The sequence below is a fragment of the Molothrus ater genome, chromosome 5, assembly GCF_012460135.2.
Source record: "Molothrus ater isolate BHLD 08-10-18 breed brown headed cowbird chromosome 5, BPBGC_Mater_1.1, whole genome shotgun sequence".
NCBI lineage: Eukaryota > Metazoa > Chordata > Aves > Passeriformes > Icteridae > Molothrus > Molothrus ater.
Window position 1 is genome coordinate 19,422,121 of NC_050482.2, and position 144,179 is coordinate 19,566,299.

Consider the following 144,179-nt stretch of genomic DNA (forward strand, 5'->3'; position numbering starts at 1 on the left):
GGCACTCTGATGCTATCAACCTGTATACAATAAATACTTATTTGAAGGATATTGGATTTGCAACAGTTCCAGTAGAGCAAGATGTCTTCAAAACAGACCCTGACCTGAGTGCTCCTTGGATGAATAGTCCTTATGTATTGAGACATGCACCTACCCTTTCTGAAGGAACTGGAGGCAGATAACATTTTAGTATGTAGGCAAAACTGACACATAGATATGCAAACAAAGTCAATTTACAGCAGCAAGTAAAAGTCACACCATGCCTGATTCAAAGCAGCACAATCAATGCTTATCTGGAGGAGGCTCCACTCTCTGAATCATCCTGGACAGTGCCTATTCACAGGCACTGTAGGAGCAAATACACTTGACAGGAGGAGGATGCCATTTTTACTGTGCCAAACTCTGCTCACGCGTGATAAAAGCACAGGGAAAGCCTGTATGAGATGGGAAAGATTCAGGCAAATGTGACATTTATTCCTCACTTGCTGAAAGCTGAGGCTGTGTCCTTCAAAGGCTGTTGTCATTAAATATCTGCGGCTTTTTCACAAGTGTTGTCTCTAGTATCAGTTCCCTGCTTTATCATGGTTTTTGTCACCTCAGTGTGAGATACTGGTGCATTGCTATGTCCTTTTACTCAAAAGCCTATCAAGTTAAAATGACAAAAAATTACCCCAAGTTGTGCCAGAAGAAAATTAGGCTGGATATAAGGAAAAAATTCTTCACTGTAAGGGTTGTCAAGCACTGGAGCGGGCTGCCCAGGGAAGTGGTTGTGCCCTGGAGGTATTTAAAAGATATGTAGACATGGGACTTTGCAACACAGTTTACTGATGGACTTTGTACCATTAGGTTTATGATCAGACTTGATGATTTTAGAGGTCTTTTCCAACCTAAATGATTATTTGATTATTTAATGATCCTTGTTTATCCATCTGCATGTACAGCTTCCCAGAAAAGTGGCTTAGATGTTTGAGGTGGCTTGATGAATACCAGGCTCCCCACTTGGGGGTAAGCAGGTGGAACAGGCAAGGCAGTGATCCTGAAAACTGTGCTGGAAAATAAAGAACCATATAGAAAAGGGAAGAAAGAAATTCCATGGTGCTACCCACATAAGCTTTCTCTGCATGGCTACAGCTCATGTTTCAGAGGAAGGCATACTTGACCTGATACAGCTCCCACTGCATCCTCCCTGTTAGGGCAAATCCAGCTTGATTCCAGCCCTCATTCCCACACTTTTCCCTACTAGTATTATTTTTTTCCAAGCATTTTCTAAGTAGTGATCTCAGTTTGGGTTTTTTTTTCCTTTGAATCACGACTACTTTGATTTTTTTTTCCTTTTTTTTTTCTTTGATGTATATATGTAAAAAGAAAAGCTTCAGTGTCACACCGATATAAACAGTAGAAGAATTTAGATAAACTGGCACTTACATATTTTTACGGGCTATAAACCCAGCAGTGGGATGAAAGTTATTGCCACAGAAACTGAAAATGTAAAAGACAGGATTAGAAGATGAAGCTTAATAGCACTGGAACCTGTTGAACATTCCTTTACATCTTGAATATGTATGTCATACACCCACAAAAGCATATATCAACAGGAGTGGGTAAGGCTAAGAATGAATCTAAGATTCAAGTATGTCCAATCTACAGGTAGAAAGGGAGTATTTAATTTTTCTACATTCTTTTTATTTCCTTACCTATAACTGTATTAATTTAATATTCAGCCTTAATATGCCTCTTTTCAAATATGCAAATTGCAGATTTCTGCCTTCTGCCAAAAGCATAAAACACAGGCAGCCTATGTGTAAAAAATTTAGAGGAAAGGAATAAAAAAACCCTTCTCTATATATAAATCTTCCCTTTTAATTATGCAAATACAAATGCATGGCAGAAATGCATCAAATGTAGTACTTTATTAATGTCATTTAAAAGCTCATTACCTTTAAAAATAACTCACTGTGACTAAGCTTTTGCTGTCCTTTTAACCAAGCAGAAAAATGTTCAAGTCAGAGAAGTTTGGGTAAAGTCAGCCACAAACGTGCTTAAGTTGGAAAAACTAATCACTGTGTGCATATTTTGTTGCCAAGCGACACTTCAGAAGAGCAAGGCTGCAGTCAATCAAGGTTCACAGGCTGTTCTTGCCAGTGGTGCTCAGAAAAGCCTGTCAGCCCAGGATGGCCCTGCAGCATCACAGGCAGCTCGTGCTGGACCTTCTCCTCAGTCATAACGTGGGCATCAGTGCTGGGATGCTGTGATAGCAAAGGCAAGATGAGGGTTTGGGATAACACCTCTAAAACACAAGCAATCAACTGTGGGCAATGTACCAAACCTGTACCAAAGATAACTCTAATGCAGCTTCTCCCACCAGCTGAGGACAGTGGCATTTAGATGGTCTTTCTGTAATTTCCAGTATAATCTTTTCAGCAGAATAAAATTCATCCCCATTCAAAATAATCCTTGATTTCTACTGCTGAGACTAGTCACTGGCAGACCGCAATAAGGGGTTCACCACAAGCTTTAAATCTCAACAGTTTTGAAAGAAACCTCTCCGAGATGAGATTAATATTACCAGATACTATACCTGTTTTATCTGACAACAGGAAGATAAGTGAGTCCTTTTTTTCTGACAGGTCAGGCAAATGTGGAGACAGCACGAAGATATGAATTATTAGTGAAGAAAATGGGAAGAATTAGGGTTCTAATCCCTTTAGGTTTAATATCCTTTTAGGGGCAGAATAAAGAAGAGTTTTCAAGGTAGAAAGAAGATAATGGAGCACTCTAGGTCAGTGTCTACACTAGTCCTCTTGCTGGTCAGTGTCCAGAAGCTTTAAATTAACTGGCCAAGGACCAAGCACTGAAGACTATTTAGCTTGCTCTGTTTGAACTCCTTTTGGCCACTCTCTTTTACTTTCTTTGGCTGTAACAATAATTTTTGCAAACCTCAGGGGTCACCTCTACCTACTGAATTTTATGTGCACTGCTTTCTCCATATTTTAACATAGCTTTTTTAAGAAGAGCAGTAGCAAGTAGTTATTCTGTGCATGCCTCCAACATGTGATGGATACACTGCAGAGGAACATCAATTTGGCCTGCAAGCAGGGCTATAGGACACAGTGTATAGGAGAACAAACCATGGCATGATCAAACAGGAACCTCATGATGATGCTGGAGACTCCAGGCTATAAACTACTCAGCAGTTTTTAGGTAAGGAAATTGAGACTAGCAAATCTGGCCAAGCCAGTTTTAGGTTTCATTGGACTGCCCCCAGCTGGATGCCAGGTGCCCATCAAAACCACCCAATTGCTCCTCTCCTTGTCCTCCCCTAGACAGGGGAGAGACGACAGAATGAAACACTCATGGGACAAGATCAGGACAGTGAGAGATTGCTCATCCATTACCATTGCAGACAAAACAGACTCAATTTGAGGAAACTAATTTAACTATTTACCAATCAAAATCAGAGGAGGGCAATGAGAAAAAGAACCAAATCTTAAAACTTCTTACCCCTACCTCTTCCTTGTTCCTTGCCTCAGTTCTACTGCCAGTTCTCTACCTCCTCCCCCCAGACCAGGGGAAGGGGAATAGGTGTTGTAGTCAGTTTACTACATCACATGACATGATGTTTCTGCTACTCATTTCTCCTCACAAGCTGCTCAGAGAAGTGGTGGAATCACCATCCTTTGAAGTGTTCAAAAATATGTGGACATGGCACTTGGAGATGTGGTTTACTAGTGAGTAAACTAGTACCATCTTTTCTTATGCTAATGATCTTTTGATCCTGTGAACACCAGACAGGAAGGAATATGTGCTGACAAGATTGTATGCAATAAATTTAACTGGTATTTTGTCTGATTTTTCACCTTCCACCTTTCCTCTTCCTTCTTCCTCCTTCCTTCTTCTTCCTTCCTTCTTCCTTTACTCTCTTTCCTTTTTCTTTCTTTTTTCTTAATTCTTTCTTTTTCTGCAACAAATAGATCTGAACATGTTTTTGTTAGTGAAATTCATCCACAGTGAGAGTGATCTCATTGCATAGATGTGCATTTACTTTTTGCCCATAAAAAGAAATTTGACCATAAAAATAAGGATGACCAAACATGTACTTGATGATTTCTTGCTATGAAGTGAACTCAGCTGATTAACCACTCCAACTTGCTAACAGCATCTCTTCACACCTTTTTTGGGGAGGGAGATGATTATCCTAGCTTGATTCACAGTAACTCAAAACAAATAAGCCCTTCAATGTAATCTCAAACTTTCCATTAAAATAGTATCTCTCTGCCCCCCCTTTTCGTTTCTTGAAATTTTCCCACATTGGTTTTGTGTGTTGCAAAGATTTTACTATGTGTCATGCAGTTTATGTTTGCTTTTAAATAGGATTACTGTTGTGCGAACAAGGTGATCTCTAGGCTTCCAGGAGCTTCTGAGGATCAAGCAAGGTTCTCCAAAGTTTTTTAAAGGTCCTGAGAATTGTCACTTGTGTAAGCTTGTGTAGCTTTAAGTCATGTGACCATATGCCACTGTGAACTCTAGATTAAAAATATAAATCAGCCTTAGGAGCTTTGCATCTATGTGCTTTACATACTTACAGATACAGAGAAAAAATATCCATAGACTTTCATTTTCCAGGGATTGGCTATTTTCTACATTTTCCTACCTGGAATGATGGATAGACTACATTACAAAAACCAGTTCTTGTCAGTGCTTCTTAGAGCAGAACCATATGTCCTTCAAAGTCGATAACATTTTTGGTAAATGTATTTGGGTTTGTCTAGACATCTGTGTCAGAGGAGTTAAAATCAAAAGGGCTAGGATCAAAGAAACACACAAGGGGGTATTAATTGTACTGGATGTAAAGGTTCACTGCTAAGCACTGCTACACACACAGAGTAAGTGTTTAACACTTTCCTTCCTGGATTAGCATGCAGGTCACTGTCAAGGCCACAAAAGAGTAAATTCTAGTCATGTCTTGGTGCACTTTTTCTCTTCAGAGGACTGCAACACAGACATTTAAAATGATAGGAGATTTTGTAATCTGCCGGCACTGCATGGCTGACTGTTATTTTCAGGTTTTATTATACTCATTCCAATGTTACTTTCAAAGACTCCATTGATGCTAATGTTCCCTGCCTCTTGAAACAGATACACTACTCAACCTATCAACTCTCTGGAACTTATTTTGTCAAACTACACCCTAAGAAAGCAATGAGGTTCAATCTAATAGCTTTTGCATGATGTATACTGACCCAAATTCCTCCTTGAAGGAGGCATATATATCAATAAATCAATCAGTCATACATTACAATGGACTATTTACACAACTTCAGAGGGCTGCTAAGTAATGAATTTTAAATTACCTCAGTTAAAACTCAGTCATATGAAATGCAACTAAATGTACCTTAAATAATTTTACTGATAGATTTCAAATGAGTTCAAATTCATTCCAGAGGAAGAAAGAAGAGTAAAACAGGACCAGGACTGAGTTGCTGATCTTATTTTGAAGGAGATCATCATACAGAAGATCTTGTCACATAGAGAGAAAAGACAATCCTTTTAAATTTAAATTGTGGATGGTGAAAAGGCTATGAAGCCAGTACAAAGTATATGAAATAGCTAAAAAATAATCTAAAGGGTTATTAAAAAAAACACCAAGTCAGTCCTGTTTCAAGAAACCTGAGAAAAGTACAGTGAGCGTTCCAGTGCTCAGATGATTAAAATGTTCCACTTATAAACATAATTAAATTGTTTTCGAACATTAACTTTATTAAAGGAATGAAACTCCAAAGGAAACTCCAACGAATGCAATATAAACAGTTTGTGAAATATAAAACCTGGGAGTTTTCCCTTCTACTACTGTGAGACATGATTTTCCTCCCCTGGAGTAGCTTTCACTGAGTTATTAACATTTTTAAGTCTCATTGGGGATCAAGGTTTGATTAAGATTGATCCAACCTGTTGCTCATGTTGTTCCCTGCTGGCTGTCTCACTGCTGCAGCTGCTGCCTGCAGCTCACTTGGCTCTCTGTGCAGTGAGTTGCCTCTGCTGATGCTTCTGTGCCATCTTGGCTCTGCCTCACTTGCATCTCCTCCCACCACCTCTGCCTGGTGCTGCTCCTTACTCCCTACCTCTCCATCTGATTCCCACAACTTTGCTAACACTTCTGTTTCAGCTCCTAGAAAAAACTGTGTGCAACCTTGCTAAGCAAAAGAGTCAGCTCACAGGAAATGCTTCAGCATCTTATGGCATCTCTAACACCATGGAATGCATTTACATAAAGTCCCTTGCTCTCCTATTTTTTTTTCCTTTTCCTAGGTGCTAGCCTTTTCACCCTGATATTGGAATTGACTGTGTTAAGGGCAAACAGGAACCCTAGGACTATTTATACTGTTAATCAGCCAAGATTTCTATATGTTGTTACAAGCCTTATAATTTTTAAAACCTCTTTAACTAAAAAATCCTCTTCTCTTTATCTTCTCCAGGTCTTCAAGTGTCTACAGAACACTGCCCCTTTCAGCTGCTCCTTGCTCTAGAACAGGAGAGAAGTATGTGCTCCTTAGAGGCATCAGGGATGATGAGCCAAAAATCCCCAAGAAATTGTTTTAATGAGGTTTGAGTGTGCCATTTTGAGACAGTTAAGGCTCAATACTAAAAGCATTGCATGAAGCAAATAAAGCATTGTGGTTCTTTATAGGTCAGAAACACACTGACCCTATCAAGCATAGAGGGTTCTTCAGTAGCATATGGTGCATGGTTTGATATTTTTAATTTTTTTTTTTTTTTTTTTAATTGCAGGTCTCTCTGGACACTACCCAAACTTGTGTTAAAATTGCTGCTGTCAAAAAGGCTGCCTGTATGTCCATTTGAAAGCAAAAAACTGTGTCTGTTTGAAGGAAAATTAAGCATGTAGAAATATCAGAAGGGTAGGGAGGCACAGTGGCAGAGGCTGTGGCAAAAGCTCATCCTCATGGATGTCTAAGAGGATCTGAGATTTTACCTGGAACAGGAGGCAAACGAGAAAGCAAGCCCCAAAAGTGACAGAGAGATGTTTTCCCAAAGGTTCAGAAAATACTGAATGGAGTTTGTGCAACCAAAGAAGCTGCTGAATGGATGTGGGAAAGTAAGACAGGAGGAAGGTACCCGTGTGCCTGCTAGAGGGTGGAGATTTCTTTTGAAAAACAGCAGACAACTGATTCTCCTTGCAGCATGGAACATCGGCTTCACTTGTCAAGAACAGCACCTCTACCTGTATGATAAAAATGCTGCCATCCCTCCAACTGAAAGTGCCCTAGGACAAGTTTGTCCAGGTTATCTCATACCTTGCATTGTCTCATACTTTGTGGTGTTGTGAATTCAATAACCCTACTGTAACTGCATCTGATTCTCTTCATGTTCTTTCTTGCAAATGCTCCAGCAGCATTTTTCCCCCCAATGTATTGTACCTCCCACTTGGCCTATATCACTGTCAAGAGTACTTACTCCTAACTAACTAATTAATTATCCATTAATCCATTAATTAATTCACTATTCTTTTGTAAGAGGCCATGTTCATTTAAATTGTTGGGAAATGTGTTCAAAACCCTTATTATAAACTTTCTGGCCATGATAAGTTTTGACTTGTAGAATGAATATAAATTTATATTGGTTTTCATAACACTTCCATCTTATATTTGATTTCCTACATTGAAGTCTGCCGATGCTCAAGAGAAAAAAAAGTAATTTTGAGCTCAGTTTCCAACCTTCTGTTTGACAAATGAATGTGTATTATGTTATCCTGTGTACAATTATTTATTTTCTCAACTAGCTACGTTGCCGAGCAGTAATTTAGTGAACTTCTTTTCATGCATTTAAATAGATCTTGATGCTGATGCAATTTATGCTTATTTTCAATGTTTAATCATCCAGAACTATCATACATATCACAGTGAAGAATTCAAGAATGATATGACAATGTAAACCAATGTGATCTATCACTGGGAAGTTTCACTTCCTTGCAGCTGTGATTTCATTTCTTACTGATAAATGACATCTTCATAATCTAATATTGGAACTGTAGTTATAGCTGTGACATTATCTGTTCTGCAGCATTCAGGGTAAGATGAACCATGGCACAAGGCAGGAAAACAAGTTTTGTCATGTATTTTACCATATGTAATATTTACATTATCAGCGTTTTTATTGAAAATTCCTCCACAATGAGTTTCTACATATTTTAATGGAAATTCAAGTAAGTTATGTAAATTGCAAAGAAGCAAATCCTCACCTTCCTTACTTATAAAATTTCACTTAACCAAATTCCAGCCTTTTGAGAAATAGCATTGTTGTTTGTCTACCAAGGGCCCTGGCATCTTTTCAGCCTCTAGTAGAACTCCTTCTTAGAGCTGTTCATGCATTTGAGAATTTTACTTTGCTGTTGGAAGCTAACAATCTACTTTATATGGTTTCCTCCTGTGAATAAGATAATACAAAGAAATGGCATTTCAGTTAAGGATCTTTTATTATTAGCGAAGGCTTGTAATTTATTATCATGCTCACAGAAGAACATCACATGTCCAATACAGACATGAAGCCAATTAACTGAGTGTGTATATACTAAATCTTTTATGGAGTCATTGAGACCTCTTTATGAATGAAGACACCACACAAGATAGATGACAATACTACTATCAATAGTATTTAAATTATAGAAAAATAATAAATTTTCATAGTAGGATATTGGCCAATCCTCATTGCAGCTAAACTTATGCCCATATATATCACCACAAATTCAGTCATAGTCCTATTATTTTAGAAAGAGATTTCTATTCTATTTGATATCCTTATTATAACTGAGCATCCAGTGAAAGGTGGCATGAACTGATGCCATCCCTTTCCTATACCTCAAGAGCAATTTATTTGGTGTGATCACCTGAATAGATTTGATCCAGCTGACTGAGAAATAAAGGGATAAAAAATAATTTGCTGACATAGAACCGTTTTGCAGAAACAATGATAGATTATGTTTGGATAAACAGAAGAATACAGGATGACGTTCTCATCTGGCTTTAGTCATAGAATCAGAATGGTTTGGGTTGAAAGAGATCTTAAAGGTGATCTACCTCCACTATGACTGCCATGGTCAGGGATGCTACTCACTAGACCAGATTACTCAGTGCTCCAGCCAACCTGATCTTGAACACTTCCAGAAATGTGACATCCATAACCTTTGCAGACAACCTGTTCAGTGTTTCACCACCCTCTAAGTGAAGGGTGGTAAAAAGAGTGTTGAGGAATACACCACGTGCAGGTATCTCAGTTTGCAAGCTGCAGTGCAAGATGCAGATTGAGGAGATTGAGCTCTGAGTGGGAGCCCAAGACAGCCTGACAAAGGGCACAAAGACTGGTGGCTGAGCCAGGGGAATGGACACCAGGAGACACAGCAGAAGTCAAGGGCTTGGAGGAAGAGTGGGACTTGTGTCTGCTTGGACTGTGAGGGTGTAAAAGCCATGGGGTTCCTTTGTTGGGGGTCCCTCCTCAGCAGCAGCAGCTGGAGCTGTTTCTGTGTCACTGCCCTGTGAATAAATGGCTTTACAGAATGAGACATCTGAGACTCTGCAATGGGAACTCGGGGGTCAAAGGGGTGAGGGAACCTGGTCTGCCTGGCTGGGAGTGGGGAGTGCAGGGAGTCAAGGGGGCTCCCCTCAGGCCCTGGAGCTGCTGCTGCCAAGGGACTCCTGTCCCAGCAGTGAAAGTCTCTGGCCTTGGGAGTGTGACTGCCAGAGAGGCTCGAGAATGGTCACACTGGAAAGTTTCCTTAAGACTGAAGAAAGTATTTATTCCTAACATCTAATCTAAACTTGCCCTCTTTCAGTTTAAAAAATTCCCCCTTGTCCTGTCACTGTCTGTTTGTATGAAAAGTCACTCTTCCTCTTTTTAATAAGCACTCTTAAGGTAGTGGAAAACCACACTGAAGTCTCCCAGAGCCTTCTCTTCTTGAGGCTGAATTACCCCAGCTCTCATCCTATATTCATAGGAAAGGTTCTCCAGTCCTCTGAATATTTTTGTGGCCCCAGTCCTTTGGAGCTACACCAGCTATCAAAATTACAGGGTACCCCTATCATGGGAATGATTGGCATCTGACTCAGAGGCTTCGGAATGCTGAACACTCACTTTATTAAAACTATACTATATAACATATTAAAGAGAGATGCTAATCTATATGATACTATATCATACTTACTACTAGCTACTAACTCGTGACTGTCTGCAGACTGACAGTCCACGCAGCTTGGACCTGTTGGGCTAATTAACATAAACAATCTACACCAGAATCCAATTACCAAATTCCTTCAGGTAACAATCTTCCAACACATTCCACATGTGCAAAACAACAGGAGCAGCAAGCAGAGATAAGAATTGTTTTCCTTCTTCTCTGAGGTTTTCTCACTGCCTTTCCCAGAAGAAATTCTTGGGAAAATGTGCCTTGCTTTTATCTGTAAAGAGAATTGTGGCTACAACTATCTTACACTGTGGTAGGATAGAATGCTGCTTTCAGTCTCTTCCACTGATGAGCTGGACCTCAGTGAATGTTCAGGCCTTTGTGCACTGTAGAAGGATGTCAACAGAGAATTAATTGTAGAATACATTTCTTCTTCACAATAGCCCAGAGAAAATGGGACAACCTTGTAGAGGTGGGAAAACCATGGCTTCACATCCCTGGGGAAGGAATTGAACCAGCAAGCTCTCAGTGCACACAGAAGCACTCTTACCTGTTATAAAAATGAGAACACTCCCATCACAGCAGTCCCTTTCTTCCAAAACGAAAACACTTAGCAAGTCAGAGTTGATTTAAACATAGTGTGGAACAATCTAAATAATGTTTCTCAGAATATTTCCATTTTGTTAAATGTTATATCACATGCGATATCTGTAGTAAAATCTACCTGAATGATCATTTTAACATATTTTTTTCTTATAGACCAAATAGTATAACAACCAAAGACACTACTATAGGAAGAATTATCCTGTTGTACTGTGGAGTACAGAGTTTTTCTTCTGCAAGTTACTGCTCATGTAAAGTTCAATTTATTAAAATTACTACAGTTTTCAAAGGAAACAGTAGAGTAGAGACTCTTTCCTTTCAACTACAGTTTTTCATATTCAGTGGCCAAGATTCTTGCATAAAGGAACCCCAGTGATTTAACACTGGAGTGTTTAATAGTCATGGGAACTTCTACACTCAGGTGAAATGTTGACTTTAAGCACAGCTTTCTACCTTTTTTAACTATCAGTACACTTCAAATTAACTAGCAGGAATTAAGAATAGCTTTAGTCTTGGTTTGTCCAACTCAGACTTTCCCACAAAGGTTTGTAAATAGATTCAATTAATGAATGGCATGATTCATTCAGAACTCTTTCTGTTCTCCCAAAATAAGTAACTGTCTAGTGCTTTGCACCAATAGAGAATCAAGACCATAAAAATAATCTGAAATTTTATCAGTTCCACGAATATGACACTTAAGAGGAAGATAACGCCACCTCCATCTAGCCTCATCTTTTCAGTAAGCAATAAAATTATTAAATTATTCTATATCATATATAATATTTTAAATACTTTTTTAAAATTCAGACTGTAATGTAATTAATGGGTCCCCAAGCAATGAATGAAAATGTACTGCTTCTGCTGCACTCACTGAAGCTGAAGGAATTAACTCCATTTTTCTGCTCATCTCTAATTAAGTAATGTGCTAAAATACTACATTCCCATTAAAGAAAATGTATTATACTGTATTTATGGCAGAAGCACTTTCAACATGGTTCTATTTAATGAATGCACATTCATTGTCTTGATGAAGATCCCTGGATTTGGACTCAAAAGATTGGCTTGGCATTCATTATGTTCTGCACTCATTAGAGGGGGAAAGCAATCGTGAGGCTAACAAGATTGTTTGTGGGTAGAAAATTTTCATTGTGAACAGCCCCAAGCAGAAAATGGTTGTATTTATCACACAGAACAATGGTGCAGAAATTGTGAAGGCCAAGGATAAAACTACATGGAATTCAGCCTGAAATTCTGGGTGATTTTTTAAGAGATTGTAGCTAAATAAGTAGCTGCAACAAGTTGGGTTAAATTTTCAAAGGTTTTTTTGTTTGTTTTTTTTAATGTTGTTTGTTTGTTTGTTTTTCGTTTTTGGTTGGGGGTTTTTTTTGTTTCTTTATTTGTTTATATATATATATCCATTTCATTTCCTTAGCCATTCACTTAAATCTCACACACATTTTGCGTTCCTTTTTCTTATCAAAGCCAAAAGCAATGTAGTAGAAATTTCAGGGAATATTTCAAGTGTGTGTTTGATTCACTCTTGTTTGACTTCTCATAGAGATGTGAAAAGTTTAGTATCAACTAACTTTTTACAGGAAAGAGGGGTTTAGGGGAGTAGAACAGATGGTGAAGGGGAAAGTGAAGTAAGAAAAAAAAGTAGCAAAAATGCATGTATAATATCTTTTTCAGAGAGAAGAAGAGAGTGTATGGTCTGTGAAAAGATTTAATTTGACCTTACAAGATAATAAGGAAAACATGCTTTACACAGGTGAACGGGTTGATAACATGACTTTTCTCTGAGTTTAATGAGTGTCATGAAAGTCATGCTTTATAAGAAGGAAATGGTGTAAACCATGCATTACTAATGAAGATGTTACTTTAGACAGGCTACCATGAATTTTACAGTACATGGATTCATATGGGTTTTGATTCTATAAAAGTTTTATATACACATCTATCTACAGTTATCTACATATGTGCTCTTGTGGCTTATTGAAATAATGGCTTTATTCAGTGTAAAAAGAAATAATTGGTTCATTGAAATAATGGCTTTATTCACTGTAGAAAAAAATTAGAACACATGTAAATATTTTCTACACAAGAGCTTTTAAATACACCAAAAAGTAGATATAAATTTCACCCTGCTTGACTAAAATGTAATAATAAAAACCAAAACATTATAAAAAAGGCACAAAAAAAGCAAAGAAAAACCTCCAGTTTCACTAACAAAGCTACTGATATTCCCTCATTACTGCATGTTTAAACAATTTTGGCCAAGTTTTGCATAGCATCACTGAACTACTCTAGAGATAATGTAATTCAGAATATCAATGTTTGCAATTAGCACGTACTGAATGGCTAAAAATTAAGTCAAACTGCATGTTTTTCTCATTCAGAAGGAATGTACAGTAAAGGTTTAGATAACATCACACAAGGGTACTGTTTAAGTCCTTCCAATAAAAAACTCATTCTTGCAGTGTGCATAATTGGCATCTCTAATTCTTTACTATGTTTCTATAGGATGACATAGAACAATAAATATAACTCTGCTATCTAAATCAGCTGTGGTTCTTTCATTAGTTTATGAGCACTATATTAAAAGAGAATAAAATCAAGGAGAAGCAAAAAGAATCCCATCCATTCCATGGTTCCAAGGACAATGAAGCATTTTTAAACTAAAAGTTTAAAACTAAAAGTTTAAAAAAGGAAGGAAAAACTTTCTAAAATTTCCAACCTTTTATCAAGCACGATAAAAATTAATAAAGTTTCTCCATAATTTTATTTTTCATTTGCACCAATTTCCTGAACAAACATATGTTCACTGGAGTTTATTGAAGTTTGTTGTGTGATATTATTTTAATGCTACAGAGCATTTCTCAACAATCAGTGATGTTTCCAAATATAATTCCAGGTATGTCTCAAGAAGCTTAAATGTGTATATCCCTGTTTTCATCATGTTTAATACACTCCTAACACCTTTAGAGATCTTTCTGAAGCAAATAAAGAACATATTTTCCACTTATTCTAATGGACACTGTTCCTGAGTCCTTCAAGCGACTTTGAAAATCGGAACCTTTCTATCTTCTGGAAAGTGTTTATTGCTGAAGAAGTCTGGTGAATAACTGATGTGTTAGTACATTAAAAAATGTTTGAGAAATATCAATACACAGCAATTTTCCTTTTCAAAGATTAAATCCAAAATATCTTTAAAAACTTCAAGAGTCATTTTGATTGCTTGTGGTTCACCGCCTTTGAAGTGACAGCTGATTCAGTTCTTGACAGACTAGAATGAGAATTATAACCACTGTGTACCATGTTTTTAGATATAAAGGATAAAATTTTTATCTCAAATATAAATTTTAATATGTCAAGTGCTGTGTAAATAATATTCTGTTTGGATCTTTGGGGCTGATCACAGGCTGTGACTATCTGTGGGTTTTGCCACCAGCAAAGGTGGATTCCCATCTTAAATGACAATTTTTTTCCTTTAATAAACTACTTACAGAACTGCATTCTCCAAACACTTATTCCCAAAATATCTGGATTATGAAGCAACTCCAGCGATGCAGATAGGAAAATCTTGGCTATGGTACATCCACTTCAGACATGGTGCAAAGTGCATTATTGCAGTACCAGCCTGGGATGCTGTAGTTAGGTTATTAGCAATAAATATCTACCTGTGTTGGTAAGGTAGTTAAAAATTGTCTTTAGCTGATGGAGAAAGAGAGTGATCAACCATAGTATTATTAGTTCAGGCAAATCTTTGAGACTCAAAATTACAGATCACAGCAAAAAAAACCTATTTTTTTTTTTTGCTTTTCTGGATTTTTGAAATAATCTCATTAAAAATACAGAAGAGGCATTTTTACACATATTTAACTGAAAGGAAACTTTATTCTAAATCACCTTTAAAATAATTTGAAAATATATGTAGTCTATCTTTTCTCTTTTATGGAACAGTTAATTTTGGAAATAAATTAAATATACCAATATCTTACACTATATTGTTTAAGGAGTAATTCTTGCTACTTATTGTAAAAATATTGATTCTCAGTCAAATAATTTTTGCCCTTTCCCATTCAATATAGCGTTGTATAACCATTCCAAACTTTGTAAATCTTTTAAAGAATTCTGTAGTAAGAATTTTTTGTGGTATCTTTCAAAAACAAAGTTCTGGTAAGCAAATCCTAAACTTATGTTACAAAGTAAATGCAATTTTTACAATTCTTTTCATTAATTTCGGGCAACCCAAGGAAGGAAGCAGAGACACTTCAGTCACCCCAGAGGGAAATTTACTTTTCCCAGACCTATCCTTTATCCTGACCAGGCCCATCAGCTCACACAAGTTGACACAATCTCCTTACAAAAGGGTCAGGCATTGTCAAGGAGGGGGAATTTCTCCTCAGGGTAACTAAAACTCCAGAAATAACTTTAATCTATTTTACTGAGGAGGAAGCTTGGACTCTGTGGCAAGTATAAATGCCCTTATTTCCTTGAACAGGGCTATTCCTGTACGGCAGGGTGATATCTACATGTCATGCATTGTGCTTACAGAGGGGGAAAATTAATTCTTTGAAGAGAAGAGATGAAGATTTTGTGCACAAAATGCTGTAAACAAATGTCCGTGTCCTCAAATTTAGCAGCCTTCACATGATTTGGAGCTGACTGAAGTCAATTGAGATGTTTAGTCTGCAGCTGTTGGGACTATAAGCAGGATCATGCATCATGCAGGATAAGCAGGATTGCAAAAGTGTTTCAACTGACATCCATTAAAGATGGAATATGTAACCACAACCCACAGGCCCACAGCAGGATTTCAGGTGTTTAAAAACTTCTTGCTTCATCAGAGCAGCACGTACTATGAAGACTTACTAGCTAAAAGGCATCAGCTGTAGGATTAAAAATGCATGTTAAAGACTCTGTTTCCACATGCAGTCTTACCTGTGTCAGTGAATTTTTAATGAATAATTAAATGGAGGAATAAATTATTGGTTTTCCATCCAAAACAATTCTGTAATTGAATTTGAAGTGTAACAAAATGATTAGCATATTTAATTAGAATTTAGAAAGAGTATGCAGGAATAATTGTTATAATAATTCCTTTTCTCCAAAAGGTCAGCTTTTTCATTAGAACTTTGTGGCCTTGAAGTTAAAAGAATGAGAAAAGGGGTTTGCTTGGGTTTGGTGCTCAGTTTATTCATTCTTTTTACTAATTCAGGACAAATTCACTTTGACAGCTGGTCACACACAAAACAACACTTGTAGTACTAAGCAAATGATGTGAAGAGCTATGAAATATGCATTGACTTAGGCACTGTCTGAGTGAAGACCTTTCCAAAACAATGCACAAAAGTCTTGAAAAAAATTTATTTAAACTTTAAAAAAAAATACATAATAAATGTCAACTTTTAATTGCTGTGGATATGCAGGAGCACTAATTCATATGCAGAGAGGAATCTGGAGGATTTGAAAAAAATTGTGCTTTATTAAGATTAGTGCTATTATAATTAAAATCTTTTCCAAAAGGATTTTTACAGTTTACTCAAAGATATGTAAACATATCATAGGCTTTTTCCATTAAGGAGTGGAACATAAGGAATGCCTCTGTTTCCTGCTTGCTAAGCCATAGAGAATCTAAAAATGTTGCATGTTAAAAGAGGCACTTACCAGACTCAAAGAGGTTCTATTTCCCTGAGCATGCCAATCACCAAGTCTATTTGTCAAAAGCTTCACTGAGAGACTATAATTTCACCTTTAAGGCCTCAGAGAACTTCTTTAAATGGTTTCTCTATCCATTTTCTGGACAGACTGAATACTTAAATAGATCATACTGCATTGATTTAATTAATATTTAATTTTTTTTTCACAAAACCCCAAAACATTACTTAAATCTTGCAGAACAATTGCATTACTGGAGTGGGAAGGAGAGTAGCATTATGCCAAAGTTCCTGCTTCTCAAAATTATTTCAAGATTTAATTCAATTTTACTACAACATTTTTTGTTTATACAGACACTTTCTGCCTGAAATTTGTTTAGTAATACATGGAATATTGTTTTGTGGTGGGTTGTCCCTGACTGGATGCCAGGTACCCACCAAAGCTGTTATCTCACTCTCCTCATTAGCTGGATAGGGGAGAGAAAATATAAAAGGTTCACGAGCTGAGATAAATTCTGGGGGATGTTGCTCACCAGCTACCAGCACATCTTTGAAAAACAGACTCAACTTGGTGAACTAATTGAATTTATTTCCAAGCAAAATTACAGCAGGATAATGCAACGTAAAGTAAATCTTAAGACCACCTTCTCCCTACTCTTCCCTCCTCGGGCTCTGTCTCCTGCCCCTGAGCACAGGAAGATGGGAATGGAGGTAATGGTCAGTTCATCCCTTGTTTCTGACACTGCTTCCTCCTCAGGGAGAGGAGTCCTTCCCCTGATGCAGCACGGGGTCCCTGCCACAGAAGACAGTTTTCCACAAACTTCTTCAGCATGAGTCCTTCCCAAGGGCTCCATGAACTGCTCCAATGGGTGTCCAATCATGGAGTGCAGGCCTTCAGGAGCAGACTGCTCCACTGTGAGTCCTCTGCAGGGTCACAAGTCCTGCCAGCAAACCTGCTGCTCCTCTCCCCATGGGTCCAGAAGTCCTGCCTCTCTCCACAGGTCCAGAGGTTTCTCTCTCCATATATCCAGTGTGGACTTCCCACAAGGTCACAGCCTCCTTTGGGCATCCAGCTGCTCTGCTCTGGGCTCCTCCAGGGGCTGCAGGTGGATCTCTGCTCCCCCTGCTCCTCCCTGGGCTGCAGGGGCACAGCTGCCTCCCCATGGCCTGCACCAGGGGCTGCAGGGGAATCCCAGCTCTGGTGCCTGGATCCAGCACCTCCTCCCTCCCCATCTTCCTCCACTGACCTTGGTGTCTGCAGGGCTGTTTCACTCACTTATTCTCACTCCTCTCTTCTTTGGCCATAATCACTTCTGCACAGAAATTTATTTTAATTTCTTAAATACCTTATGAGAGAAGCACACCTCTGACTAGCTCAGCCTTGGCCAGCAGTGGGTCCATCTGGCTGGCTGGCATTGGCTCTGGGACATGCAGGAAGCTTCCAGCAGCTTCTCAGAGAAGCCATCCCAATAGTTTCCCTGCTAGCAGAACCTTGCCACTCAGAGCCAGCACATACCTGCATTTTAGCTGTGTCCCAGGGCAGCCAAGGCTCCTGTGTGAGGCTTACAGATACTAAATTGAAAGAGAGTTTTGCAGAAAATCATAGATATGTTTTTCACTATCAGGGATAAGAATTAAGATATTTTTAATAAAATGTATCTTAAGATAATATATCAAGATAAACTGAAATTAAAATAAAGTTCAAAATAAACCTTTATGGAAGCAGAATTTACAAAGTAGCTTTCCAAAGCAGAATTTCCAAAGTAGCTTTGGGTGAATTTTTAGCTGCATAGGCCTAATTACAAGGACTACTGATTCTTTGACCTGTGCATGCATTTTACAATCAGAATCGGAGGTGGAACAAAGCAAGACAGGAATCCTCTAGTTGCTTTACTTTTCTTGGCTACCAGGTAGCTGGATAAATGCCATTTAGCTCCTGCATGAAAACAATGAAACCAGCCTTCTACTGCAAAACATCTGGATCATATCAAGGCATAAGTTTTAATTCATTTCTTTGAGAAAAAAATAGTATAATCAGTATTTTAAAGAAATACTAAGAGGGCAAAATGAACATGGAAAAGGCCAGAAAAATAACCCATTTTGTCTCCTACAACAGCTATTGGTTTTTACCATAATCTTTCCTCCAGAGGATATGTTCCTTGTCCTGCATGAGCAAACATACACAGTCATGAAAGAGGAACCTTGTGGGGAAAACAAACCATAACCACATGGACACCCACAATGCATATGGAGCACAGGTATGCTCCAAGCAACCTGCAACTCACATGGGTATGAGATTTCCAGGTGGATGCTTGGTTAATGCTTGGACCACTCTGCCATACTGAAAAACCCAAACTGAGCTCCTTGTTCACCTTGACTAGGAAGCCTGAATTTGATCAAATTCTACCTTGTACTGAAGTGCAGAAATGCCTGCACTAAACATTCAAGAAACAAGTTAGTAAAAATATAATTTTGGCACTCCCTGAATTATTAATGTTAAAGCTGCACAGTAGTTGCACTTCACAGAAATTCAGCTACTTGCCTTTCAAAAGCAGGACATGTTTGGGCTTATCAAAACGAACTTTATATCATGATTGAATATGGCATGAAGGCAATAATGGAAGAATGTTCTTCAGCAAAGAACATTGGTTTTGACTTTTGGACCACAAAACTTTGGTTTTGACTTTTGGGCCAAGTTTTCCATGACAACCTTCTCTGTGCATCCACAGATTGTTTGTTACTGGCTTTAGAGGAAGCTGGTTCAAACAGTTTTGTCAGTCAAAACTTTCAAGGTATATTCTGAATTTTGTAAATGAAAAAAAAGTTTTTAGAGCCTCTCATTATAAAATAAATATATGAGGTAAGAAATTTTATCAGATGGTCCTTGAGCTGCATACTCAGATTTTAATAGGTATTTTATGACATCTGAAAACTCCTAAACACAATACCAATGTGAGAAGAATGCAATTTTGCAGACTGTTAAGAAAATGTTCAAGGGTACACCTCATTTCATTACAGTTATAATCTTTATCAAAGGTGAGGACTAAGTTTTAATAGTGATCTCTATTACTGCACTTGCATATCTTGGTTGGCCTCATCTTTAAAGGGATTGGCAGCTTTCTTTTATACAGTTCTATGTGGAATGCATTTGTAGGAATTCCTCCCTGCAGTACAATCTTTTACCTATATGCTACAGATACTCAAAACACATTCTCAGAAAATACAAATGTGAGAGATGAGTTTGCTGGTTTTGAAATCAATAGCAAAGATAACTGGTGACAAACAAAAGTAATTGCCAAACCACACCCCTCCTGCCTTGAATGGTGCTAATCTCAGAAATATGGAAACATTTAGTAGTTTCATAATGAAAGAAATAAACATTTTATGCTTCTGCCTTTGGTTAGCAGAACCACCCATTTCATGTCTGTAATGTGACCTGGTAATTACCTTAAAAGTTTCTAGTTTTGATCTAAAACATTTGTGGATAATACATTTTAAAAATTAAGTCTACAGCAAATGCCACACACTGGAAAGACAAAATCAGCTTGGAAAGACAAAACCAGCTAAATTTGAATCACATTTGTTCAGATGTTTCTGCTGATGTGTGGTGTGTAATGACCACCACAAATCTGTCTGAAGAGGTTGTTACACTAAGAAAGATTTTTCTTATATGCAGAAATTAACAGGAGTCTATATTCTTACCTCTAATATCGGGCTGTTATCATAGTAAACAGCATTAATAAAAAATATTTTTTTTCCTTCCACTTCTCCTTATTCAGACAATGTATTGACTCATCTCAGTGGGAATTTTTCCTATGTTCCAAATTCAGGACACAGATCTGAGGAGAAAGGTCTGGGTTTAGCTCCAGATCCACCACAGATTTCCTGTATGACCTTAAGCAAGCTATTTAGTCTTTCTTCAATCATTCTGTTCTTATGCCTATTTCATGAATATATTAATTTCCTCATCTTTAAATAAGCATAACACAGATCTTCCTTGGCCCTTGTTGCTGCAACACTTACACTGAAAATTGCAAGGTCTATGGTAATGGAGTCAACACATATAAAAACATTTCTTTAAGGTTCATTGGTTTTATACTGCACAAGGGAAGGATTAAAACTGAGGAAGATAACTAATTTTAGGACTGAGGTCTTATGTTATCTATAATAACAGAAGCTATATATTAGCACACCTATATTTACATGGCTTTACATACATGGGTTACTGCCCATATTCTCTTGAAACCTAAAAGCTCTAGCTGATTCAGATACCTGTGAAATAATCAGAAGGAGTTTCAGAATGGCATTGCTTCAGTTAGGGTACTGAAACCATCTAAACCCTGTGCAAACCATTCCTGACTCCTTATCAGTGAAGAGAAAGTGTTTAAAGAGAGAGTGGTCTGGTCCTAATGTAGATGCTTAGGATAGACAGATGAATTGTGCAATAGTAGGTTAATTTATGATTTATTTCAACTTAGATGCCTGATTTTTGGATGTATAAACCCAGGTAAGATTAACTGACTCCTGCAGATCTCCAGTGGTATTATTACTGATTTGTGTGCAAAGGCCCCAGTCAGAACACACACCTATGAGCATGTACAAAACTCTGAGAAGTTTTAAAAATATTCACATGCTTTTTTTCTGATTTATTTAGCCACAGTTGCAAACTAGGTTGGCAAATGTACAAGGAGGCAGATGAGTTGCACAAGGATTGAAGTCCTTTTCTTTCAGCTGTTACACTGCATGATCTTTGCAGAGATATCCTGGTTCTTTAGAAATAACAGACCAGAAACAATTTCATAGAACAATAGGTGTGTCAGTTTGTTGGCTTTGCCCCTGCTTTGTACGTAGTTTGGCACATCTCTAATCTAGAAATCTTTCTAAAGCATCTATTCAACTTTTCTCCTCTGCCATTGTGTATAATGGAAAAAATAACTGGAAGGCAAGAAAAAAACATTAATTCAGCTATTTAGTGCAAGGATCTCAATGAATTAAAGAAATTCTTTAATGACATTACAAAGTTTATTAATTGACATGTGTCTGGAAAGCCAATGACCCCTGAATACCTTTGAAGTAATAACTCCACCCTGACAGGATGTGATGGTGTCTGACAGGGAGCCACGGTAGAAATCTGAGCTGTTGATCAAATCTCTTTCTGAGTAGATCACCTGGGCTAGCACTCATCAGGTTCCAATCGTGGCAAAATTAGGCTGTAACTCATCTATCAGATATTTTTTTCCTATGGGAAAGAGTTTATGTCAAGTTATCTATTGTCATCAAAACATCAGATAACAAAGGCATGGCATTTAATTAAATCTCAGATTCTTTTTTTTTTTTTTTTCTTTTTTAAGATTATTCAACATGGTTTAAGAAATCAGTTTCTGCAGATTTATAGAAGGTCATTTGCAATGTTGGCCTGAAACTATTGTGTAGCTGTCTGAGGTAGGGTGTTTATGATGACATTTGCAATTTGTTTTACTGACATGAGACATATATGGGGTTTTTTATGTTATCATGGGCCAGAGCTGTGAGCAAGAAGGTAAAAAGGAGAAAGACAAGGGAAACAAATAAATGCATTATTTTTTCAAGTAAAAAGAGTTTGTTAAAATTTAGAGCAATATTTTTTAGGAGGTAATGATGAAAGATTCTTGAAGTAGATTTATACTTGATTTCTTATCATGCTACAACTTAGCTGTCTTGCATCTTCATTCGAAAAAAAAAGATTTACTTACATCCATTCACAATTATGTTTATTATTACTACCAGAGGGGATTGAGGTCATTCATACTTAAAATTTGCATAAGGATTCAAGGGTATCTTGCCACCAGAAAAATATTGAATTAACCAGAGAAAATGCCAACACACATATTTATCCACTTTTGTGTATACTGATTAACAAGAGTCAATTTGTAACTATCTTCACACACTATTTTTAGAAACATTCTTCTATTGATTTACCATCTGCATGGGATTGTAGAAGATTTTTCTCTCTTTGGTAAATATTTCTGAGAAAAAGAGTGGTAAGAGCTTAAGAAACTCTGCTTGGAATGCATAATCATCCTGAACTCCTTCTAAGGCAGTCTAGATATCTAACTCAAGGCAAACATAATTAATGTGCATGTGGATTTTAGCAATATGAAGGAAAAAAGAGAGCTGCTGAATTAATTGAAACAAATAAATCTTTGCAAGACCAGTCTCAGGAAAACTCTTAGTCAGCATATAATGTTTTGTGTTGGGCATAAACAGGACATTATGCAAGACGGGAGAAAGTGGGTTTTTTTAAATGTATATATCATTTATACATATAAATGAAGGAGGCTTGGGTTCATGTTGTTTTCTAACACAAGACTTTCCTACATATTTAGTCTTTGTTCTGTAAGGTGTTCTACCAGAATACATGGAGGAAATAACTCTCCAGGCAGATATTTATTGTTTCCTTGCATAAGCAGATGCTAAATGCAGGGATTTAACTTTGAGGCTCAGGTTTCTTTGCTACAGTTCTTTCATACCCAGGTATGAAAGAGGTAGTGCATCCCTTAGGTAGTGCATCCCTAAGGACAAATATTATTTTGTCCTCTGCGTCCATTCAGAAACTGGCATGGGACAACCTTCATTTTTATGCATAATTTTGGAAGAAAGTTCCATAAGTGAAGTATATTCTAACATAGTTCCCAAATTTAAAAACATTTGGTTCCATCCCTTATGTAAACCAACGTATATCAAAATTTGTCAGAGATGAAGATTTTATATGACAAATTTGAACTTCCCCACAGGTTTTGTTTGTTTGCTTAGTTGATTGTTTGTTTGAGATATTTGATTTTTTTTCCATTTTCTTCTTCCCCCTGAATTATATTTCATGGATCTATTTTCAAGACTCATCGATAAACTTTCAGGAATGCAGAACAGAAAGCAGGACTTAGATTATTCACTGTTTAATTAAAGTATGGTTCTACTATGTTTCTTTTTAAAATAGGTTACTATCTACTGAAAAATCCTCTCACAGAATATAGCAATAATTTGAAGAGACAGTAGCAGTAGCATCGTACTTAAAAATACAGCCAAAATGTAGATATTTAGCAAGAGTTTGCTTCTGATCTGCAAACAGCAAGGATACGAATAGAAATATTGTAATTCCTTATGAAAAAATAATCATAGTGGCCATTGATACTCAAGTGTATTAAACTCTTCACTTGATTTGAGTGGGGCCTCTTAAATGTGCAAATATGAACACTTTGATGAAGGGATAGATATGTTGGTTGAATCCCAAGAATGACAAATAATATTGTATAACCGCTTCATGAATGTTGGCAAGCAATTACGGAAATTGCTGAAATACTTCTGTTTTATTTCTTTAGAGGTTTTTCAGAATATGTTAAACAGCCATGTAAAGGTGCTCAAGTACAGTTGATTCTGCCTTTGAGCAGGGTCAGAGTGATATGTTTCCTTTGGCGGTTTTTTGTTTGCAAGATTTATACTAAACTTTACATGTCTGTGAAGCTTCAGTGGACTAACTCACATGAATTGAGTTGAACACATAAAGAGTTGTTTGCAAATGAACTAGAAAAAGTATGTATGGCATTATTTAAAAACAGAGAATGAGAGACAGAGGTGAATGGAGACATAATTATTCCTTTGCTCCTCTATGCTTCTTAAAAGGAAGGGAAATCTAAAAAATAGGTCTTTGGGCTTAAACAAAATGTGAATATCTTCTATAGAAAGAGCAACATCCCTGAGTATTATGAGGAACTGAAAGAAGGCCCATTGAGATGGTCTCATTATTCATACTTAGTGCCTTCTATATTTATGATGTTTCTCTTGCTTGCCTATTTCTTGAAATAAAACCCTCTCTTATGAGCCATTTGAACAATACAGAAAACCACAGCCAAGCCATTCTGGGAAGTGCTGTAAACATAAGCTCTATTTTTTTTTTTACAAACATTGTAAATATTTTTTCTATATGTAGAGAAAAACTTAAATGCTACATTAAAGATCAGACTTGCTAAGAAGAGCTACTCCACCAGAATATAGAAAGGAAATTTAAATACAGACATCCAGAGACATTATATAAACACTGCATTATACACAACTTGTAATAAAATACTTCTCAATTTCTTGTGATGACTCAGTTACTTTACACTTGGATGTTTTTTGTGAGTGTGCACACATATGTGGAAAAGAAAGATCTTTTCCACATATGTGTACACACTCACAAAAACACTTGGAAGTTGAAAAATTTGCAACTATGACCTGTAATCTGTAAAATATAAAAATGTTTGTTGTAACATCAGGACCTTTAAAGCTTTTGTAAAGGGAATGCAACTATTGCATCACATGGAATGCACTGCAGACCTGAGGTAAAAAGTGTCTCTGCATCTTTCTTATACATTGAAAGGCTGCTGTAAGGTTTCCCCAGAGCCACCTTCTCTTCTCCAGACTGAGCTACTCCAACTCTCTTGATCTTTCCTCATAGAACAGATGTACCAATTAAATCAAATGACCTCAACTGGATTTAACCTAGGAGTACGCTGAAGAACTGCATCGTCCTTACACTTCTACTCTTGGCAGAAATGGCTTTTACCTTTTATTTAGCTGAAATGTAGAGAAAAATCTGGTATTATTAGTGGGAGTACAACTATAAAGGACTCCAGGAATTTTCATTTTATTCATGTGATCAGGTCTTGACCTCAGACTTGTTGGGGAATCTACTATTAAACTAAAAATTATAGAATTAATAAATGTATTTAATTTGTTTATGCATGGGCTTCATGGAAAATGTGACATGCTTGGTATGAATGAGAAATTTGTTCCTCTAGTACTAATATCTGCACTTTTTAAAGAAAACTGAATCAACTGACATGAATTTGCAATTAAGTGGGTTTTTTTTAATTTCAAATATTCCCTCAATTTCTTCCTTTGTTTTTGTTGATGCAGCACTAATTAAAATTAAATTTAAAAAAACCAATGAGGAAAATATTTCTTTAATTCCAGCTGTTAAGAGTCTATGAAACGAAGTGGATGATGGCATGCAGACCATACCTAATTGTATCCCACATTTTACTAATTCCTCACAGGTTCAGGCAGGCAGATGCAAGAGGTTTAGACAATACCATTAAGCATCCCACAAAAATGGGATAATAACTTGCTAAGACTAGTATTTTCAGATTTCAGAGCCTAAAGCTATTGGAACATGTTAATGAAACAAAAAAAGCCTCTGCAATGTTTAGTATCCAGGACATTTGAAGAATGCTGAACTCTAAGCACTGAATATTGAAGTATATAATGGAAATATGAGGGTTTGATATTCCTTCTTTTAAATACTTTGAAAGATTTTTCTTCTAAAATATTTTTCTAAATACCAAGGGAGAAAAAAATTCTCAAGAAACTAATAATGTATGAGCTACAACTTAATAAAGTTTTTTAATTCAAATTTTGAAATTCTTTTGTGAATACACATGATTTTTTTAGTAGCACATGATATTTTAGTGTATCTCATTAGGTATCCAAGTTTGAAATGTTTGACATCAAGTTCAGGAGGTAAGTTATCACCAAAGAAGCTCCTCTTTTATATAACCTAAATGCTTGTACCCTTGTTTTGATTCCCTGGTATTTTAGTTTTGTTTGTTTATTCCCCTTGCTGCAAAGGAGTTTGGTGTTTGCTGTTTGGTGAGCACAGGAAATGCAACAGCTTTGAACAGAATACATATTTCATATATTTCCGCAGTAATGATTTCCTTTTTTCTGTTTGCATGTCCCTTTGAACATTTCAAAAGCAATCTCTGGCAAGAAAAATCCTACCAAAAATTCACCAGGGAACTTTCAAAGTGAAAGCACAAGATATCTTTATATGTGCACTCAGAGGCAAGGTGGCCTTGCAAGGGCCCAGGAGACAAGCTGTCAGATCACTGGCGCTATCATTACAGTAAGATGTACTTTTGGCCAAGGCAGCATGTGGTACATATTTTACTCAGGGTTTTCTGACTCTGTGACAGCAGTATGCCTTTGTTATTTATTCTACACCAAAAAAATCATCTTGAGTTTAGCTGAAGCAAAAAGGGAGGAAAAGAGTCAGGTAACTTGTAAGTACTGTCAAAGGGTTAGAGTTAGGGGCAAAGGGGCAGCTGTAAAGCTGTGCAAAATCAAAGGTAATACTATTTCAAACATAATTCTGTTTTCAACATTATTCTCTGACAGAGAAATCCTGAAGCTTGTCCTGTGTTTGCATGCACACTTGCACCGACAAATTGCATAATTGATATGAGTGCATACACGTTTGATTAATCATAATTAAGACTCAGGGATAAAGGTACAAAGGCAAAAGTTTTAGGTAAAGTTAACAGAAGTGGTGAAAAGAGATAAGGCTTCGGAAAGTACCACTTTCCATCCAAATTCAAAATAGACAGAAAAATAATATACTGAAGGATGACAATGCAAATTGTCAATATATTGAAGAATGACAATGACAACACCCAGCTTTCATCAAAATGGGAAGGATTTCATTACAACATTTCAAAAATAGGACTGGAAGGTATGCAGGGGTGCATTAAGTATTAGTGTATTAGTTACACAACATACTTGCTCTTACAGCATGAAGTTTTGTCTCCTGCTCATAGCAGGGTGGTATAACAGCATACAAATCCATCACCCTAGCTCAGGTGATGACATATGGGTTCATGTACTAGTTTCCAAGAGGCCAAAATTATCCAAAGGTTTTGCATGCTTTTCATCCCTTTTTAATTGTTTCTACTGTACATATAAATTATTGTTTAATTTCATGGCTTCTCTGGATCATGGTTTCAATTTGCAGACCAAACTTAAGAAAAAAGAGATTTAGGAAATCCCGTATATGAGAGGCTTATTTTCTGCCAATCTTTGTGGATTTCAGAAATATTCGTTAATCTAAGATAGGCAACATGGGGTTTCCTTTTCATCTTTTAAAATATAGCTACTTTGACAATTGAAAACAATTAACAGTTTTCTTATTATTTCTTTCATTTTTCCTTTGTTATATTTTTCACAGGTATTAATGCCATTGAATTAAAAAAATCTCAGGCTTAGTTGACTCCTTTCAATACAGCTTATTTACAAAACATACAGTAACACTGCAGTACTTGAGCCTGAGGTTTATAAGTAGTTGAGTTTGGGTGCATTATGCCAGAAGAACAAATTGTTAAGCATAAGAGATGCAATGGCTTTGAGCATGGGCAGAAGTGGGAAAAAAGAAAAAACACACAGAAAGGACAGTATGAAAAAAGCATATGAATGGAAAGTTTGAGCTGGAAATCATGAGCTAAAGAAAGACAGTCAAGAGGGAAAAAAGAAAACAATACCTTAGTGAAAAGCTAGGCTGAACTTGAAAGGTGAATTGGAGAAATGGAGTTACTAGTCTTCTTCTTTCTATAATGTGGCAGAATGAAAAAAAAACAACAAAACACCTACCAACTCAAACCTCAGAAAGTGGAAGTACTTTAAACAGCTCTCTTAGACTGGATAAAAGTAGTTGATGACAAAGATTTAGGCCCTGTGAGATTTAGGCCCTGTTCAACAAGGTAATTCCACACAAATGTGTGGGCTTTATATACTCAAAAGTTGTCCAAAGAAACATGTCACAGAATTAGGGACTTAACAGTTAGTCTTGTGTGTTGAAACAGCCCCAGTTTTTTTTCCAACCACACGTGTACTTAAAGGCCTAGGAAAAAACTTCCATAAAACCTTCCATATCCAGTTTTGTCTTTATCACTAAATAATCAGAACAATTTCTCTTCCCATTGTTTGCCTTGTACAATGAATGAACAGGATTTGTAAATGAGAGGAGGCTGCTCTTTAGATGGACTTTTCATGCTGTATCCTGCAATATTGTTTATCCCAGTTAGGGTGCTAACATTGGGATAGGTGAAAAAACAAGTTGGTAAAAAAGAACAGTTGGCTAATCAGGATCAAAAATATGTTAATGGATGGTTTAATCCAGCTGAAGACCAGTTTAAACCAGCTGGAATACTCCAGGGTGGAGTATCCCAGGGGTCTGTCTCCAGACCTGTCCTGTTTAACACATTTACCCATGACCTGGAAGAGACACTGGTGTGCACTCTTGCAAGTTTGCAGATAAAGAAAACCTGGCAGGAGCAGTTAATATGCTCAAGGACAGGACTGTCATCCAGATGGACATGGACCTGGTGGAGAAATGGGCCAAGAGGTACCTTATGAAATTCAGAAAAGCCAAAGAAAATCTCTGCAAATGGAGGAACGTGTCTTGCAATGATACAAGGTGGAGATTGACCTGCTGGGAAAAAGCTCAGCCAAAAAGAACCTGGGAGCTTAGTGGACAATGAGATGAGCCAGCAGCGCCCTGGCAGCAAAGATGGCAAACAGCCTCCTGGGTTGCATTAGCAGAAAAAGAGCCAGCATACTGAGGAAAGGGATTATCCCCCTCTGCTCAGCACTCCTTAGACTACAGCTAAAGCACTGTTCCCCGTTTTGGTTCCCCCAACCTAAAACAAACATTGATAAACTTGAAGAAGTTCAGTGCAGAACCACTGTGTTGACTGGAGGCTGGAGTACACACCCTGTGAGGAGACATTGAGGGAAAAAGGATGGTCCAGCCTGAAGCAGAGATGGCCTCAGGCAGGAAAAGCAGCTGCCCCTTGCATCTGGAAGGAGACACTAAGGCAGAGTCAAGCTCTTCACAAATATGTATGGTGGGAGAACAAGAAGGAACAGACACTGACTGAACCAGGAGAGGTTCTGACTGCTTATAAGAAAAAGCCTGTATAAATAAAAGTAACAGTTTTAACAAATGTAGGAAATGGACAGTAAATTAATATGTGTGAACAGCTTTCTGTGACTAACTATTCTTTACATTCTCTTGTAAAAAAAATACAGCCCAGGGCTCATGTAGAGGTACCTCAATTAATAAACCAGTAAGCAGAGTAAGGGAGTCAAATAGATAACAGTCACTTAGGAAGCTATTAGAAGACATGGTGGAGAACAGACTGTTAGTTATTGTATATCTCCTAAGAACACAGCTTTAATATTATCAGCATCACATATATATCAATACAACGCAAGTATAGTCAATCAGGAGCTGAGTCACATGCTGCAACTATACAGGTGGCTGATGACCTTATAGATTTTTTTATGATTGGAATCATCTGTTTGTCTTTCAGAGGGCTACCACAGCAATCTGTTTAAAGCCTCAGCATGAATATTGCTCATTATCACACAATAAATTGCTTCAGTGGATCACAAACAAAGAGCAGTGAGAGAGATATTTAATGAAGTAGAAGGAAGGAGATTGATAATGGGGGGAGAAATATTCATTCCCAGCATCTAAGTGGATACTTAATAACCCTTTTTCAGAAGCATTTTACATCGTCATACCAAAACTATACAAATGAGACATGCAGAGTGCAATTCCTTGCTAAAACATTGCCCATTTGTAATTTTTTTATTGCTTTTGTAGCATGCATACAGTTCAGAAGCATGCAGATGCATCATTAATTATTTCTGATAACACAGAAGTGCTCAACTTTTCCAGATATTTTCCAAATACCTGACATGGCAGATTCCCAGAAGCTAAGAGCTTCAAATGGACAAAAGAGATTATCTAGGGAAATAGAATGGAAGATAGTCACTGAGGGACCAGGAAAGGCAGGCAGGCAGGCATCCTGTGAGTTTCAATTATTTCTTCTGCCCCGCAGTTTGTTTTGTGACTCGAAATTGGCTCCATTTTAAAAACAAAAATAATAAAACAGTCTCCTTTCCCTAATTAGTTCCCAGCAAATTTGTATTATAAGACCCCAAACAAACAAAAAACCCCAAAGCACAGCTTCCTAGTTCAAAGATTTTTCTGAGTGGTTTTTTTGGGGGGTTGTTGTGGAGCATGTTTCTATATATAGATATATAACATATATATATATATATATGGTATATATAACTTTCTACAGAGAAGATATCCACAGTGTAGGTTTCCAAATTTCTAGAGATGAAAGAAGCTTAAAGAAAGGAGAGAAAATATGATTGTTCAGGCTAGATTTTGATAAAAGTTTAAGATTGTTACTAGGGAATGCCGTATAACTAGATACCCATAAATGTTTTCTGTAGCACATTGAAAGCTGCAACACACTCCGTATAATTAGTGAGAGCCATTGTTATGCTGAAAATGTTCTGAGACCAAAACAACCTTGCCAGGAAGTTACCAGCCAAGAGACAAAAAAAGCTGACTTGGAACAAGGGCTGCTTTACTTGCAAATGATGCCAAGAGACAAAACTGAGGTATTCTCAGTTGAGGCTTTAACAGCTAGAAGAAAATAAGAAGTATGGATCAACTGTTGATTGGAAGAAATTAATTTTGCATAGCAGAGGTGGAACATAGTAGTCTGTATTGAGTAAGACCAGAGAGTAGGGAGGAACCAACAGAAAAAAACCTTGTGGTCCTGGTCAAAGCACACTCTTGCAAGGCACTGGGTTCTGTGAAACAATCAGGTTCCAGGCTACTCCACTCCAGGAATCTTAGTCTGGTAAAATCTCACATAGCACTAGTTTTGTCCATTTGTATTAAGTACACGTTGAGGTAATTTAATTCATCCTTTAACTGAGAAAATAGTATGTTTTTATATTTGTGTTTTGAAGCATCAGTTTAAACCTAGTCAGTTATTTATTCACAATGGGCTTCCCTTATTTAACAACCAGCTGGCAAACACACTGACCAACTGGGTTGTGGCAGGTTTCACCAATGAGCAGCAGTTTTCCCAACCAGTCAGCCTCACCTCTGTGCTTGATAAGTTCATGAAGAAGAATTTCCTGGAAGATGTGTAAAAATACATGTAAGACGGGGAGCTGAACACATGGCTTCATCACCTGTTCAACTTTGTGGCCTTTTATGGTGAAGCAACTACATCAGTGGAAGAGGGAAGATTTATGGATGTCATCTATCAAAACTTCTTTAGGGCCTTTAATGCAGCCCTCCCCGTCATTCTTACCTCTAAATTTCAAAACTATAGGTTTTCCATTAGATGGAATTGTTAGATGGGTTAGGAATTGGCTGGATGGCACGTCCACAGAGTTAGAGTCAATGGCTCAGACAGATTCAAGTGGAACCCAATAATGGGTGGTATCCCTCGAGGGTTCATCATACTGGTTCAAGTGGGACCAATACTAATCAATGTCTTCATGATAGACATAGTAGGATCCATTCTATGACTAAAGCAGTATTATCTGTGTAGAAACTAAAAGGCTATAATGTGATTTTGTAGGTCTTCTTTAGCCTTGGTATTTCAGAGATTTGACCAGTGGGAGCAGTAGCCACCTGGGTATGCAGGTGATCCTCAGAAAGGATGGTGAGCTGGCATTGCCTTGTCCAGCTGCTCCTTCACAGTCAAGGCCAGTAGCTGCCCATCAGTCTCCCATACTAGCACAGCACCAAAACCAAATGTGCCAGTCCCTGAGAATGTCACTCCTAGGGACAATCACAGAATCACAGGAACACTAGATTGGAAGAAACCTTCAATACCATCAAGTCCAATCCATGCCCTAACACCTCAACTAAACCATGGCACCAAGTGCCACATCCAGTCTTTTTTTAAACACATCCAGGGATGGTGACTGAACCACCTCCCTGGGCAGACCATTCCAGTACTTTATCTTTCAAAGCATGATATTTAGTTGGCCAGAATAGATTCTCCCATCCAGAATGCTTTCCTGAAGTAATTTAGCAAAAGATAATTCATGAAAAATAAATTTTTGCTACACTAGTTCTATGTTAATCTTCTTTGAATGAAAAAGTAAAAATAGATATTGGGAAGTTTAAAAAGTAAAAGATAATATTAGCCAACATCATCCCCAGAACATATTTTTAAAAATTGCCTGAAATCAAGAAATTGTTTCCAGATTTTCTACTTGGTTAGAAAATCAATATTAACTTTCAACTGTGATGTAAGATCATGTAGTACAGCTAAGCAAATTAACAGACCTCTGCTGTATTCTAAGCACTGGGGGAAATTGTTGGATTTTTGTTTTGTTTGATTGCTTCTGTTTTTCTTTTTCTTTGGTTTAAACTCAAATCCATCTTCCAACTAGAACATGTCTTTGCTAGTCCGTTCTTCCTGACTCAGTTGTCCTAAAAATAGAATTCCTAGGACGCTCTTTTTTGCTTTGGCATTGACTTGTGCTGATTCACCTCAGCAAAGACAGCCTGGCAGGACTGGTAGAAGGACCTGGAAATTACTTGGCAGCTTAAGGTCCTCTTTAAGTCACACTTGGCTATCAATTGTATGTCTGACTGGTGATACAGGTCTAGACAAGGTTATTATGTGCTGACTTTCCAAATCTGAGGTCTGTGCTCCTTATACTGGATATATTATTGCTTCTTGTTCAATAAAACTAGTCTAGAACTGATTCTTAAACAAATCTTGGTGTTTATGCCATGAAATCTTGCTTTAGGACTCATTTAGGAGAATGACCAAATAATGGAAAATACACCCTCACAATATTATTTGTATTTTTATAAAGTGAGACAGACTAATCACTGCTTTTAAAAAGCTGTGGTTCGTGGTACAGAATTCTGAGACAAACTCAGCATGCCATGCTGAAAGTGTTGAATTTGTATTCACTGTGTAGAGGAATGAGCTGAATCTCTCCTGCTTGGGAGAAAATCTGTCTGGGAAAGTTGGATATAATATCCTTTATGTGACATATTGAAAGAAAATAAATCTAGGCTAACTTCTTGATGATCCTAACATCACTGATGATTTACCTAAAATCTAGACCATGCATGACCAACATATCTGTGTTGCAGTAGTGGTCAGAAAAAAACTTACTTTTTTAAAATTTTCCACAGGCTCTGAACTATCTTTCACTCTAACAGCAGAGTCCAAGACATTATAGCATCTGGTTTTATATTACAATGGAATTTCAGGATAGTTTAACTTCCTAACCCAAAGCACAGTGACCTTTGATTCTTTTCCATTTCAGTACAAAGTAAACTAACTTAAACTGGTAACATCACACCTGTTGGAAGTTGCCAAATTTCTTTTCCAGCTCACAGTCATACAACATACACCTTAGAGGCTGATTTACATCTTCACAGGAGTCGATATTAGAGGGACAATTAGTTGAAAATTTCTAGTTAAAATTCATTTTCTTTGATTTCAAACAGATTAGCTACAGTTAGACCAATGTACTTTTATGGTTGCCTGACTTTGCATATTGCATTTCTATTAATAACATGTATATAATTTGATTTGTAATTGGTCAAATGTGCTTAACAGATATCTCTTTCTCCACATAGCCTTTGCAAATGTCAAGTTATTCAAAACTCAAAACATCTTCTATCCATATAATTCTCCCTTCCAAGGCTTTGAAACAATCAAGCTACCACTGTATTCTAACGAAACCAGTTACGTTAGATGTGAGATTTAAATATTTTGCTGACTTAAGTAGGGCTAATGTAGATAGATTCATATGTTGTGTTTTAAATATGTATCCTTTCTAGCTTAAGGAAACCTATACACTGAATTCACAATGGTGGCATTAAAACCTCCTAGAATTTCCCAAAGAACTTATGAATCCCTTCATATGATTTTTTTTTTTTTTAATATTTGAGCAGAGAAGCCTGAGATCACTGTAAGAAAATCAAATTCCTTTTTCACAAGGAAAAGTGGGGAGGAGTTTATTTGCTGTAATTTGAAATGCAACAAATATTTGCCTAAACAAAGAAATGTATCAACAGGCATCATACTGACTTGAGGTAGCAAAGGGGTTTATGACATCTCATTTATCCATTTGCCAGTGACTCTCCAGTCCTTTGGTTTATTATCTGTCAAGCTCTGCTTTTGATGAGGTTTGGAGACCATAAAATGTACTAGAATAATTTCTGCATGAAGTATTCTGGCAAAGGCAGATGATAGGCAAGTTCCAGTAGGCTGCAGCTTAGGTACTGAAACAAATCTGTGAAGAGCACGTCTGTAAATTCATATCTGTGATGCAAAAGAAAAAGAAAAAAATTAAAGAGTTTTACAAAGCTGGAAATTACTACTGAAAGCTGCAAAAAAAAGAAAAGTGAGGAGACTTTGTAAACATCTGGAAATTATCTTTATCCAGCTACAAAGTGCTCCAGAACAGAGAGTCTACCTGAAGAAGACAAACACATGCACCTCAGTTTAGCATTTCATCAGGCTATGTTTATTTGTTTCATATGCAGTGGTGTGCTCAGATGGAAACATCTTGCATTAAACTCAAGCCCCTGCAGATCTGAGTGTGAGGTTTTGGGAAAAGGTACATTTAAGGTGGCAGGAAAATGGAGCAGACAGACTTAATTATGAAGTCTAGAGCAGCTGGACTGTGACGTCTTGTTTCTGGGAAGAAATCATAAACGGACAACCCGAGGCCAGGAAATTTATTGGACGGGCACAGAAGAGGGAGGGAGGGATGGCTCAGAGTACCTGGCTCAGCAGACTTGGAAGCCGCACAGCAATCTAGTGGATGGTGTGCAGAGGGAGTGTAAACGGGCTCACAAAGCTTCTCTTTCATTTTCCTTCTGGCTTGGCCAAGTTTTATCCCGAGCTCTCTGTTACCAAAAAAAGATTGGCCTAGTTATTCATCATTAAAACTCAGCTGAGTATTGGTTAGATGACTTTGGAAGCTTCAGAGCTCATTATTTCTGAATACTTGGTGGCCTTTCAACATTAATACATTCCATGTTATTAAGAAAAAGAAGAGCTAAATTAGGCTTTTGAGAAAGCATATAAGTCCTTAATATTTCTATGAACATAATGCAATGCAAGTTTTTTCCTATTTCACATGTGGTACTGAACAATAAAGAATAAATTTATTTTAGCAACCAAAATTATCCCCTTCCCTCATCTTCACTTTTTCACTCATTCAAAAATAAAGAAAAATTACTCTAATTTAGTGTTAAAAATTTTCAGACTGATATGGTAGGCAAATATTTTCTTTGTTGGCTGGATGCTTAACAACATATAAAATACATATTAATTATATGTATTAAAAGATGTGTAATATATAATGGATGAATATAAATGTAATATGTTCAAAATAGAAACTTGAAAATTAGCAAAAGGCGAGTAATTTTCAGTCAACAAGATGAATATTCATGATAAGATAAGATTCATAATAAAGTTGAAAAATATTAATCTTAAATATTATGGTGCACAAGCTGAATAATTTTGTGGTTTCTAATGCTCTGCTAGCCTCTATTAGAGTGCTATTTTGCCACTTCTCTGGAGTTAGTGTTTTGTTAATGTTCCTGTGTAGAACTACCTTTTCATTGTTTTTTAGCTCTGCTATAGGATGAAACTTGGCATACTAGGTCTGTTTACAATAGGAAAAAATATATTTTCACTACATTTCATTTAAATATTATATTTTGAAGATATAGAAAAGATATAACAAGATGTGTTTGGGGCTTAAAATTTTTACTTCATCAGAAACAAAATGTTTGGTTTTTAAGAAAAAGATTTCTTAACAATAAAAAAATTATTTCCCCTGGAATACTAAGAGTTGCTGCTGATAGTTTACTTGTTTTTTTAAAATCTCTCCAAAATATTTAATTGTTAATAGTTCTGGCTTTTAAATAGTACTCTTTTTCACACAAATGTCTTCCTACTTGCCTGCTTCTCAAAGTGCAAGCATTAAGAACCATGAATTCAACAGTGTAAGCAGACAAAGCACATGATAGAAACATATTTATTTTCCTGAGTTTTGTTTCATTTTGTGCTTTCCTGTCGGTGAAATAGTTCTTTCCATTGAAGACAGCCCAAAGTCTCTCTCAATTGCTATTTCCTGACTGGTACTCCCCCTTCATTATCTTTGCTTGTTCACAAACAATAAAAAAACAAACTATAAACAAAGAACACTGCTTCACTTGGTGTGAAGCACTGAACAAACATACATAATTTATGCTTTACTTTGCCAGCAGTCACAGAAGAATCAGAATCTCTTGCATTGCTATAGCTAGAAGAGCACAGAGAAAATTCAGTTTTAAACTGGACATTAAAACATGTCAGTGACTTGTTTGTAATTGGTTATGATGACACCACATCATCTTCTTAGAGTGTCTATTATATTTCTGTAAATATACTGCTTGATTGAAGAACTGAGGTAACAAATAGATTTTTTTTTTGGTACAAAATCTCCATCATTCTAAGGGACATTTGACCACAGGATATTTGTTTTAGGTAGTGAGGTCAGATTCACAAGCTGGTTCATGCAATATGGACATATACACACCTACTCCAGTGAAAGAATGATCTTTGTCTCTAGAAAAAATATATTATTTATGTGTCAATTACATTTTTGCTGTTCAAACAAAATTTTACTCTTTACTGCAGGCAATGCAAGCATGTTCTTAATAGTCTTTCACCCAGACACAGTGATTTTGTCTTTCCTCTGTTTCATGACAGTATTGCAAGCTCTGACTTCAAGATTGTCACAAGACATAAATTACTGGTGGGAAATAGAATTCGTACCATTAAAGCTCTTAAGTACTTTGTAAAGGAGCTCCTCCATCAGAGGCTTATTGGGCTGTTTCTGTGACAGTGTGGCTGTTAGCAGCTGCTGTGGATTACTGCTGGCAAGCCCAGAGTCAGGCATGCCTGCCTGGGGTACCCACAGGTGGCAGAAGAGAAACAGCTGTAGGCACATCTGCAGGTCAGCAGAGAGGAGCAATGGTCCATCAGGAGAGGGCCAGGAGGTTGGAGAGCTTTGGAGCTGCCAGGAGTGATTCATTCATGGAGCCTGAAGATTTTAGCTTTGTTCCTGCCATGTAAGCAAGTCAAATGCACTCATAAGGAGAACAGTAGCATCCAGGCCCTGCTTTTGTAAACCTATAAGCACCACTAATATTTTTTATGGGGGCCTTTTGATGCTATTGTTTTAGCAGGCCTGTTGCTCTGATGAAGAAATCTACTGTAGTTGCAATAATTTTGATTTTTATTGATTCATCCAGTACATTTATAGATTTTTCTTCTAGTCCTGCTATCCTAAATTGACTCTGTAATAGGATTTAGTTCACAAAATCATTCAGCTATCACAAATTGTTTGCTTTTGCTCGCTTAAAAATGCCATTGTGCCTTTTTTTTTTTCACAGAAAGACACTTATATTCTGAAGGCACAAGAAGCTCTCACATGGCACATCATGGTTTTGCAAGCAAAATGGGTTATTCTGTCTGGTCACTCTGAGATGGAGTTAGGTCTCCGGCACCAATTCTCACCTTTGAATTTGATTTTGCTGACCAGCTCTGGTTTTTTTTCAAGGCCTTATATTTGAGCTGTGTAAAAAGTTGCCTAATAGACTGGTTTTAATTTAAAAAACCAAACCTTTGTATACTGGCAGTCCTAAACAAAAATTAGAATTATAAATTTTATTGAATTGGTGGGTTACTGAGATTTTTAAATACAATGAAGCATTGTATTTAAGCATTGTATTTGCATTTCAAGCAGGTTTTTTATTTTTTAAACTCATACTCCTATATCTCTGAATAATACATATTGATTCAAGTCAAGAATATGCCACAAATATTCCTAATATATTCCTCATTCTAATAAAATCCTATTGTATTACACAAAGTTGTCAGGCATTCACATTACAGCTAATGTTGTTATTTCTATACAAAGTTACAGCTGTTCATCACAAAAATTTCCTTCCTCTAGATCATTAGTTCTCCTCTATTATAAATGCTAATTATATGAAATATAATAAAGAGTCTTTCAATCTCCATTTTTTCTTGGAATAATACCCAGTTTGTTTTCTAATTCACAACAATTAGGTAAAATCACACCCTCCTCATTCAGGGCAAAATAACTGCAACATCAAGATTTTAACAACCAATTTAGAACACATTAAAATTAATATGGTGGAACTCACTTTGATGAGTAACCACTGCAATGTAATATCTAATGAACCAGAATGTCAATGCAGACTTGAAATTTGAATAGTTGTTTTACTTGCCTTTTCCCAAAAGGAAAACAAAAACATTTCTAAAGCAAATATTCTTCGAGTACCATCACTGAAAACTCAGACTAATGTGTTACTGCAGAAATGGTTGTATTAAAAGGCATAGGCAGTGAGAAAAAAACCCTTTCAATTTAAGAAAAAAACATTAATGCAAACATTTTATGGTGAATTACGTTGATGTTTTGCCATTACTTCAAATCTGTAATACACTGAAAAAATCCCTAGTTTACAGAGAAATTTGTGCTTCTTTCCTTCTTTGTGTTTGTGCATCTGTAGAACTTTAAAATATAGTAGAAATGGGAACTAACAAGCTTCTTAAAATGCAATTCTATCATGCTTCAGCTTCCCTTACCTACAAATTCAGAAGATTCAGCTAAAAAGCTGACAGAACATCTGTGGTTTTTTCCTCCACAAGGATGTCACCAGCACAGGAGAATCTGAAAGTAACATCTGGATCCATCTTGCTAGTTAATGGATTTTTTCCTTGAGGAATAATCTGAGCATGATAGAAGAGCAAAGGTTCACTCTATCCTGCAGAATGTCCATTATCAGGGAACTAGCATTAGGGGAGAAGAGTAATTGGCAAACTAAGCACATTCAATATGGGATTTATTCAGAATACAGATCTTACCTGCTATTTCAGTGTTACTGCTTAAGGTAAATAGCATAGCATTTGTAAATGCTGAATCTTTTCACATTTGATGTATGATATAAACCAGGATTTTGGTAATACTGCATTCTTTCATTTTGAGCCTACTATGTTTAACAAGGTTTTCTAATGAGACTGCAATTCTCCAGAATGTCTGTCACTGAGGCTTCTGGGCAACATATCTGCCCTCATACATTATGCAAAGCTCAGCAGAAGATTTGCCTATGGTTTTGATAGGCAAAATTTAAGAAAATTAAAATAACAAAACCAAACTTATTCTTTTTTTAAACAGCTTTAGAAGTGGGCTATATTTTAAATGGGAAGTTATTCCATAATGTATGTGGGAGCCTTGTAGAAGGTCTTTCATTTATCCTTTTTTTCTAAATCCAAGTGTATCTGTGAACTCTCTCCTGGACACAGGTTTCTGTTTGTCACAGCAGAGAACTAAATGGCAGTAGAGGTTGGCTTACATGCTTAGATGATCATTTCCAGACTGCATGTGAGTGACAGCAATAAGGGATCTCTTTTCAATTAAATGTGCACACTATTTAAGGGTTTGCCATTGTTCGGTTTGTTAATCAGCCATTTGTCTTTGAATTTCCTTCTTTCTCAGTTTTAGAGCTGTGCTATGTTTTGCAAGAGTAAGGAGACATTCATAATTACTTGAACTGATCTTCATTTTCCTCTTAGTACATTAGAGACTGAAGAAAAGGTTACTAGTATATACGCTCCATTCCTTGGCAGAAGTTCTGCGCCTGAGCACCATTAGTGTCACAGAGATCCATTTGATTCCTCACAAAGGAACTATACAGGTCTAAGAATTCATAGGATTTGAGTAATGATGCATGGCAATCTAAAGCCAAGCTTTTCATTTGGGAGGATTTCCTCTTTGGTTGCTTTAGTTCACATTGGTGATTCTAATGACTGATTAGAACCCCGATTCTAAGGATTGTGGTAAATTCAAGTGAAAATGTCCATAAATCTTTGGCTCAGCCAAAGTCACTATTTAATGTCACTATTTAATATAAAAGTTTGTAAGTCATATTGCTTTTAAAGAACAGAAAAGTCTTTCTTTAAATATTCTATTCATTTGTTGAAAAATTGGACATATACTCTCCCTAGAAATTAAATAAATAAAAACACTCTTACTGCTCTATTCTGCAACATCATTAAAAAACCCAAACATCTTTCAAAGCATCTGGTAAACATAATTTTGTGTTTTCAATATATTTTTTGTAGAAGAATTCCAAAGAAATGTGAATCTTCAAAAGGCTCTCTGGTCTCAAATAATGCTACTGGAAACAATTTTCCATCCATTACAAGTAACAGGCAGTAAAAATCCACAAACAAAGAACTCCTTAAATTTAAAATAACATTTTAACAAAGATTTTGCTTTTTCAGGCTGTAAAAGGAAAACTCTTTAAGGTTTTTTTAATGTTTTTACTAAACTCTGAGGACATAAAAATGACATAAATAAATGAAGTAGCAATAATCAAAACCAAAGACACAAGATAAAAATGACATATTAATTTTAGGTGTACACCTAATTTATGGGTCTTCATGAAATCAAATCAGACACCCCTACAATGAAACATAACATGAGGAATAATCATGAAGGTTTTCAGCCTATTTCTTTTAGCTCTGTAACTTCCCTGAAAGTTAAAAATCAAACAGTCTAGAGCACAGGGGCAAGATATTTCCAAATAGCACAGCAAATGTGTTTGTAAATAGTGCAGTGTCACTGTATGAAATGGGTTTTTTGATTTGTTTGGATTTTTTTACAAGAATAACTTTCTAAGTCTTCACTACTTCTCATTTTGCTATGGCAAATGTAGAACAGGTCCTTCTTTCCCCATTTTTTATATGTTTAAGGTGACATTTTACACAAAAGAGGAAACTTTAACATAATAGATATCTGTACCTAGTTCCTAGAGGATCATAAAATGGTTCATACTTGAAATTTAACACCAGTAAATTTGTTTCATAATATCTCAAATGCATCTGTGAAAAAAATATTTAATTAAAATTAGTATTTACTGACCTTTTGACAGAGAAAACCATCAATAGATATTAACAATAGGAATCATATGGGGTTGCAGAGCTCTAAGAAATTGTGTTATCTTGCCTCAATCCTCACTGAATTAATTAACTTATCTGTGTTGTGACCACCACAGGTCAAAAGTAGAAAAAGAAACCCTTTGTGCTTGTTAGGGCAAACTGAATGTGACGGTTTAGGGTCAAGTAAAACTCACAAAGTACCAAGGACTCTTGGGCTTTATGCATAAAATCTACCAGTTGTTTACCATATATACTCTGTGTACGCTGATTCTACATGTCTCCTCAAAGATAAACTGCTGAGTAGGAATAATCATCTAACAAATCAAAATGTCAGCAAAGTCTAAAAAAATATTTTTTAAAATTCTTTTTCTCATGGAGTTATTTCACTGTGTTATGAAAAGAATATTGCACATTCTGTTAAAACACCCCAAAACAAAACAACACAAAAGCCCGCTGCCACAAGAAAACTAGTGTTTTTCAAATAACTCTAGAGGATTATGTTGCTAACCCTTGTGGGTTTGAAATAATCTGACCTAAGAGTTCAAGCTTTTGCTCTAATCTAACAATAAAGGAAAAGTCATACATTTATGATTTTGTAATGCACGGTGTGCTCCAATGCTGCTTTTGTATTTTATGTGGATGCTCTGCAAATCCATCTGTCCCTCCATAGCTGTAGTCTGGCACTAGCCAAATTATCTCTGAAAAGACTGTAAATTCCATCCTGCAGCTGCAAGCACAAAGTAGTCATTTTTCGTGACTACTGTCAGGAAAAATGAAAAATGTTCACATTTTATGGTCTTAATTTCTGCATTAAGTAGTTCTTACCTTTCATTTTTCTGGTCTGAAGAATGGAAGTGATTGTCTATCATTTTAAACCTTCAAGATCTAGATATCTGAGGGAAAACTATATATTGAAATTGCATGTCTTTCCTTTATATGCAGGTACAGATATTGACACACTTTTTAATTGGTTTTTTTTGGTTTTTTGGTTTTTGTTTAGGTTTTTTTTGCTTTGTAGCATAGATTGGCTATGTTAATTTGGTGGTGGGAAACTCCTTTCCATGAGGAGGGTGGATATCATCACCACAAAAAGACAAATATAAAGATTAGGTTATTCAAATTTTTTTATGTTATACAAGGTGAAAGCAAAATTTCAAAACATTTACTGCTCATCCACAGTAACTAATTAGACTAATTAGAGTTCCTTTCAGGCTGGGAGTTTCCTGTCAGGCTGGGAAATTGCTATTTCTGTTCAAAATACTTAGTTTTTCCATATGCAGATGGAAGAATTTTCAGCCGCCCGTACAATCTTTTTAATCATATATATGCACCTGAGTACAGCAGACTCCATAGCTTATTTAATGGAAAACTCTTTCAGAATAATGGGAACTCCACATCCCTGAACATAATCCATAACAGCAAGGGGAAGATGCTGAGCTATGCCTCCAGCACTTGGGTGATCTTTCTAAGGTCTGAAGCACAACATGACTGACACACAGAGCTGTGCCCTAACAGTGCCTCCCACGTCTGTAAAACAAGAAGTGAAAGGCAGTCAAAGCACCTCAAAGTGTTTAAGGATTTCATTCAGTTGTCTACAGGGAGGTGTCTGTCGGCATCTGAAAAGTCTTGCAGTCCTGGAAACACCCAGGTGGAGTTGACCATTGAGATGCAGGGTTTACGGCTTATCTGTGCCATAAAGGACAGGCATTGGGAGAACAAAGAGGATATCTTAGGGCAAATTAAATGGCATTAGATGCCTCTCCCTAGGCAACTGAATCACACCAGGCTAATAACCTGAAAACCTTTGGAGAAAATGTAAGTCACCTATCCCAATTCTTCACAACTGATTAAGGTATTACATTAGCTCGAATTTTTGAGCTGGAGTTACTATGTTCAGAGAAAATTTCTCAGTCATCTGCACTGACTGTACACTGATTGCATGGCAGAGCAGATTTTGAGTGCTACCTGGATCCTGTGTGGAGGAAATTAAGACAAATGATACACTCATGGAGTGCAGCCCAATGCAACCCAGCTGCTAATGAGAATCCAGTCTGTGGAATCAGAGTAGAGCTTAGCCTAAGCAAGAAATCCTGAAACACATATGACCAGATGTTGGGACCACTACTTGTTTCCCTGTGCAGATACAATTTTTTTGAAATATACTGTTTGCTAAAGTAGATATAATCAATATATAACCTGTTTTCAGTGACTATGTAGCAACACTATAACTCCTTCGTACCAGCTGAAGCAGTTTGTTTCTGTCAAAGAGATGCAAGCACTTCCAGGAGAAGAGAGGCTCTCCACCTCAGCTACTGAAACCATCCTGCTGGCAGTCAGTACCAAAGAGCCCTGAGCAGAATAATAAATAAATAGGTTCTTAATAAATAAAACAACAAACATGGGAATCCGGATGCTACCACAGTTCATATACTGGACTGTATATATGCTCATCTACAACACTCCTAGAGAGTGTCCATTTCCTCTCAAGGTCCCCATGCTCTACAAATTGTCCAGGCTTCTGAGTATGAGTTATCTGACTGCTGTCCAGCCATCATTTCTCATTTCTATTCTCCAACAATCAGTAGATGCAGAGGGGTCTTTGAAATTAACTAAAGCATTATTAAGAAACCTTCAAAAGTACTGAATCTGATTTGACCTCAAATACACTAACAGAGATAAGCTGTGACGATTGCATAATCTAATTTTGACCATATTCTGTAGTATGTGGCCTAATCAAGGACATTCTTGAAAATACAGGCAGCAAGTACATGATAAAACATTTTTCTCAAAGTAATTAGGCAGACTACAAACAATGTTGTACTTCAAACTGTATAACATTAAAGGTATAGTAGAGATAGGGATAATATTTCTGTGCATCCTTAAGCACCTAAATTTAGGCATTTAGAAAAACTGTTGGAAAGTCTTAGAGACTTAAGCAAACCTGAAATCAACTCTGACTATACTGACTTGAATGTGATACTGTGTGATACTTTGTAGATTATAAATTTTTGATCTGGCCCAGGAGATTACTACCATGAGATTTTTTTACTAGACCTTGTCAATATTTTTTTAGAAACGCTTATTGTGAAGACGTTTCCCTATTTGATAGATTTCTGTGTCATTTTTATCAGTTTTGCTAAAAAGCCACAAACAGCAATGAATGTAACAGGCAAAAAATAAGAAAGCTTTGAGAGCTAAAGAAATAAGTGTAGTTCATGGGTATTCTGAGAAATGCCTTCAGTGCATGTTAGTCTTGAACCGTATTAGTGTCAATGACAGCCTGCCACTGCCTTTATGCAGGGCACTGGTATTGCATATAGAAAAATATGATAATTTTACACAGATTCAGCTGTGGTTTGGAAGAATGAGGTGATTATGTCTGTAACCTTTGAACCCTCGTATCCAAAGCACAAAGGATAATTTCATTGACATGTGTAATTGCTCTCTTCAACTCCCCTAATGTCTTTTTCATCCCAGACTCCAGTGCCATGCTGTTCTTTTGCATCTCTGCTGTGAGAGAGGCTCAAATGGCAGGCTGTGAATGATTAAACTCTGAATAGAGCTGCATCTACTTGGAAAGGTTTACAGCTGCTGTTTGATCCAGCCCCAAAACTTACATTTGTGTGACACTGCATTTGCTCATCAAATTAAATTCGCTTATAAAAAAAATCATTATTGTGTTATGAATGCCACATTTCAAATTATTTCAAACCACAGATGTCACTGTTCTAAATGTATGTATAAGTCTTAATGACATATTAAAGTAATGAGAAATTGCATGCAACTCAGGAACTTCCTTTTTTTCCCCATCCAAAAGTTCATTACATTTTTCAAGGGTCTGGCACACAATTTTACAAAACATTGCATGAATATATTGCAATATTGATACAAATTCAATGTTTGGACACTCTTGTTTTGTTCTCTACAGATCCTTTCCAAAATACACTATTCATTGATTTTGAATAAATTATTATATATCTCAACCCTTAGAAACTGAAGGAATAAAATATTTAGATTCCCCAAAATGCTGATACTTCTAATTTCTGTCCAAACACCTCTGAGAGATATTATAACTTTTTGACATTTAGGATGAAATAAAACTGAGGAGATAAACGGCTAAGATATGCAAGTGAAACCAAAGTATCAATCTTCACCTATGACTAGAACTGAAATTATGAGGGTTTTTAAGGAAACATTATAAAATGTGTGAGCACAGCACCCCTGATTTCCACTCTGCAGGAAACAGAATCTGTTAAATGTTTATCACCCACTTCTGCTTGCCTTGTTTTGGGAAGGTTTCAGAACCTCAGTGTGACCTTGGGGAAGTGTGTAAGTAGCTGAGATATTGCACACACATCTAAAGCTGTGCTGAGAACATGTTCCATTTGTAAAGCCACACAGTGAAAGGCCCAGAGAAACTTTCCTTCAGAGACCTGACACAGACATCACTAAAAGTTCCTAGAACAAAACAGGTCCCATTAATCTCTTGAGGATGCATTAAACTAGCATAAACCAGATCAACTTTGGCTGCTGCAAGCTACATGAAGCTGCAGCTGTTGTTTTTTTAGCACTTTTTTTTTTTTCACTTTTCTCACTCATGCTTCCCTGGGTGTGCACTGGGTGCTGGAGCCCAGGCGCTGCCATGGGGCTCTGTGAAGAGGGGCCAGGGCTCACCCAGCCAAACACACCAGCTCCACATGGATCCAGTATCAGAGCAGACCTACAGTAGGACATGACTGAGGTCCCCAGCCAAGATGACAGCATTGGTGAGAAAGTGTACTTAAGAAAGGGTAAAAAAATACTGCATGGAAGTTTTGAAAGAGGAGTGAGGAAAAAAGTGTGATCAACAGACCTGCAGACTTGCAGGTGAGAGAAGGAGGTGGAGGAGTCAAGATGGACCTGGGAAGCAGGAGGTGTTTTCATTTTTTATTTTGTTTATCACTATGCAAATCTGGTTTAATTGCAATAAATTAAATTTATTTTCCCCAAGTTGAGCCTGTTGTGGTCATGGTAAGTGAACTCCCTGTGCTTATTCCACCCCATGAGCTTTTTGATCCTATTTCCTCCCCTGTCCTCTTAATGAGGAGGGTAAGAGCATGGCTGAGGGGGGCAGCTGGCAGCCAGGCAAGGTCAGCCCACACAATGTACATTGAACCACAAATTAAGCCCTAGACCTTGCAACTGTCTTCCCAACAATTTTATCATAATTCGGCTTTCCTAATTAGAGGGTAAACATTGTTTAGTTATAGCAACCTGTTAGGGATGGATTCCAGCAAACAAAAACAGAAGTACAGACACTGGCAATGGTTATTCTCAGGGATGGTCTGCCTCATGCTGACTGATGAAGGCAAATCTTAAAACCTCAGGGGGAAGTCTCTGTGTTACACTTTCCATAACTCTGTTCTATTCTTAGATATCTACAATTGGTTATGATTTATTCTTTTTTTTTTTTTTCTGGAAAAAAGGGGAAATGTAAATAAATTTAAAAGGTAAACAGGGTGTTAAGTATTGTGTTGTGCTAGCAGTGTCATATTACAAAAACAGGTATTCTCATGCTACTCTACCTGTCAGTAAATCCCTCAATCCATTGCCACTGATTATAAATAGTTGAAAACTCTCAACATTTCAAAAATGTAAATTTCAACACTATAGTTCCTATTTATGTCTAATGGAAATGAAAGAAAGTTACCTGAGTGGATACCAAAAAAATCCCTCCCATCTCCAACAGGAAAGCTAGTTTACTACTGGTCTTCTAAAGCCTAAATCTAAAATATTTAGGAAGAGGGAGAATTGTATGGCAGGATTTTAGCATAAAAATTTACCTTAGAATTATTTTATGAGTGGTGAAAACTTGTATTGCCTTTAGCTATACTGTGCCAATTTTTCAGAGAATAAAAGATTTAAGGGAAAGAAAATAAAAAATGTGGAGCAGCTGCAAACATTGATTCATTTGTCTATCAACAGATGTCTATAATTTTGTATATTTTACAATGCTCTCAAAATGTCTTCATTCAGAAAAACATCTACAGATATATATGTGTATAACATATATGCTGGACCATCGTTCCATGGGCTACATTGAACACCTGGTCCTGAAGAGTGCCTATTGCACTATTGATTAGTGTCCTGAAGCAGTCTCATAAATTGCTGAATATAGACAAGAAACCAAATTGCACTTTAGCTTGCACAAAAACAACTCAATGACTCTAAATCAGCATTGAACTAATTTGCCTTGCTCATGATGTATGTGTTTGAGAATGCCTTTTAGTCTCACTGCTTTGAAACAAAATGTATCAAAATAGCATTATGAATATATCAGCTCATTCTAACAATTTATTGACTACTCTATCTGGTTTTATTTAAAAATAAAACCCAAAACAATTAAAAAAAAAAAAAAAACAACAAAGCAAACCAAATCAAACAAACAAAAAATCCTATGGAAAAATCTCTGCACCATTCAGGCTGCAGTGCTTGGAACCATAGATAAATACAATTTGTGGTTTTGATGTGTTTTTCTGCTGGGTTTAGAAGTCCTGCATGCCAGCCTACATTGCTCATATCACACCAGCTAGGTTAGGCATCTGCTCAGGTATAGAAGTTATGGTGGAAAATTGTCTCAGGCCCAGTTTGGCTAAGAACTTTGTTCTTTATGACAGACAGGAGTGCTTTTGGAGGAAGACAAGGGAGCTCTGTGAGTGATAGAGATATCTTAATATTTCACAGAGGAGCTCCAAAGCTGTTGAAGATTTTCAAACATCTGCAAGATTCATCTATGTTTTAAGGAACTTTCTTTACTGTCAGTTCAGGAGCCACTCTGATTTACAGTCACTCCATCCAAGACTTCACCTGTGTGTCCAAAGCCCCTTTATGGTGGGAGGCTCCAGTGCCTAAATGGGTCTCACCTGAGCCCCTACACAACCCATCCTCACACAGTCAGACGAGAGTTCCCTCCAGGTTCAAGCCCAGGTTTCCCACAGCACAGTCTCAGAGTCACTCATTTGGTTCTCATTTGGTGCTGCAGCATAACTCGAGCTGGTGCCTCCAGGGAGGAAACCAAGCAAAGCGATTTTATACCCTTACAGTCTGTGCACACACTCTTCATGTGCCCTGCATTAGCCTTTTGGTCCAAGTGTTGATTTTGGTCTGGGCTCTTCTCATTTCCACTTGGATCCTGCAGGGTCTCTGGTGACCAGCCCCCAGTCTGGCCAGTGATGCAGCTCTGCTTGCCCTTTGTTAGGCCAAAAGTCAGTGCCCATCCACAGCTGATTTCAGGGGCTTCAGCCATTTCTCACCACCCAGGGCACAAGCGCAGCTTGGATATCTAGCTACCTGAACTGGGGGTATTCCTCAACACAACAAAAGGTACATGGTTATAATGAACACATGTACAAATAAGATAGCTGTCTGAAGTCCTTTCGTGCCATCTGTCAGTTTAACCATGTAATTTATCACTTCTTGTGAGATACCTAAAACAGTCAAGTCAGGCCCTACAAGTACGTCCTTTACCCCATGGACGGTGAGAAAAGCTTAAAATCTCCAACTTGGATATTGTCCTCAAGCACAGGAATTGGTTCTTTACTGAAACACCAAATACATTAAGCCATCCCATGGAGCATTTGTCTTGTTCCAAAAAGGCATGGACCTCCTGTACATCCTGTGTCTAATCTCCAAACCCCATGTAGATGTCTCTTATATCCTAGGATATTTCAAAAGTCACTAGCCAGTTACATGACAAACTCAATGGTCTTTAGTTGTGCTCAGCCAAATAATTCTCTTTGCTTTAGATTTCCTCATTGACTCATAGACTTCCTCTGACAGTAATTACAGACTAAAACCAGATACCCAGCTCACAGGCTGACACTCACCTATAGATGCATGCAGTTCAGTGTTAGCCTGCACACTAACCAGGGTATTCTCATTTTGGGCTCGACCTAGCTACCTGAACATAAGCAGCCAACGCCATTTGAGATAAAGGCTGTCCAAGACAGCCTCATTGCTCTGACACTGTGATGTGGGACTCAGGAAAAATCCATGCCCTACTCAGGTGGTAGATAGAGATGTGGTAGAACATCCTATGACACAGTAAATAGCATTAGATGCCTATCTTTTAGGAAATCAAGGTAGTATTCATTTGTTTAAACATAAGGTTCCAGCTCCATGTTAGTGTGAGGTCTCCCATCTGGCTTTCATCCAATGATTCAGAGGCTGCAAATCACCCATAAGATCTGAACAAAATGCAGCATCTGCACATTATTATACACGTGTGTTTTGTATGTCCTACAACATCATTCTTAAGTGACTTCTTAATTTCCCCCTTTTGCATATAAAAACAAATATAGGTGAGTTAATGGTGAAAATTTCAATAAATATATAAGCAATTGCAAGTCCCTATTATTTTTAGTGTCATCTCAGGTTATTTTTTTCCTTCTTAAACCTACATTCTATTTCATCTTAATAAAATATAAAATTGTGCAAAAAAATTTAAACTTTACATATAGGAAGCATATCTAATGCGACTGCTGTAGGATTGTAATGATTACAGTTTCCATTTTTATCCTTCATTTTTGGACATACTAATATGAGTCTAGATGTGCTGACACACTTGCCTACAGTAAGATATTATTTTCTCCAGAATAGCTTGCAAATGCCCCTATTTTGAGAATTTTTAAGGACAACTGTATTGAAGGAGAAAACCAATAATTTTATTTATGCAATTAACTGGATAAGGCTGTTGCCATCACAGCAAATCAGCATTGCAAATCTCAGTTTTCATCAGGTCAGCAAATTGATCTTGGCTTGGGTCTTTTAATTCCTGTTGATGGAATGCTTTAAAGCTATTCAACTAAACACCAGGGTCATCCTGATCTCAAATTATGTGGTTATTTCCAAAGTACAAGCTGTTTCAAGGGAAGCCTAGCCTGTTTATTTACTGATGCATGTCCAGATGTGCTTTTCAGACTTTAAAGAACTGAATCAGAAGCAATTCACAAAAGTTCAACATAAATAATTTATCTAGTTCTTACACACTTTTAAGAGAAGAAGGGACTCTATATGTTAGCATATTGCCAATGCAATAGAAAACATTGCTAACTGGAACATGTGTCATAATCTTTTGGTCACTGGGTTTGTCATGCTTGCACAATAGGTGCTTCATTATTCAAAGCATTACAGATTGTCAAAATTCACTGAGGAGGCCAGAAAACCTGGATGCCTGTTGATTTGTGAGTGCCTCCAGTAATTTTCTTTCCCTGCTACTGCAGGCTTTGGAGAAAGTCTAACATTTCAATACAGATGAAAATGCTCCAAACATTGACTGCTCTGTTGTGAGATGACACATTTAGAAGATGTCTTATTTCTTTTGTGAGCTCATATACTGAACATGTAAATATTGATGCATCCAAATTCACAGTTTGGGACGGGCCCTAAGGCTCCACATACTCAAGCACTCCCTTGTTAATGCAGCACACAAGGCTAAGCAAGAAGGCAGGACAGGGGAGCCAAAATCTGATTAGTTTCACCTAGTATTATGCAATGTCTGCATGAAACTGTAAGGCACTGTTCAAGGAGGAAGAGATTGTCTGAGAAGGTAGCATGTGTCATGCTGTACTGCTAGAATCTTTCAGGGAGCACAGACCAGCACCAAATCCTGGCCACATGTTCAGGAAAAATGAATGGGGCAGGTACTGAAATAAGCAGCTAGCGTGAAGAAGGGAATGGAGAACATTTCCCCTGAGACAGGTATCTAAGAATCTGCTTTATCCAGTCTAACAAAGTAAAAACTGAAAGTAACATCACTGATATCTATAAATGCACCAAGCAGGTAAATGCCTGGGAGGAACAAAAATCACTTAAGTTTAAGAACTAAATCGGCACAAAAACAGAACACAAAAACCATTAATAAATTTACGCTACAAATTAGAGATTTCTAACAATTAAAGCACAGATGCTCAGCATTAACAGTCTTTTAATAAGAGCTTTATCATCTTTTCAAGTAGAACCTGATAAACTTACATACCCTAACAAATTCATGATGTGCCCAAGTAGAGATTAATGAACCAAAAATTTGACAACTAGCTATAGCTCTTTTTCTGACCATCCTCAGAAAAGGATAATTATGGGATTATTCAGATTATAAAGAACCTCAGGAGATCCAACACCTAGCTGCATCTTGAAGACCCTTAAAGAGGAAAAGAGACTGCATCATCTCTCTGAGTAACTTCTTCCAGTGTTTGACCATACTTCCAATGTTTGACCATACTCTTGAGAAAAACGTTTCTCCTTACATCCACCTGGATCTCCCTTATTTCAACTTATGTGTCATCCTCTCACTATATAATTTTGGGCAGGCTTCATTAGCTGACTCTGTTTCAGCAGAGAAGTTGGAGTATATAATTGATGTATGTCTCTTCCAATTTTAATGATTTTTCAGAGTCTGATTCTATACAGTTCTGGAAAAGCTTGGCTCCACCTTTTTTATGGCCTCCCCATGGTATCTAGTGATGTGGTCCAATTCCCTCAAAGTCATCTGTTTTTCAGGGTAGACAACACCTCTCCCTTAGCCTCTCTTCACAGGGCAAGTGCTCTAGCTCTGAGCCATCAGAGTGGCCATGAGCTGAACTGACTCCAGATATTGATGACTTATGCTGGGGGGACTAAAACTGATGAGAGCTAAGCAGAGGGGCTAACCCCTCCTTTTTATGTACTGTTTTTGATCCCCTTAATGCAGTCCAAGAGACTGTAGTGCCAGGTGTCATGGTTTGACACTGGCACGATGCCAGTGCTTCCATGAGAATACCTTCTTTCTGGTTTCTGCTGTGAGATGTGACCAGGAATAAGCAAAGCAGGCTCTTACTTAGAAATAAAGAAGAATTTATTAACTAAACTACAAGGAAAAAAAAAAACCACACAAGGAAAATAAAAACTTCACAAATACATCTCCTCCTTCCCACCAAATTCCCAATACAATACATCCCCCAAATCATCGACTCTCGGTCCGGCACCACCCTTCAGAATACTCAATCCTCAGTTCATCAAGAGGAGAAGGAGTCCTTCTTGTGCCAATGGTGACCTCTTCCTTTCATGTCCAGCGCTTTCACCACTGAACACGGACCAGAGCTGCTTCTAGGGTCAACTTTTAAGGATGCTTCGTCCCACTCCAAAAAGGCACAGTCTCAACTTTGGGACATCTGTCCCCCTCATATTTTTCACCCTCTGGGGCTGAAGGGTACCTACACTGAACTTTCTTGGTCCTGAGGCATTGCCTCCCCCTAGAATGCAGTCCCTGTATCACAAGGAAACATGGCTCTGTCCATGGCTACACAAAAAGAGTCCAGCATAAGCTACTCCATCATCTCTTCCACCTGAGCTCTTCTCTATTTCTCTCGTGGCCCATTTCCTCTTATCTCATCTCTATCTCTCTTCTCATTCAGCTCCAGGAGGATTAGCATTTGTAAGGTTTCCATCATCCAAGAAAAGGGTTAAAAATCTGAGGCTCTGTCTGTCCAGAACTCCCATGGCTGCCCTGCCGGGCACCTTCTTGCACCCCCCCCTTCTCCTTCTCGGCCGGCCACTATTGAATTTCAAGGTGGCACAAGCACAGGCACAGGCTCTCTCTCTGTCTCTCCTGGGGTGGGAGGTGGCTGCCCGATGCCTCTCAGTGCTCCTCCACCCTTCCATCCTGCAGGGGCCTTCCCCTCCCTTCTGTCCAGGGCCCGGCCTACCTCACCCTGCCCCATGGCTGCCCCTGGGCCTACCTCACCCGGCCCCATGGCTGCCCCTGGGCCTACCTCACCTGGCCCCATGGCTGCCCCTGCCCCGCCCAGCCCGCAGCCGGGCAGGGCAGCTCTGAACCTTTCCCTGACCGGAACCCAAGAGAGCCTCCCAGGGCAGAGCCCTGCTTTAGCCCCGTGCTCTCAGAGGCGGACCCAATGTACCAATGGCCACATTCAATGCCAATATTAAAATCTGAGCACCCATTGGCCTGACCACAGCATCCCAGAAAACATATTTCCTGTCAAACCACCACACCAGGGCACTGCTGGCTCATGCTGGCCTCGCTGTCCAGCAGACCCTGAGTTCCCTTTCCACAGAGCTGCTCCCCAGCTCTCTGTCCTTAGCCTGTATCATCTTTCTCCCCGGGGGCAGGAATTTGTATGTGTCCTCTATGAATTTCATAAGATTCCTGTTAGTCCATTTCTCCAGCCTATCTAGATCCCTTGGAGAGTGCCCCTGCACTTGAGCATCTTGGTTGGTCCTCCAGAGTTTGGTGTCATCTACAGATTAATAAAAGTGCACACTGATGCTTTCTCCAGGTCATTGATAAAGACTACAGCGGACTCTTGAGATCCCCCACTTGTTACCACTAACCATTAACCACTGTCCCATGAACCCAATCATGAAGAGAGTTTTTTACACATATGGTTGTCCGCACATCAACACTTTAACTGAACTCAGTATAATGTCCTGACTTGTTTTATGGCTTTCCCTTCCTAGTCCTCATTTCAATTCTCTTGTTCCACTCTGATAATTTGTAGCTTCTTGAGATTTCTAAGAAATACTTTAAATAATGATGAGTCTAGGGATTAGAGCTAATTCCAATTTCAGAGCTGAAGTGGAAAGATAACTTTACTGCTAAGGTAATTTGCTTGAGTAAGAAAGAGTCCCAAGGTATGAGCTTCTCTCACCTCATACTGGGTGTTTAAGGAGCAGCCAGGCATCCCGGACTCCTGTGATAATCAATAGAATGAAATAGGTTTCACTAGAGAATGGTAAGTTTGATCTGTGTCAGACTTAGGAAGAAATTAATCATTGGCTCTCTACCCTTATTTTTCTCCATGAACCAGAAAGTGAATTCTTTAAATGCCTGAATTAGGACAGATTAATCTACTTTCCCATTTCTTGTATAACCCAGATATTCCTGATAGATGATCCCAATAGTCTATCCCTTGCTCATGATCTAGATGTGCACATTATGTGTATAAAAGGCCCAGGCCATGGTAGAGAGCAATAATTTAATTGCAATAAATAGAATTTAAACTTTGAAATTTTATAAAATTGTTGTTAATTGGAATAAACAAAATTTAAAGCTTGAAATTTTATAAATTGGTTGTAACAGTTAAGATGCAGAAGTGGGGATACAAATAAAGTGAACCATATTCATAACTGTTCTATATTTATCTGCCTGCTATAATGACAAGTTACCAACACACTCTTTTTCCCTAGTGCATATGGTATGTTCATCTGAAGTTTCCACAGAGTAATTAAGATACTCGGTTTCATTATTAATTTTTATAAATATCCTTGTTAGCAATTCTTTGATCAAAATAAATGCTTGTCCTTCCTGAGGTCTCCTAGATGACACTTGTTTAGATTAATTGCTTATTTTGTTAAGAAGGATTTACCAGCTAAGAAATGCAGTAGAAAAAAGTTGCTGACTTCATTAAAATCTTCTGCAATGTTTATGTAACAGGGAGAATGGTATCAATATTACTGTCATATAAAGATCAGTGTTATCTATACATTGATTTCTGAACTCACAACCTTCTGTGGAAACTGTTGGAAACTGCTGAGATTTTTGTTTACATCTTGAACTTTGCTAAAAACTTATTCTCTCTCGATGGTTTCTCCTAGGATTTCCACATTTTTTTGGAGTGTTTCATTCGTATGTTGCTTTGATTTTGGTTTCAGCCAGAAGTAAAGCTAGTGTTACCTTACAGAATTAAGTCTATTACCTTTCCATGAACAAAACTCAAGATACATAAACATAACTTCTGTACATGTAGGCCAATTTTTTCAGTGTACAGGGGCACAATATCAAAACATTAGCATACCAGACCTAATATCTATTTGAATACTACTTTGTAGATTAAATATGTTATATTGCATAGAGCTTTTGATAAAACATTTGAGTAGACGTATATTGCACATCTGTCTAACGGAGTGGAAATCGAGAATGAAGAACCTGCCAGCACAAAGCAATTTCCAGGCACTGGTAGTAGCCATGGGGAATATATCTGAGGCACATCTTGCAAAGAGAAAGCTGTTTATCTCTCTTTATCAATGCTGCCCCAGAATAACCACTTTTCTTCAAGGAGAATCTCAATATATAACAGAAAAATGACACAAATCTAATCTTCAGTACTTTCTGGGTTATTTCTTCCTACTGAACTGGCAAGGCTCAACTTGAACATGCATATTTTTCTGACTATGAGAACAAAATGCTTCAGCTGTGATACCAAAAGCACAGTGGAAGAGAGTCTATTACCATTACAGATTATACCACATGAAGTCTTGAGGGAGCCATATGAACTTCATATCAACCCTTTTTAATATCTCACAGCATTCCTATTTGAGTTACCATTTTTTTAATGACAACATTTGTGCATGCAGCGAAACATACTCAGAAAAGTAGTTTTGGAGGCCATAGCTACCTCTTGTGCTCATTAACTTGGTAATTCAACCAGAAGGAAACAGCACAAATTTCCAATATTTTTACTTCAGAATATGTTACAAAATATGGGAAAAAAAATTCTACAGAAAATAAGGCTAGACCTAATTATTATAATATTATTAATCAGTGGTAATAATGTCATTTTAGAGACTGTCATGGAAGATCATAAGCTAAACAAAAATTTACATTAAGACTTTTTTGTAGTTCTCATGTCCTCATTACAGCTAAACTCTGGAGGCTCTTTCCTATCCTTTTGGGCAACTAAACATGTCAAACTCTGTTCCATATTTTTGACTTGATTTCTCTGTCACTGATGCATGCAATCTTACCATGGGCACAGCCATCCATGAAGCAGCTATCAAAAACATTCTTACAGCCATCTGTTTAAACTGCACATCTGATGCAAATTCTTCACAACTTCTCTGCTGCATTGAAGAAACGGTACTTATTTCCACTTTTTGTAACGTCACCTCTTGTTGCTACTACTCATTTATTTTGTGGGATCCGAAATCTTTTTTTTTTTGTTTGAGCTTTCTTCCATAATCCCTGTAAGCCTCCAAAACAATGCTGTTTTGTTTTCTATCTTTCATACTCTCTGTAACTGCAATATATATATATAAAAAAACAATAGCTGCTAAACTCCAAGTGTGCCAAGGACAAGACCGGATCACTGTTTTTTCTGCTTCTCTGTTAACCTATATTTCCATTTTTCTGTTATAGGTAATAGGCTGTAAAGGTAGGGACTCTGAAAGTGCTATAGAGAACACTTATCTGCTCTCTATTTCTGCACTGACAAACACCATAGGGTCATAATGGGCCTGGGGTTCTGAACAGTTTCATGATTGTAAAAATTATAGCCACCAACACTATTAGGAATCAAATGCAAAGCAGTATCAGTTTAGGTAGCTTTAAATCTAAAAACAAACAAATCAGGGGATAGGAAAAGAGTCCCTAATCTATCCCTTCTGATTTTGTTTTCCTAAAATCTAGGAGAATTTTGTCTATCTAGCAAAATTTTGCCTCTCAGACAAAATACCAATACAATACAATACAATATTTTCATATCATAAAAAGGATTGTGAGAGTTATTTGTTTTGGATTGTTTACAAACATAAGTTTCTATGTGTTCTTGAAAGATTAAAGGGGAAAACTCCAGAGCATTGCCAGGATACCAAAAAATAAGAATAAGCAGAGAAAGTAGTGAAGAACAATTTCTGACTGCATTGGAGAGGTGTGTCTAATTGCCACACAACAGGATAAAAGTGCTTCCCTTCTACACATTTTTTGAGATTATAGACTGTAATATTTATTGCAGCCTTTTTTTACACTCCAGATTGCAGGCCTCCAGAAATAGTCATTCAACAAGGAATATTATTAAACATTTAATTTTTTTTCTTTTTCACTTCCACAATAACATTCTTCCCACAGAGGGAATTCTCTTTCTTCTCTGATACAGTGTGGTTAATCATTATTTACTTTCCTTTTCAGAGCTGCAGACTCATTATAAAAATGTCAGTAGCTAGCACTTCTAACTGAAAGCCACTTATAGGCATTAGATCTATGAACTCTGAACTCCTGTGCACTCTTACCATTGTTAATCTACAAAGAAACTGTCTTATGGTGATGGTAAGTATATCCACAAAGCTTCTTTGTGCCACTACAGAACCCACTTTATACATAATTATATGTTATGAGAGACAGAAAACATGAAATGTTTGTAGAGAACAGGGCATCCAATATTTGCAAATTCTAAAAGAGCAAGTGATAAAATTTCACCCAGTAAACTCTGGGCTTAAATGCCAATAATAATAAGTGCTTCTTCCTGTAGTTAATAAAGAATGACAGAAAGAATAAACGAAACCAATATATAAGTGAAAGAAAGGAGAATTGTCAGCATGAATTATATAGGTGAAGTTGAGAGTAAAACTGTTATTGTCTAGGTGCTTAGGCAAAAAAAAATATATTAACTAAGAGAAACTGGGAGACAAGCATTTTTTAGGGCATTGTGCCAGGATACTAGCTGTTTCTGCAGAATTTACAGTATTTTGGCAGAGAAGATATTAAGTGGGCAGGGTAGGTATCCAGCCATTAAGCAACTAAACCAAATTAACACCAAGACAAGATTTTTCATTGAGATTTCTTTTCCATTTAGAAGAAGTAAATAGGATCTGTCTTGTATTCAAGGGTACCTGATAAAATCACTGGTTTTTACAAGCATTTCATTCTGTCAAGTGCATACAATTATTTCCCTCTCTGATTCTCTGCATAAGACACTCATAATGACTCCCTAGAATATTTCAGTGAAATTATCATCTGGGGATTACATGAAACCACATGTTATCCAGGTTAAGTAAATGCATTCATTGCACTGGATAGAAAATACCATGGATAATTTGATGCTCATTGAAGAATTGAAGAATTTATTTTAAGGAGTTACAAGTAGGCCAGACAGAAATGCTTTTGCATTCTGGAAGAACTGGGCGAAAGGTCTCATAATGAACAAATTGAAGTACCAAGGCAATGCAGTGCTGCTAATGACTCAAAGGATTCTTCTTGGGTGGATCCCTCATACTGTTACAAATTTGTTCCTTTCTGTTGAAGGGCAGGCAGGTAAGGTTCCTGCAGCCATCTCTCAGAGCAGGGTCAGAGAGCATGAACTGCCTCCCACTTCCATCTGCCATTGTAGTGGATGAAGTGTAGTTGCCCTAAATTATTTCAAGGGAAAAAAAAATTATCTTGTCCTTTATGAATTCAGTAATGTTATATTCAATAGTTAATAGACCTGCTTCCATACCATTTATGCTTTGCCCCCCCTCCAAATAAACAAACCAACCAACTAAAAGAAAATCCCACTTTTTGATCATTCCTGGTTATTAAAAAAAAAAAAACCCAAACATTTAAATACTTTGTGGAAATCCATGAAAGTGTATAATCCTAAAATCTCACTATTGCACCTCCACAGGATACTTTTGGCCTGCTCATTGTTAGCACTCCATGCAGCTCAGTCCTTCCCTGTCGATGCAATGGTGAGCACTCGTGTAATGGCTGTGCTGCTGAAGCCTGTCGATTAGAATTTATCTGAGCAGTCCAAAGCAATGCAGAGCACACAACATTTTTCTGCTGAGCTACACAGGAACACTGCAGCTCCACTTAGTTCTTCCTGCTGATTGCTGCATAAATGCTAACCAGCTGGAGAGCAGCTACACTGCTCAAGGACAGGCAGCAGAGACCTGCACCTACGGTGTGTGGATGTCTGCAATAAAAGATCACTCTTGCAAGCACTCTTCTGAACACAGAGTCCTGCTGCTTAGGGAAAGGAGTATGCTGGCTCCTGACTTTTCCTCAGTAAAGGATCAGTTCAGCACAGGATTGGGACTTTTTGGTCCAAAGAGTTCCAGATAATGATTTTCCAATTCCAGTGCATTCATGTTGTCTCTTCTGCTTCCCAGACTGGCTCTGGTCACAGAGATGAAATATCTATTAATAATAAGACAGAAAAAAATTTACTGCCTACATTTTAGACAGAGGGAGGAAAAAATTAGCTTTTGTTCACTCAATAAGATAAGATTAGCTCCTTACCCACCATCACCTCAAGAGCTGATTTGTTCATACACACTTGTAGAGTAAATAGTCAATACTTCTGCAGATGGTTCTAAAGTCAGAATCGTAAACACAAAAGGGAATCGAACCAAACTGATGGTGACTTGAGATGTGAAAGCAATCAGTTAATCAGAGGATGAGCATGGTATGGAGCCAGGTAAGTAAAGTAGATGGAGTAAAATCTGGAGCAGACAGCATAGAGAGAAAATAAAGAGTAGAAATTAGCAGTCTAACCCAGTGGATGGAAGAATCACAAAGTATTGTGACTATACTAGTGAATGGTCATGCAAATTTAAGGCTGCTTTGTAACACACAAATGTACAGAGATAGAATTCAAGTAGTGACATTCTTCTGTTTCAGGAATTGCATTTTTTAATTTTCATGGTTTTTTAATGTGGCAGGATTTCTTTGGAGATTTTGTATATAATTTATATGAATCTCAGTAACTTATAAATTTATAATCTTGGTGCAGAGAGATCAGAATAATAAAATCAAAATAATTTCCAAACTAGTGCCCCTGGCATTCATCCATTTCTTTTTCCAAATCCCTCCTTAAACATCACTTCTCACATAAAAATTACATATTCTAACATATTCATCTTTTTCTCTCAGAGAATGACTTGGCTACCTCTAATAGAATGAGTGCTTTATGACCCTACTGTTCTTTGCCTTGAAAATGGCAATATGCAGTTATTAAATGCTTTAAAATTTTATGTAAATATATCTGCAGTTGTTAATCAGTCAGGTGAAATTTTAACAGAGTAAGAAACTGGATCTTGGACAGCTGAGTTTAACAGTTCTGGATTTTCAGATATATTCATGATAAGCTGTAACTTCAAATAATCTATTATATATCTTAATAATTTTTAGTGACAGTACATGAACCTGGAAAATTCATCTGGAAATATTACCAAAGAAAACAATCCAGTATATCCTAGTGTCTTCCTGGTACATTTTATTCTATACAGGTCTAAAGATGTCCAAAGATACAGCAAAGACATTTTATTTCCAAGATGAAGGATCATATAATAAGGTCCCCAAAAATTAAGGAATTAATATATAAAAAAACCCAAAAAAAAAACCTGATATAAACATAGAATGTAAGACTTTATGTTTAAGGTTGGAATATTTGAGTGATGTCTTGGTTTCCATCAGTTTGCCTTTTTCAACTTGGAAACTTCACTTAAAGGTTGAACAAGCAATGACTTTTATGAAGAGAAATGCAGGCATAAAATCAGTTGCAAGCATGACTTCAAGACTCAGCAAATTCCCCTTCTCACATAGTACTGCACCCTTGCAGCAAGCCATAGAGTCTAGAGAATAATCCTCAGCTCTTAACAAATTTTTTTAGAGCAAGAGATATTCAGCATTCAGTCAGAAAGTATCTAACTTAGATTAAGAAAAGAGCAAGAATAAAAGTTATGTTTCCATTAGTTATGTTTCTCTCTCCTGGAAGGATTTCCTGATAATAAAATTGACTTCAAAATCCTGCAGATGTTCTGAAGATCTTATATAAAATGGATGATCCTCTAGTGATCTCTGAATGATGTAGCAACAAAACAATAAAAAGTAGATCCAGAAAACAATAGGGTTTAATAGAAATTACTTTAGAATGTAGTTCAATTTTCTCTCCTTTTTTGCTGGTAGTCTCATGAATTAAAAAAAGGAAAAAACCTAAACTGACTAATGCTCTTAAAATATATTATAGCAATTAGTAGAAGGACTATGCTTAAGAGACTATAATTAAGATTTTTTTTGCAATACTTTTGTGTCATCACTATAATGGAGTAACGTGAGAGACATTTTTGAATAATTAAAGCATAACACATTAATATGATAATCCTATCATTATATTAAAGTTTTTGTTTGCAATAATATATCTTGCAGAAGCACTATCATGTGGCTTAATTTATTTCTTTTGTCTGTGTTATAAAAATTGTTCTTTCATAATGAAAGGGACCATATAATTTGAAGAGTCCTTGAGATGCTCATAGAAACAGAAGAATGTGTTCAGAAACAGTCTCACAGACTCACTGGCCAGTGAGAAACTGAATATAATTAGCCAGTTGAAATATATATTGTGATTTTATCTAGAGGAGAAATTTCTTCTATATTAGCATCTGCTTGGCTCCTCTTACAAAGATGACAACTAGTTGGAGAGAACTGAATGAGGGAACCAAACATGATCAGAGGTTAATTAATCCATGATCCACAGTGAAAAAGAGAGAAAGCAAATCAGAAGGTACCTTCATATATTTCTATTCTTTCAGTTATTATGCTGATCAGTTGGACTATTTGAATTCCCTCTCCAGTAAGGGACTAGTTACAATAAGCTTTTAACAATCCTTATCACTGGATTTCTCAAAGAGACATTATCAGACTAATAATAATAAAATGATGTATAATATTATAACTATTACATACCTGCTCTCATCTAAACAGGAATTGGTTCTTTTTGGGGTACTCAAAATATGTTCCCAAAGTTTTAGCAAAGCAACACAGATGTTTTGTTTTCACTAGATAATCATTAATAAAGCTCTCTAATATTTTTATCAAGTTTAGCATTCTTAATTATTCCCCAGCATGGACAAATGATGAATTTAAAAATACTTCAAATATAAGTAAGCAATACAGCATCCCATGAGTAAAGAAATGTATCTCTCTCTTTCATAAATGAGAAAGATAGGATGGATTGATTAAGAAATCCTTCAAGAAACGACCCAGTTGGTTTCTGTTATCTTCTAAAACTGTTATAACAGAAGATAGCTTCTGTTATCTTCTGTTAAATTCTAAAACAAGAGAAAAGGTTGTTAGAGATACTTTGAGAACTAAAGGAAGATGAAAACAATACTAAAAGTCATACATGATATTCATAGCAGACTTAGGACAAAAAGTAAAAACAAAAAGGGGGGGGCTTTTTTTTCCTAATGTTGGAGGCAACATGTCAGCTTTTATTCAGCAACAAGTTTAGAAAATGCTTCTCTTTTGAATAAAAGTTTTGTGTGGTGAAAATATACTAATCTGGTGGCTGAATATATTATTTAAACATCAAAATTTAAGAAGAGTAGAAAATTCAAAATATAAACACTGAATCTAGTGCTGTAAAGAGAGAACCACAAATGTCAAAGATAAAATGAGAAAAACATATTTTTAAACTTCAACACTTTCTCATGCCTGAAAAAAACGAAGTCACTAGTCCCACAAATATGTCTATATACATACATATATGGTTATGCATGTTCCTCCAAATATATGTTTTATCTTCATTGTTGTAAAACTAATGACCAAAATGTCATCTTGTAGCACATCAAGATGTATTTGGGATATGATAAAAGACTATTGCAATCTTCTCCTATGCTTCACACAGTTTGCAGTAAATTACAGTGATATCCACTGTGGATACAAACAAATGTACCCAGCACTTTTCAGATATTCAGCGGAGTAAATAAACTAGTGTGTACTTAGTGGAAAACAATGCCAAAAACAGTGCAGAGCTTGTGTTTCCCTCATTTCCTGCTTCCCTTTCCCTTTAACATTGAGACTCACTTCTTCCCTGTCAGTTCTGCACAGCCATTGGGTGCTCTACTGATCCTTGTAAATTCTCTCATAATTTGGAGTCTTGAATAAATATGTGGAACAGCCTTTGGCATACAGTTATATTTATTTGTTTGTTTATTTATTTATTTACTGGTAATTATATAAAGAACCTCCTTGCAATCACCATGCAGAATCAGTGAAACACAAATGATGTTTCACTTATAGTCAGTGAAAAAAAGGTGACTAATGTGTATGAATAAAGAAGAAAAAAAGTCGCATATTATTGATGATCTTATTATGACAAAAAGAAAAAAAATTGAACTCAACCAAGGAAAATATGAGAGGGGGAAAGTTGCACTACAGTGATGTGGGCGTCTATTACATTGCAGTCATTGTATAGAAGTATTTCTACTCAGTCACACACTATTTTAAGAATCTGCTACATTAACAGTATCATTTCTCTTCAGTTTTTAGAAGTTTCATAAATGTCTTCTGATTATTTTTTTTTTACTCTGAAGTTTTATTGTAAATTTCACAGGGAATCCTGAGTCAGAAATAATAATTATTGTAATATATTAAATAATTTAAATTAAGAAATTATTTTAAAAAATATTTACTAAAATATTATGTTTGATTCTTTAAGAGCGTCAGTCCAAAACACTTCCATACTGCAACTTGTATGAATATTTTGCTACTGCTTGTTGTTATAATACCTCATCCACAAAAATGCATGCCAGTGGTTTATTCCCCTGCTCAAAGAGTGAACACATATTCTCTCATCTTGTTTTCCCATTTCTGATTCAAAATTCTGAGTAAGTTTATTCACAGTTGTTTGTCAAATCACTTCCAACAAGACTGGGCACAACTTCCTACTCATTAGTACAGATGCAACCAATCATTAATTTTACCATTTTACTTGGAGCAAATGTACACTTAGTTCAAAAATAATAATGAATTTGAAGGATTTATATTACAGAAGGAGTACAGTCAGTTCCAAAATAGGATCATAACTTTTATGCTTAATGACCTACTGAGATGCACGTGTTGTGCTTTCTTCCACTCATACATGTTGTCATGAATAACAGGCATTGCCTATATCAGTGCAATATTGTTGTTTCTCCACATTCCTTCAGAAGAATTTCTGTCTGGTGTACTGTATTTCTATTTTCTTTTCTCATACCTGTCAAGTAGCATATTCTAAAGTGTCACCACAGAACTAATAAGAGCTTTGTAACATGAACTCACAGACACCATTTGAAAACATCTAGTCCCAGACTACACAGATATTGACTGAATCACATTAGTTCAAAATTCAGAAAACTTAAAAAAACCCTAACAAGTAAAATCAAGCAACCTTCTCAAATCCATCTACAAATCAGCCAATCTCCTAACATTCAGGGGGAAACTATGGACTGAGGACCAAAAAACCCTAGAGTTTTCACAAGCAGAAGCTGACTACCTTCCCACCAAGATTTTGAAGTAAGGTCTTCAGAGAGTTGTATTTCTAGTGGAGCCTCTATCCTGAAAGCTGTACAATGATGAGGCTCTTATAGCTTACAATTTACTTTTTTTCTTGTCCTTCCAGTTGCTGCTACTGACACAGACTGAAGAAAAGAATTTTTGTCTATAACAATTTCATAATAAATGATTTTTAGGAGACAAAGGCTTGTATCAAAGTTTACACCATATTTTATATTTCTTTTTTCAACTATTTTGTCAGTTCCATTAGATCTGCACCTTTCTTCCTGTTTTTCTCTCCCTATGCATTCCTATGAGGTGCACATTTAGTGTAAAGAATTGTGGAACAGTGATGTACCTGTGAGGATGAAGCAACAGTGGATAATATTCTGCAAAGTATGTATTTATGTATTTTTTGTTAACAGTTTGAGAAGTAAACATAAAGTTCTCTAAATGCAGCAACTCTTTTTAACACATAGAGTTAAAGGCTCTGTGCATCTGCAATGTCATTGATGAACTAGGACCCATGAACGCTTTCTTTGTGCTAGTAATAAATCTGCTACATAAGCTGCTGCAAAGCTCAATTAAGACAAAATATTCTTTTAAGACCTGAAACTTGTCCATCCTCCCCCTCCCCCAGTTTTAATCTGACAAGAAAACTCATAAGTTTTATGATATGCATCTGAGATCATTGAGTGATTACTGCCACCTAGTTAATTCTCAATGCAATGAATTACATACAATTAGTATAAATGAAGGACCAAGCTCTCAGCTGATGCATCTGACAGGAAATAATAAAAAATGGCAAAAACATTCAGTCACTTTTCCCATAGGAAAAAATTGCTTTCTGACATATTTTTTTTTTTGTGCTTATCTAATCTGCTTTTACAGGCCCCAGTGCCTGGGATATACTCACATGTATGCTGAGCTTTCCCTCTGTAATATGGCACTTTCCAAAGTATTTTGCCTCCATGTTATGAGTACAGTCTCTGAATTCATGAAGAAAAGAAAGGAAAAAGCCCTCTGTTAAATGCTGAGGACAGATTGTACCTTCATGGTCCACATGCCAAAGGGAATCGCAAGGGGTAAGACGAGGATATCTCATTATAAGGGTGTCATTGCTCTGTGACTATATCCTCTTGATTAGAGTAGAAGCAAAACTCATCCCACCATTCATAACTTACTTTTGATACTCAGTTGTTTCTTTCTACCCCAATTTTTAACAACTCCAGTGCACACCTCCTTCTGAGATGCTGCAGCAGTAAGAGAAGTGAGCAAGCCTGTGGTGCCTCTCTCAACTTTGTGAGGTCTCCAAACTGAAATTCTGTCAGAAGAGATCAGTCTATGAATTCTGCTTCTCTCTGTCTCAGCAGTATAGCCCAAGGCATCTGAAAGGGACCAAGTGTTATTTGGCCAAGGCCCTAAACTTCTAAAGAATACTTCGAACACAGAGCAGAACTGGGGAAGAAAAAGCTCTTTCCCACCAGAATTCAGCTTGTTTGGAACAGTGCCTCTGTCATCCCTTTAAAAATAAATAAATTATGCAGACTATCTGCCTTGCCCCCAGATCTTTTAGTCATGCCAAAAGCTGCTTGTGTGCAACCAGCTCTACTGTGTCAGTCCTGGAAAGGAGAGAAAGCTCCCAGAAGGACTGATGAGAACTCTGTATGCTAATTGCCTTTCTGACTGGAGAAGAATGCAGCAAAAAATGATTATAAAGGAGAACAATGAAAAATTAGTTGCTTTGTCTAAATGCTTCCAGTTGTTGATAAATGCTCACTGTTTAGACTCACCAATTTTTTTTTAGCCTGCAGCTGCAGAGCCAGTGTTCTTCATTCCTTGCCATGAGTGTTGATCTGACTGTCTGCCAGATAATCACCAATTCCTGCTCTGCTGTCTGCTTCAGTTATTTTTTTAAGAGCATTTTTTCTCCTTTTCTTGAACCTGATGATCTCACACCGGAAATTTAGCTTTTTTTTTTTTCCCAAAGAAGAGGGTCTTTTGTGATGGCAACAGAGCACTCTTACAATCAGCTGGGAGTTTTCCTTACTTAGGCAAGAAAAAAAATAAGGTCAAGAATTGACAGAGTTCCAGCAGTGCTTAAACTCTAGCAGCACAAAAAAGCTATTTAAGGAGCAACAAAAAACTAAAGACACATTTACTCTGAGGTAATGGTGACATAATTTTTTGGAGAATAATTCCCAGTTATTTTAACCTATTTTTTCTTGCTGTATTCAGGACCAAAATGTGAATAGGATATAGATGTAAACTTTACATGGAGACAGTGTGTCTCACAAATCAGTGTAGAAACGTTCAGCACAAAAATGTCTCTTTACCTTGACAATAAAGGCCAGTTTGATAGTTTATTTTCTTTATTCCTACAATGAGCCCATTGAAAAACCTTCATCATTTTTATTCTGCTTCAATGCCTTACAGTTTTCTATCCCTTGTAAAGGAAATAAAGTTACTGAAGGCAGTTTGGAGACTCTGAATGAGATCTTGTTTTGAAGTTTCATAATGATTTCATGAATTTATTTTGTACTGCAAATTACAGTCTCTTGATTGCTAACATGAGACTTTCAGGTTTTTATTAGGATGTCTGTGGCCAAAAGACTGGCCAAATTTACTTTAGCCTTGATTCAGGTCTCAGCAGCGCCCTTACTTTATAAGTAAAAGATCCCTTTGTGATCAGAATATCTTTACCTTGCTAATCTAATTCTGTACTTCCATTTTTCATTTCCCAGTTGACTGCTCCATGTCCTCCTGCACAGATATTCTTGGAGAGAAGCTAGGGCATATAATATTTTAGGAAAGCAAACCTGCTTTTCACCACCATTTTGCCTGTTAGAAAGTACTTTCAATGCAGTTCCTAGAAAACAAGTGTTGCATAAAGCAGTGGAAATGGTCCAGTTTATTCAGTATGCCACTCCCTGTGCTATTGTATGCCTGAAAGAATATGTGACCCATTTCCCAGGATGTCAGAGAGAAAAGGTAAACCAAGGCTTCCAAACTGCTGTACCAGAATTTCTGAATTACCATTTTGACCCATTTGTTGTTAGAGTGATCTCAAATTATCCTAGGTGGAAAGCAGAAAATGGTAACAAAGCTCAAATTTACCTCAGGTATCTTTAACTTCTGGAAAACTTTCTGCATCATCTAATTCATCTATAGAGATGATGAAGATACAAGGTGGAGGATTGGGATGGAGGGAGGGAGAGAGAGATGTAGAAGAATAGAGATAGATATAGACAGATACCTGTAGAGATATGGATCTTCTACAGTCAGTGGAGCAGAGTTGTTCACATCCTGAGAACATTTCACTGTATTCAAACATCTCCTTTCAAATGTGATGAATGATCCTCTGCTGGCATCTGTATCTTCAGGGATCATAGTGTCAGACAGAATTATTTGCTTTAGCTGTCTAATATAGGGACAGAGAAAGTTGGGTGACAGGTATCACAAGATCCTGGATGTGAACAGTTGTTACAGAGCACAGATACTGGAGTTAATTTCCTGTTGTGCAGAAAAGCAGCTTTTGTGAGCCCATCACCTGTGCGAGCTTTGCAGTCCCTGCCAGGACCTGCTCTGCAGGTGAGGACATAAGGACAGGAGCCTTAGGGAGCTGGGGGCAGGAACATTCTAGCAGGTTTGTTGCATTACAGAGGATAAACAAACAGCTGAACATGGCTTTAGATGCTCTTATATCACCATAAAACTGAACATGGCACAGAGCTCTTATATCACCATAAAACACTTCCCATTGGAGAGCCTGGGCAGCTCAGGTCTTCAATGGTGAAACCATTTAGATTATAAAGACAAATTTGTCAATAATGAAATTCTCCTCCTCTGGTTCAGGATGAGCTGCTGATTATACATGTCAGATTCCACTACTTATTCCTGAATTTATTCTTTTGAGTCTTCCTGCCCTGTCTCCACCTTTGGAGAATATGGTGCACATGAACAGAAATGTCTCTCTTCCAATCTTCTTTCCTTCCTTTTACATGAAAATAAATGAAGCCTTGAATAGAGAAACATCTGCATTACCCTCCAGAAACAAAAAAAAGTCCAAGATTTTCAGTGAATGTAGTATTTCATGACAATTGTCATAATTGGCAGCATCTCTGCCTCTTTTAAAGGAACACAATGACTCCAGACATTCTCAGTTACAGCAGATTCTGATTTGAATTGCAACAATTACAAGTGTCCACTGGGTAGATCATCTTGTCCTTTTTGCTAATACATTATTGTTTGCTCTGATATTTTCCTCAGTGTTTCATCCAGTCTAATTTTGCTACTCTTCTGGACAGAATATTTCATTATCAAATAGGACTATTGCTAATAAATGCAGCACTTAGTCGGCATTTCCTTGTGTTCTGTGGAATCCCATTTTTGTTCAAAAGCATTTATATTTCCCAATGCCACCATCATTAAATGTTCCTTCCTCCTCAGGAAACCATCAGCATTTTGCATGTTTTTTAGAACTTGAGACAAATACCTGTCTGTTTCACAAATTTGGGCTGCAATTGTCATGCAATATTCTTGTAAAGGTTCAGGTTTGAATACCATCCCCTCATTATGTCAAATATCATCCCTCATTATTTCAGCACATTTGGTCCTGAGATAAATTCCAGACACTCAAGAAAGAATGAAAATAAAAGAACTGAAGAAAATATTTCATCCATATTTTGGCAAAACTTCACATTTATTTTTAAATTAAAAATCAGAAAACTGAGATAATAGGTCTTGGTTACTTAATGTTCATGATGCAGTTAGGACATTGGCTCTAAAAATAATATTATTTAGTTCTCTTTTTTTTCAATAATCATGAATTAATTAACTTCAGTGTTTTGTATAATCTAGGAGCTGTATTTGAATTACCCTGGATATTTGTTTGAAAAACCAAAGCCACATTGATCTCCCAGTTCATGAATAAGATGAAACTAAAGTCTTCCTTGAGAACAATAATCACCACCCATTTATGATTCACGTTTGCAAAATGAAACTAAAAAGTAAATTGTGAGAATGCAGAAATAAAGCAAGATCTGCTACATCTATTTTCTGCTATTTTTTTTTTTCCTAAAGAAACAATCTTGATGTGATTTGTGTTCTTTGTGCAGATATCTGTCCAATTGTCTGCAGTGACTATTGAACCTACTGGACAATTTTAGTCCAATCTGACAGAGGGATAAAGATAACAAAGTCACTCTTCAACAAATTTTGTGGAAATTAACTAAGTGTGAGAAATAAAGGCCAATTTCAGCCCTTAGTGAAGAAAGGTAAAATAAGCTTGCTATCACACATTTTGTTTGTCAACAACCAACTGTTTAATCAGCTAATGCACAGCTTAGATGAGCCTGGACAGAAGAGGAGCTAAGAGAGGACAATATAGGAACATAACAGGATTTTGAGTAGTTCAGTACCAGTATAGTAATTTAGAGCACACAGATCAATAGGAAACCACAGTTCTTTAGGTTGACTTCTTACAGAAAAATTTATTTTTCCCTAAATCAGCAAGTCAATCATGTGTTGCTTCTGCTTCTTTTCTCTTTCATTTCCAGTGCATTCCACTAATAAAGCAGTGAGAGGTGGACATCAGGGTCCAGAAAACTACCTAATAAATACCTAAAATCTCTACAAATGTAATCTTTGATATAGCCAGCTGATAACTGCCCTTAGCATAGGTTTAGTTTTTATTTTCAGTGCTTCAAATAATAAAGAATCAAGGTCTGAACATTAAGCAGATGAGTAGTTCTTTTTTACATTTAGAATAAGTAGCAAAAATTCATGCATGACTTGCTAACGGTAATCCTACAGATGTTAATTTACTTTTCATTCTTCTAGTTAATTTTAATCATTTTATGCAATTCTTATGATGGACAATATGAAAACAAGTCTGTAAGAAAGAAGATTGGCTATCTTATTCCTGGCTTATGACACTGATTTGTTTTGCAATCATGAACAAATTGTTTTACCTTTGTTTCCCACTCTAGTCCTCATCAATCTCATTTCCTTATGAAAGCTGCTAAAAACAGAAATGTTCCACTAAACATTTGGATCCAATATAACTGAAAGAAAAAGGCTTTTGCTTGTGTTATAATGCTGTTTATGGTATCTTTGTTGCTATTATTACACAACTTATGCAATTACTGAAAAGAATATCCCACATCTCTATTTTGCTACCTTGGTAACATGTATACAGGTAAAACCCTTCTGATGAAAAATTACCATTGACTTCTACCTCTACCATCTTTCATATTACAGAAAGACAGTGACAAAGTTTGGTGGTTTTTTATATACATGAAAGACCCTTTCATTTTAGATTTTTTTTATAGCAGGGGAAAATTGCTCTTCTTGACAAAGTCATCCAAGATTGAATATCCTATATTATATAGGATCTAAGTAACTCTAAAAATCATACAGACTATAGAAACATGTAAGTTTTGATTTTTAGCTGATATAACTAATTATATTTAGTTATTAACTACATTTTGTTTTGAATTTCAAAACAATTCATTGTAAAAATTTGTTAAAACTCACTTGTCCTAATCACTGGTCTTGAACACCTTGCCATTTAATTGTAACTCTTTTACCAATTTGGCCCAATCAATAATTTTATTAAAGATAAAATTATGCTCAGTTGCTGAATATATTGAAGCTAAGACATTTAAACATGAATGTTCCTTTAAAACAAAACAGTTCATAATTTTGGATTAATATCACTGTTGCGCAAAGAATGTAGATAAGCATATTGAACAGGTTAGTAAATAATCTTCAACAAATGTTTTTGCTTGTTTGTTTGTTTGTTTGCTTGTTTTATTATGTGGGTTTCAAAGATCCAAACTAAACTTAAGTAAAATGTTGCTGACATGAGTTGGACACTTTTGCTTTGAGATATGATCCACCAAGGAACATTGTACATCCTGCTAGAACTTAGAGCCTAACCCAAGATTTAAAATCCACAAATCACTGGTGGTTAATCACAGGTGCTGTTAAATTTGGAAGGCATTTAATTTTCACAGCTGTTTAAATGCCAGGTGCTGTCTCATTCCCATTCTGCCTGGGCCTAGACACAGGCCAATTTCTACCAAACTTTTTTCTGTCCACACAAAAAAGTGAGAAAAGAGAACTAGCATCTTTCCAAACTGAGTTTCCAAACTGACTAGAGTTCAGATAGCCTTAACCTCTGTTACATCATGTCCAAGCATGGAGTTTAGACACTGAGGGGTTCTGGTTAATGTGACCACCCCAAACTATGTAAATTTTTGAAAATCACAATGCTCTTTATGGTAAGTACCTAAGTATCCTAAGATACAAAGGTGCCTTTGAAAATTCTGTCCTATGAGTTCACTCTCTCTCCCCCTCCTCTCCCTCTTGTTCTCTCAGTTATTATATAATTCTTTTCTACTTTTTTCCCCTGTGTTGCGGCCATTTGTCAATTTTATTTCCCTCATTTCTGAGGCCTTTCTGAATCTTCCAACTCATCCAGTTACCTAAGGAGCCAAACAGTATCCAGACAGTCATTGCCATCAAAGATGAAGTGAAGTACCCACTTAGTAGTGTTCTTCTAGGCTTCTCTATCAAAAATGAAGGTATTTAGTCCTTGATCTAAAATACCTTGATACCATTGACTTCAATGAAGTTAAATTTATTTGCACCAGCTGAAGATATACTTCCAATTTCAATGGCTCATTGCAAGGACTCGTGACACAAAGGAATATTTTAGGTTTTAAAAGTCACACTTTTTTTAAGGCAGCTGATCAATGATTTGCAACAATGGAATTAATTGCTCTCATTCTTTTCACTTATGTAAGTCCCAAACCATTTGTATTATTGATCCAAGAAATGTTACGGTGATTTCTTCAGTGATTTGTTTGATTACGTGCTCCAGTGGCTGTCTATTCCAGTGATTATTGTTAGCACAGCCTTTTTCCCCAATGTTCATTTCATAGTACAATGATTACAGTTATTATCACTCCTACAATTATTGTTGTGAGCATCAAATTTCTTAACAGGTTCTATAAACACATTTTTTTTTCCAATGAGGCAACACAAAATCACACTTTTTTCTATTCAAACTATCCTTATGTTTTATTAGATGTACTCTCATGAGTTTATTTCATTTTTAAAAAAAGGCATATAAAAGGATCCTGCACACTGATGACTTATGAGGACATCTTTGATGCTGAAGAAATCCCATTGCTGGGGTCAGACCCACCTCCAGAGGCTTTCTCATGATGAAGGAAGAATGGGTGCAGTTACACACTTCTAACTGCTGGTTTTCTCATCTGATAGAGCACTGGACTTTGGAAAATATAATTTTATCCCAAAGGAAAGACACTAATTAGTGATTACAGCACTATCTTTATAGGTGAGGGTAAGGGTTAAGAGTAGTTTACTTACTGTAGCATGACACTGACCAGGCAACAGATTCTTTCATTTTTAAGAAAATAAAGAAAAATTTCTTTTGTGTAAGCATTCTAAGGACTGTGGCCCTAGTAGCAAAAGCACCACAGAATATTTTTAATGCTTTTTCTGTGTCTGTTCATCTTCCCCCAAGCCATGAGAATTCTGATACATCTGCAGTATTTTTTCATGGCTGGTTTTACTCTGAGCTTCCAGGTCTGCAGGAAATTTAATAAAGTGCTTTGTGTATGTTTATATTTTGAAATGTGCCTAACTAACAATGACACCCACATAATTTAGAAATGTAGTAACTTCTTTGCTGCATTGATTTTGAAGGTCAAAGAGACACTGGTGCCAGTTGGAGCTATTCTGATTCAGCTTGAGTTTTAGGGTTGTGTTCAGATCAGGTTTTATTTTATCTGATCCAATTCACCTACTATCCCTGCTGAAGATACAATTTCAGGAAGACAGGACTGTGTCTTTACAGATCAAAGACAGCCAGAAAAAAAAAAAAAACAAAACAGAGTACTGGGGAATGGAAAGTACAGGAAAGAATAGACTCTTCTTGCTGACACAATTAAATAGAAGACAGTTATTGAACCATTTAATGTGTCTCACCTCTCTGCATGAAAAAGCCATAAATAATGTAAGGAGAGGGATTACTTTTCTTTACAGCACCTGCACAATGATATGTGTTGAAAATGACATACACAAGTCCCCATCTGTGAATAAAGTTCTAGTTAGATGTTAAGTTCATGAACAAATCACTTCACTAACTTCTGTGGACAGCTTCCTGACAGAGAAGGGGAAAAGGAATAAGAGCAGATGGTTTTATTAGAATCTGCTATACACAGACAGAAAAACAGTATCTGTGATGCCTGTGGTTGCTCTCTGAGATCTGGGTGCCTTTAGTATGGGAAGAGGCCAATTACAAGCTGCTAACTGGCTGAGTGTTGTCAGATGATGCTTGTGATGAAAAGAAAGCTCAAATGCCAGAGAAGTGAGATGACTCTTAGTTCAGAAAATGGGGAATTTTCCAAAGATGCTGGCAAAGGGGCACCTAACCTTGCAGGCACCTACATTCATCCTGTAAGTCTGCTTGCAGCAAATATAGCAAGTCCATCACCACAAATTTGCTAGTATTTCCAACATATATTGACCTTCCCCCAACGCCATGAGAGTCCTTGGAATAGAATTTATCCAGGATCTTCACAATCTCTTAGTCTTTCAAGTCCATAAGAAAACTTATTGAGCCACTCTGTGTACATCCCTGAATTTTCCCCTAGCACCATGGAGTGGGTGATGCTAGTCTACAGTACACAGCAAGCAGTCAGCATGACACTAGAGCTCAAGGAGCTATTGACATCTGTAATACAGTGGAACTGTTAGTGAATCCCTTCACTGTGGTGTCATATTTTAAAGCTTTCTAATTTTTTTTTTTCCAGTCTGTGAAGTGCTTCCACAAAACTGATGTATGATCTTGGGAAAACAGAAACTCAATCGGCACTGATTTACACCATCAAGACAATGAAACCACTGTGAAAACAAAGTACTGTTTTTTTAGTACTAGCTCTTCTGGACGTTACTTGTAAAAATATTTCCTAATGGCTTCATCTGACAACAGAAATTTTAAAAAATCCTGAATAGTATTAAAAGACCTCATATACCAAAGTTTTCTTTCTCTCACTAAGATTCCTCTTGTATGTTTTACACCTACCTCCACACAGTCAGTGGCTTCTGTGTTGAAAAGCATGTAAAGAACATTTAAAGAAACACTATCAGCATTTCTGATATTTTCAAAGCCATTACAACACTTGAATCAACCTTCCAAATATTTCAGCTAATTTATTCTAAGTATCCCTCTGAGTCCTAAAAAATCAGAATCATAAAAAGGGTATTTATTATCGAGATCCCCTTGCTCTCCATATGACCCTCCAAGCACATTTCCCACTATAACTTTCATCACTTCTTTTGTCTTTCCAAGCTCATTCCTGTTCCTTTCAAGACTATCTCAAGGATATATTTCTTATGATTGAAGGATGGAAAGATTGATACCACTTTTCATGTACAGGGGGGGAAAAGCCAGCACTATGAAAAGGGCTACAGGTCATTAAGCTCCTATAAGATTTATTGTCAGAAGCTCTGTTAGAGATCAGACAAGCCTTGAAATGAAGCAGAAAGCCTTGAGATACAACCTATTCTGTGTAGGGCCTAGAAATGAAAGGACATTGCCACTGAGAAAAAGTTATTCACTTATTTTTGAGAATTGATTTGTGCTCACTTTGCGATTACACTTGGGTTTTATGAACTGGCTGACTCTTCTAATACACAACCAACTAGTTTAGTGTATTCTTGTCTCATATTTCCTGTCTGAGGAACCAGAGGGTCACAGTTATGTGTCTGGAAGAAACAATTACACATTCATGCTAGATGTCTGGTTGATGCACTGGCTATGGTTTGTGGTCTAACAGTATGAAGGTGGTAAAATTAGGAAAATTAGTAGATGGTGCTGGAGTGCACTTTGACAAAGAGAGTTGAAAATTTCATGGGCTTATTAGCAGGGTCTGTACCTCTAATGGGGTCCTGGCAGGGGGATCTCATTCAGAGAGAGCTTTCAGGTGAGAAAAAGACCATCCTGACACTAGAAGGACTTTTACCTTCCTCCAGTAGGCAAACCAGTGCTCCTACTCTATCTGCAACCAACTAATGACCAGAGTACTGGAGTAAGGATTTCTAGGAAGCCAGAGGTGAGAGAGTGTTGCTTTAGTGTGCAAGGGAAAGACAGCTAAATATGAAAACCATAGAAACTAAAGCAGCCAGCTATAAATGAACAAATGCAGCTATCAATAACAAGAGGAGACTACAAACTTAGGATAGAAAAGAGAGAAACTGCAAGATTCTTTCAAAAATTGCTTGTGAAAATGGCTAAATTTGATGAACGGGGGAGACAGAAAAATGTGTTCCCTTCCTTTGAAGGCACAGAATTGTTGACACTTCACAGTCAGGGACAGCAATTTCTTGCTGAAAATCTGTCTCTACTCCACCTGACCAGATGCAGAACAGAAAGCAACAAATGCTGCTGCACTGAATAAATCCCAAAGGACATCAAAGCCCAAACACTGGGACCAAGGGAAAGAGAGGAGTCCAACTGTCTGACCTTGCAGGCCATTTACCAAATCAGAATCTAAAAATAGGCTAATTCTGATATAATCACATGCATAAACATATCCTCCCAAGCAGCTGACACACATCCCTCAGTGATGTTTTTGTTCACCTAAGACATTATTCACACACTACAATTTGATACCTGCTTGGGCAAGCAGCCAGCATAAAGGTACTTGTACAGTCAGGGAAGAAGAAGACTCACTATAATGTATGCTCAAGGTGTATGCTGGGCAATTATGTAATTTTATGTACATTTACCAGTGTCTGTGTCTATTTGTAAGGTTTTTTTACTTTTCTTTAACTCTGTTATGATATCTTTTAAGAGTAATGTACTGGATTACTGTTAACTGATAAGTGTGAGATTCATCCAAAGGTCAAAATAAGCAACAACAATTTTATAGCCTGACTTCTTGTATGATTGCAGAAATCAAAGAATCAGGGACAACAAGACCTGTGCTTGGCCCAAGTCAGACAATACTTTCTAGTTCTGTTACTGTCTTGACATCCCTGATCTTTTCCACTTAATTATTTTATCCCCATTGTGAGTTTTCTCACAATGTAAAAATAAATATAACTTTGTAAAAATAAAATAACTTTGCATAAAGCCACAAAAAGAGACCCAAAATGATTGTTAAGGGAGAGAGTGGAAAAGGGCAGTGTAAGGAGTGGGGATACTAAAGAAAAGAACTCAGTAGGACTTTAGTACCTCAAATAAAAAAAACTATGTTATTATTGTTGCCCTTCATCCCTGTGGTTCTTTACTATAATGTAAGTGATTGCTACCAAGCCTGAGGAAGTATCAGTGATGATTTATCTTTCACAATTTATATATCTGTAGCTAAATAAATTTAATTCGATTATTTTCAGAGTTAAGTCCCTTCTCTTGGAAGAATATCCCTATCTTCAGTAAAACTGCTCTCACTAAAACCTTCCCTCAAGTCTGTTTTCAAGCTAATATTAAGTCCCTTTCACCCTTTAGCAAACCACAGAAAGAGACAGAAGAGATGCTTACTACAATTCAAGAAATTGAAGAATGCTGAAATCTAACCTGCAAACAACCTTTCCACTTTCACAGCTAAGTGTTACAACTACCCTTTATTTCTTGACAGCCTGCATTCTTGGGTCCCAGGTGTAAATACTTTGGAAATCTGAGATACAAGGCTTTCAACTGTATGCTGAAAGCTGTAAATATCAGGCACAATTTCCTTTTATTTTAATGAGTGTGTTGTCATGGAAACTTTGCAGTGGACTCTGGGCTTCATACTGGAAACTCTTGAGGTTTATGGCAGTTCCCTGATGGGTCCTGTCAACTGCTCATTCACAGGAAGTGATAATAAAAATTCACTTTCCTATTCAGTGAACCTTGAATGAACTGAAGGAGAACAACCTCAAATCCACTTTCCTCCTCTCACTCCAAATTTCATATGCATGACTGATAGTATGCTACTTAACCCTTTCAATAACTGTGTAAACAGCTGAGATGAGTAACAGTTGAAACCATCTCTTGTTGCATGATCTTGAAATAAATTTTATTTTTTCATTAAACAGGTATTTAACCTGACTTCTTAAACATTTATAAATGTTGACCTCTAAGTGAGGTTGGAGATTAAAAAGGTGAACAGTTTTAAGCAGAACAATTTTTTTCTTTCCAGGTTTTTTTCTTGATTTAGAACAGTTTAAAGTAATGGCAGAATGAGGATAATTTCTTATTTTCTGATTTTTAATATATTTTATTTTGTAAATGTCTTACACAGGTATGTCATATTAGTGAGTGAAAGACAATAAAAAGTCCTAAGCATCCTTTTCCAATTCACAATGATGTATTTTTCAGCAGGATTCCTACATTCAGAAAGTTCTCCTGCTGTAAAACACCTTACCATTATGAAACTACCATTTGAGAACTATTTCTTCAAGACTTCTTTTGCTGCTGAGGGACAGTTCCTGAAATTTGTCCTGAACATGATCACCAAAATGCCTGCAGTTAATTAGGCATCTATGCTCCTATGCTGCTGTTCATCCATTTGCTCTTGGTTTTCATATTTCCCAATTTCACAGCTATTACATTTCAATGAATTGACCCAAATTCTGTATATTGAACTAACCTGTCCCTCCCATGACTGATGTGTCTGCAAGGCAAAGAACTGAAACAGGTGATACTGGGTGTTTAATGGCATGCATTATTGAGTTTCAGTAACAACTCCAGTAGCATCCCCGCATATGTCCAGCCTCCCTGGAAGAGTAGTGACACCAACACATAGCATGTAAGTTGCTGTGCTCTCACTGTTGGCTGTCAGGTCTCCACTTGGCTGCACAGTCAGTTTCTTAGATTAAGAAATCACTAATCATGTTCCCCAAATGTTGATTTCATTGAGAGGAACCCCAAAAACACAAAAGCAAACAAAAAAATCCCCCAGCAGTTCTAGCTGCTATCCGCCAATACAATAAACAGGACAGAAAGCAGAATTGCTCACTCATTGCTGTAAATTCTACTTAATCTTTCTGGGAAGTTTTGTATGATTAAATATTTAGAAACCACGGCTTCAACCATTTAGAAGGGATCAGATAACAAAAGGAGGAAGGAAAATGAAGAGGTATTAGTTGTCACCAACAACTCATAAGCAGTGCTTACAGATTATGTTCAAATAGATACAATCTTAAATAGGCTCAGATTTAGTGCTGATTTTGTCTGTTCATTTACACAAGAAATCAGGATTACTACATCTGTAGATGCTTGTATGAAGTGCATGTAAAATGAGAAAGAACCACATATACACATTGTTTTAAGGAATTTCATTGTTAGACAGATATAGCAGATTTGCTGCCTGAAGCATTGCTGATCAAGAGGAAGAAATAAAATAGTGACACAAAAATATGAGATACAGCAACCTGGTATGGAGGTGCAGGAGCCTCTAGTCTTAGTGAAGTCCACTGTAGGACTCAATAGCAACAGAACAAGATCTTGGTGAAGGTAAGCTTAGGTAAAATGTAAGAAAGAAGATAAAAATACTTGAAATTAAGAATTCACCAGTAGATGTGTGCATTTTTTTCTACTAGAATTTTAAGTATCTATATTGCCTGTGATTCCAAAAGGTGTTTGCTAGAAAATGCATCACTATTATTCTTGAAGGCAGATTCAGAGGAAATACTATGGTCATGTGTGGGCAACATTGACTACATGAATTGGTCTCTTCTGATGTTAAAGTCCAAGAAAGTGATTATCATTGTGTGAATGGCAAAATCTGCAAATCCCTTCTCCAATCCATAGCACCAAAAATTCATGCTCAAGTGGCTGGTAAACTGCTGGATTAATGTTTACTGTTATCACTCTCTTTCAGCAAGTGACTTTCCAGCAGGTGCTTTTGTTTTTAATATTGTCTCAAAATATATTAATGCCTAATTGATTTCAGTTCAAGCACAGGGACAGCCTGCAGCACTGTTTCTCTAGGTAACTGTAGACCTTTCCTAGGTCAATAGCCAAAACTGACCCAATGTCTCACTTTGGCTAGGAAGAGTATCATATTGCCTTACAGATATCTAAGTAGAAAATGCATAAAAGCAGAAAAATAAATTCATTCACATAATTCACATGATAAATATGCATACTGTTTAACATTTCTGCTTGAGATTTCCATACTGACCATTGGCAGAAATTCTTTTCACTTAGAAAAATTATTCAAACAATGATCAGTTGCGCTGAATGAATAATTTCTGATTTTAGATACTCTCTTTCTAGAACACTACCATTTTAGAGGTTGTGTTTGCCATTTGACAGTGCAGCTCTTTCTTCACGTGAAACCACTTTGTGATGGAGGAAGAATTTGCATTTTGTCTTTACACATTGTGAGTATTCCCATTGACTTCAAATGGGCTTGAAATCAATGGAGCTGTCACATACATAAGTCATCACAGTGTCAGCCAGACCTTTAAACAGCAACCACCACATCTAGCTACTTCTGCAGAAGAATTTGGTCATTTACATATGGCACTTTTGAACCCACAGATGTCATACTATCATCAGAGGTTTGAAGAAGGGTGGGGAGAGAAATTAAACAATCCTGCGTCTCCATAGGGCCCGCTATGAAATTTAGTCTGCTTTCTGTTTCTTTAAATGAACAGCATTATAGTGAAGTTATTAGTAAGCTTAAAGTTCATTCAAATTAGGCTCAGTCTGGTAATAAAACAGGATAGAAAATATAGAAAACATGGACCCTTACTTATTTGTGATCATAAATCTCAGACACTTGTCCTTCAAACTGTTTATATGGTAGTTTCACAATCTCGTCAGGCTTCTACTACATGCATGAAAATAAAACAATTGTTATGGCAACATGCTGAGACAGTATTTATAGTGCTTCACATAAACAAACAGGTTGACAAACAATAGGAAGAAAACGGACATTAAATTACCTCAACTGAAGAGAAAAAACAAACATATGATGAAGTAGAAAATTATGCCACTATAATTTGCTCATGATACAGGTGTCTCTGCCAATTATCACTGAAGTCACTCTATTTTCTGCATAAATATATGCAATATGCATAGTTTAAAATTGTTTCAAACATCCAGTTTTATTTTCAATATTAACAGAGAGACTGAGAGAAGGATAGGTGGCTAAATTCATGTAAGGTGAGATAAAGCTATTTCATTATGGAAAAGGGTGTCATAATAGTAATACATAAAAATCAAGACAAAGAGGTGGACGAATAGTTGTAATAAATCATTCTGACATTAGTTAATATTACTCTGAAGAATTATGTGATTAAGCCTGGCAAAATAAAGGAAAATATATATTTATGTTCATTCACACAAAAGTGTTTTGAGCAAATGAAAAGTAAAAAAATCCCAGCAATTAACAGGGTAATTAGAGTATTATAAACTGGTGGCAAGAAAATGGGGTTTTAAGCTCAACCACCTACTAGATGAACTCCTTATCTCTTTGGTTAGGTAACAGAAGGGAATAAGAACCTATTTTGCCATACATACATGTGTAATCTGATTACATGTAATTAGGATGGCATCCTCTGGACAAGATTACATTACTGAAATCTGAAAAAAAAATTCAATAAGCTGTCTAATTGGACAGTGTGTTATATAAAATTTGGACACTTCGAAATCAGAATGGATAACTTGGATATGACAAAAAAAAATCTGGTTCTGGGGTTTTACATTTTGAGCTAGCAATAATAGACAGGAAACAGCAGAAATAATACCTGTATATATCCACTGGCCATACAAGTTAGACAAACACTAATAACTAGTTAAACTAAGAAATTTTTCTTTTTACAGCTATACAGAAATTTAGAAAGATGACATCAGATCTTGAGTTTTCATGTAAGGATTTCAAGCCACATTTATTCAATGCTGCCGTATTTACTTCACTTAGAATTAACACTGCATGATGCTGTTTAGTGTGGAGAGCAAGAACTTCTGTGTGCAGCTGCAGAGAGAGCTGCAGGCTGAGCTTTGGGGACAGGAGCCTAAGCCTGAGCCCAGACTTTGTCACCCTTGCCCTGTAAGGGTATAAAAATCCATGGGGATTCCTTTGTTCAGGGCCCCTTGTCAAAGTCACTCAGCTGAAGCTCTTATTTTGTTATTTAGTTATTGCACCATGACTAAATTAAGTATCTGAACATCTAAGAATATGCTCTGGGAAACCAGGGGTGGAGTCAGTAAGGAGATCAGGTCTGACTGTGAGTTGTGCCGGTGTAAAAGGGGTTCAATCTGAAATCACTGCCTGGAGGTGGTGCAAGAGTAACCACCAGAGTAGATGATGGGGCAGGGAAGTTTCCTTTACATTAGCAGAACAGATCTCAAGATCCTTTATATGACCTGAATGATTTAAGCACATGAATGGAAGACTTGTGCTGCTACTTTTCTTTGTCGCAACTGAACAAAGATCTCTATGTTTTGCATTCAGGCATGCCAGCTCATCGAAGACAGCAATTTAAAGACAAATTCCCCTCCCAGAAACTGAGGCAAATCTTGATCTGAAATGTTTGCCCTTGGCATTGGGCATGCTGCTGGCTGACACCTAACTTTAACTAAAACTCACACTGCTTTAACACTGCCAGTTTTGTGTACAGAAGAGCAAGAAGTTCCCCGTGTGCATCTCTGTCCCAGGTGCCTTTGTGTGTCCCCACGCCCTGGCACAGCTGAGCTGGCACTGCGGCGCGGCACTGCCACCAAGATCACTGAACTCACCTGGCCTGAAAGTAAAAGGGTTTTCCCTTGGGGTGTTTTTGGCCTGCATTGGTTCACTGTTTCAGCCAAGAGTCCAACCTCATGAAAGCTTATGTTAGCACAGCAGAGGAGATCAAGAGGTTGTCACTGCTGTCATCATGGAAGCTGACATACCATGTGACTACAATTTGAGGGGAGCACTATACAGTGTTTTCCCATATGAAACTGATATCATACCACATTAAATATTCTGTATCTCCAACAAAACTACATTTTTGACCACTGTAGTCAATGGGAACCAGATTTTCACTGCCCATAGCAAACATCTGCTAATGGTAATAATCTGCAAAACAACAAAAAACCCCTAATTAAAAAAGTTAAGTGAAATACATTGAAAATCCTTTCTTACAAGGAAAATAAAATGTTTAATATAAAAAAAATTAAATTAGTAAATGTTTTTCCAGGATTTCTTTTAAAAACTCCTATTTCAAATCATTGGCATATGACTGAAAATTGAAATATGTCAATTATCCTACATTTCTTTATACTGGTGGAGATCAAAAAGTGTACCAAGCATTCCAGAAAGTAAACATTAATCTAATCCTAATTTAGGGTACCTAATTCTAATTTAAGGTATTTTATTATATTCCAAAAGGCTAATGGAAAAGTCTGGCCTGGGAATCATCTAAAAAGCCAGGAAAAATAAGGATTTACTTAAGGCCAGTCAGAATGCTTATTTCAAAAGTATATCTTGTCAAACCAGCATGATTTCTCAGCTGTTCATTGTGAAGCAAAGTGCCTGACAAAGATTTTTCCCATTCAGTCTTTTTATTTCCATCTGCCTCTGAATTGCATAACATAAGCTGTCAGGAGCAATGGAGTTTAACTTTCTACTGCATGACACATTTTTTTTTTAAAGCTCTGTACAAAATAAGCAAGAAATACATTGAACAGATTATGAATTGGCTATAGGTATATTTCAGTGAGGGAATTCTGTTTAATGGTGATCAGTACTCTTATGTTATTTGGCACCTCTGTCATTGATCAAGAATTAAACACAGTATTGATTCTAGTCTATTTTGCAAAGTCATTCAGTAAGAATGGATAATTAGTGGACCAAGACAACCACAGAAAGCATTTCTGCATTGCTTAGTAAATTCACAGAATTAATTTACCACTAAATACAAAGTAAAACACCACTAAATACAAAGTAAAAAATCTACAAAGATGTGACTACTTACAGAATGATGGACTATATCCTGGAAAGCTGAGATTCAGCTGGGAAGTGCTGGATGAGCAATTTGACATTCATTTTCAGTGGTTTGCATAACAGTCTTCTGCAATGGCAAAAAAAACCCCATACTTTAACACTGCAGAATCAGTTAAGGCTAGCATTTTCTAGCTAGCTATTTTTTAAAAATGACATTATCAAATTGTTCAGAAAACAAGCCATAAACATATTTAAAGGTGGAGAAAATGTCTTTCTGTGAGAGACTGTAAGACGTCCTTCTGTTTGCTTTATAAAAATGCAGACAGAAAGGGAATTTGAATGCATTGTATAAAACCTTCTTGTGGAGAAATTCTTTGAAGAGTGTCCAATCCAGTGGCAAAAAACTGAAACCAGAAAAATTTAAATGAGAAATTATAAGCACTCTTCTAACATTGGCAGGAATAAGTTAAAGAAAACTATCGAGAGAAAAGGTTTGTTTCATAACTGTTGATATGTCTGGATGGAAAGTTCAACTCAAAAAAACCAAGTTATAGATCAGCTTTATCCCTGATTAAGCCCAGAGCACGCCCTACTGGGTGAAATCTCTCCATCTGACATATCAAGGTAAAATGCATGATCTAGTGTTTCCTTTTTGCTTTAAGCTGTTAAAATGCCTGCTCTCAGTGCCTGGGGGTTTTTACATGCCATCACCCAACCACAAAAAACCTATTGTCCTGTGTTAACTGAAGTGCTATATTTAACATTGTTTTCAGTATTATTCTTAACAAGGTACAGGTCTTAGATAACTTTCAGTAAAAAGAAACATCTGTAGCCTCTTACACTGGAGATCAGAGATTGTCAGGTAGACAAAAGAAAGGTTTGTTATCAGGCTTATATTTTCACTACATTCTCTGATTTAGAAGACCTTGACATATTATTCTTGAAAGGAGTGACATTATAACCTCTTTTTTCGTTAATAAAACTCTAGAGATTCCAATATTAGCATGGTTTTCCCATGTAGTTTTCTGGAACAGACTCCTCTTGCCTTAGTGGGAGGGGAATTTGCACACATATATATCTATCTCTAGTCTGTCATGCCATTCCCAATTCTATATTTTTTCTAATGTTTAAGATTTTCTTAAAAGGACAGTAGTTCTAGAAAGCAACCTGTGTGTTATATTTAACAATTTAAGCATGGTATACTTTATACAGTACAAATACACAAATTTGTGTTTTAAAACACCTATATTGTACAGCCAAGGCCTTTAACATTTGTGCTCTAGAAACCACCTGTCACTAAAATACCAGTCAAATGGTGCCTAAATTAGCCTCAGAAGATTTTAGGCTGCACAATGACTCAAGGCATGAAGTCTTGCCGTGTTTGGATTTGGGTTTGTGGCTCTGGTCCTGGAATCCACCCAGCAGAGACTGTACAACACAGACCATGAAGGCTGGGGTGGGACATGGGAATGGGACCATCACAGCTAACACAAAGAGCAGAGGGTCAAATTGGTCAGAACAATTATTAAAGAGTATGAACAATGAAATTCCTGGAGTTTTTCTCACATACTAGACTGGGCTGTCTGTCTGATCGCCTTTTTGAACATGAGTTTCCATGCCCTTCCTCTGGCAGGGATGACCAGCACCCTTCTCTCCATCGGGTGTCCAAGGAGAAGCTGGGGGAAGTGTCTTTGCTTCCCTCTTGAATTAAAAGGTTCAATGCCACCCACCACTGATTACACTGCAGGAAAAAATGCAAGATTTCAGATAGGATTCAGGAGCACAAAAGGAGATGACTGGCACCTCCTAATGCAGATTCCACCAGATGGGAAAAGACCTTGATCAAGAGGGCTGAACTAGAGGAACATATGTCTAGAAATATAAATCTTGGCATGAAGTATAAGATATTTTGGACAGGCAGTACAGCAAACTCTTACTTGATGATTCTTAGACTTCAAAGCCCTTATGGTGTTAAATTTGAGACCTCATGCATCTTGCATTTATGACTTGTTATTATAGTTGTGTCCCAACTCGCCACATTCTCTTTTTTAGGTGTACTACTTAGTTTCAGCTGTAGTCTAAGCCTGGGCTCTTTCCAAAATCTAGTGACACCCACATTGTTCCAGTAAGAATTCAGACTGGGTAATTTGCACTGACAGACAAGATTTCTGGCATTCTTGTCTCCCTCATACTGTTAAAAAGGCAAATAAGATACAGGAGAATGTCCAGGGCATGCCAAGGTCCATTCACACTTCGAATGAGCATATCACAGAGCGTCTGCAATGTCCCTAAGGCCTTCCTTTCCCTTCCTCTTTTTTCTCCTAGATGGTGATGAGGAAAACAGATTTTGAAAACACCTGGAAGCGTGAATTCACACAATGAATAAGTGCTTTTATAACCCTTTAAGCAAAGCAGATTGACAGCTTACTGAAAAAGAAGCACTTCTAAACACAATGCTTCATTAACCAGCTAAAATGAAAACTTCTTTCTGCAAATAAAGTGGCATCTTCTTGAGAATTATATTCTAGGAAAATGCTGCAGCTGACATTGTGAAAAGTGACAAAATATTTTGCCTGAAAAAATCTTGATAACATTTCATTTTATGTTTCAGAGATTTATACTCATGGATTCATATTTTCAAGGCCAGAAGGCCCCATTAGAAGCCTTGGTTGACACACATCTTTGAATTACAACTCCTTATTCTTGTACTGTTTTCAACAATTTCTGTTCTGCCTAACTCTTATCTTTCAAAGAGGTGTCAAGTCTTGAGCAGAAGAACTAGGGATGTTATTTCATTTCGTTTTCCAATTTGCTTTGAAATACTTGCGACCAACTTCTTACCTTGAAACCAGTATTTTTTATGGATATTTGGAATATTTAAAATACTTGAAAACAAACTGTACAGGCTAAATAGTCATTGAAAAAGTAACTAATTTTTAAAATCTGAAGGGTTAGTGGCTATGAAAATGTTAGCTAGATGAAAATGTCATTTCAATGACATTTTTGCAAAGCAGAAACTCAGTAAATATATATGGAGACTATACTTGAATTAAAACCATTTGCACATCTAGTCAGACTTGGGGAGTTGGATTCACGTTGTTATAGATATTTTAAAATGAAGACAGATAACTGATGAACTAGTTTTTCAGACAGACCACCTTCACCCTATGGGTGTACAAAACTGCATAGCACATCAGATTCCCAGTTGTAGGTACACACCAAAATCTAACACATGCCTTCCTTGGTGATACCTTAAATTAGTCTAAGGTGACACTACAAACTCAATCCCTTGGCTGCATAAAGAGTTTTACAGCTGCACATGAAGACACTTGGTTTGTTTCTTTCAAATTTTCATCTTTACAAGGGAAATTAGTCAAGCATATGCTCGTTTTTGCCAAATAGGCACAAAACTTTATTCATATGAAGCAAAGATGCAACTGAATAGCAACTAAACTAAACTTGTGAACTGAATATGGATCTTGAAGAAAACTATAATGAAACTTCTACAGACCTGCAGTTAGACTAGATGTAGCTAAAGACTTTTTAGCAGTTAAAATACTCAAGCACAATTTTGAGATTCTCTTTATTTTTTCCTCTAATATCCATCTCATGAGATACTCAAATGCTTATTTGATGTGATAATGTAATTCATATATCTTTGTCTGTAGGTTAGGTTTAATGCAATAAAGGAATGCTAATAATTCCAGAAATGTTTCAGATAACTTCCTTACTGGTCTTAATGGATGGCTTTAAATGTGACAATAAAGGAAAGGTTTACAATAGCTGCTTTCATATGACTTAAATACTTCATGGAATTCATCCGGGATATGTAATGCAAGGAATTTCTGTGCTGCCCTTCTAGCGTTCAATGGAATGAACAAACGGAAAAATACTTACCAAGAAAAATGCATAGTCACAACCCACCAATATATTTAACTAGTCTCTGCCCAATAGTAGATTTTTATCTTTTTCTTGACAGATGAAATTAGACTCTGAAAAGAACTATTAAATAATTTCTCCCATATGTTAATATACCAGCAGAGTCAAATATAGCTGTGTTTTCTCTATCTTTACTATTAGCTTTCCATTCACTTAGGTTTTTCCCACATTAAGGATGTTCTGAGGTTTCATTAAAAAGCTATTTTCCAGAAAGTTTTTTTCTGTTTGTGCTCCTATATTACCAGTAATAACAAAATAAGGAGGACGCGTGGTAAGAATTTAAAATTAATGTATCAGGACTTGGTAGACAAGTGCTTTCTCACACCCAATACTGGGAATTTTACTTTAAAAATTATTTATGAGTAATACATACAGGAATAAAGGTAAGAATAATTATATTTCCTGAACACGAACCAGTGGGTTAACTACTTAGCAAAGTATCTAGTAATCCTTTAACGACACTTTCTAAGCCATATGAAACATGCAAAGTTTTACAGAGTAATACACTTGATCCAGTTTACACTTGAATGAGTTTACAGTGTTTAAGGTATACATCAAATTTATCTAAAAGAAGAGGAACTGCTAGAAAAAAAGTACAATTTTAGCAAAATGTATTGCACTAGAAATGCATTTAATGTCTCTGTAAATGTGCAAAGAAACAATGAGCCTCATAGATATGATAGATATGATTTCAATTTTTTTGTCTACCAGAATGAAAGATTCACCAGATTCTTATTTATAATCATGGGATGCACACATGAGAAAAAAAAAAGTAATCTCAAAAAGCTTCTACCTGACATGATACCACCACAAATCAATTGAAAATCATTGCTTATGCCTTCTTCCTCTGAATTAAAATCAATAACAAAAAGACATTGGTAAAAACTGTAATTGCAGTTTCTTTAGTAGGGAAACAAGGTTTAGGAAATTCAGTTTTCATAGTTTATAAACCTACATATTGTGCGGGAGAGGCTTAGCAAACAATTGCCCAGGATAACAGATTGCTTTGCCCAATAGATTGTCCAGTTTAAAGAAAAAGCAAAGTCTGCAATTTTTTATACCTAAGATTTTAACAATGATCTCAAGTTTAGTATTACGTTTAGAACATAGAAAATACAATCATATGGAAAGGATTAGTATTTAACATTGTAAGTTACTTTTATCACATATTCATTGTTTTATACACTACTTGTTTTCATTAGATAATAAAATCAAAGGAAGTCAAAAAAACCACATCAGGCAAAATTTCTCAGGTAATTCAGGCATTACAGTGTATGCATATGCAATTATTGCAGTTATATGAACAAATCAGATAACTATATACATAGACACAGTGAATTATGCACACTTGCAGATACAATTATGCTGTCTCTATATCTGTTAAGATAATTGCCTACATGTAGAAAATATGCATGCAATTGTATTTGCATTTTAAACAGGCATACCTGTGGCTAAATAGTCATAAAATCAAGCTCAAAATCCTTAACTCTATCATTCATAAGGAATATTAATCAAAAAATGAAGAATTAGAATAATAATGGAAAGCCCATGAAAGTTCCCTTTACTAATTTTGTAAATCTTTACAGGTCTGAAAAACATTCCTTAATAATCTTTACCTGTGTGAAAGTAATCTTTATCTTTGTGTATCAGACATTTTTTTTTCTATACTGTCCAGACAAATATAATTTTTCATGCAACATTACAGAGGGAGTTATGGTCAGAATTCACTGTGGAGTTCCTGCCTCCTGCTTCCATTTCTGCAATATATATTTTTATTTGGAGTTATTTTACTAGCTTTTGTGCTCAAGGACTAGGCTTCTGCTGGTGTAAACTGCATAGGATGACTAATTATGCCAGCCTATCTCATTCCCAGGTTGTAATGGGTAAGGCCTGGTTCTTTTATTTAAAATGAAACCTTCTTCTCATGAGTTGACACTGGCTGGACACCAGGTACCCACAAAAGCCCCTCACTCACTCCCCTGCTGCAGCTGGACAGAGGAGAGAACATTTAACAAAGGGTTCCTGAGCTAAAGACTGGGGTGAAAACACTCATCAATTACCATCAAGGGCAAACCAGGCTCAACTTAGAGATACAAAATGTATTTATTACTAACAAAATCAGAGCAGGTTAATGAGAAGTAAAACAAGCACTTAAAAACACCTTTCCCCCACCCCTCCCTCCTTCCCAGCTCTACTGCCTACCCCAGCAGCACAGGGAGATGGGAATGGGGGTTGAAGTCAGTTCATCACTCTCTTTCTCCTGCTGCTCAGGGAGAGGAGTTATCATTCACCTGCTGTACCATGGGGTCCCTCCCATGGGAGAGAGTTTTCCATGAACTTCTCCAACATGAGTCCATCTCATGTGCAATACTTCTATGCAAACTGCTGCAAGGTGAGTCCATCCCACAGGCAACAGCACCCCCTCCAACTGCTGCAGTATGGGTCATTCTTCCATGGGTGCAAAGACAGGCTGCTCCAGTCTGGGAGCAGGGCACTTCTCTCCATGGATCTCCCACTGATCACAGTCTCCACCCACTCCGGTTTGGAGCTGCAGGTTGATCTCTGCGTCCCCCATGGGCTGCAGGGGCAGAGCTGCTCTCGGTCTGCACCAAGGGCTGCAGGGGAATCTCAACTCCAGTGCCTGGAGCACCTCCTGCCCCTCCTTCTCCACTGACCTTGGTGTATGCAGAGTTGCACTCCTCATATGTTCTCATTCCCCTCTTGTCTAGTCACAATTAAAATTCCCCCACAAGTTTTCTTTTGATTTTTTCCTAAATCTGTTATCCCATAGGTGTTACCATCATCTCCAGCTGGCCCAGTTTTGGCCAGCAGCATGTCCATCTTCAGAGCCATCAGGGAATGGCTCTGCTAGACATGGTGGAAGCTTCCAGCAGCTTCTCACAGAATCCACCTCTGTGGCCCCCTGCTACCAAAAACCAGGCCATGCAAAATCAATACACCTCTAAATTTCTTACTCCCATGGTTTTCTGTGACACATTTGCAAAGCCTAAGAGGCAATTATGCATTTTTTCTGCCCTTTAAAAGGGGAGACTTCCCTGGAAACTTACCACTTTCCTTAATTAAAACAAGCATGAGGGTCCAGACTTCACTCTTCTAGCACATTCCTCAGCTAAAAGTTTGTATCCATCTACATATTCAGAGATCATTCCATAAATGACTTTATTAATAAGTTAAAAGTGAGGACCAATATCTTAATGTTTGAGTCTTCTTGTGTGTAAGGAACTCAACTTTTTTGCATTCCTCCATAACACATTGATGTGCATTAGAAAAAGTTTGGCACTAGGAGTATATTCTCCTCTTTCTGTGAATAATCTGGGGTATCCCAAATACCTGCCAACCATTCTGCCCAAAACAGTTATTACTTTTAGGGTGTCAGTACCTGGAAGCCTACCACAAGTCAGATCTCTGTTGCATCAATGAAAAACAAAACAAACAAAAACCTCATCCAAAATACAACCAAACAAAATTCGCCTCCAAAAGTCAGTTTTGTTGTATTCCTAATACTTTGGAACAGCTACAGCAACAACATATCCTCAGCTTTTACTAGGTTTTAATATGGAGTTGATCATCTTTAACAGCTACATTAATAAACAGTTTTGAAAACAGCATTCTCTCACATTATCCATCTTTTATTAAAAATCAGCACACAACATTCTCAAGTGTCCCTGAACAGTGTTCTCAATATTTATGTATCACATGTTTATTATGTCAATACAATTAAAACTTTCATGTATATACTGATTAAGTGTTTTTAAGCATTGCTCCTTTCCTAGAGCTGCTGATTCTTCTCACATTCCAGCAAAAAACATTCTGCTCAAGTCTTCATCTTGACTGAATCCAGAGGTACTCCCAGTTTATGTAAGGGCAATGTTTCTGCCAGTATAACTATTAGGCTTAATAATGCAGAGCACAAGTGTCATTACACACCTATACAGCTCAAGGTGAGAATTTGCTCTGTAGTTTACATGTTTACTTTTTTACAAACTTATTTATTCAAAAAGTCTCATAATGCACAGCTCTTTCATTTCATAAGATGGTTCATTGCATTCATTTATCAAACACATTTCAATTACACTATTGGTTGGATATCTCTAAAAATTAATAACCTCTTTTGCTGTGTACTATATTTTTTTATATTTCAATTATTAACACAATCTGCTGAAATGTAGACAGTGAGCTTGTATAGGAGAGAACAGTTAATTACTTATTCTACAAGGTTAATGAAAATTAGCACAAAAAATTCTCAGCTGTTACACTTTGACTCTTCTGCAGAGAATGCATAAGTATCGTTCAGAGTGCACATTTTTGTCCAGTGTTAGGACTGAGTTTTACTAAAGCCTGTCTTCTTTGAAAATTATTTTGTAAGGGTATTGAGAACAAATATGAAAGACAGCAGTAGGTTAATATTTTATTAAAAAGGTTTCACTTTATATGATTTATCACAAATCAAGTCTTGCAACACAATTTGGGATTCTTTTCCTTCTATTCAGCTCTTGTGATAAATTCAAATTTTTGGGTTTGTAATCCTCTAGCTAGAAGCTATCTTTGTCTTACTTAGTTCATGGCCTTTCAAGTTATGTGTTAATGCCAGTTGAAGTTAATGCCTGCATCTCCCATTCACAGTGAAACATCTGAGATCAGAATGTTGTCTCTGTGAAAATTACTGTACATAGTTGGGAAAGTATGGAGTATAAGCAAGAATAAAAACTAGACAGAACAGTGAATTTTTGTTTTTTCTTTGAAGATACTAACATAAATCCCCTGAAAGATGAGACACATAACAGTTAATACGGTATTGTTAATTAAGAGTTTCTTCTGCATGGCAACAAAAGTTTCAGATTTTTTTTCTCCCATCATTTCTTTTTTATGTCTGAGGAAGAGTGAAGATGAACGAATACTTTGGCATCCCCAAGCTAAGATTTCTTAAAACATATGAAAAACTTGAAACATTTTTAAATCCCTTAAATTATTTTTAGTTGTGGCTTTTACATATGTGTATCTTTAAAAAGTGTAGGTAAACAGATAGTTTTAGTCTGTTTGTCATGAAATATAGAATGTTTTGGTGCATTTGAACAATTTAGGTCACTACTTTCAGTAAACCACATATCACAAAAAAATAAGGTAATGATCGTTATAAAAACTGCATCACTCAAAACTACATGAATAGTAGAAGAACAAAAGTAGAAGGGTAAAGGTGAAAAAAAATCTTAAATGTCTTGCATTTACCAGTGTTTGTGTAGTACCATGGTTCTGATTTTTATTTTGCCAGCTCATAAAGATCAAGCCAGCACCAAAGGGTCAAGGCATATGTACTGAAAGGCAGATTTTTCTTTGCTTTTCTTTTTTAAACATTGAATCAAACTGAGGACAAAGGCTGGCCATTTTTACATTTAAAAGAGGAAATATATTATTAAACTTCTACAGAAAAGGTCAATGTATGACTTGCAGAAACTGCCAGAGTGTCAATGTTGAAAACCAAAATCCTTGTTTAGCCATAGAATAAATGTTGTTCACAGCAATTATGAATACTAGTTCTGATTTTTCTGCCACTTTTAAATGGCATAATATCAGTAATTTCTACAGCAAAAAACTGCTTCATCCAAGCTGAAAAAAACGGGTTATTATTTTCTATCCTTTTAGAATGCATGCAACCTGATACACCAAGAGTCTGGGTACTGAATAGGCAAAGACACATAAAATCACAGTTATTTTTGTGATTTCTATTTATTCTAACTTTTCAATGCACTAAGAAAAAATTTTAAAAAAGCAAAATGTTTTAATGTCCTCAGCCCATCCATAGAAGATCAGAGCCAACTTTTATAACAGCATTTGAGGTTGGGAGGGGGAAGCAGGCAAATAAGAAAAAGAATGAAGCATAAGTAGAACATGATGGACAGAATCCTAGACATGATACATTTTTTCTCAATAGGAAAAAGTAATTATAGAAAGTGCAATATTGACTTAGTCTATTATATGTCCTCTGTCATAATTTGTGTCTATTCTCAAATATGGGCATTACGCTCATAACTGACTGACTTTATGAGGGTTTTTTGAATAATATTAAAATTCAGATCCTTTTTTTATTATTTATTTCAAGGTAATATTCTGCCTCGATCCCATCCTGCCTCTAGGGAAGTCTGTGAATGTGAAATTTATCACCACATGAAAAAGGCTGTATACTTTTTTTGTATACAGGTTACACCTGGAGATGGCTGATCATTGTATTCTCCCCTCTGTGAACTTCCAGACAGAAATATCAACACTTGCTGAAGATGAGGTTGGGGATAAGACTCTCTGAGGCCTTCTGACTCACATGGTCTAGCTGTTTCCTGTTATAGACATATCATATCATAGATTTAGTTATAAAGTAGATTCTACTTCAATGAAGTTGATTCCGTTACTTCTATCAGAAGGACATTCCTCATTCCTCTGATAGTTCCTTTAATTTCTGACTTAAATTTTATAATGAACTTTTGGTTTTGTGCCAGCAATGTCCTTTAGATTAATTAGCTCTCCTCCCTCCCTGCTGTTTATTTCCCTCTGATGCATTCAGAGAGCAATTGTCCCTTCTCAGTCTCCATTCTGTGGTTTAAGCCAAGATCTTTTTATTTGCTATTGTAAAATGTCCCCTCTATCCACTGATCACCCTGAACAGAAATTAATTTTAGTTCTTCAGTACAGAGACTGCTTTCTGTATTTTAATATTTTATCCTATTTCGATTACCTCGATTCTTTCTATTTCTTTCCTAAAGATATCCCAGCACACCTCTGATTTGATGATGATTACTAACTTCATGTGTTCAACAGTATTTATAAGAATTAATGACTTCAACACAGAACGAAAATTAGTGACGGTACTAAGTAATGGTTCCAAGATTGAGCCTTGAGAAATTTCAGTCATAACTTTCTTCAGATTTTTTCATAATGATAACTTGCTGTCATTCTTTACAACCAGTCTCAGGTTTACTTTGCAATTTTAGTAGTAATCCCTTTTGTTGGCTGGTACCACAGCATTGACTTTACCTTTTTATAGGTAGATAAAGCCTATTGTTTTCCTTGTCTAAAAGTAACAGCTCTTTAGTAAATGAAAAACACCTAGCCAGAGTAGTACCATCTACCTACAACAATCTCATTTAATATTTGCTTTCTTATCCACAAAACTTCACACCTTTCAGTATTCTTCCTCTTAAATACCCAATAGGCTTGCTCAAAAGTGAGGTTGGATAAATTCTTTTATATTTGTCCAGACCTATTTCTTCCTCCTCTATTATGCAAACTCTGTATGTTATCTTCTAGTAAGATTTACTTGAGTTATTATACTGTCTGCTCTTCCAACGTTCTGGGATATCCAGAAGCAGAACTTCAGTATAAAATATGGAGTTCAGGGAACATAAGCTTATAGTCCATGTCTGTTTAGAAAAAAACAGGGAATTATATGACTTTTTAACTGATTTGTGCTTGGGCCTAAATCCAAAAAATCTTTAAACTGAATAAATTTCTATCCAGATATATATTGGAACATCTCATCCACAATGTAGACATCACAATTTGAGAACTTACCAACTACTTAGTGCATGACATATTTGGTCATTATGTGGCTTTTTTTCCTATTATTTTTCAAAATGAATAAGACCACATGTTTCTTGAGTGCACCAGTGAAAAGATTACTATGCCACTGCACCACGTAATGTAGATAAACATAGAGGTTTAGCCTTCAGCTACCTTGGACCCAGCAAAAAACAGAAAACAGTTATGGAATCTTGTTTGCAACGCAGTCTGTTAACCCTTACTTGTGAACAAACCTCACTTGTCCAATTGAGATCAGACACAGAATATATAAATAGAATATAAAGCTGAGTCTCTGGATCTGAACAGTGATGTCTATGTGAATCACTCTTTTATCATAAAAGGAAAAGCTAATTCTTCACAAAAAAAGGGAAAAAAATGGGCCCTTAACAATCCACTTCACACTTCATTTAACAGCAAGCATCAACAGGCACTGGTTGTAATGGAGCTCACACCAACCTTTCTTGCCTTCTGTCAGCTCTCCTTTTCCCAACAGGGTGCAGGAAGGAAAGAGGAGAAATTTTTAAAAAAGGGGGAAGGAGGAGTTGCAATTGGCAGAAAGCACAAATATGTGGGAAGAAGAAGGCCAGCTTGTTATCTCACAGATCTGGGCAACTGCCACATTCTGGAACCTTAACAGCAACTAAAATGATGTACTACTTACTGTATAACCCGGAGAATATCTAAAAAGTCTCAGCCACAGCAGAGCAGTTTCAGAACTTATTTCATAACTGAAAAGGCTGCCTGAGGGTGCCTTCAAATAAACTCCTTATGTGTGGGCTCAAAACAAACCTGGTGCTGTTTTATTTATAGACCATTTCTAGAGTAAGTAAGTCTAAAGGAGGCTGCATGTTCTGCTGCTTAGAGCCAAAGAGCTGGGGATATTCTCTCCAAAGGATACCAGGTGCTACTCCCAGTAGTGCCATTAACTGATCTCTTTATGCCTCAAGCTGCTCAGCTGAAAAATTGAAGGCTTTTTAAAAATAAAATCAAGAACTCTGAGAAAGCCAACAATAGCATGGTTTCAGGCAGGTCATGAAGTCAACTGATGGCAGTTCTATTCCTGGCTCTGAACTGCACTCAGCTGAACCTGGACGAGGTATTTAGGGCAAGCTCTCACCACGGAGCTCAGCAGAGAGCACTAAGTTGCCTCAGGGGAAACCAGGTTCAGAACCAGAAACTAGATAGTTACAGCAGGATATTGTTCCACCTGAGCTAGCTCACTAATTATCTCTAATTTGGGCTAATTAACCCAAGCAGACAAGCAAGGCTAAGTTTTTTTAGTTTAAAGCTAAACTGAGTCGTGTGCACAAGTGAGCCTCTGAAATGCTTTGCCCTGGGTTAGACAGCTATACCAACCACCCAGGATCTTAACACACAAATTATGCCGTGATCTGCACCCTGAAGTCATAGTACCTAATAATTGAGTACCTAAGAACACATTTTTTTTGGTTATTGCTTTGTGCATTTTGGGGTTTTTTTTGTTTCTTTGTTTTTTTGGGTTTTTGTTTGTCAAGATGAAATTTCTAATTCAAGATTTGTTCACACCTCCTTCAAAATAGTGGTAAGGAATCATGTAAAAACTCATTCTTAAATACCAAATATGGATTTACTTTCCCATAACTTTGAGAAAGAACAGCAGTTTCAGTAATAAATTAATTATAAATAATATAAATAATTTATATCAATTATGAAAAATTAAATATAACTTCTAGAAATAATAAAGGCTAAATAAAAAAATATATTTCCAGTGGACATGAAAATCATGTAGGTTTTGGAGCCATTGCCAATACTTGAGTGTTGTAAGGTAGATCCAAATAAGCTTCTTTAAAAGGAATTTCAATTTTCTTTCAAACCTCCTTTCAAAGTCTGATGAAATCAAGCAAAATTATGAGGGGCTCGCTCTTCAATGCCATGCTTTTCTTACTGGAACACCTGAGCTCAGGGTTGCCACTTCAATCCTCCCCCATTCAACTACTCATATGCTCTACTCAAATGTATTGGCCATTGATTTGAATTGCATGACTTAAAGGAGTGTCATTTGCCAAACACAGCCTTTTATTCTCTTCCAGTGCTCATGTGCAAGTCCTAAGAGCAGTCAAGAGGCTGATGCCAAAGCTCACTCCGTGAATCAGCAGTTGGGCTGCTCCCTCACAGCACAATCGAAAGCACTCTCAGACAATGCAGAATGAAGGCAGGGGGAGGTTAAGTTATTAGGTCTAATAGAGTTTGTCCTAATGTTTTTGATAGAAATTAGATTAGTCACAAGACCTTCTCCAGCATTTTAAAATCATCTAATAAGAGTTCTCCTATTCTTGCTCAAATATAAAATTTCTCTCTCATTCATTTCAATTTGCTGAAAGCAAGGAAGAAAAAATCTAACTCTGTCCATTAGGATGTTTCAGCTGTTGTATATTGACAGTTGTTATTAAAAGCATCTGATAATTTCAAGTCGGTTGTAAAAATATGTGCTCTGACATGTATGGCTACTTGACATTAGCTAGTCATTTTGAGCCTGTGAAGTGTTCCTTTCTCATTTTCTTTGTTCACAAAACCATGATGATTTTGGAAATCCATTGGTAGAATTTATAAATCCCGGAGTTAGCATGGAACTCTTATGTTAATAACCAGCCATTTAGCTGTGGAATAAGCCACACATCAGCAAGGATGGTATTAGAGTCTCCTCAAAACAAGAGGACCACTGGAGACTGTTCATACAGGAAGACTTAACAGGAAACACAGATTTGGGCTTGAAGCAATGAAGCTGGGGAAAGAAGGATACAAATAGCAGCTCTTAAAAAAATGAAGCTTGGAGAGGAGTCATTAAAGGCTTGTTTGCAAAAAGATTATTTTGCATTTTAAGTTCACGTGAAACAAGATTAAAGGGAACTTTAAGCAGTGTGACTTGGGGGCAAAAAAAATATGGTGAAGGGGAAATTTTCTGTACATCCTATAGCCAGGAAGTTCTGAGAAAATTTCTAGGACTTTTCCAAAATGTAAAACAGGTAATCTAAATTCTCCATTTTTCATTTCACAGGTGCCCTTAAATATTTCCAGCAGAAGCTAAAAAAAATAACAGAGAAGATTGCATACTTGCATAGGTATGTCAAAATATCATAGTGTGTTAGAAAAATAAGGAAAGTAATCCGTCTCTTCTTTTTTTTTTTTTTTTTTACTTCTACTAATAACACAAAAAATACTTGTCTAGGAACTTATTCATATGATATGTAGTATCTAAGGTAGCACTGGCCCAAGCCAGAAATCAGGAATTCTAGCAGCCCAACCTCAAAACAGCCAAATGGCCTCAGGAGTCAACTGTAGTTTTCAAGACTGGAGCCAACACGTCACTAGGTGTGGAAGCACTGGTTTATACAAAGGTTAGCCTGAGACTCAACTCCACACTTCACTGCAAGGTAAAAACATGCTTTGATTAGCCTTTGAAATACACTGCTGTTGTGTCCTACCCCTATTTTTTTCCCTGACTTCAATGCAAGCTTAACAAGTAACCTCCACTGAACAAACCATTCTACAAATCTGTGATATTCTATCAAGTCCTAAAGGAGAGATGATATAGCAATTTGTTGAGATTAAGGGAAATTTAAGAATTTCCCAAGGCTCCTAATATGGTCTGATGCATATACAGCAATCTGGAGTGGCTTCATCAGGAAATTTTTATCCAGTGCTTTACTACAAGAAAAAAGCTCTGTGGCACTGGGATTGACAGCATTAACAGCATTCACATGTACACGCAGCTGTCACAGAAAGCCTGCTACTTGAATTTACATCAAACGAATGCTACACAGTTGCCTCTATAAGACAAAAGAAAGTAAGGAACTATACAAGGCCACTGCCAAACTATAACACCATTAGGAAAGTGTGATGAACTCATAGCTCAGACAAAATTTAGAAATGGCACAGAGTTTTGGGGTTCAGACAGTCACTACATTTTGGTAGCAACTATGCATAATAAATTCCAGAAATCGTAATCCCTTGGTATACATTTGAAACATTAATCTAAACCGAGATAGGAATGCCTGGTGGTTTTTGTTGGTTTTGTTTTCAAGTGACTAGCCCTATAGTAAAATAACCCAGTGGTTTTGTGCTATAGTTGTGTTAGCATCAAAAAAAATATGTTCTGCACTCTAACCAAAATAACTTAGTTTCAGACATGCTTTGATTTTTTTTCCATAGAAGTAATTGATAAAGGTAAATATAAATTTGCACTTCCATATATTTGTATCAAAAGTATTATTAGACATTGATTTAGGGGAAAAGAAAAAACAAAAAAAACCCCAAACAAACAAACAAAACAAACAAACAAAAAAACATAAACCACAAAAACTGGCAGTTTCCTGAAATTCCTTATGAATAACATGTTAGCAGTATTGACTGTGTGTTGGAATGTTGGAATTGCCCTTTGAGAGCTGGAAGACCTCACCAGTAGTGCTGATGAGAATTTTCAGTTAAAAAAAACCTCATTGGTATGTGATGATTTGTTGAACCCAAACATTTAAGCTAATACATCTGCTGTTGACAAGATCTCACTGGATTCCTGGCTGAATTTTTGGAAGGGTACCAGCCTAGGGAATGAGGACCCAGTGCTGATAGTGTTTCAAGTTCTGAAGATAACCCAGCAAAGCAGAAAACCAACCTTTTTGCCATATAGGTGTATATTTCTCTATAGTACTTCCCCAACCACTGAAGGTAGAAGTAACATAATATTCCTCAGGACACTACTTTGGGAATTTATGGTGGGTTTATATAGTGAATACACAGCAGTCATCCTCTTGGCCATGTGCAGATACTATTCACTTATTGCTGTGACACCAGACAAGAATCACCTGCTATTAGTGCAATTAGTGGCATTAGTGTTGTTTAAACAATTAAGTCCCTCTTCTACACAGGGCTTGTTAGCTTAGGCACAGCATTATAGAGCTAACTGCATCTGATTACCCTGAGCAGCTTAACACTTTTCAAAATGCCTTGTCCTGTTTTTCTGTCTGCTGCTTGTAAGATATCTACAGTCTTCCTGATTATATTCTAGACTCACTCATGACGTTAATAGTCTGAACTTTAACCAAAGAATCAACATATGGCAAACATGGTAGCTCACAACTAGACAGCAGATTTCTGCCTGAAATCAAGTATCTAACAATCAAAAGAACTTTTAGACAATGAGCTTATTATACAAACATTAAAATTACATTTCTATAACAAGTAACTCAAGAACAATAGTCTATGCTCAGGCATCTGGGACATGAAGGGAAACTGCTATTCACCACAGATTTTTCTTTTACATCCTATATATGGCTTTGTACATCCTCATCAGACAGCCACAGGTAAAAGAATTAAAAATGAACTTAGCATGCTTTGTCAGTTACTGCTTGATCCGGAAATGACTTATGTTAAAGGAAGAGTTGTGCTCACTTCAATGGGCTTTAGATCACTGCTATTATAGTGAAGTTAGTACAGAAGATCTACAAGAAATGGAGATGTTGTTATGCATTCTTAGAATTCAAAGTTTGAAAAGAGAAGTTAAAAGCCATTCAGGCTGAAGGAGGAATATTCTTCAAAGTCTCTAAAATGAAATTCAAAACTTGAGCATATAAAATAGCAAGTGATTATCCTATCCTTTTGAAATAAGAAGAATGTTCCCATTTAATCCCTGAATTATGAATGCAAGAACATCTGATCCATAAAGCCACGTTGTTGTATTCTTTATTAAATCTAGAAGTTTAACAAGCTTATCACAAGGTGTTCCCTTGTTATCTGTTCCTGTCCTTTTTCCCTCGCATCTTTTTATGAAGATAATATTAGAGGAATAAAATACACGTAACATAGCTAACAATGACTAGAGTAATTAGTTAATCTTTTATCAAGTGTCAAAAAGACAGCAAGTAAGGAATGAAGCAGAGTTGTGTGGTCATGAGAGACTTCATATGATTGTCTGCTGTGAGAAATAACTCTGCAGCTGATGAGAAACTGGTGGATGTCTTTCACTCAACTTCAAAAGGACTCTAGGTATGCTCTCCAACAGTACTGTTTTATCCAGGTTGTGATGCTATGGTCTGGATGGACAGCTAGTGCACTGAACTTTGGCAAGATCATGGAGCTGATGGTTCACACTTTGAGGCAGGTTACAAGTAATATACTTTAAGGGTTTATACGGCTATTGCCTGACTGTAATATCTTAATCATCGGTCTGGAAGAGATGGAATTCACGCTCATGCAGTCTGTGGATGACAGCAAAGTGCTGCATGGATCACTGGGTCACCATCTAGGGGCAGAAGCACCTATCTAAACTGGAGTAATGCAACAGCAGGAAGTCTATGAAATTCAACAGGAACAAATCCATAGTCCTCTACATGGGAAAGAAATAGGTACTCAGCTGTACAGGCTGGGACTGACTGGGGAGCAGCCTTCTGCAAAGGATCTGGGGGATCCACAGACAGCTGTCAGTATCCTGGATGCACTCCCCAGCCCTACCAGGGTTTGGGTGCCAGAGGGGCTGTGTTTGAGACCAGCTGGCTGAACAGAGCTTTGGTGGAAAAGAACCTACAGGAAGAAACAGCAGGACTTCCCACCCTCTGACTTTTGGGACCTGCTCTCAATCAAGGCTCTCTCTCTCAGTCACAGACTGACCATCCAGGCCTGTGCCTGTCCCTGTCCATGGCCCTCTGAAACTCACCTGATGGACAAACCAGCGAAGCCTGACTGGTTTCCCAGCTTGACCTGGGACCTGCCTTGTCAGCACGGATCTGTCTGGCCACCACCAGGCTGTGCTTGAGGCTGGGCACCATCTCCAGCCCTGCCCCACTCACGCCACTCCTGTGGTGTGGGACGGACACTGGCTGGAGAGCCCCGCCCTGCAGGCCTGGGCACTGAGCTCAAATTCCAGCTCCTATTCCTCAGGGAACCCTCATTGTGCCCTGACACAGACAGCTGAGCATGGGTGTGTTCTGGCAGCAAGGAAAACCAGCAACCTCCTGGACTGTATCAGCAAGCAGCACACCCATCAGGGAAGGGATTGCACCTCTCACTCCATGACCTTTAACAGCTCTGAAAAACTGTGTACAGTCTGAAACTCCAGAGTGCACAACTGATCAGTGAACTGGAGTGAATTTAGTGGTGGGAGACCAGGATGGCATTGAGATAGAGCATTTGATGCCCCAAGAGGAGAGGCCAAGAGCTGGGATTTACAGTCTGAAGCAGCAATGGTTCCAGAAACTTTTCATTCTCCAGACATTTTCAAGACAAAACTGAGTAGTTTGGCCAGGATGACCATGCTTTGAGCAGCAGGTTGGACTGACACCTTCTGAAGCCTCTTCTAACATGCCTGGTCTTGCTGTTGCAAGAGAACATGCCTCCAGGGAGCAATGCTCCTTTCTCTGTGATCTAGCAAGGAGAGTGGGGCATAATGCTCAGGAAGGTATTTGGTAATGGGCATTGAATGGAAGAAACACCATGAATCTGAACCTTTGTGCCTTTGACAGTATCCAACTGACACTATGGATGTTAGTCAGCTCCACTGGTATTAGGGTATGACTGGTGACTACTGACATTTCATGGAATGCCTGGAGAAAATGACACAGAGGACTAGTGCTTGAAACACAGAAGGCTAGAATATCCTTCAGATCAAAGCACTGCAGAGTCAAAATTTCCAGTATAACCTTTGTCACTGTCAGTACACAGCATCTCAGTACATCTGATCTGGAAATCTATCAGCATATATATATCTTCTGCACGTACACAGTAAACCCAGAATTTTTAGGACATGTTGAACCTCCTGGACATGCACAGAACAAACCACATTGCACATCTGCAGATGGTTTGATGCATATGAAGCTGGTTTGCAGTATATTGAAGAATTCCAGATGTGTGGTTCTTGGTTGGCAGATTATGACCTACTAGGGCCTGGAAAAACACATTAAGTCTTCAAAATCCTTGTGTAGAAAATCTCTGCCCAAAATAACCAGAACATGTCCAGGAAAACTTAAATATACTGTAACACTTTCAGAAAACTTTAGCAACTGCCTTACTCAGTCTCCCAGCCTCCAGCAGTGGCATGTGCTGTGTGACTCCTGAGCAATGGAGCAATGGCAGATAAGAAAGATCTACTATTTCCCCTCATATGTACAGTACCTGACTGCTTAAAGGAATTTAGTTTTCCACATTTCAGATGATTAGAGATTTTGCATAAAATTTGACAATATTGCAGATTTAGGACTGAAAAGCTTCTCAACAGTACCAGTCAGTAGATACTTACAGATGCTTATATAGCAGTCGAGAAAACAGTTTGTACATGAGCCTGACAGTCTTATCACATACAGATCTCACTGCCCACAGCCATTTACCATGGAGAGCAATGATTCTCTACCCTTAGCTGATCTAAAGACAAGAAAAAGTAGTAAAACTCTATAAAGTTGGGAACACCTGAAGAGTCGTGGGTTTTTTTGTACATGTCATTCAGTGCCTTGAGATGTGCCTTATGAGTCTCTAACACCTGGTGACAGGGTCATAGCTTCCTATTTTTACCTACAATTCTCTCTCTTAATGTCATGTATTTTCTTTCCAGTGGTTACTGCACAGTCCCAGCGAATTCAGCTTCAGAAATTCAGTGGCAGCTGCCACTACAGTTAAGGAGAATAGAACTAGTATGTTGAATGGCTTATTCAGAGATCCTGTAAGAAGGAAAAACTACAAGACTACTTCTACAGCTGTGTTTCTGCATACTGGGACAAAAACAGGATGTAAGCTTTTCGTATATAACTTTTGTCCTAGCTAAAGCCACCCTGGTATTACAAGGAAAGGAAATAGGAACATGAAGTAAAGGTAATAAAATAGAAAAAAACCTTTTTTTCCTGAAAAGGCAAACAAACAAGTAATGCCAGAAGGTGCCATCAAGGACTGCTACAGGATGTCCCCTTCCATAAAGGAAATCTACTAGAAACAAAAAACAGCCCAATTATCCTAATTTTAGAGGGTTCTTCCTTTCAGTATAACCAGACAAGGAAAGACAGGAACAAAGGTTGCTGTAATAGTCTGTCCCTTCTGAATTTTCCAGATCTACATGGAGAGATAATCACAGCAAGAATTTTGGATTTAAAACACAGCTATTTTGCAAAGGGGAAAGAACATTTTTCTTCCCCCAGTACAGGCCATATTCTTACAAAGGAAAACCGTGGCTGCGAGCAATTAAAACATGTTATTAACTCACAAGACAAGGGTTTCATTGCCATGAAATATATATGTAAATTTAATTTGCTGCAGGCTTCATGTTCTTGTACATGTATAGCAATGGCTCTATGGTTTTGGGTTTTAATACAAGCATGCTAATAAGTAATCTGTGTAGCTGGTTCTGCTATTCATTTTATGTGTCAAGAATTACGTGTATCCTGCAGTACAGTCAGCTTTAAAGAATGATATTCAATGCAATATTTGTGTTCCTGCACATCCCAGATCATTCTAGGAACTGAACAGAATGAGCTCACTAAATATAAACAAGTAATCTGTGTTCTGTGTGTCTATAGTACCGTTGCCTCAAAGATGACAGTAAGCAAAAAATACTGAAAGAGTTCATTCCTATTCCAAGCTTGCTGCACTTTTTCCTTTTTTTTTCCACAATGACTGTTACAGGGGAGACTTATATTTAGCAGTGACTTTCTAACATCTGTTTGCTGAAGCAAATAATGCAGGCAAAGTTGTGGCTAGAGATAGTACATAGAAACAGCAAGGCCATAGAAAAGGGAAAAAAATGCGTGCTTATGCTGAAGGATCCTTTTGTTTAGCTCTTTTGAGACAGACCTCGGTGACCTTAGAAAACCTCCAGCTGCAGCCCGTGAAACTGGGTTAGGAGGCTCAGCAGAGGACCTTGAGAGCCCTCTACAGGCCATTTGTGCCTGGGAACGCCAAGGGCCTGATCCTGGTAGCCCTGCTCTGCTCGTCCTCAGCAGCCTTGATGGGAGGATGAAAGACATGTTTTATTTGCCATTTATCACAGTAGGGGTTTTGGTGTGCAACAGTAAGCCATCCCTTTAATGATGCCTTCAGCTGGCAGCATTGTTCTGCTCGAATAACTACTTGCCAAAAAAGGAAAATAATTTGTCCTCTCTCTGAATTTGTTATTTCATTAGGGTTCCTCAAGAGAACTCTAATAAAGGATTTGAGTGTATTAATCACCCTCCACAACCTTCTCAAGCAATTAGTCTTTTAAAATGTTTGCTACCTCCTTAGTTGTACATAATTTGATGGTGCTCAGTGAATCAGCTGAGGTTCAGACTCACTAACCTTTAGAAGTTCGGCCTGTCTGAGCTAATCAGTCTGGGGCCCCAGTTGAACTGAAAACTGCATTTTTTTCACTCTTTGTGGCAGGTTTATAGTACAGCACTGCTGGACGCCTGCCATGAAGGAAAACTCAAAACATATAAATTCTTCATAAGGCAATGCTGGAAGGTGGCACTGGGAAATAATGCTCTCATGCTGTCAGAGACGCTGTGAGGCGAGCGGGGGCAGCCCTCATCCTAAGGACAGATGTAGCAACCACTGCTCCTGTTTAAGCCCCTAAATGAGTAATCCTAGTTTATGGGGCCTCGGTGCTGGAAATCTGGCTGCCATTTCTCTGAGGGTGTTTTTTTTGGCACAGACTGTGGGCAATCAGAAGAGCATTGCAAGGACCATGCTGACAATTTCCGATGCAGACCGCCCAGAAATAGGTGTGAAGTGCAATTTTCATTGAAGAGGCACACATTTTAATGACAAATTTCATGGTGAACATAGCTAAAATATTAGCAGTTTATTTCATACATAAACTGGACAATAAAGCAACTTAATGTTAGAAAATATGAAGCCATAAACTACTCAAACATATTTGGCATCACCAGGTAGCACAGTTCACATGCCTTGTTACTTCTTCCTGACATTCCAGTTCTATTGGCATTGTTTCTGGTAAATTAAGAAAGCTTGTATCTCTCTGAAATGCCGAATAAAAACTCTTGGAATATCCTCAAAGTGGTCTGTGATTCTGTAATTACATGTTCACAGAACACTTTGGGGACATTCCAGGGATTTGTATTCAGGATTTCAGATACTTGTAAGATACCCAAACTAGAGCTGTTTGGAGGACAAGGATCTTATTTTATTACATTTTTTAAGGTTTAGATTTCTGATATTTTATTCTGATGCTGGCCTGAAAATTAAGTCCTTCACATTATTTTGCAAAAGAGGTTTGAACTATAATGCCACTTGTTGAATTAGGTCCTTTTGATCCCTAGGTTTAGTTCATAGTTCTCTTCTGGTACTGGACAAGGTGGACTCTAATGTGCCCTGTGATACTATATAGTTTAGAGTTCAAGGAGAGTGATTAAGAAAAGATAAAGAAAGATAAAGATAACAATGAAGATAGATAAAGATAAGATAAAGATAAAGATAAGATAGATAGAGATAAAGATAAAGATAGATAAAGATAAAGATAGATAAAGATAAAGATACCAGGACAAGAAAAGGAAAGATGCCAGCTTAAATCTATGCTGTTCCTGCATCCATGTGCAGTAATTCACCTAAGATCCCATTCAATCAGTCAGAGAAAATTGTGACAAGGACACTAATATCCTGGACTGGGATTCTTTAAAATACAAAACCTCAGTCAAATAAATGCAAACTATGAGTATCATTTTTTCCCAGTGTGAAGTATGCGACTGAAAAAATGACAATAGGAATTTAAGTAAAGAGACACTAATCCATCTTAATCCAATGCAAGCTACCAGCAGGTTTTCCTGCAGCTAAAAGGTTGTGTTTATCTATATAAGCTCACCCCTGGCTGTCAGAAAAGTAGAAACACAAAATATTTGCAGATGAGAGCCCATCTCTTCAGTCAAAAGAATTTGTCCGAACTTCCACAAAGGGCTTCATTTGTAACTCATTTATCATTTTAGACTCCTCATGTGTGATAAGCAGCACTTGCATTAGCAAGTTATCCTGTTTAATTAAATTGAGAAAGAGCTCCCTAAAGTCAGTAAATGACAATGTATTCTATTTCCGTAATTCTGGCTATATGGCATTAAAAAACAATTAAAAGAGGGACATGCCTGAAATTTCAGCAGGAGCCATATTGCATTCAATTTTGGGCCAGAGTCAAGGGCTGGTAAAAGCAGACTTTACATACAATAGTTCTGTCTTACAGATATAAAAGTAAAAGTACACCTTTATTAGTGGGCATTTATAAATGATTTATAAAACAAGAAATGATCAATTTGTTGCCATGGACCTGTGTAATACGTCTTGTGAGGTCAGAAGTCAGTTCCACTGCATCTATTTGACAGGAGACAGGATGGTCATCTCTATAATGATTGCTTATTTCTTTATTAAAAACTCTGTTAAATTATTTTTGCATGTATTTATGTGTTTATCTTCATTTGTACATACAGTAGTCATCACAGTGAGTGATAATGAGTATGTGAAGCCAATTTTTAAAAAAGTATCTGAAAACACTATTCTTCAGCTGGTTCCATCAGGTTTTAATGGTGAGCAGGAGTCTCTGAGACACTGGAGTTTCTTATTTGCTTGTGACTAAGACACTCTTAGAGCTGGTGGGATGCAGGATGAATCCTGCAGATCCTGCTGGTAAATGCAGGACAATTCTTACTTATTTTGGAGAAATCATTGAATGTCTTACTGCAACATTTGGGGGTTTTTTAGTCGTAAGTCACAAGTCTTTAACATAAAGAAAGTTAGTGTGGTATGGACAAATAGAAAGACATCTATTTTAATAATCCTCTCTCTGCTGAGCAAGGAACATAAAGTAGCAACACACACATCAGGGTTTGAGGTTTTATTTTCAGTACCTGAAATGAGTAATTATTTTTGAAAAGACTACAAACTCCAACTCTCTACCAGATTACAAAATTCCAAATCAAAATATGAACCTGCAACTCCTGTCAGGGTCCCTTTAAAATATTCTTCATCGCAACAGAAAAGGATTTAAAGTAATCTCCTTATGGCTGGTTGTAAAATCTCAGGAATTGAGGAAGATATAGGAATTAGCTGGTAACAGGACACTAAAGCTTTACAACATTTTTACTTACCTCAGTTACTAATAACACTTCAGAAGAGAGGGAAAAGGAAAGGAGTAACAAAAAGTCTAATATTTCTTTTTCCACTTGCGCAACTTGTTACTCTTCCCCTGCTTCGAGATGTGAGAATAGAAGCTATTTGTTAATGTTCTTGTTCTCCTCCTGGCTCATGTGAAAGGGCAGACAGATAAAATCAAGTAGCTGGGCAGGGATACTGCATGTACTTTTTCACTCTACTGCTTAATGATATGGGGCTCAATTAAAAATTTATGGTGTCATATTTTCCATGATATTATTGCTTGTAAAAAGGGTCTGCATTACAAAATCATATTGGCTATGTCATGTCCCAGGCAAAACCTAACCTCTATCTGATTACATCTGTTTTAAGCCCCAAATAAACAAGTTTGCACAATGTCTCACTTTGGAGCACTGGCATTGTCCTGTCTTATGCCTAGGAGAGTAGAAGAAGGACCTGGAGAAACCAGCTAATGCAGTCTCCTTCTGTCAAGGACCTTGAAGTTTCCACATTGCCTTTGTACAGTCAAAGTGTAGAAAAAGTGTAAAACTCATCTTAAAACATGAAATTGGTTGAAACAATAGCTATAGCACAGCTAACTGGCATGGTTACAAGCATATTTGTTCTCAGGTTATCAGGAAACCTTTCCCTATTTCTGCAAGCATTAGAATTGTTTACAAGCATGGGATTCATCACCCTGATAATCCATGATTGTCCCACAGGACATACTTTCTCCCCACATGCTGAAAATGAATCTTGCTGTAACTGCTTACATAAGAACTGCAGCATTTTTTGGTTCCATGACAGTATGACTGGAATAACAAATGAGAAATGGCTAATAACGAGCAAAATTTCAAACAGATAATCATTCATACTAAATTACATTCAGCTGTAGGCTTTCATAAGCATATTAAAATATACTATATGGGGACTGAATACCTATAGTACATAATATTTCACAAATGAAATCAATTTAACTCTTTTTCAGAAATGTGTTTGTGAGTCATATTTTTAATATTATGTCAGCTTTATGGTTTTATATACAGGAACTATGAAATGCTACAAAGGCAATTTTAAGGATTTTATTGTACCTATAAATGCACACTCAAGCTAGGTTGCAGCTGTAAACCCTTATGATGTAATCTCTATCTGTACAATATTCTTTCATATGTTATATTTCTAAGCACCCCAAAAATGGAAGCTTCATGTTAACCCTATCCAAGGAACCTACCTAAACTGTTGTATTACCTTTTCTCTATCATCAGTTTGAAATATGTGCCTAAAGGATGGATTACTTTCAATGCATAGTTATTATCACTACTTCTACTGTGTGATAGCCAGAAAAAAAGATTTTTTTCTTCCTACATAGGAAAATTTTATGTCAATCCATCTTTGGCTACATGCATTGCTCCTCAGTATTTTTAAAATATTGAAATAAAATATTATTTTTTCCTGAAAAAAGGAATAACTTTAATTAAAATAAAAATATTTTTATACATTTATTTAAATAAATTGAACTTCAATTTTAAAAAAATGTCATAAAATCTCTGTTTGTAAATTCTTTTCTGCTTGGGTTGTGTTGAAATGACATCTTCCATGAGTACAGTATAGTTCTACATCTTCCTTCTGGAAGGATGCTAGAAGTGTTTGGGCAGACAGCATTTTGGGTAAGCATATTTATAGAAAACTTACCATAATTCAAGACCAGTATGTCTCTGACCAATAGGTAAGAAACCCAAAAGTTTTAACTGACATAGTTAATGTCCCATTGTGAAGGGACATGATACCATCTCTCTCAAGTAAGACCTCTCAGGACTCCTAAAGATAGAATCACAGGTTAGTAAATCCTCTTCTCTTCAGCACAATAGTGATTCTTTTGCCTTTATTAAATTTGGGCTGCTAAAATGAAGTGCACCATGGAGGCCAGAATCACTAAGGGAGCTCCAGCTTCCTTCCGGCTCCTCCAACTCCCAACAGTGTTGTCCAAATTGCTGTATTATTCTAAAAATGTCCATGGCAGTTTCAGTGTGGTCAGATTCTGCTGGGCCTGAAATTGTCTAAGCTTAAAAAAAAATTTGAAAGATGTAAAATTATCAGTGTGGGACAAAAACTGTCATTTTGAAAAGTAGTCCCTCAAGACACTTGATAAATCATAGAGAAGTAGACTCAGGTGAAAATAATATTTCTCTTTATCTTGTTTCCCCTTAAATTTCATAAACACAAGGAGTCTTTCTACGAAATAAAGAAGGAGAAAACTCAAATGGTTTTAATGCACATTTCAACCTTAGACTGTTTCATCATTTTGCCCTACATTCTTTGTCTATCTTACCAAAACACAGTTCTTTCTAGTCCTTATGGCCTTCAGTAACAGAAAAATTAACCTCAAAGAGCTGACCAGACCTGTGGCACAGTATCTCCATACCAGTTCACTCCTGTGGAAATCCACATAAATGCAGGACTTCTGCTAAACCAGTGTCTCCAACTTAAAAAAAATAAAGACGATTAATACTGATTCATTTACTGACACATTTACATAAAGAACAGAATTTCTGATGTACTATTCCTTCTTGCCCTGCCTGTGTGTAAATTGTGGATCTGGCAAGCACTGTTAATTGTGGGTTAGTAAAGTGGTTTCCTTAGAGACATTAAAAGCAGAAACTATAAAGCAGCATATCCTCCCAACTGATGTGACTTTTTAATGGTGCTGATAACACAGAGAACAGACGTAAGTAGTCTCACTGTTTGTATGCACAGAGCATAGTTCCCCAAATAGCTGAATTGCTTTCCATATAAGATCATAAAATCTAGATAGAATCTCACAGGGCTGCCATTAGGGAAGAGGGCACGACTATGACGTTCCAATATTAGTATTATAAGCTAAATATAGCAGCCAGCATTTCTGGGGCCCACTTGTGCTTATTTCTTCTGCGATGAGTAATTTGTCTTTCTTCTTCACATTAACAGCAAGTTCATGTGTATTGGAAAGATGTGATGGCAGCAGCAAGTATGCTTCCAGAAAATCCAGGCCAGAACTCAGACCAATAAGCCATTCCTTTGTCAAGTTTTTTAAAAACAGGAGCCTAAATTGGGCATACAGAAAAGTAATTTCTGGAACCACTGAGTGTGCAGAAGAGTACTTCAGTAGTACTGGGAGACAGGAAGGAGAAGAGAAAGTTTGCATTTATGTAGAAATCAATTTGATTAAAAACTTTCATGTTTATCTCTGGATGTCAGAGGAAGTAAGGGCCTGCAAGCAGACATCCACTATCCTCGGTAATCAATAAGCAATGCTTTGTTTCAGCTAACAGGCATAAATGCAATGAGATTACTGGGTTGGTTTTATAACTGCTCTGTGTCTCTGCAGCCACTCACACCATTCAGGGTATGTTAAGTCTTTGTAGGTTTTACAGAATTTCATAACATAAACTGTCAGCTGAAAGCAAAAATTTATATGGAAATATTAGTCACTGAAAAAGGTGACACACTATTTCCTGGGTTTTTCTGCTTTCTAAAACCACCTTTCAATTCTTTTAAACTGATGTTCATCACTGTATGATTAAGAGTGTAATGAAAAGGCAATGGGCTAGGTCTCTGCTAAAACCAGTCAGTGCACAGAGATTGGCAGAGGCTGGGATATCCAAAGAGATTTTTTTCTATGTGATTATAGCAGGCACTAATATTCACAAGCACTATTCCCAATCTATATCTCCATACACATACCTACATACACACACACACACTGCCTTCAGTCATAGCACCCAACAGGTTTTGAATCTGATCACCTGTTACAAGTAAGTTTCATAGACAATAGAGAGCATATTAAGACTGTAAAACGTCAAAGAAAGCAGAAGGGCCAGCAGCATAACATCCAATAAGTAACAATAATGCCTTGTAAGTATCTGAAGAGGGTTTTGGAATACTGATCCCTTAATGAACAAGAGAAAACCAGCCTTCCTTCCTTCCTTCCTTCCTTCCTTCCTTCCTTCCTTCCTTCCTTCCTTCCTTCCTTCCTTCCTTCCTTCCTTCCTTCCTTCCTTCCTTCCGCCACTTCCTTCCGCCACTTCCTTCCGCCACTTCCTTCCGCCACTTCCTTCCGCCACTTCCTTCCTTCCGCCACTTCCTTCCGCCACTTCCTTCCGCCACTTCCTTCCTTCCTTCCTTCCGCCACTTCCTTCCTTCCTTCCTTCCGCCACTTCCGCCACTTCCTTCCGCCACTTCCTTCCGCCACTTCCTTCCGCCACTTCCTTCCTTCCTTCCTTCCGCCACTTCCGCCACTTCCTTCCGCCACTTCCTTCCGCCACTTCCTTCCGCCACTTCCGCCACTTCCGCCACTTCCGCCACTTCCGCCACTTCCGCCACTTCCGCCACTTCCTTCCGCCACTTCCTTCCGCCACTTCCGCCCGCCACTTCCTTCCGCCACTTCCTTCCTTCCTTCCGCCACTTCCTTCCTTCCGCCACTTTTTTCCGCCACTTCCTTCCACCACTTCTTTCCGCCAGTTCCTTCCTTCCTTCCTGCCATCTTTCCTGTCTTCCTTCCCTCCTTCCCTCTACATTTTTGGGGTGGTTTTTTTATTCAAACAGGTCAAGAATGGTAGTACATGAAAAGGCAAATATTGTAGTAGAAATACAATCTCTCATATATAGAGGATCCAAACATGTCTGCAAAGAGCGATTATATACACATTTGTTTTCTGGATGCTTCTTGAGCAAACTGAGTTTTAAGAGTTCCAAGTAAATGTGATTTCACTGATGATTTCTGTTTATTAGCTAAGACCTCTTTCATTCTTTGACCTGTAACACATATTCCTCCTTCATCTTTGACTGAAAATCATTCCATTGTTATCTCAGCTTTCCTAAATTAAATCATGTTACTTGTCTCACATTTCTTGTTTTTTGAGCACTGTAATAATTATCCTTAAAAACGGACAAACTCGTACTGTGAGGGCAAGAAAGACAGTAAAATTTCAAATTCTGCAGTAGTAGTAGGCAAAACATTAATTCTTTTTTACCTATACAATTTTCAGGTTTTTTCCACATACAAAGTAACCATGGAATACCACAGTGATTTCAAAAATGAATAAAATTAGTGTAAATTATGCTCTGTGGTTATTAAGAAATGGGTTACCTTAGTAATTTGAAAACAAATTTTTTGAGGCACTTGACTTAGGCTGGCTGTATATCTAAACTAGATCTCAAATACCATTAGTACAAGCTAATGTACTACAGAGCACAGAGAAAGTTTGTGAAGCCTAGACTCTCTCTATAACAACCTTTGTCCAAGGTATCTGATATACAGAGACACACAATGCTGCAGTTAGCTCTGATTTTTGCAGAACAAAACCCTTCAAACTACCTTGTCTCTTTCCTTCCACCTCATCCTTTCTCAACATGCAATTTGAAGATAAAATGTAATTCATTTTTTTTATTTAGATATTAGAGGTCAGAGTGTTGTTTTTCACAAATGGGTTTTTCTCCATCAGGTCTTTGCCTGTTTTTTCTAAAAGTTTGAATGTTCCTTATTGTGTATCTAAAGTGTATAGTAGAAGTAGAACACAACTGTTACAAGCAGAGCAAGCTTTCATAGAAAGGTCTAATAGAGCATAATGGTCAAGAAATTTCAGAATGAAATATAAAAGAACTTTTCTTCACAGCTGTTATAATGGGAGAGTCCAGCTTATGTCTGTGTGTACAAATGATAGGAAATTTATTGAAAGATGTTTGTATACAGAGATAATTGTATCACAGTTTACATCCATAAACAATGTAGATCTTGCACTGCCTTTGACATCCTGGTATCATTCAAGCCTTTTGACACATTTAGCATGATTACACCAAATATTCCCATATTTCTATTTTATACATACATTAAAAGACTTTTTGAAGAATATTGCCTTCTTACCAAATACTGCTGCACACACCACAGTGGGTTTTTCAGACCAATATGATTAGGAAACAGCAAAATACAGATGTTTGTAGAAATAAATCTGTTATGCTTTAGGACCTGTTTTTTCAGAGTAGTACAGCACAGAGTATCATGTGGCTGCATTTGTCCATCAGTGCCTTAGGAAGGAAATTAAGAAGCCACAATTTAATCCACTTCCCCCCTGCTTTTGGGTCTCATTTGCTACTGCCAATCACATACATCAATCCTACCACAGTTGTGTAGATCAAGGAACTAAGAGAGCTGCTTCCATCTTACACATCTTTTCTAAAGAGAAGACAAAAATACACTTCCAAATCATGTAAATAGACATATAAATTAAAACGGTCAGGTTTCTTTCTGTGCCCCTGTGTAGCTAAATCTGGTCTGTAGTTTTTACCTACACTCAGGTTTTGTGTGCATATATGTTGAATTTCAACAGATTAAATCAGAAGTGACTTTTAAAGGTACACTTCTGAGCAAGAATGGGAGCATAACTAAGGAAAAGCAGTTTTAGTCTTAAAGAAAATTCATTTGCTTGATATTGTGACTGCTCTAGTTCACCTTTATCATTGCTCTAAGTAAAGCGCCCATGTATATATTGTCTCCACTGATGCTTATAAAATTCTGAATTAACTCATTGAATTTACATCTAGGCTAATAGCAATGACAATCCCTATGCCAGCAACTCTAATGAAAGTAATGTTTTCTGAGTATGGCTATATGAACTAACTAGTGTTCAGATGAACTGAATTGTACCATTGATTTGTGCCAGTGCTATACTTCACATGATTTTACTCTTCAGAATTAATCCAATGTAAAGTTCAATACCTGACAGGCTGGGGGGAGGGTGTTGTCATCTAGTCTGGTAGGTTTTCATCTATGCAATCATGTGGGTGCCCAGGCTCTTTCACATAGAGAACATTGCAGAAAAAAAATCTCCCCAGTGTTGCATAGCCAATAGCATTATTATAAATGATGTGGTTTTCCCAAACATTGTATTTGCCCCACAAAAAAAAAAAATGAAACAAGCCCAAAAAAAGGGAAGCTGAAGGAAAAGGCAGCTGCTGAAATTTCAGACTGCTTATATTATTGTATTTACTGATGTCTTAGCAAAAATCTCCATAAACTTCAGAGTGAATAAAAAGGGAAGTGAAAGTAATTCTTAAATTATGTTAATTTACTGTAATATAAAGAAAAAACTGTTTAAAGAGCCCTAAGTTACATAACTGACATTTTAAATAAACAGCTTGTTGCTAACAGCCTGACAAGCCTCTTCAAACTGAGGATGACAGTGCTAACACGAGGGTGGGAGAATTGCCTGTCATGTATTCTTGTCATGGCTGATGGGAAAGGGACTCATCTCACCTAACTTCAGAACTCCATCAGCTATGGGTGGATTGCAGCTCCACAGCCAGACATGCAGCTGGGTGTACACTCAGTGTCTTAGCTGAGTCAAAGTCTTTCCTAGCCTAGTCAGCTGATCCAGGGCAGTACAGAGGGCTACTGAGATGGTCAAAAGTGGATGACTATTTCAGGGTGAGATGAATAACTTTCTAACTTCTGTTCACTATATGGACTAGATTGGACATTCATCTCTGTATAATCTTTGGTGTTTAGCATCATCTGAGATTCCCCAGAAGTCCAGGATGCCAGCTGAAGGCTGTCAGGTATGGCATGGTGCCTACAAGGCTGCCCACACCCTTTGGTTACTGCACTGGAGGCTGTGCTGTGTACCCTGGGGCACCTCAGGTAATGTGTGTCAGGCAGCTGAGTTGCACCCTCACTGATTATAGCAGAATCTTAAACAGCTGGCTCACATGCAGTTACTTTCCTGTACTCATGTAAATTTAGTGTCTCAGTCTGTCTCAACATGGATATCTAAAGCTTTTTGAGTTGTTCAAGCAATTTCTAGCTACTTCTGTGTTCTATTTACACCACCAATCATATTCACCAGCTTTGCAGACATCTGAAATACTCTAGGCAAGATATTGCACAAATACATATGTTTAGCCTTTTGAAGCCTGCTTTCAGCTTCTAATCTAAGCCAGTTGCTTAATTTCCTCTCCAGACAACAGAAAGGTACAGATACTTCCTTGGGTCTATTAATCTTACTTAAATGGTTTAACATATTTTTAAAACCGATTCTCTACTGAGTACAGTGGATAATAATACAACTTTCTGAGAGTAAGAGAAGCAATTTTCAGGTAGACAAATGTAGTGAGAGGGTCCAATAGACCTAGCATTATCTCACAATGAATCATTACCAGTATTGACTTAGCCTCTGTTGTGGAGCATCTGAGAACCTCAGTACAAATAATTTACTGACCAGAAACAGCAAAAAGACTTCTTATAGAAAACAAGCAGCAGAACACATTGGGTGATATTACCATGAAGGCTCTAAAAGAGGCACCAGAACACATAATGTTTGATTTATGAATTATTTAGGCTCATTCCAAGTCTTTTCTGAGTGCAAATAGTCTCCGAAAAAAGTGGTTATTGCAAAATGCTCCTAAGGATATATCATGGTGTTTTGTTTTCTCTAATTTAGCTTGTATTATTTGTCTCCTGCATCCATTTGAAGAAGGGAAACCCCTTATCTCCAAAAATCTTACCTCTGGGTCAAGAGACTACTGTGCATTTGAGCCTTTAAATAATGCACTGTAAATCTTCAGTCTGGTGCCTGGACTTGTGCTTGCTTTGCTTGCACTTCATTACATCAGGGTGTTTACAAACTCCAAAGCAAACACTGCCATGCACCCACCAGAGCTTATCACAGCAGATCAAGCACAGGCCCTTCAGAGCAGGACTTGCTTGTACCATCTTGAATTCAGACACAGGTAAAGCAAGTTCACGTCTTCTCCAAAGAAAAAATAAACTTTCTCATTAATTTTACTCAAGTCTGCAACTAAGCATCACTCGCTGTATAACTTTAAACATCTCAGAATGTCTGTTTCTCTGTGAGGCTACATGCCATGGGGACAGAATACTCTGACTTCAGTGCTACCAATCTGCCACAGGAACCACGGGCATCTTTGAACACCATTGCATGTCATAGCAAGACCCATGGGTTCTTTGAAAACTTGAAAAACTTAAAAAAATATTTTATCTTAAAGTTTGCAAAACTGTTACATTCTGTTACACTGCTGTAATATTTTGACTTTGAATTCTGTAATATTTAGGAAGGCTGTTCAGACACAACAGTGCAAAACTTCCTTCCATTTACCCAGACAGAATTTTATCATCCTTCAAAGACAATCAAGAAAATATTTTGCCCTCTGCTTGCACACTACTGCCTTTCTCAGCACCTTACCTGGTTTTGTAGGTGGACATTTATCCACATCATAAAAATCAGCTAAAATCTCCTTCTGGCTGATAAAGTTGAGGGGTTTTTTTTAACTATAGAGCTATATCTTTGTACATCCCTGCAAGGTATTGAAGGTGATATGTGTTCTATGTTCTCTGGTATCATTTTAACCTGGAAATCGGTCTTTGGATACAAGTGAACTCATAATCTCATTTTCCTGGAATATTAAGAAAGAACAGTACATCAAAAAGGGCAGGAAGAAATCTGTTATATAACTCCAAAGCAGGGGGAAAAAAGAATAATAAGGTGCAATTGAAGAGGAATCTTTTTCAGCCAAGATTTTAGTAGAAGTTTCCTTTGACAGTTCTATGATCAATGTTTTATTCAAATTCAGTAATATGAAACTTTATCACACAGAAAGAGCATTGAAAAATATAGTTAAAAGCATCTTTCCCAATATTTTATCATGGCACATACTGTACAAAGTTAATGCAATATCGCTACAATAATGTACAAAAAATTTTTTAAAATTGATTTGTCAATGAGTGAGAATAATTCCATTATATATTTTTGGAAATTTGATTTTGTCAAATTTTTTGAAGTGAATGTACCATTTATAATTGTAAATGAGAAAATTAGCATGAGAGCACATTAAAAAACAGAGGAATCATTATGCTTAGCATGCGTGAGTCACTGAAGTGTGGTGAGTAGGAGGTTCTGTGTAGTAACCTGAATTGTACTGAAGATTCAGTACACTTTGTATGCTTTCTCTCTCTCTCTGTCTCTCTTCAGAAGCTCATGAACCAAACCTCCATGCAGTACAGATGAATAGAATATTGGATATTTTTCTTAATCAATTTTATGTAATTATTAAAGATGTACAAGCTGGTTTACATACAGTAGGGTGGAAACTGGCCAGAGGAACATAAGCTGAGGCACAAAACCAAGATAAGCCTATCTGCTTTTCTAAAACTGATTGCCTGTTGTAATCAGCATAACTTTTATAGTAGGAACATCTTCCACATGTCAGCTAATATGGCCTAAATGATTCCTTTCTGTAGTTTTTGGGCTCAGGTCCATACAAGTCAGTCAAATCACATTATTGCATACAGATGCTGAAAATTCTGCTGGTCTCAGTGCTCTGCAGTCTCATTTTTTATCCTGCTTATGCCAACTCAGAATGTAAGCATAAGAAGACTTCAAGTGAGTCAAACTTTAGAAATACAAATTCCAGCCACAATGAGTAATTGGATCCCAGTCCAACCAAGTGGACAAAATGTTACACTAAGAAAAAATAAATTAAAGGATAACAGTCCACAAGATGTATAAAGAAGAAATGAACAGAGCATGATGTTAGTTAACCTATGCAAAACTTATCCCTAAACCATAACAAATACAGATTAATTCCTATTGCCCAATCACTCTTCTAACTCCCCAAAATTACATCAAATATTCCCCTTCATCCTGTTGTCCCTTCAGACCCATCTCTCCTCTTCAAAAGCAGGAAACAGTAATGTGAATTCTGGAGGCCTGAAAAATTTTGCTTTTCTTTTGTTTTGTTCCACTATAGAACCTAAAAGTTTGGTTTTGTTACATTATTCCTTGCCACATGTTTATCAATAAGTATGACAATGTATTCATTATTAGATATCATCACATTTTTAAAATTTGGGCTAAGCAAGTAGAAATACCATCATATCTCACAAACACTGGCAAGTATTACATACTTATAAATAGGCTTTTTTCACAATTTTGAATTTTTGCAATATATGTACTATGATTTCTATGGATTTGTTTAAAAAGGGGGCAACCTATATTTCCTACAAAAAGTACAACCTGAAAAATTCACTACCACTAGATCTTTCTTAAACTCTCAGTGCTTTGCTTACAAATTCTCCACTTTCCCTGTAAAATGTCTCAGTGCAGGAGGGCAGGTCTTAGTCACCCAGAATTATTTCACTGCATGACTGAAGGAAAGGTCAAACCAGAAGGAATGTTCAGGACAACTTGGAAGGAGATGGCTAAACAAAGAAACAGAATTAGGTGGATCTTATTACAAGCAGTTCATCTGCTGGGCTTTCTCACTAGGGCTGTTGAACACTGCTCTACTTCCCTAAGGGTCTTGCAGCTCTGTACACAGAGCAGCACCTCCCTTCCCAAAGACCTCCTAAAAAATGTCATCTTGAAATCTTTTTTAAACCCTGAGAAGTTGCTGAGATACTTAATTCACATCATATACAATTTTGTGTGCATGTAAAAGAAGAAGGAATATAAAAAGACAAGTTATGAATCATCCATTTTAAGCATTCTTTTACTGGATGTAACCACTACAGTAAAATAGGTGTCTCAAGACAGCTGTCAGGTAAAAACCAGAAATAGGAGGCTAATGAAAGGAGATTTTTAAAAAGAAAATTGTTTGAAGGGTAAACTGCCAACTTAGAGGAGATGACAATACATAGACTGATAAAGCTATGAGGAGAGTCTCAAAATGCAAGAAAGATCATCATTTCTTCATTCTTCCTCAACTTCCTTGATTTTGATTGTGGCCTCAGGGCATGAGTGCAACACACACACACTAAGTAATACACAGTGCAAGAGGTCTTTAAGGTATTCTCTATTTCAGAGGAGCTCTTGACCTATGAACACTCTGGAAATAGTTTTTTTGGCACTGTCATAAACAAATTGGGCCATGTGTTGCTTGAGGGGGCCATTCTGGCAAGACTTTTCAGAACATAAAATAGGCCATGACTGCTGACAGAGGTTGAATGTGTCCTTTTGAGCACATTGAAAAGATGCTAAAGAATACAAATGAACTGAAAAAAATAGTAAAAGCAAGGAAAAAAAGTCATATATTTATATTCTTTGTTCATTTTAAGTTTGGAGCAAAGCTTCAAGACTTTGCTATGTTTACAATATAAAACTAAAGAGTTATCCATGTCTTTAAAAATATTAACTTCCTAAAAATAAAATTAATAAACAAACTGGTAATGCTCATAAAAGAAAGTATTTATATTAATTGAAATTCCCCTTTTTAAAAATTTATGTGGAAATATTGAAATAGAAAAGCTCTCCAACAAAGGTAGGGACCTTTTTTATTAGAGAGCATTTTTGAATCCATAGTCTTACATAGACTTACAGGATGTAGATCACAAAAGGGCTCAAATCTTTTGTATTACTCTAGGAGAATTCTGAAGTCAAATTTCTGAAAAAGCAATCAGAAAGTTGCTTCACACCTCAGTGTCTCAAAATTGTTGACCAATACTAACATATATGCTTTTTTTGCCTTAAAAAGCATATACAAAAAAAAATACAAAAAAAAAGCATATTAAAAAAAGCATATACAGACTCCTTCAGTTTATGAAAAATCTTAGTTCCCTGCTGTATAACAGACAGCAGTGAACAGAAAAAAATATCAGAATTAGAAAAAAAATAATTACAATTATATTAAGCAGTTGTATCTCTTTCATGGTAGTATTTTGTAGAGTAGAAGAGCAAAAAGGCTGGAGAAATAAAAGAGTTTCCTCCATGTGCAATTTATCATCTCTTGTACAAGAGGTGAACATTGCCCAAGGAACATATTTAATTTAAATCCATGAATGTAGCTCAAATGTGAGAAGTATCCTGTGAGAACACCTGATTTAGAGGATGAAGTACCCTTGTCTAGAATCCTATGTGACTTTTACCTGCATATGTCCTGCTTTATCAAAAATGTCACATTGGTTACCAAAATTATTTTTCATTGCCCAGAGAGAGTTGGATTCCCCCCTTTGCTGGTTGCATTAAAGCTGGAGATCCAATAAATCCCAGATATCTCAGATGTCAGATATCATGGTCACTCTGAGCAATTATTTAAAAAAAAACAAACAAATAGTCCACAGTCTCTTGTAGCTGATATGCCAGGATTTTCAGTCAACAAGGTGAAAAATTCCCATCCTTGTACGGAAGAAATTAAACCTGTGTAGATGCTTTCTAATTGAAGGCCTTATCAAAAAGAAAATTCAGTAATATTCACTTTTCTGTGAGAATATTCGAATTCTATGCATTTCTGGTGGATAGTTTAAATATACTTTAAAATGCATTCATCCATCTCAATATCTCAAGTAATATTTTTTATTTCCCTGTTAACCTTATGTGATTTCCAAGCACCAGGGGTTTTCACCTGAAGAGTAATGCTTTCTTTTTTTCCTCCATAACTAGGAATTGAATTTACCACTCACTTTTAGAAGTGAAAGCTTGCTTCCTTGCTTAGCTTAGACAAACTGCTGGTCTGTTTTCAAATTAGCTTTGTTTGTGTAGGTGTGGCTGGACTCTTCATCTAAACTGCCTACCTCAAAAGCTCAAAAATCAAAAATCATCAGTCAACCCTCACAACATGGCAAACCTACAATTACAATGAAAAATCACACAATATGACACTTCTTTTGGAAATCTAAAAACATTTTGCTTATAGAACTGATAAGTGTTCAGAAACATCCCTTTCAAACTTCTAAAATTCATAGAGTCAGTAAAGTTAGAGCATTTGCTGAGCAGTTCAGCTTCACCAAGTACCTGTCAAGTCTCCTGATCAGCCCTGCAGCAGTTTAGTTCAGGGTCAGAGATCCCAGAGTTGCCAGTGTGCATGCCAGCTGGAATGGAAGAGATATAAATAAAACATGTTGGAAGGGCTGGTAGTGAGGGAAAGTTGTTCTTTTCCTGTGCATCCCTGCAGTTGTGCATCCCTGCAACTCCACAGCAGCCCTGCCTGAACCCCATCTAGAACTAAAGAAAAGTTTGTGGTTTTTATAGCAGTAGGGCAGATTGCAAGTATGAAACTGCATTCATCATGTAATTAGGAAAGTTAGCATACAATGCAAGCTGAGGTTTGAATGCTACACCTGTGCCCAGGCTGGGAGTACTCAAGTGCTAATCGACCTACCACTGGTAGCAGTGGATGTAGACAATATTCAGTGGCTAGATAAGAACCCTGGCAGGCACATTCCTCACAATCAAAATGTTTATTGTTATTTGAATTTATTAAACTTTGATTGATTTTCCCTGCAGTTTTTCATGCCAGGTATCTGCTTAAAGCTGATTCACTTTGATGTTTCTGATAAAAATGTTCAGTCATTTCCAAGAATGATAGCAGAAGAGGATACATGCAATGGCTGTTCTGAAAACCTATTGCATCACTTCCAATGAGAAACCTAGATAGCTCAAATCCATCTTTACTTGACATAAGAGATAAACAAAATAGAGATAGAGAAGAGAAAAATGAGAGTGAAGAGAAGTAAAATAAAGGGGAAAATAGTTAAATAAATAGTTTTCCATCATAATTGATTTATGCTTGCATAGTATTCGAGACAGTCACTTCACGGAATTTCTGGCAGAAATTTATCAGGCGTTATTTTGACTATTGTACTTAAGGAGGAAAATAAAATAAGAACACAAACTCCACCTGGTATTCAGGAAGATGTCTCATTGCATTGTCTTCAGATAACAGAAGTAATTTTGTCTGACATCTTCCAGCTAGTAATAATGCCCTGATTTCATATACCACTGGCATACTAGCCCACTACTTAATTGGTTAATAAACAGGTATATTCAATAATCATGATGGACTGTGCCAAACTGCCAGTCTTTGCTCCAGAAACATATGCTGGTAATTAATAATGATAATTTAATAAAAGGATCTATTACAATCAGGTTTTGGTTGCTATGAATCTGTATAGGGGAGAAAGCACATTCAAGCTTTCAAGGTCTTCTGCATCTAAGAGTAAAGAAACCAAGCAAAGTGGCTGATGTAGTATGGGCGCTTTCCCTTGATTAAGTGAAGAGGGTGACGAAGAAAGCAAGGAAACACTAGAAGATCCATCCAGAACTGCGAGGTACCAAGCTGTAGGGATCCTATGATAACAGTGCTAAGAGACTACATTAACACAGCCAGAAAATACAAGCAGATAATCAACTGACAGTGAAAATGGCAGGGTGGATAAATCTGGTTCAACAGGGAGTCTTTATCCAGAGGGACTGACACTGCTGTGTCGTGACGCAGTTCGGAGGGCTGCAGCGAGGCTGGCATGTGGCTCTGCCAGAACAATAGTGATTGACTACAGATGGGCACTTCTCTCCAAAAACATTCCTCACAGCTCCCTGGCAGGGAGGGATACGCAGACACAAGCTCCAATCTCCATGGTAACCACTTACTTCAGCGTGACATCAAGCTCAGATCAAAACTCCATAGGCGTCAGATAGTACATGCTGTTTCTCTCCTTGAATTAATAATATTGATTTAAAAGGCAGGTTCCATTAACTGTTTCTACTCTATGCTGGGGATAATTACTGTCTGCGGTGCCAGTATTATTCCAGTGACTTGAAAACAGGAAGCACAGCATCGAGTTAAATAATTCATGCTATGCTGCTGCTCACTCTGTTCTTAGAAACAGAATTATTGCTAACTGGGCATGGTAATTTCAGCACAGAGGTGATAGGATTACGAAATGTCTAATTGCTCTCTCATGCGATAAGATTACTTTTCTTAAAATGCTTTAATTCTTCCAAGCCGAGGCAAACAATCCAGACAAGTGACAAAACAGGAACAGCCTGCGCAAATACGGCTGAGATTTTCCTTCTGAAAGCAGTGAAAAGTGCAGTCAAGGCTTCATTCTCCTTCCCACCCCCTGCATACTTCCCGAAAAAAAGCTTTTCAAAAGCAAACAGCCAATGTAGAGAGTCTAGAGGGGAGGGAGTTCCTTATACTACTCCTTAGAAGTGGTTCCTCAGTCAATTATATGATGTTAGCAGGCTCTGTGGGGTTTCTCAGTTAATCTTCCAAAGCTGCAAGGTTGGTAGTTGTGATACAGTCTGTCAGAGTAGGCTTGCTTGTAAACTTGGAGAAAAGTGGAAGATAAAGTTTCAGGTTTCTGTGATATATGCTAAGTGCCTCTAGGAGAAAAGCCGAACAAACCAGGACAGTTCCACTACTTAGTGAAGGGCTGAAAACAAGGGATTTTTTACAGTCTGGGCAGAAATATTTTTGGCATCTAAACAAGCTTTTCTGTTCACAAAAAGAAAGCTGCAGCTTTGGGGCCATATTAGGAGACTGAGTATGTGCAAGCATTCAAGAATGTCAGAGACTGTAAGTCACCTGGGCAGTAGGGTCACCCAATGCCTAAGCAAATGTTCTTACTCACTATGAGAAGTGTTGATTAGCTGGCTTGTTTGGAAATATTGAAGGAGAATGGATTTCCTGAAGGACTTGAAGGTTCATCTGATTCTGCGCTTGCACTGGAGAAAAACACACAACACTTCATGAACTTCCACACCAGACTAAAAGCTACCTACAGAACTCAGGGGATCAGGGGACTAAGCACTTAAAGCAGGCAAGAACAGATTAACTGCTTCAAACCAAAAGTTCATCTAACCCAGTAACCATAAGCCTACACCAGGAGAATGGAAGAGGGCAAGAACAGGGAAATAACTGCATTTTCCCCATATTTTCCCCTGCCCACTTCCTGCAGCTGGGGATCTGTCAAATTTACATGATGGGCAGAATTATTTATCTAAAGATTTTTTGTTCAAATTACTTTGAAACATATATCTTAGTCACAAGATCAAAAAAGTGTGGTGCTAATAGCACTAGTTGAGTGAAGACAGTTCAGTTTTTGGGACAAAGAAGGATCCAAAATTGGAAAGACAGGACCATTTAAAGAATCTGAATGAGCTGAGACCCTGGATGTCAGGTATGTATTAAAGTTATTCCAGATATTGTGCAATCTAAGGCATCAGTCTGCACTTTGTGTGCAATCTGAGCTCACTGTGCACAGGTGTATTAACCTGCAGTGGTGCTTCCCACCAACCACACGGAGAATGAGGAGCAGTTCTGAGGTGCTCAGCTTCACACCTACCACTTGCTGGCAACTGCTAGCCATGACTGTCCTTCAAACTCAGGGTTAGGGCTTGGGCACAGCCGGGGGCTGTTGTTTTCTGACTAGCTCAGAGCAACTGACATTTCTAAAAATGGATTGTTGAAATGTGCTAGTCATAACATTCTGTTATCTTCTTCCCAACTCCACAAAGCGCATGCTTAATTCAGCCATTCCATCTAAATGGTTTTCACTGAGTAGATCTCAGTGTCTTTCCCCCAGCCATCTGTCAGTGGTACTGACACAGTTCACAGGGCTTTGGAATTAAAAATCAGAATCACCACAACAAAATTCAAGATAAGGGGAGAGATACTGAACATTGTTTTCTGTCTTACACACACATACATCCATGTACATATTTATATAGCTGGGTCTTTGACTAGGTGATGCTTATGGGTCTCTTCCAACTAGAGATATTCTATTATTTTATTATTTAAAAACATAAAAAACTTGTGAGAATGTTCCATTTCTGTTTCTACTCTTTAACACCACTAGGATAGAGGGTTTATTCTACTAACATACAGGAGTTCCCTATCACATGCACCACCCAGGCCTACAGGAATGGTCTTTATTCAAGCATGATAAAAAATTATGATCTGTCAAGAAAAATTTATAAATCTAAAAATAGACATGAAAATTAAGGGAGACAATGAGAAAATATTAATATATTTTAAAGAGGGTTTATAGGTTATCTAGACAGCTAGATTGACATACTAGCTGTCAATCAGAAACACAAGAGAGCTTAGTACTTCATTAGGAAGAACCTATCCATAGAGTGAGATGCAATATGTAAGAGAATGAAGCTGGCCTTTTCAAAATACATACATAGGGAGGAACATATTTGGGACAAAAGTGAGAGAAGAGATGCTGGGACCACAGAAAAAAAAATAAGACTTGCTTTCTTGTGAATTTTGCCTCTTTAAATAATTTAAAGTTGTACAATTGTTATCCTAAGCTGTATCTTGGCCTCAGAAGTCCCCAAATCAGCTAACTTATTTCCCTACACAAGGCAGCCCAGCTCAGGGGCTGACTGCATTGTTAGTCATCTCACAGCAGTGTTGTAGACAAAATAGTTGTTGGCACATGAGAAGAATGGACATTGTAGAAAGAATTATCTTTTATCAGGTTACCTGACATAATGGGAAACAATAGACAGGCTTCTAAGGATAAAATTTTTCAGAGCAGAAAAACAGACTGCATTCTCTCTACTTATGTGGAGTTCCTCTTATAAGATTTTTATGGTGCTTGTAATTCCAGGCAATTAACTTATAAAATATTTATATTATGTTGATTAATAGCATATTATAAAAATATTAGCATAATCATATTGTCATTGCCTAAAGTCATGTGATATGCAGTAAAAAAACAGCAACTGGAGATATACAGGAGAGTGGTTAAACATCAATAGGAATGCATAGACAAAAGAAACATGGAGATAAGACACTGAAACAAAAGCTATTGGACATCGTCCCAAAGCTGGACTGTTTGCTGCTCAAGTGCATAACAATTGATATGAAAATTATGTTTCAATCTCTACAATATTGCTGCAACATTTTATTTTAAATGTGTATTTTAACATTGGTTTCTATAAAGCATATACAGCTTAACTGATGGTACATTTCCTTGTCAGACCACAGTCACATTTTGCATTATTAATTAATTTTCAGTGAATTGGAAACAGAAGTTGAGGTGTCAAAGATAATAAAATTCCTGCAAGTTTCACAAAGAATGTTGCTTGGTTAAAGGAGAACAGCAGAAAGGGAAAGACAGGCAGAATTCATCTGTTACATGTCTTGTTTTGGCAGCAGAACACATGTACCTACTGGCCAGTCAGCCAAGTGTACTGACTGGCAAACACAAATGTGCACAGCTTTGGGTAGTCACAGCTAATGACTAATTTCATCTGTTCTGTGGTTCTTGAAACAACCTACTCTTATAGCCTTATCTGCAGAAGTGTTGCAATACTAAAAGTTGGCAAAACTGTCAGTAATGCTGAAGACATATGTTATTCTCTACTATCTAGACAAGTCAACTTCACATTACAAATAGCCTTATGAGTATATAGAAGCTCCTGAAAGCCATTTTCTCTAGCATAACATCCTACCAAATGCATTGTTGAAACACCACAAAAGTATATTCAGACTTCAATATTCACAAGTTTTAACATCTTATAAACTAAGGCTTGGCATCACTGAAGAGTACACACAATCATCTTGTACCTTTAGGTTGTTAGGAGCACTGTGGAGTCCTGGAATAGAGATGTATCAAAGGAAGTAACTGAGGGTACAGCTGCTTGCAACTGATCTGAAATGCAAGTTTGACTCCAACCCATGTGGTGTTCCTGTCCACCCTCACCCCATGAGAGCACTGTGCCACCAAGCAATCAGACACTTCAGGGACAGTTCTGCTAAAAAACACTTATTTTCCACTGGGTTTGCCTTTTAATAGGGTGAACTTCACGATCTAGATGACCACAATGAGGGGTTCAAGAGTCCTCATATGGCAGCAAAGGAGGAGTTTGCTCCTTTTACTGACAGGGCAGCCTTAGCTTGTGAAACCATAGCTCTAAGATAATTCAACAAACAACTGCTTGCTGTATTTCACCTGAGTGCTTTGCCAAAGGGACACATTAGGAAGACAGGACTGCAGAAGAGGTGCTAAGAAATATATCTGCCCTAATCTGCAATCAGCCTAGAATCTGCATCACATTTCCTGTACTCTGAACGGACTGAAGCGGCCCATGAGCTGTGAAGAGATGTTTAGCAAGGTGAACCATTTTATTAGTATGTGAGAAGGATGCTTATACGGGAATATATGTGTACACAGAAGAATAACAAAGCTAATAAAGATTCACTCATATCTTAGTTGCAGCAATCAGGTGCAGTGATTTTTGCCCCATTTTCATTATGGACCCTAATGTGCCTTGAATAATTCCTTAAAACATGTCCTAGAAACTATGCCTCATGCCTGTACAATTTTTTTAAAAAATGCATAAACAAGTTACGAAATATAAGCACTCATCTGGTGGCACTGACTATGCCCTTATAATATAATATTTAGTATTCTGTATATAAATTTGAGCACCACAATAATAAACCTTGGCGCTATAAATAAACTGACTTGCAAACCCTGACTTTTAAAAAGCAGAGTTCTATTTTGAGCTGGAACAATATGTTGTCCTTGGAAGCCTATTTTAAAGCTTTACTTTAAGTGCAGGTTTTCTTTGTTCAATGTTTTGTCACCGCAATGCAATGCTCCTATTGAGAGTAGTAGCAAGAGCAGAATAGAGTTCTTTGCAGAGAAGGTTATTGTTTGTTTATTTGGGTGTTTTGTACATGTAAACATCATTGAATTGCCTGCAATTTCATTTGAAGGACAACAAGAGGTCTTCAGCTTCTCAGATAAAATAAGTGCTAGAAAATTGTTGCACTTATAGTATGTGCCTGTCTGCCCACTCATCTCCTACTTTTCCTGTCTTTAATCAGACCTTGTTGTTACAGAGTAACAGTTTTCCCTGCTAGAGAAAAAAAATTTAAAACAAATTAATAAATGAATATATATATATATATATATATATATATATATATATATATATATATATATGCGCCTTGTTGTAAATTTTTAGCAGTCCAGGATTCTCAGATAGTGCAATTTCCATTTAATTTCATTTTACATCCTATTCCTTAAACAATGTATGGAATAAGAGAGAAAAACCATTTTAACAGAAAATGCCTTCTCAAGTCTGGTAGTTTGGTGAGCATGGCCAGGCTGTGTGTTCCATAGAGGTCCCCATGTGCTGGTCCATGTCCCCAGCTGGGGCTGCCCCCAGGGAATGCCACCTGCACGGTAAGCAGCAGGCAGCCCCTGGAGACTGCTTCTCCAGCTACAATTTCTCCTTAATGAGAAGGGGGAGGGGAGGAAGTGTTCTGAATTATAAAGGCAGAATGGGAAACCCCTGAAGTGACAAAATGCTGAATTATTCATTGTGCAGTTTCTAAATGTTCTTGAAGTTAGTGGTACCATTTGTAGGTAAATCACTTCAACATCACCATTTTGCCCTCCCCTCCCTCCTTCCACAGTACTAGGGAAAGGAGGGAGAAGGAAAGACATTCCTGAAATGCTTGCTGCAGTCCAGCAGTGAGCCAGAACTGAAAACTAAATGCAAGTTAGTTAAATGCTCTGAATGTTGCCAGTTATGTATAGGCATACATTACAGTCTCAATTCTGAGATTTAATTAAATTTCTCATTAAAGGTCACAGCAGTTGTGGGTCTACATCAGACCACTATTTTCATGTTGAGTATCTAGCATTAAGGGCTTCAGCTAGAGCAGCAAGAAACCCAGTGCTGAACAATTATTGGCTAAACTGCCCATGAGGAAAATATTTTCCTGTCCTTCATGGAAGGAAATGGTGATCGGACAATGCCCAGATGCATAGAGATGTGCACCCTTAAAAGAAGAGAATCACAATTACACATGGCATTATCCAGATTAACCTGCAGCTCCAGTCTGAATAGAGCTCAAGTGACATCAGTCATAGTGACATTAGACAACAGCTCGTTCCATATATTAAGTAAGCAGTATGAGAGGAAAAATTACATTTCAACTGCTATGGTTTTGAATTTTTGTCTGCCATGCCCTACATGAGGAAATAGCTAATTAGGGACATCCACTTGACACATTCTTTGCATGTAATTTTTTCTCATTCCTTTATCATTTCACATCTTGAAACCAGCTTTTCCCATCTAAATTAATTATTCCCAACCTTTGAATCCTACATTTCTGTTTCCAGAATTTCTGTCCTCTGGCTCTAAGTTCTTTCTGGCTTTATTGTAGCCTTTTAAGATGGTAAGATTAGAACTCATTGATTCATGTAATGGCATTATACATGCTAACATGTTGTTTCCTTTTTGACCACCAATGCAGAATGAGCAAAGGTCAATTAATCTGACACCACTGCTTATCCTTCTGATCAATACTGCCTCATTGTTTCCTTGTTCTCTCACATCTGGCTGTCTGTTGGTACACTCAGATTGCAAGGTTTATCAAGCTACAGGCTTTTTAGTCTCTGTATGTAATGGATGTGCACAGTAGAGGCCTGATTGGTGTCTGGAGATTTTGTTGCAATACAAATAGTTAATATACAAATGACAAAGAATAAAGGGTTCACACTGGTGCCTTAGATTTTTTTTTTATTTTTCCCAGAGTGACTTTAGCTAATTTAAAACCCAGTAATGTGTATAAATCAAATTATTTACTGGAATATACATTACTTAGCATTTATCTTTATTGAATTTCATTTGCCATCAAGCTGCACAACACATTAGATTCCCTGAACCTATTAAGTACAAAGTCTCAGATGGATATTCTCTCTTGGTAAGTCTCTATGCTGCAGATAGCTAGAAGCTAAGAAGGTATACCAGGAGAAATATTAATGTTTGCCTTTCTTCTTGGTGTGTTCTTTTCCTACATGTTTGCTATTAGAAATAGAGTCCTGGAGAAAGTTGATTTATAATCTGTAAAAAAGTTGATTTATAATCTGTACATATTCTTAGGTTCTTAGGTCTTTCTGAAGTTTGCTGAGTTGGTTAATATTAATAGCTGTGTCATATACAGATTTTGCCACCTTTTTCCTTCAGTTAAAATGAATATTTTTAACTGTATATTAACAAAATGAAAAATCAGGCAACCTCACTCTCTTTTTTTTTTTGGATGAAATTTGAATGCCTTTTGTATCCTTTACCAGGTTGTTACTCCCTGACAGTACTGCAAATCTGTAAACCAATTGTTACTTAGCAGTCCCAACGACTTCCCATGTGGGATTTAGCAAGCACTTTGACAACCCCATTCAATGTTTCCAAGCCTATTTTGTCTACCTTTTTTTTTTTTTCATGCACTGGAAATCTTTAGAGCCAAACCTGTATTGTACTCTTGTGTGAAGTCAAGCTTGTTTATTTTCCTTTCACCAGGACATTTTAGAAAATATATTTGAATTACTGTTTCAACCATTGTGCAAGTAATTCAAAGAAAACTTGTCAGTATTCAGTGTTCAAGATCTTTCTCTAAGCAATTTTGGAAACATATGCATCATCCACTCACACAAACTTGAGAATTAAGAACTATAAACCACTTTAATTAGAAGTTACAAACCTCTGTTATACTCACAGCAGCCTCACTCTTAAACTCCAACACTCAGACACATGTACAGTCCTGCGCTCAGGACCTGCTGCTCATCAGTCAATCAGTTTGTCTGAGTGTCTTTATTTCTGATAATACCTGATCCTTATTATTTTTCAAGAGGTTATCCTCTGCAAGGGGTAGAACTAATTTATCTTCCCTGTAATGCTCTCTTTAATTGCTCTCCCTGATGTTCATGCAAACCAACCAATTAAATCCCTAGAAGCTTTTCTGTATACAGTGTAGCACTAAATGTTATTTTTTTTTCTACTGAGCCATTTGCTATTCAAACTCCATTTTACCACTACACATTTTCATCGCCTGTTTTATGTGTCACATCATTTGAGTTCCATGTCCTGCAAGACATCTGTTTTGTCTGGAGTAATTTTGAGAGCCTTACCTGGTACCCATGACACCTTCCCTTCCAAAACACAGGCACACCAACTTTTGAGTGCTTGCCAGCACTGTTTTCTGCTCCCAGTTTATTACCTGTAGGTACTGCACATCCACTGTGTCCTCAAGATCCCAGAACTGTCTGATGTCAATACTCAAGAATGGGTTCAGCATGGGTTCAGCACCAAGAGCCATATGCCTCAGAACTACACCTTAACTCACAATCACAAGTGATGCACAATCTTCATGTCTCTTATGTATTATTCATGAAATGTCTTTAAAGAAGCATCATTTTGAAGGGTGATATGTCTCAGCACTGTGATAGATTTAAAGAAACAGTACTTAGTCTTTAACTCCAGCTTTTCTGACAGTGACCATCAGTTTCTGTCTGGAAGGACTACTTTATGGTTCCAAATGTTGGGCAGCTTGAACAGCATCACTATGTCTCAACAAATTAACTAGATGCTCTCTAAATTAGCATACTCTGACTCTGCAGGTTGTCCATTAACTGTCCATAACTGATTCATTAATTAGAACAAGGTAGAGCACTACCTACTGTTACAAGGCAGAGTTTATTATGAAGTGAAGATAATTAAATAGATAAGTATGAAATCACTCAGAGCACCATACAAATGCTTCCCTAGAGCACTCTCTAGCTTGGGCAGTTTATATTAAAAGGGCTAAGATAACTCTTTATAACCTAAAAATTATATTTTCAAGAATAGAAGCTTTTAGACAGGTCTAGGAAAAGGCAATTTGAAGTGCTGCTCATACTGAGGTGAAAAAAATCTTGACTACTGAAACTTTCCTGCTTCATCTATTCTTGTGCTGGCCACAGTTCTACTGGCTACATCTACACCAGTAAATTAAATGGGCCATGGATCATTCCATGGACCTGAAGCCAGCTGGCAGTGCACAGCTCTTATTGGTTCATAGAGCTAAGCACTCTTCCCTCCCAGAACACAGTAGCCAATTCCAAATGGCCTATTAGGAATGATCTCCTGTCCCTAGTGACTCCCTAAGTGTACCCAGGCACAGCTGGCACAGAACAAAACCGAGCTAGGGATCATGCTAACATGTAACAGTACTGTTAAATACAGAGAGCTCTTGAACCCATTCCTGGAATATTTAGCTTCCCAGCACAAACTTAGTGATTGTGTTTCTAAAAGCACTCAATAAACACATTTGATATCTCTAGTCTCCCAAAAAAAAAAAAATGAATGCTTAATTCTCTCAGAAGTTATTGTTTATAAATTGTAAAAAAACCTACAAGTGGTACTTGCAAACATGTATTCCTTGATACCAAAAGTGTATATTTTCTCCTAATTCTACCTTAAATCATGAAGAACCTAACTTCAGAGAGCAGTTCAGCTGGAAACACTGTCAAAAAGATAGTGGGATGGCAGGTTTGCTAATAGAGAATAAATTATCGACCACCAGCTGAACTGCAAAAAGCTGACGTTCATGAAAGAGACAAGAGCAGAGGGTTTGGTGTACCAAACCCAAGCAACTCACCTGCCCAGAATTTATATATCTGTGAACTGCCAGTCATGGTAAGTCACTACTCTGTGATGTCAGCTGCATCAAATAACTATTTTGTTTTCCATGGGGCTTAGGGAAGGGCTCTTAGAGCTTTTTAGAGTAATCAATCCTCTTTAGACCCATAACATATGCTAAAAACAATGTGGCTGTGAGTCTACTTACTTTTAAGTGAGAGGATGGAATAGTACCTGCAGATTTCTGTTTCCTCATGTTTCAAGAACTTAAAGGAAGGCCTTCAACCTAAGGAGAAATAAATTATGTGATTACAGATGAGGATGGATGGGAAACAAGTTTTCCAGTCTGCAAAACACTAATATGGGTCTCATGTTTCAAGACTGGAGAAAGTGCGGAACAGCTTACAAAGCCTTAGAGAGGAGGAAGCCAATTTATAGAAGAGCTCATGACTAGGGCACTCACCCTGTGAGACATCTAAGTACATGCTATGAATCTGAGAGAAGAGGAATTTCATCTTGCTTGTCATACCTCAGGCTCATGACCTGACCACCAGACTAATTTTTTTCTCACATTTGGCCAAAAATGTGTTCCCCATTTTTTCCTCACATTTGGCAAAATATGTGTGCCAGTTTTGATTGGATAGGGTCAATTTTCTTCACAGTGGCTGGTTTTGAATTTGTGCTGAACCCAGTGTTGATGATATAGCGATGTTCCTGTTATTGCTGAGCAGGGCTTACACAGAGCCAAGGCCTTTTCTACTCTCTCTCCTCCACACTGGCAACCTGCATGGCAGGTGGGAGGAGATACACCCAGACAAGTGACCACAGCTGACCCAAGGGATATTCCAGACCAGGTGATATCATGCTCCTTTTAGAAAGTGCAAGGGAGAAGGAGGGAGGGGAGGAACATGGACTGATGGTGATGAGGGTCTGCTCTCCTGGGAATGGCTGAGCACCTGCCTGCCCATGGGAAGCAGTGAATGGTTCCTTGTTGTGCTTTGCTTGCTTGTGCAGCTCTTGTTTACTTATGAAACTGTATTAAGCCTATGGATTTTCTCACAGTTACCCTTGCAGTTCCCTCCCCAGCCCTGCTAGTGGGGAAGGGGGCAAGTGGCTGTGTGAGGCTTGGTTGCTGGCTGGGGTTAAACCATAAGACCTTTGAAATAATTTTTCAGATATACTGCTGGAAGCAATAAATTTTGTATGCAAAATTTGATTTACCTGAATTGGCATTTTCCAAACAGAAACAAACTTGCCCTGCTCTAGTAATGGACCCACATTATTTTAGGTTGTTTGAAGAATTTCACTTTGCAAAGTGCATTGCAACAGATACTTTATTCTGAAACACTGAAAAAATTGATTAGCTATAAATGTCAACAAAATCAATAACTAATTTCTTTAATGCTGGTAGAATTAAAATAATTAAAACAGCAAGGAGAACTGTTAGTTCCCTTGTGTTCCTCAAGTGATGGACATTAGCAAAGATAAAAGGAAGAAAAGACATAATCAAACACTTGTTCTACACAGCTGAATAGTAAACACACTTTCAAAATTATTCCAGTTATTCCTTATCCAGTCTTCTGAAGTATCTTGCAGTTCATATTTTTTTTCTTTAGTCACTTCTAGTTCCTCTGTAGTCCTATTTGTTAGATTTGTAACAACGTGATCTCTTTTGTTTTTATGGAGTATTAATGTTTTTATATTCCCTCAGTACTTTAACCACTCTTTAGCTTTTGTGTTACATCAGGTAATATTCAACTGAAAGATCCATGTACTCAGAGAGATTTCCAGGAAATGACAGGTCACTTTCAGAGGTGTTAACAATCATTAATGGTCACATTTAGTTTCTTTCCTCCAAAAAAAATATAGTACAAGTTGTTTCATTTGGTAAAGAAAGCAGTTTATGAACAGCTGCTGTCCTGTGCATTGTTTTAACCTTGCCCTAGTCTAGGGAATAGTTTAATGATATCTACATCTAAACCACAAAAAAAAAAAATCTAATTTATAAAATCCACCAAAAATATTCCAGATTTGCACTGTATATTTTCTTGAATTCCTTTCTTGGTCATGCCACAGAGTTTTCAATATGTTGAGTGTTCAACAGGTTGAATGTTCTCATTAACAAAGTATTTATAGTTCTTGGAGTTCTGGAAAATAAAATTCCTCCTTTCTGTTCATATTCTTTTTTCATAATGGTTTAATAGTCCAGGCTTGAAGGCATTGGAATTAGTGTAGCACAATGTGGATTTTAAGAATACTTTGTATATGCCAGCCATTATTCAAATGACAATCTAAAATGTGTTAACAGTTCTATAAGACATTCCATTAATATATAACAATTTTATTGTGATATTTACAAAACAAGTAGCATTTTTTGTGTTCACGTTTTTTCTTTCATTACTGAAGTTGTTAGCCTTGTCCAGTATAGCTAAACTAAATGCATTGTCATTTCCCCTCCATATCTTCATCCGGTATTTAATTCTATTTTTTGCAATATTGCCAACATTATCAATGTCATCATATTTTTATGTAAGTTATACTGACAGATAATGACCTCAATTAAGTCAACAGGAAAACATGAAAAGAACATAATGATTAGATTAAATAACCATAGTGAGTGAGTGAGCATCCTATGCCTAAATCAAAGGTTTTTGTTTGTTCTGACAGAATCAAGCATGGCAGTATTCCTGTCAATAAATACAATAAGTCCAATGTATTGCCAGGTATTCTTTGCAGAACGAGGTTTACAGGATTCAAATGCGTCATCACAAGCTCACTGTTGCGACTCCAGTGTTGTTTGCTGTCAACTGAATGAGAATTGAAAAAATTAATTGGGAATAAATTATGAAAGGGAAACCAGAAGAAAATTTCAACAATTATTATGAATTTGTACTGTGTAAAATTTACAATGCATTTAAAAAAAGAAAAATGTGTCTATAATTCAAAGATTATTCTCCTTTACACTTCGCATCTTCTTTTTAAAAATGGGTATTCTTATAGCTGTGATAGGTATAAATAAACTTTTCAAAATGTCATGAAGTTCTTGGCCTCAATCATGCCTCAGGGTCTTAAATCTTCCTTCTTTTAATTAATAGTCATTCTTTTTGCACTGGCAGGATGCAAAAAAGGTATCTGACAACTTCCAGTATCACTATTTTAAACATATTTTTAACAGTACTCTAAGTCTGAATTTTAGCAGAACTTGAATTTTATCAGGCAACACATATGGAAAGGTGCTTTTTGAAGGGTTTTTGGTAGTTTGTTTCATTGGGGGTTTTTGCCAGTTCTGAATAAGTCTTCATTCTTGCAAGAGTGACATACTAAACAAGGTCTTCAACATCTACCTGCTGGGTGCCTGGCCAGTTCCTTTCTTTCACTGTAATTACATTTTTGGCAATTTTTTGACACAACTATGCAACCATGCTTCTGTTTGGCATATAGTAAAACATTATACAGGGTAAATTACTATTAATGATCACTTAAGTAGCTCTTCAAAATCCTTCAAGCATTGATTAACACATAGCACTTGCACTGGAAGGGAAATGCCTTCATAGTGCAGTCACAATGTACTGCTAGAAGGTTGTGCTGTAATTACATAGAGCTCTTTCTATAATATTTATTTGGGATGAGCATCTGTTTATCCCAACTGTTTCAAAACACAGTCAGCACTTACTTACTTTATTTGCAAAGCAACTAATCCAGAATAGTCAATTCCTTCTATTTAAAGTAAGATTAAATTTTTACAAACTGAAGCAAATGATAAAACACCAAAATCCTACCCACTGTAAATAGGGTCCAGACCTCTGCAATGGAATTCTTTATGAGTTTAAACTTGGAAAAAACAGTCTAATCTCTTTCTATTTATCACAATCTAAGCCAGGAAATATATTGATCATATTTTCTTGAAGGAATTAACAACTGGATGGATCAACCTATTTCTCAAATTTTTATATACCTTCCAACCCAAAACATTTTGTCTTTTTTTTTAGACTACTGTAAAACTGTATGTCTCATTCCTATAACAGATGACATTTACAACATAAAAAATACAGAAGTACTAGATACGTGTCCATAAGCATATAACACCTGCAAAGCTGATGCTAAAAAAACCCCACATAGCTATTGCAAAGTCAAGCTTTCCAAACTTAAGTAATGACAGTTTGCCTAAGTATTCATAATGCAGTATATCCAGTATATATCCAGTATACAAAAGCCTTATTCTTAGTTAGTGTAATATTTTTATATAAGACTGGAAGCTCAATCCACAGGATGAACTGTGCTCACTTACCAAGCAGCTCTTTAATATTTTGCTTTTATTTATTGCTCCTCACAGCATTCTGTGCTTTGTCTACTACATGCCATTAAAATTCTTCACAGTGAAAGGCATCCCTTTGCTCACAGCCTCATCTACCATTAACACCACTGTCATGTTGGAAAGTTTGTTAATACTTATACACTTTCATCCCAATATTGTGAGCTAAACAATAAGGATTAATATTGCAGATAAGGAACTAAGATAGTAAGAGACCAAAATGCTCATTATTTTTGCTTGAAAAGTCCTGGATGTTTAGAACTATGCAGCCCTGCTTCGGGCTACATGCAAAGATAATTTACCATAAATTTTGCAGAAAACTCATTCAGAAGACAAAGTTTAAGGCAACTTTTAAGCAATACAAAACAACACTAAGGCATTACCAAGAAAGATTTTATCCTAGTGTTTTTTTACTCACAGGGCTCATTTTACTCACAGGGCAGGCTTTGTGCAGTCCCTGACCACACCTGTTTTATATCCATCAAGTCTTGTAAGAAATGACACAAGATCCTACAGGCAAGAGCATCTTGCCTTACATAGCTTTGATTTCCAGGCTGCAAGCTGAATGGAAGCCTGAGGGAAAACTTTAAACTAATTTAAAGCCCTTTTGGAAGTCTCAGTTACGATACGTGTAATATTTAAAAATTATATTCTAGACCACTGAAGGTTATCTGGCAACACTGCCTTGGTTTCATTTATGAATTTTATACATGTGGTGGGAAATTTTTCATTTACAATAACTGTTATATTATCATTAAATGAAAAGCACTACATTATTAGAATTGAATTTTAATAATCACATTTCTGAAAACCTATCAAACTTATGCAACTAATTAATTCAATACACTTAAAAGAATATTGCTAACTGATCTGTAAAGTAACTTCACATATAATACATGTAATGCATAAGATGGGTGGTCAGACCAAAGCAAGAGTTTAAGACAAAAATATGCAGTCTTCTCTAACCTTAAAATATATGTTTTAAAATATATTCAGGGGATTGCACTTAAGAAGGAAAAAAAAAAAGAAAAAAAAAGGAGGAGAGGGAATTATTCATGTCTGTGTGGTTTCAACAATGAATTTTAGACCATTTATACCATGATTGACTGATACTATGTAATGCCTTTACATCTGTTTTCACATAAAGAGATGTGAAGAAGAATTTAAAATAAAAGTGAAACTAATCAGATATGCTTTTGCTGGTTTTCTACTTTGTATTTCATCCAAGTGCAAAATGAATAATCTGAGATCACATTTCTGCCATAGAGCTGAGAGACTGCATAAAAAAATTTCCACTCCAGTACCCTGACCCTCATAATTACTTGTTTCAAATCCTACAATCCTGTACATGAGAAATAAAACACAACAACAAAAAACAAATCTGTTGTTTCCTAAACACTACTCCAAAACTGCTTTTAAATATGCAAATAAAATTCCATGCAATAGCAAGCACAGTGCTGTTTTTTAATTAAAGTAAATATTACCATTTCTAGAAGGAGGTATTTTATAAGATAATTTAACATATACGATAAAGACCGACATATATCTTTGGCAAAAGTGGACATTTTATAATGGAATTTGTTGTGAATTCAGTTCATCAGAGCTAGGTTTCATGGCTCCCTGATATAGGTCCCAAGCAGAATATGCTTTGAAAGTGCCCAGTTTTTGAAAGATTTTTCCTACACAGGAATGAACAAAAACTTGTGTAAGTCAATCTTGACATTGGTAGTTCGTGTCAGGCAAAAGTTTATGAAAACATCTTGTCTCAAGAGATTTCTGACACAATGAAACTGGCTCTTGGAATCAGCTCTGTGAGCTTCAGACACTAATTTGACTTCAACATACAACCAGGAAAGTGAGTTTCATGGCAAATTTTGTTTTAACCCACTCCTACCCTACTGGAATCCCCAAGTATATTTTTCTTCAGTTTTTTCTTTTCTCAAACCATGAGACATCTCCAATTTTTCACAAAATCAACATGCAGCTATATCTTGTATATATAGAATATAAGGAAGATCACATAAATAGGTGTCAGACACTCATTTTCAATTTTGATCTATAAAACAAACTTGAAGGGAAAGAAAGGAACAAGGTGTTTTAGTTGTGTGCATTTATAACAGGCAGAACTAAAGATTCTGCTAGGCTGAAATGATTTTACCAATACAATTTATTACATGCAATTTCTTCAGTTTTTATTACTTTGCCTGATCACCAGGGATGAAATTTTCATTACTAAAACTCTTTCTCAAGTTTACCTCTTACACAAAGTTTAGCAAACAGAAAGGCTGTTGTTTTAGAGGATTAAGACACAAACACATATTATCTTACCAAGTTAATAAGAAAGTTTTTACCTTTTTTTAGTTCTAGCATTTTTTGTAGTTTTGGATAAGGGAAGGAAAATCTAGTGATATGAAAGATTTTGGACAAAGGTATTTTCCATCTTCTTAATAAGCTATGTGAATGTTCCTGGAAAAACCCTGTTTAAGTACTCTTTATAGTGAAGGAAAAAAAATTAAATTTTCCACACATCCATCCTCCCTTGAACATCAATTGGAGAAATGAAAATATTTTCCTTCAATTTCTAGGACCTATTTTGGTGCCAAGAGTTGGAAAGGAGGTTGGGGAACTTCTCTGACATCCTCCATAGCCCTATCAATAAGTAGATAGTCCAACAAAGTTCTCCAAGACTTTACCTGTTTTTAAAAGTCCTCTTATCTCACAGGTGATTCTAGAGACACAGAAATATCTCAAGGGTTGGCTGAAAAATCATAGCAGTGCAGTAGTACATTAGATATTAATCCTGACTATCATAGCTATCCTGATTTTTTTTTCTCTTTCTCTCTCTCTCTATATATATAAAATTTCAGATGGAAGATATATTTCTTCTGTCCATCAGAACTCACATTACTTTTGGCAAATGGAAGCATGGAACTTTTTGCAGTTCAAATCTTAGGAGATAATGTGAAAGTGCCTATTTTAAATGTCTCTCTTTTTAATATAATTAATTGCACTTCATTTTTAAGGGGGCACAAACAGTCAGCAATTGGGACTACAGTGAGTATTGCAGAATGGAGCAGAAATCTGTTAGTATCTAAAGAGTTAAGAAACTCCAGGTCTGATAACAGCTGAATGTCCTCATGCCCCTTAATTGTGCTTTCTCTTCAAGAGTGTTCCTCAAGTTTTTGTGTTGCTTACAAGTTAAAAATCAGAATTACCTTCTTTCTGCTGTAAAAATAGTATTTATTCCATATATTAAATTTAATGTCCTAAAAATCTCAAGGGGCCCCACCTATTGCCCTTGAATGAAGAGAGAGGACAAACTTGGAAAAATATCCCAATATCACCATCAGCTCTCTTTCCTACTGCCATGTTTTAGAGCCCTCAAAACTGCTTAGGGTATCAGTAGTGGTCAAAAAGACAATAATGAGATGAGAAGCAGAAGAATAACAGTCCTCCAAGTAAACAGTGACTTAAAGTATGTGTGATAATTTAAAACCCAATCTACAAAGGCATCTTGAAAATGCTGTATGTATGTATGGCCTTTATTTAGCAAAGAAAATTTACAAATTAATATCAGAACAATCACCACTTGTATTTCCTCTATGGTTTCTTCATTTTGCCTAGCAATGTATTTGCTATTATGTGCAATATTTTAATTATTGATTTCACAGTAGGTCATTAATTTTCTAGTTATTAAACAGAATTTCCAGTAAGGCCTTCATAAATTGTATGAGAGTCATCAAGGACTCACAAGTCATCTTTTTGTGCTGCTGAATTCATAGTGATAAAAATTTGCTGCATGAGTTAGTGACATGACATGACATTTATAATACCCCCAAATCATCTTTAACAATCAATTTTCTTATGACAAGTCATTGCTTACTTTTCAGTTTTTCATGACCACTTCAGAAGAAATTGCAACCTGTTTATTGGTACTGGGTCTAGTTCTGGCCAGAGAAATTGTAGGTGTCCCATCCCTGGAAACACTCAAGGTCAGGTTGGATGGGGCTCTAAGAAACCTGATCAAGTTGGAGATTTCCCTGCTCATAGCACAGGAGCTGGACTAGATGATCTTTAAAGGTCCATTCTAACTCAAACCATTCTATAATTTTATGATTTCAGACTAAATGAGTTATATGGGTTGCTTCTAGAGCTAATTGGCAAGTAAAACCCTGAAAAATAATCAATCTGAAAAATATATAACTAAAATTATGTCAATTTCACTTAAGGAATAAAATAACTGCAGCAAGTTGCAGGTTATAATATATAACTCACTCTTAGAAGCCTAAAGGATCTCTCCAGTGGGTCAATAGTTTCTTAGCCTCAAATCTGAAAATGCTAACTATATTTCAAATAAGATACAGTACAACAGTGTTTCAGCCTCCTGCCTACACACTGCTTATGGTGTATGGTATCAGAACACAGGCATGAAGTCAATATATTTTGTTTTGAAGGATGTATATCAGGGCAGCCTGCCTCAGCACACCTGAGTGGTTTCTAGCAGGCACGCACTATTAGATAGTTAAACCTGCAAGCAGGTCACATGAAATAGTTTTCAGTCACAATAGTTTCAGTGGAAACATTTGCAGCTGTAACAGTTACAGTTTGGCACTCAAAAAATAGAGATGTTTTCTTAAATGATAAGTACTTTATTTGTCATTCCTTCTATACCTGCTGAATCATTAACTATCATAAAATGTAAAAGCGTTTGCAAATGTGTTTCATAATGTTTTGGCAAAACAAAAGCTGACACATTCCAACATAGCCTAAGAAATGGTTTCAAGGGTGTGCTATCAATACTAAACAGTGATGCATCATATTGATGTTAAGCTTACCAAAAAAAAAAAAATTCTGGTATCACTGGCTGTTCTGGTATTGGCTGTTACTTCTCTGAGAATACCACAGTCACCATTAGACAGCAAATGCACATCCTTAGCTGCCCTTTCCTACCTGATATGCTTGAGAAAGCAGCTAAATTTTGCTGTCCCTGGGGTCAAATAGCAACAGCATAAAGCCAGAATTTATCGAGAATTTGATTTAAATAGAAGAATATTTTAATTACCAGTGCAAATTAGGACAATTTGTATAAGCTTTTTTTTCCCTGTCATTGTTGTTGTTATTGGTGTGTATGAATGTGTGCAAGAGTGGAGGAGAGTAGAGGGGTTTGGGTTTTTTTCAAAGCAACATCTTTTTTTTTCCTTCTCTGTGTTTGATGCCCAAAGAAATGAGAAACATGCCACCTTCTCTGTGGCTTTTATCCTTTGTGAAGGTTACATTCAATGTAACTGTAGTAGAACATGATATGTTATTCAGCTGGGATTTTTGAAGCCAAGTTGTTTACACTTCTCTTGTGCACCTGGAGTCTCAGTCCATAGGTCTGCTGATACTGTTCTTGCCAAGCTGAAAGTAATTCTGTCACTGTGCCATAGGCTCCTACATAAGATTTAGAATTGCACTGAGTTGAGTCAGTGGCACTGGCAAGCAGCCAGATTTCATTATCACTTCAAGTTTTCTGGCATTTTGCTAGTGTCCAGCTCAGGTTGCTATAAGAGATATAGCAAAGAAAGCATGTATCTTCTTTTCAAATTTATTTTATTAAAGCTATTCTTTGCCCAGAACATTAGGTGTATAGAAACCCTCCTGACTAAATTCATTATATGTAATAAAGTTGTAAAACCCTGATTTAGATGCCTAAGGATCACATATTATTTTCTCATCTTTGATAAAACTAAAAAGGCAAGATGCATTAAAATAGAGAAAATCAGGATCCTTTTCCAAGTTTTCTAAATATTGATTCATTCTCTACAGAAAAAAAGCTTACAAGAAACATATAATCTGGATTTAACACACAACTTGGTTAAAAATTAGGCAATTATCATTGAATCTGAGGAGATTTTCTGTTATACATTCATTGTGTAAAAGTTTGTCCCTTAAATTTACTAATACTTATTCATTTCTACATATTTTTAAAGCTTACTGATTATACTAGCTGTTTCCACTTTAGTTTTCTTTTTCTTGATGTTTCAGTCTAAAACTTTGTCTGAAATTTCTGACATTTCTCCTAGAAAATGAAAAAGTAATGCTACCACAGCTCCCCTCACTGTCTCTCATGCTAGTATTTGGAAGAAGTTGTTCAAATCTCTGCCATAAATGAAGATTTAAGCATCCTAAAGCAGCTTGAGGTACATTTTTAAGCAGCTAGAAGTTTAAGAGGTTAAAAAGAAACTTGTGACAGAATTTTGAAGTCTTTAAAAGTGAAGCACACTAATAAGAGAATGAGCATGTTTTGCACCAAACTGTTCCAGAGAGAGAGCCAGACGTTTTCATGGATCTCTGATGTGTTCCAAATCAGCTAAAGCAGCCAGTGTGGTACAAAGTGTTCACATGTGTGTGACAGTGACCCTTCAACTGCTCTTGGGCCACTTGCTTCACATCACTTTGGCTCTTCTGCTGACCATTGCTCTCTTGTGGGAAATCACAGAATTCCTCTTGGGCAAAGTGCAGCTGAAGTACAGAGCACTCTGTCTCAGGAAATGGAGAGAACAAGGGGAAATAGAGTAGCTTATCTAATTCTCTATTTTTTTTTAAGTCATGCTCTCCCCTCTCCCTTTTCCTCACTTCTGCCTTTCTTGCAAATGTTCTATCCTTTAAGAATTTTTTTTCATACACAGCAACACACAGAGCATTATTTACAGAGTAGAAACTCTGTCTAGTTTATATACCAAAATTAATTCAAGATGCATGCCTAAAATTAGCATCATCTTATTTCAGTTTGCCAAAAGTTCTTTGTCTAGTTTAAGTTGTTCATGTTGACTCCCTCTGGTAAACAGGAAAGGGAAAAAAAATACATCTGTATGTCCAGAAATCAATCTATCTCACCTGAGACACATTTTATCTGAGAAAAATCATTATTTGAAATTTCTTTTTTTAGCTCTTAGC

General features: G+C 37.0%; 1 long non-coding RNA gene across 1 annotated transcript; it reads right to left on the reverse strand.

Annotated features, from left to right (window-relative positions):
• Positions 1 to 32,676: 32,676 nt before the first annotated feature.
• On the reverse strand, positions 32,677 to 83,430 carry LOC118698005 (uncharacterized). The gene is made up of 3 exons (XR_004981825.1): positions 83,158 to 83,430; positions 34,884 to 35,008; positions 32,677 to 34,418 (listed from the first exon to the last, which is right to left on the reverse strand). It is a non-coding gene; the product is annotated as an uncharacterized LOC118698005 (long non-coding RNA).
• Between the last annotated feature and the right edge of the window lie 60,749 nt (positions 83,431 to 144,179).